Source organism: Lethenteron reissneri, chromosome 7, assembly GCF_015708825.2.
Source record: "Lethenteron reissneri isolate LAM-NWPU_2019-01 chromosome 7, ASM1570882v1, whole genome shotgun sequence".
NCBI classification, from domain to species: Eukaryota; Metazoa; Chordata; class Hyperoartia; order Petromyzontiformes; family Petromyzontidae; genus Lethenteron; species Lethenteron reissneri.
The window spans coordinates 928,988-1,073,166 of record NC_083785.1 but is presented as its reverse complement, the minus strand read 5'-3'; the positions used below and the strand labels follow the sequence as shown (position 1 = coordinate 1,073,166).

Genomic DNA, 144,179 nt, shown 5'->3' with positions numbered 1-144,179 from the left:
CGACTCGTGCAGCGTCCCATTCTTTCCGAGCGTCCCTTGAACAGGACATTACCCTGGCAGAGGGGGAACACGGCGGCGAGGTCGGGTTTGAGAAAAAACATTTTTTCATGAAAAGTGTTGTGTCCTAGCCCGAGTCCGCCTTGCCGGTCCGTCGTACGGCACCAGACTCGGTTGACCGTCCGGTGGTGCCGGCAGTTCAGGAAGGCATGGGCCAGGCATCGGGGCTCCGTGCGTGCCGCGGGGTTCCGGTTCCCGACGGTCAACCGCCGTCAGGTCCGAGACACCTGGGGGTGGGTCAGGTGGAGACACGTGAGGATCAGCCTGCGACACATCCCTCCCCGAGTCGACGGTCACATCACACGCTCGGTCGTTACGGCACAAAACGGGGTCACGCGGTGCCGCGTAGGGTTTCAGTCGGGAGGGGTGCACGTACCAACGGCGTTTTTCCCATTTAATCTGTATACTCTGGGGTCGTGCAACCCGCACAATTTCCACCGGTCCCCTCCATGGTCTCAACAATTTGGGGGACGTAGCCAATGGTGCATGTGGACAATGCAGCCAGGCCTTATCGCCTGGTTTCCAATCGTGCGTATGCACCCTCCGTCCATGCAATCTCTCGTTCGCGATCTGCCGAGACCGCGAATTCAATCTCGCAGCCTCTCGCGCTTCAGCCAATTTGGCGATATTAAACTTGATGTGGTCTGCCAATTTAGATTTTTCACGTGGCTGGGAAATCCCCAGTTGGACGTCCATGGCCGGATCGGCCTCCCGCCCATACATAAGAAAAAATGGGGAAAACCCCGTCGCCGCATGAGGGGCCATTCGATAGGCAGCGAGTACCCCCGGTACCTGTAAGTCCCAATCCACCTGATCGTCGCAGACCTGTTGGCACAGCATAGACGTAATCGTCCTGTTCAGACGTTCAACCATTCCGTCAGTCTGCGGGTGGTACGGGGAGGTACGCACTTTCTTTGTACCCAACAGGTTGCACACCTCGCGCAACAAGACGCTCGAAATTTTTTTCCCTTGGTCCGTCAGCAAGCGTTCGGGGGCGCCCTTGTCCAAAACATAACCTTGGACAAAGGCGTCCGCCACTGCCGCAGCCGACTGGTTGGCGAGTGGCCATGCCATGGGCCAGCGGGTGAAGTACTCTACACCAACCAGCAGGAACTTATTTCCCCTAGGTGTAGCGGGAAAGGGCCCCAAGATGTCTAACGCAACCAATTCGTTTGTGCGCGAAACCTGAATGGATTGCAGCGGTGGATTAGCCGCTATTGGTGGCGGTTTTCTTTGGGCGCACCCTACACATCCCTTAAGAATGTTCGCCACGTCGTTGCCCATCCCCGGCCAATAATAGTCTCGCTGGATTAGGGCGAGCGTTTTGTGAAAACCCAGATGCATGAGTCGTTCATGAGCAGCCAGAACGACCCTACCCCGCATAGCAAACGGCACAACGAGCGCGTGACGCTGGGACATACTGTCCCACTTCATCAAGAGGCCCTGTCTGCACACCCAGGAACCGACCCGCGTTTCCCCTCCTTCGGGAGCGTCAACCTTCCGACGTAGCGTGAGTAGGGAGCTGTCGGCCATTTGGAGACGGCCCCACTCGATGAGAGGCAACGCTAACAGCGAGTCCCTCCCCGTGGGAGCGTCGACCTCCGTAGTATCAGTGGCGGCGAGCACAACTTCCGCGGGGACGGCGACAGGGGGTTTACACCGCGCCGATCCCAGCAGACACGCGCATTCCGTGCGCGGCGGCAACCGCGACAAGGCATCCGCATTCGAGTGGCGCAATCCCTTGCGGTAAATCGTCGTGAATTGGTAGTCCTGAAGGACCTCCAACCATCGGGACAATTGGCCGGATGGCTGCGCCACCCGCATAGTGTATTGGAGAGCCGCATGGTCCGTACGAACCGTAAAATGACGGCCGTAAAGATACGGCCTGAATTGCTGTATAAAAAACACAATCGCCAGCAATTCACGACGTGTCACGCAGTAGCGTTGTTCCGCGGGGGACAGAACCCTGCTACCGTAGGCGACCACCCGTTCGACCCCCCCGACCACCTGTGAGAGCACTCCCCCGATACCCGTGTTACTGGCATCCGTGTCGAGCAAAAACGGTTGCGTGAAATCGGGGTAACACAAGGGGGGAGCCTGCACCAAGGCGTCATGAAGGGAGCAGAACGCAGCCTCCTCTTCCGGCCCCCAGTGAAACCGCACACCTTTAGCCGTCAAAGCGTGCAGGGGCCTGGCTATGGTGGCAAACTGCTTAACAAAACGACGGTAATAGGAGGCGAATCCTATGAAGCTGCGGACTTCAGTGACCGAGGTTGGCGTTGGCCATGAGCTGACGCAGTGCGTCTTAGCAGGGTCTGTCGAGATCCCTGAACGACTAACGATATGGCCCAAATACCTGACCAATTCCCGAAGCAGAAAACATTTAGCCGGTTTAAATTTAAGCTTAGCGGAACGCATCCTGAGGAACACCGCTCTCAGTCGCTGGAGGTGCTCCTCAAAAGTCCGGCTGAAAACGATGATATCATCGAGGTAAATCAAACAGGAGGCCCATTGGAGGCCTGACAAAACCAATTCCATGAGCCTCTGGAACGTGGCAGGAGCAGAATGTAAGCCCATGGGCAATCGGTTGAATTCAAATAGGCCTCCCGGTGTCCGGAAAGCGGTTTTTGGTTTCGATTCGTCATCGAGGGGCAATTGCCAAAATCCCGAAAGCAGATCGAGCGTCGAAAAAAACTGTGCTCCGCCAAGGCATCCAGCGACTCATCCATCCTGGGGAGCGGATACGCATCGGCCATTGAGATTTTGTTTAGGCGGCAGAAATCGACACAGAACCGCAAGGACCCGTCCTGTGGGCGAAATAATGTCGGCCGCCAACATGTCATTAACCGCCGACTGCACATGCTCCTTCTCGGCTGGACTGAGCCGGAAGGGATTCTGTCGAATAGGGGCCGCGTCCCCTGTAACTATGTGGTGGCGCAACAGGTCTGTGCAGCCAATATCGTACTTGTGCCTGCTAAACACGTCAGCGAACTCGAGTAGCAAGCCCCTCAATGCTCCCAACTGCACACTGGACAAGTTACTAGACCCGGCACACAACGAGTCCAACCACTCTGTCCCCTCCTCACTTTGAGGATGCGTATCGGCACTCGAATCCGCGTGAGCAACGAGCCGTTCCTCGACGGGTAGCGGCGCGGCGTGAGCCAGCACCGTTCCCTGTGTAATCACGGCCGGCCGCGACCCCGTATTCAGGACCATAATGAACGGCTCACTGTCCCCCCTCACCATGGTCTGAGCTACCGCTAAGTCGAGGCCCTCCTTTGGCTCTGTTAGACGGCCCCAACAGAACTCCCTGTGCCCCCGCATCTACCCCGAGGGGTTTTCTCAAACGAAGGGGTACCAACATTTGCGATCCCGGGGGCACCCGTACAGTCTGAGTTGCCAGCGCCTGCACCGTCGCACAAACCGTGCGTATTTTAGTAGGACTCGTCAAAAACGCAACCCGCCGTCCCGATCTAAGCTCAATGCAGGCCTGATCTATGAGAATTTTGATGGGCATTTTAGACAGAAAGTCCGTACCTAGTAAACAAGGAACGGCCAGCGATGATGATACAAAAATAGGACCCGCCAATTTGATATCGCCAATACAAATAGTCGCCCGAATCTGGCCGATGATTCCCAAGGATCCCCCGTTCGCCGCGTAAAATGGTACGTCCACCGGCAGAAGGGGTCGACATTGGACGGGAAGAATGTTATAAATAAGGTCCGAAATGATAGTTGCCGACGCACCCGTGTCCACAAGCACCCGGACCTCAACCCCGTCAATAAACCCCATTACCACGGACGACCCGGCCTGACGCAGCCACTATCCTGTGGGCCAATTCGGACCATTCGACTGCTTTCGGGCCGTGTACGAACCCCTCTCGCCGAACCGAACCCCCAGTGCCCATACACGGTCCCCCCACCGCCAAGCGGCGACCCGAACGTGCCGTGTATGTGGACCGAGCGTGTGAGGTGCCGCGACTTGCCGGGTTTAGCTGGAAGTGACTTGTGGCCCTGGTCGTCGTCCGGACGCGGTCCCGTGGCGTGCTGACGCGGGGCCCGGCACCCGGACGCGACGTGGCCCCGAAGGCCGCAGTTGTAGCAGACGACGAGGGACGTCGTAGGTTTCGGTTGCTCCAGCTTGCGGGATGAACGTGTGGGCGAACGACCTCCCATTCTCCACTCCCCCGGTCTCGATACGGTGAAGGCCTCCTCCCGAGCCGCAGCAGGCTGAGGCCCGGCGACCGTGGCAGCCGGTGCCCCGTTCCCCGCCGATGCGCAGATGACCGTCGGCTTGCGCTTGAGGACTTCGTAAGCGTGAATACTCGTGGCAATCCCCAGGGAGCAGATGTCCATTTCGTCCGCCGTATTGATGGGGACTCCCAAGTCGTGAGCCAACGCCAGCAGCTGCTCCGTCACCATGGCGTCCTTCCCCTCCTTGTCCATGCGGGGAAAAGCTGCGTCCGCCAAGGCGAGCAGCGCCGTGCAGATAGGCGAGCGTTGTTTCTCCAACCACCTTCCGCCGATCGTAGAAATGGTGGCGACAGGTCGAGGGCGGCCCGAACACCTTAGCCATTAGGTGTAGCGCGGCCTGGAGCGTTGAGCGGGACGACCTTGGGGCAGATGTGAAGGCTGCAAGCGCGTCATCGTCGAGCATCGCTGGCAGCGCGCGCAGGGCAGTGGTGTTGGACCACCCCGACATTTCTTGATGTGCGAGGAATCTTCGTTGGAAGGCTCCCCAGTCGCCCCCGTCTGCCTTGAACGCCGACAGCGCGGGCAATCAGTTGCTGGAGGACTCGGTCGTCGTCGTCGTCGGAACGATTTTCCCGCACGCCGCTGTGGTTGTAGAAAATGTCGGCTCCGTCTGCAGGTGCATAATGGAGAGCTCCGGCGCGCGCCGATGACGCGGGCTGCGCTGAGTGGAGATCTCCGGCCACGTGGTGTCCGCGCTTCCCGCCAATTGGTGGCGGACCCTCAATAACGGCGCCAACTTCAAAAGTTTTGGCGCGAAGCGCCTTCTGGCGGGATCCCTCCAGCCGCGCTCCCTCCTCCAACCCCGCAGCCGTCCCTCCGCCCGCTGGAACGGAGATTTCCGCCAAAATTGCAGCGGCGGCGAGCAGCAACTCCGCCAGGCGGGAGTGTGCGTCCTGTAGGCTGGTGTCGGAGGCAAGCGGAGCGTCGGCCATCACCGCGAAGTGCTGCATCGGCGGCAACTCCTCGTCCTCTCCTCCCGAGGTTGGTGTCTCCGGTACGCCGTCGTCTTCCCGATCTTGCTCGTGGGTACGGGTAGTCTTCCTTGTGTCCATTCTTCTTGAAGACAGGTTTACTTCTGACGCCAGTTGTAAAGTAGTAACTCGGCGGGAGACGACTTCACGGGTAGCACACTCTTTTATTTCACCAACTATAGTTACACGGGTGACTAACACCTACTTAGTTACACGGGTGGCTAACACCAGCCTAACCCTCACGGTTCTCCTGGCTACAGCAACACGGGCTCTTACACCCCGTAGCCTCTCGGAACACACCCGGCCGGGGTGTCCGTCTCGACTCTGGGTCCCACCGTCCCGACCCACACGGGCGTCGGACCACGGGTCCCACAGTCTCGGCTCCGAGCCACACATGGCCCCGGTCCTGACAAGGACGGCGGGACTAGGGGTCTCGGACCACTACCTCCTCCACTCCGTCTTCGATCTTCAACTGGTTAACAACAACCCCGAGTGCTCTCGCGCGTCACCCTTTAAGCACCTCCTGCGGACGTCGCTGAAAGCACCCATCCCATTTGACCAATCACTGGGTGCTGGCTACGATCCTCTTTTCCCACCTCGTGTCAGCGCGCTTCACCACCGGCGCGCGCGTCCAAACCACGCCCACATCGCGTGCCCAACCCCGCACGCCGTGCCGCCCCGTGATCCATCACTGTCGGCGCACGTCAACACCACCACTACACATGCACAACTACATGCCCACATGCATACACAACTACATACCCACATGCATACACAACTACATGCCCACTTCCATACACAACTACATGCCCACATGCATACACAACTATATGCCCACATGCATACACAATTACATGCCCACATCCATACACAACTACATGCCCACATCCATACACAGCTACATGCCCACATGCATACACAACTACATGCCCACATGCATACACAACTACATGCCCACATGCATACACAACTACATGCCCACATCCATACACAACTACATGCCCACATGCATACACAACTACATGCCCACATGCATGCACAACTACATGCCCACATGCATACACAACTACATGTCCACATCCATACACAACTACATGCCCACATGCATACACAACTACATGCCCACATGCATGCACAACCACATGCCCACATGCATACACAACTACATACCCACATGCATAGACAACTACATGCCCACATCCATACACAACTACATCCCCACATGCATACACAACTACATGCCCACATCCATACACAACTACATGCCCACATCCATACACAACTACATCCCCACATGCATACACAACTACATACCCACATGCATAGACAACTACATGCCCACATCCATACACAACTACATACCCACATGCATAGACAACTACATGCCCACATCCATACACAACTACATGCCCACATCCATACACAACTACATGCCCACATGCATACACAACTACATGCCCACATGCATACACAACTACATGCCCTCACGCACACTGATGCTGTTGCCCATCGATGACCGAGTGCTCCGTATCTGCTCATAGCCAGAGTTCTGTTCAGCAATACCAGGAGCGAGCGACTTGCCTTGCGCAGGCAAAGTTGTGTCTCGACTCAAGAGCATTCCTCATTTTCTTCACTGAGACCCACAACTCCGCCAACCACCGACCTCGTGCGTGGAGACAATATCAACCATCTCTCATTCTCTGAGGCCACAGTGCAGTGGTAAAGTAATTTTAACAAAACAATTGAACTCACCTGCAGGAAATGAATGAAAATCGACATAAATCCAACCAAAAATGTTTTAAACAAATTCGTGACAATTGGTATCTGTCGAGAGGGCCATAACTGCAAAAAACCGCATTTGTGTCTCTGTAACTATTGCAGTTATTAAAGGCGGACCAGAATCTAAATGATGATATAAAGAGGCAGGCAAGAGCAGCTTGCTGTGCTTTTTTAAAAGTAACGTAGCAATGCATGAACAATGAGGGGTCAGCACTGACGGTGAGTTAAAACGACGTTTTACCTTAATAATTATGAATAGGCATTTACACTTTCTGACAATTAAACAGGATGTGTTAAGATGTTCAAACACCAAATAGACACCTTTTGCAAGACATCAAGTCTACATGAGCCACACCAGCGACGTGCGGTGAGGTCAATGGCTGGGGATGGCTATATTGGTGACACACAGAGATAGTAACAGGCACGCGCTTATTGCCCGCGCTCCATCCAGTTACTGAGGAGTTGCGCAATCAGAGGGGAGGCTGAGCTCGTGGCTGCCTCACCTCTCGTGTATTCCTGTATTTACAACGGCGCTCCGCAAATTTGGCGATTTAGACTATTAAAATGATTGGCATCGTACAGAAATGACATTTAAAACACAGATCAGTGGAAAAGTCGTATTATTTATTTTATTATTATTATTTTAGTTTTCGTAACAGCTATTTTCATTGGAGTATGCCGTTCACGTTCCTGAACCGCACGTACTTGTGGTGAACACGCAAACACATGCTCTCAGAATTAATAGATGCATTGCCCGATACCAGAGACATCAGTCTTCTGTATGGCATCGTATCACCGGTGTCAGACCAGAGAACGCCAAAGGCGAGCAGCACAAAGACAATGCCACACGTATCAGAGCATTTCTAGCTCGGGGTGAGCAGCTATACCATGGGAACTTTTTGCCAATATCAAAGTATGAAAAATATAAAATTGTTAGTTTTCTTTTTTTTTATATATACTTTGATACTGGCAAAAAGGTCCCACGATATAACGTTTAACCAATCGGCTCATTGACGTGAGATTTCAACGCACAGGGCTTATTTTACAGACAACTACTTTTCCCTGGGGGGGGGGGGGGTGGGGGGTGAGTGGTCCATCATTGCTCGATTACATAATGCTTGCAGTTTACATTTTTCTTAGCTGGATGTCAACGCTTGTTTAGAATGTTTATCATATCGTGAGCGGAGGAGATCAGTGCCCGAGGTCGCGACAGGCACGGATAACACGTTCTCTCTCTCTCTCACACAGATGCACAAACACGCGTCTCTCGGCGTTGTGCGGTGCGAAGTCTCTAGTTGTCCAGCTCTCCCCAGCTGCCCCCTTTACAACGTCGCCTCCAAGATGCAACGTGACACTTCGCGTGGCAGCCCCGTGGCACAGGGGGGCGGCACGCTGCGTGCGGCTCATCAAGGAAAATGGCTTCGTGGCCATTCATTGTTTAAGGATCAATACCAACACAGCCGCCTTTCACCACGAAGTGACGGTGGCGTCACCACGGCGTCTGTGCCAGGCTAGGTGCACTTTGAGGCCACGTGAAGTGTCGAAAGCTCGCTGACAGGAGGAGGTCTCGGTACAGACCCAGGTGCTATGGGTTGGCTGACTGAGATGAACGGTAGATGCACCCAGCTGTACCGCCTACTGTGCCAACTTGCTGTATTTTAGCCACCTGGCATTCCGCTCGTTGTTGTGAGCGTTGCTCCTCTGCCCTCCGTTGTTGCTGGAGGGCGACTGCCTGCAACTTCCCAGTAGCAGCAGCGTCCTTCACGAGCCTCCTCCATATGAAGGGACCACCCGTCTCGTATTCGACATGCATGTGCGGCTCTTGAAATATTGAGGGGGGGGGGGTGTTACCGAATTCGAAACAAGAAAAAAATGGCTTTTCTCGTGATTTTGGTTGCCGACTTCTGTTCCCTTGCGAGGTGCAACGCGCAACGTGGCTTTTTTCCCCATGCGATCGGGAGGAGGCAATTGGGTCAACATTGAGGCCACGGTGAAGGTCACAGAGGTCACAGGGTGCTCGTGGAAACTCGAGGAATTGAGCGAAGGTCGAAAGGGAAGCCCCGGGAGTGGAGGGAAAAAATGTGGCGAGATTCGGCGGCGCCTCCAGGGATCGGCTTCAGCGGGGAGAAACCCGGCCTTGGGCAACCACGAGGAATCGCCCCGTGTAGATACAGAGAGAGACACACAGAGAGAGAGAGACACGGAGATACAGGGAGACACAGGGAACGAGAGAGAGCGAGAGAGTGAGCGAGAGAGTGAGCGAGAGGTGGGGGTTTACATAAAGCAAAGTTTTTAAAAAAATTACAAAAAAAGAGAGGAGACAAGGAGTTGCAGAGAGAGACATAGAGAGAGACAGAGAGAGAGGCAAGGAGACACAGGGAGAGAGAGGAGACACAGGGAAAGAGAGGAGACAGGGAGATACAGACAGAAACACAGGGAGAGAAAGAGAGGAGACAATGAGATTGGCGGCCGGGGAAACGCGTACCACTTGTAAAGCTGTTGGAAATGTTGAGAACCCTAACATGGCGGTGTCGTTGGTTTATCGCAACGTGTCGCCTCGTCTCTCCTCACACGTGACACGTCAAGCCATGTAAGTGGCAAGTGCACAAGCCCCGCGCCAGAACAAGACAAAGAATCCACTCGGCAAACCAATCACGAATCGCCAAAGTACAGGCAGAGGCGAGAAGGTGTTTGTGAGAATGGTTTGACAAAGCCATCATCAATGTGTAATTCCGCACTTGTGAAGTATGTACATTTTTGCACAGCACATGGCTCTACTGAGCGCAATGTTGAGATCAGCGGGGGGAGCATGACGGTATACGACTGTGGAGTGTCAACCACTGGAATCGGGCGACGTTGAAGTGGCGAGCGACGATTTCACGACTCTCCCGAGCCTCGTGATTCGCGAGCTCTTCAGAGCGACGACTCGAGGTGACTCTCTGGGCTCTTCAGTCGCCTGCTCTTGAAAGGCCACGCCGCGTGTGGATTGTTGACGAGTGCGCTGAGTTTGTTGTTAATTGTGCTTGTGCACCGCCGCCCAAGGCATCAGCAGCAGCGTCACCACAGAATGCGTGTAATTCAGAACCCATCGGTGTGGTCAATAGACTTGGAAATTACATTCTATGTATGTGTGTATAACGTCTTTCGCACCGTACGTAGCCAACCGTGCTAATCGGAAGGTCAACAAAACTAAACACAAAAATAAATTAGTTTTCAATCTGCCTCTCAAGACAAAACTTTGGAAGGCCCTCCCATCGTCTCTCTTTGCCATGCTCTTACAATATAATCCTTGATCCATTCCAGAGAAACTCTTACCTATTGCAATTACCTCGGCGATGTTTATTGCCGATTTGCCTGCGCGTTTTGGGCCTTCGGGGACTGTGCACCGAGAAGCTGGTTCCAACTATCGCTGGAAGCAAAACACCTGGTTTATAGGGAAGAGTGGACTGACGTCCGTGATTTCAGATGTCTATATCGGGCACTCTTCTTGTGTTTCCCAGTGTAGTTCAGGGCGTGCTCGCATTCAATACTATTTGTCGTGAGGGAGGCAGTTGTTGATTGAAGACAGACACACGTGTTCTCACACACATGATACCCAGTAATAATTCAGCCATGGCCTAATTATATCCACGGCCATAATAGCCCAGTTTTAAAGTTGTACAATTTGTGTGTAATACTGTGCAGGACTCGCAAACCGCACATCACTCGGGCCGTCCGACACTCCCCGCCTTCAACCGGTCAGCAAAACTTGACTTTGTTAAAACATAAATGTAAAGTACCCCTCGTTAGAACGACAGTCGCCCCCCTCATCTCAACGCCCTCCCCTCTCCACCACCCCCTGGGTGCCCCCCGCTTGCGCGTGACAACCCCCAGCGCCCCCCACTCCACAACTCGCATATCACCCCAGTCGCCCCCTTACACCCCTACCCCCTCGGCACCCCCCACGCACCCCGCACTCCCACGAACCGCCAACCCCCACGGCACCCCCCACTCCCACGCACTCCCACGCACACCCCACCCCACGCACCCCCCCCCCACGCACCCCCCACCCTCACTTTCCCTCGGTCGTCCCCCCCCCCCCCCACGTATCCCTCACCGGGCGCCCCCCACCCCCAGGTACCAGCCACCCGCCCCCTCGCACCTGCGTGCTGTCAGCCAGCCAGCAAAACTGTTGTTGTTGTTGCTAATATGGTACGACAGTGGCAACTTTCACGAGCGCCCACAAAGTGAAGTTATTGTCAACCGGCAGGTGATCATCCTTGGCAGCGGAAGGGGGCAGCCAGAACGTGACCATCAACTTTGCGACGCAACTCTCCGCCCAGTGGCGCAAATCGAAAAGCGACCAGACAACACCTGCGATAGATTTCGCAGTTACGCTCCGTGAAAATCTCCTTAATGTTATTTTTTTAATGAGCAAAGAATGTGCCTCCTTCACACATCAGTCGCTCAACATACAATGTAACAGTAGTTTAAAAAAGTAATATTGCCAACATTTTGGGACATGTTTATTAACATCATATTTCAATATTATGAAAGAGGAGTCGAATTGTCTGCATATTTAGTAAGTACAAAAAGAAAATGTATACGGATAATTTAGAGAAAGGCAAGTAACATTTCTCGGGCATGTAATGAGAAAACAAGAGACTCAATATAAAGTTTTGACTGGGGAAATTATCGGAACAAGAAGTCAGGGAAAACCGCAAATTCAGTTGGAGAAGCAATTGAAGCAATCTGATGCAACTGGGAGGAGTCTCCGATGTCGACTTCTTGGGTAAATGTCACGGACAGAGCTCAATGGGAGAAGGGCACGATGGCCACTGCCATTGAGAAAGGACACGTGGCTCATAGACATATTCTCTTGGAACTTGCAATCTCCACAGCGGCGCTTACGTCACAATGCTAGAATGCAAATAAAGTAAAATATTAAAGTAATGTTTGACCACTTTAAATCTTCAGATTTACCTTGAACATGAGATACTAGAACACACACTTCAGATCTAGATTTGAAGTTGTCTTGACTGCAGGGATCCATACTCTTTGCTTCTTTCGGTAAAGTCACGTAGGTGTACAATACAATAAATAAAATCACGACGTTTCGGGCGCAACACAAGCGTCCGTCATCAGGTGCTGTGGTTGTCCCACCCGATGACGGACGATTGTGTTGCGCCCGAAACGTCGTGATTTAATTTATTGTATTGTACACCTACGTGACTTGACCGAAAGAACCAAAGGGTACACACATCATAGTCAACGTTTCTCTAGTGTTTTTTGTGTGTTCAGTTTGCCGTCCTTCTCCCGCACATCCGATGAGCTCGGTGCGAAGCAAGTCCAACACACAGAGCGCGCACAAACAAGTGGCCTTCACTCATTTTCAGAGGGGGGGTGGGGCACGTTCGCCGATAAGACATCATCAGCGTGAGGGCCGCCACACATTTAAAACCCTGGGGGGGGGGGGGGTGTCACGTGTTGTGTATTGTTGGGGGGGGCGGTGCCCCCCGTGGTTGGCCTTACAATGAAGGACACTGAGCCAGGGTGGTGATGGTGTCAATCACGGGGGGGTTGACACACTCACCCCCCTTCGCTCACTGCGTCGGTGTCGTAATAAAACAATGAACACGCGCAGCGGGTTCACGGCCTCGCTCCGCCCAGCCCCCCCCCCCGCCCGCAGAGGACCCCTATAAGACTCCGGGACTTTTCGCTCGCTCCGCCACCTTCTTGCCGCGGCACCAAAGGAGGGTCCCAGGACATCGAGAAGACAGACAGAGAGAGATGGCACCGAAGCCTCCGGCTAAGAAAGCGGCCGAGCCCGCCGCCGCCGCTCCCAAGCCTCCTCCCCCCGAGCCGCCCAAGGAGCCCGGCTTCGACCCCACCACGGTCAAGGTAGCCAGCAGCACACACACACACAGCGCACACACACACAGCGCACACACACACAGCACACACACAGCAGCACACACACACAGAAGCAGCAGCACACACAGAAGCAGCAGCACACAGCAGCACACACAGCACACACAGAAGCAGCAGCAGCGCACACACAGTACACACACAGCACACACACACAGCAACACACAGCACACACACAAAAACAGCAGCAGCACATACACACATAGCACACACACACACAGCAGCACACAGCACACACAGAAGCAGCAGCACACACACACAGCAGCACACAGCAGCACACACACAACACACATACACAGCACACACACACAGCAGCACACACACAGAAACAGCAGCAGCACACACAAAGCAACACACAGCAGCACACACATAGCAGCACACACACACAGCACACACACACACACAGCACACACACACAGAAGCAGCAGCACCGCACACAAGCAGCGGCAGCACACACATAGAAGCAGCACACACACAGTAGCAGAAGCACACACACACAAACACGTTCCACACGGGTCATCATCACCCAGCACCTCCTCCTGTGCCACGGCTGTCGAGGCACTTGGCCAGGAGTCGCGCAGCTCCAAAACAATAACAAGAGGAGACATTTGTTTTTATTATCTCGAATTCCGTTCAATGAAAACCACCTAAATATTTCAAGAGCGGCAAAACGTGTGACCCCGTCACCAGGCCAATGAAGACTCGGCGCGATCTGTTGACCCCGATGTCATCGTCTTGTACAGCAATTATCATATTTTAGTCTGTGACGGAGTGTAGAAATGTTCGAATGAAGGACGCTTCTGTGATCTCTCCATGGAAGGTTCCGCGTAAACATTAATACATAAACGCGTTGCTTTAGTGAGATGTCAGAAATCGATCAACCACGTGAGCTACTCAGGTGAACGTCACGTGATGGTCACAGGTGAATGTCACGTGAGCGACTCAGGTGAATGTCACGTGACGGTCTCAGGTGAATGTCACGTGACGGTCTCAGGTGAACGTCACGTGATGGTCTCAGGTGAACGTCACGTGATGGTCTCAGGTGAACGTCACGTGATGGTCTCAGGTGAACGTCACGTGATGGTCTCAGGTGAATGTCACGTGACGGTCTCAGGTGAACGTCACGTGATGGTCTCAGGTGAACGTCACGTGATGGTGTCAGGTGAACGTCACGTGATGGTCTCAGGTGAACGTCACGTGATGGTCTCAGGTGAACGTCACGTGATGGTCTCAGGTGAACGTCACGTGATGGTCTCAGGTGAATGTCACGTGATGGTCTCAGGTGAACGTCACGTGATGGTCTCAGGTGAATGTCACGTGATGGTCTCAGGTGAACGTCACGTGATGGTCTCAGGTGAACGTCACGTGATGGTCTCAGGTGAACGTCACGTGATGGTCTCAGGTGAACGTCACGTGATGGTCTCAGGTGAACGTCACGTGATGGTCTCAGGTGAATGTCACGTGATGGTCTCAGGTGAACGTCACGTGATGGTGTCAGGTGAATGTCACGTGATGGTCTCAGGTGAACGTCACGTGATGGTCTCCGCAGCTTCTTGTCGTCCAGGTGCTGCTGCTGACATTAACGTCACGCGTGATGATCACCGCACTGGGGTCATTTAAAGCGGTTGAAATTCAATGAGTACGGGAATACATTGTCCATGGATTTAGGTCACGGATATTTTACCAGTTCCGTGAAATGGATAATGATGTTGACATGGTTTATATTACTTAAATGTGTGTTTTATAATAACCGTATATTTATACTATATTACAATATTAAAGATGTGATTTAGAAACTCAAGAGTTGACGGAAGCAACGTTTTAAATGTTCACACTGACTGTATTGTAAAGCGATGTAAAGTGCCTTTTTAACAATGAATTATTTTCATTAACATTTCCAGGTCGAGTTTTCACCAGACCAGATCGAGGGTGAGTGTAAACAAATAATCCGGTGGTTCTTGGGTGGATTTCTAACATCCCGTGTCAACCATCACTTTGAATAACGCATTCACATTGACCCCGCTGTGTTAGCAGTCAGCGGCTCTGTAAGCGTCCCCCTGCTGCAACCAGGCCTACCCCAACCCCTATCACTACCTCGACCACTACCACTACCCTAACTACTATCACTACCCAAAACCTCTATCACTACCCCAACCTCTATCAATACCTCAACCTCTATCACTACCCCTATCACTACCCCAACCTCTGTCACTACCCCAACCCCTATCACTACCTCAACCCCTATCACTACCCCAACCCCTATCACTACCCCTAATACCCCAACCTCTCCTTAACCTCTCCCACCTGTTCTCTTGTTATCCTGAACTACACCACCACTATTAATAAGCCCACTCTTCATCTCAGCTGCAATCATCTTATTTACAATTTTATATTTGTTAATCTATAAAAGAGTAGGGCACACTGTCACAATATTGCCAACATTTTGAGATGTTTAAATGTAATTAATATCGCTTATTTAACTCAAGCACAGACAAGAGATGAGTAACATAAATGTGTCACGGATAGCAGCAGGGTACAAAGAGGCAACTGGTAAGAATAATTAGAGAAGTGTCAAGTTATATGTCTCGGACATGGAATGAGAAAACAAGAGACTGAAAACACAATTATGGTTTTGATTGGGAAATTATCGGTACCACAAGAAGTTGGAAAAGACAGCTCATTAAGTTACAAAAGCAATTTTAACAACTGGATGCAACTGGTATGAGGATCTATGGGATAGTTGTTCAGTAAATATCATGGACAGAGTTAAATGGAAGCAAGGCAATGCATGCTGACGTCTTGAAGAAAGGGCAATACTCGCATAGAGAGAGAGGTTGAACTCAGGCAATTGAGACCGGGTAGCTTTTGTAACAAATGCTGAAGAAAACATGCAAAGAGAGTTTACTGAGAATACCAACACGGGGTGGAAATCAGTACAAGAACAAAACATATAGCGCACATAAAAGGTGAAATTAAAGAAAGTCCCTTAAACATTACACAACGTGAAAATGTCAAGTGTTTACTGCAATATCAAGAACATGACATCACAGCAGCATTGGCTCTCGGTGTTGTATATGTCTCAAATAAAACGGAGGTACGTTGGTGAGACACCGTTGAGGCATGCGGTAAAGCTGCAGCCCTGCAATTGCGCGCCCTGCGTCACCGCTGGCGGAAAGGGCCCCGCTGCAGGGAGGCCTCTGGAGAGAGAGCGAGAGCTTCTCCAGAGGAGGGGCATGTTTTTGGCGGGTCAGACAGACGTCTTGGAAAGAAGAAGTTGGAGTTAGTGTGGCCCGCACTTTCACCCCACCGCAACGGACGCGCCAGTTGAGCGCGGGGCGCACCGATTGTGTCAGTGGCCGGGCGGGCGGATTAAAATTAAATTCTAAACCGCTGTGGGCAACTGCCGCGTCTGGGGATCGAATGGAGCCGGCCAACCCACTTGGATTGTGTGTCTCTGCAGCTGTCCGCCGCCAACTTAGGCCGCTGACGCGACACCGGCATGTCCGTGTGTAACACTGTGTAACAACAAAGATGGTTTTGTTCCTGGGTAGTAAGTGTTATTTTCTAATTGCTTATGCCTCAAAAGTATAAAAAATGGCTATTATTCCACACAAACTTTGCTTTTGTGACCAGGACAGATATATTTTAAATGTACCTATTTTCAATGAGAAAGCGTGTGCATTTGTGTCAATTATGGACTCAGACTATTGTCCTATCTTCTCATAGAGTCCCTGGCACGTAATAATATGCTACACAGTGGCAGTGGGGGTCGCAAAATGCCGATTTATTCCTAATAAACCCCAATGATCTGATCGAAATTAGGGATTTCGATCGGATCATTGCGGGGGCACGTGCCACCCCCACCCCACTGGCTCCGCCAGTACCTATTTTCAATGAGACAACGGGCGAATTTGTGTCATTCCTTCACATAAAGTCCTGGTCACAAAAGCAAAGTTTGTGGGGAATAATAGCCATTTTCTATACTTTTGAGGCATTAGCAATAACAAAATAACACTACAAAGGAACAAAAATCCTGTTACATAGTGTAATTTAGCACGTCGATAATGCTGCAGCTCAATCAAACCAAAATCATTGGCAGCGCTCGCTGTTTTGCCGTCTCGCTCCCACACACGACACTCACTCAACGTCCACCCCCGCTCGAGCGATTCAATTAGCGGATAATAAAATTGTCGACGGTTGGACGGGCAGATTGTGGCGAAAACAAGCAAACAATAGAAATAACATCCGGCAGCCGCAGTCGCGGTGTGTCGCTTACACGCGCGATGGAGCCGCAGCCAATCGCGACCGTCAGAGTTAAAGATCCAGGGGCATCATAGACAACTCCCACAATCACAGGGAGAAACTTCGCAACAGCCGCCGCCAGCCAGCCAGACAACTGCTTAATCTAATTTTAAGGGTGAGTGTCAGGGCCCCGCTGAATGTATCCGTGATTAAGTCGCCAGCAGGCGCACCGAGGGACCGCAAATGTGCCAACACCGGACCCACTCCCCCATCACCTGCTCCCTCCTCCCTCTCGCTTCGTTGGACTGCCCCACCACCACCACCGTCGCCTGCTCAGTGCCCCACGTGGTGGTGGTAGTGGCTCTTGTTGTAACGTTCCAGTCGTGAGTTGTCTGCACGGGTTCCTCCTCAATATCTCGCTCTCTCCACGCCAAACGTGACGTCGCGAAAGAATACAAACTCGATGCAATCGTCAATAAACACTGTCTGTGCCCTTAAATAATAATGATAATAATGTAATAGGCGACGTTTCGTGTGATGACCCTTCTCTGGTAGCACGTAGCACCGTTTTATGGAGCAGATTAAGAATTTGTATCTAAGAGTTGTGCTGCTCTTCATGCAGCCACGTGAGAAGGGTGCACGCAACATGAAACATGCGCGGACACAGGCAGTGACAGACGAGTTTCCAAAGAAGGATCAAACTAAACTTCACTCTTTTTTTTTCTTTACCCGATAAGGCCCCACCGAGCTATGTAGCTGTTTTTCAGAAGCGACCACTGGCCATCACGAATGATAGCTCAACGAAGCGACTTCTTATCGTGTGGAAATGTATAGCAGCCAAATACTCTTGATTTGAAGCTTTCGTGACTGCAGGAATCCATACTCTTTTGTTCAATCGATAAAGTCACGTAGGTAGAAAATAAAATAATTTCCACCTACGTGACTTTACCGAATGAACCAAAGAGTACAGCCAAATACTCTGAAAGCATATTTTCTAAATTTGGAGGGAAACCCCGCAGGACCCGGAGGAAAATGCACTCGACCACGGGGAGAAAGAGACATGCAAACAGCAAATATACAGGGTCGGGAAGCCACAACCTCCTGTACACCAGCCGAGGTAGTTAACATCTAGTCACCGTGACACCCTGTGTGGCGCCGCCCTCTGGAGCTATCCCCCGCAGCCCCTCCCCTCGGTTCCCATATATTCTTTCACATTTTTACGGTGGAACAGATATCGAACAAAAATCTATCGTTTTATTTTATACTGTATGCAGTGTTCACTGCGGATATATTTACTGTCCTTGCGATTGCACATCCAGCAGTGGAGTGATCTTAAATGGACATGTAGAGAGCAGTGCACTATTATTAGTGTAAGGACATTCATGGACAAAGAGATCAACTTAAGTTAAAAGAGGTTTCATTACTCTCAGAGGGCATGGGCAAATATAACTGCTCAACGTCACTTCCATTGATAGATCACGGGCCGTTATACAACATTCAGACTGTGCATGCCATCAAATTTCAAGTTTAACGTCACCAAACTTGTTTGCACATCACGTGAACACATAATTGCACATTGTGTTACATTATTAATGTAAAAAAATTACGTGTTTAGAAGGAATATCTTCAGCGGAGGTAAAAAAAATACATCACTTCTTCCAAAATACAATGCGAAAGTCTTTATGCATTTCAAATCAATGTAGATCTGGTTCCCGTAAATCACGTAACCTTTGTGTGAACAACCTCACTCTGAATCCCTCCTCTCTCATCTGTCTTTGCTATCTAAATCTGCTCAAGCCTCCCGTGAATCACGTGACTTGTGTGTGGCCACTCCCACCCTGAATCCCTTCCCTCTCCCCGCCCCCTTTGAAAACACACGCTGCTGCTCTGTGAAGCTCACTTCTGCACGCTCCTTCCTCTCTCCCTCTCTTACCCCCCCCCCCCGCTCATCATCATCACCCTCTCATCCCCGACATCTTGGCCCGTTCATTCCTTCTCACGCTCCTTCCCCTCCTGCCCGCTGCTCTTTCTGTCTTCCTGCTGCTCATCTTGAGCCGTGCCCTCTTTGCCCGTCTAGGGGACTTCCATCCTGCTATCCCTTCCCTTTCCCGGTCACCTCGCCCGCCTAACTGCTCCCCTTTTGCGCAGCTGGCTCAACTCCTCTTGCCGTGGTGTGCCACGGGTAAAAAATTCGTGTACGCTTTACATATATACCGTAGTACAGTAGTTACATTGTTGCTGTGTAAACAGATGGACTACTTCAGCTTTAACAACGACGCAATTCGGAATACACGTTGTGATTCTAATCTCTTTCCCACATGCAGAGTTTAAGGAAGCCTTCGCCCTGTTTGACCGCACGGGCGACGTCAAGATCACGTACTCCCAGTGTGGCGATGTCATGCGAGCCCTTGGCCAGAACCCGACCAACGCAGAGGTCCTGAAAGTGCTCAACAAGCCCAAGCCAGAGGGTGAGGGGACCACAGCACCTACCATCGCCGCCACCACCACCGATGGTTGGCTTTGCTCTAAAACGCGGTGGCACCTGTTTGTCTATGCCACGTGTCGTCCGTTTCCTTATTCGGCACCTCACTCACTTGCGTCGTCGAAGATGATCGCACTCAGGACGGTCTGATGGCAATACAACTCTTTAATAATCACGAAAAAAACCTGGAAACAACCAAAACAACACAGCTCACACCATAGCTCCACCCTCACTGTTCAAAACGGCAGGAAGAAAATGGCTCCATCTCTTTTACCATGACGCCCAAATGTTAGTTGTCTACACCTGTTTGAAATATAGAACTCCTCTTATCCTTGACCCGATTACCCGCTACTTCTATTAACAGCGCATATTGTAGGGTCCACGGCCCTATACATTCCTATGCTTTGTTATCGGCAATGTGAGGGTTGCTCTTTTCTATTAACACTGGGGAAAGAGGAGTTTGCCTTCGTTGACTCACCCATGCAATTCCCTCAATAGTATCGGGCACTAATGCGGACTTTGAGACGTGCTTCATCGGCAATAGAAAGATGGACAAATAACTCGATCCGGATATACAGCGAGTCTTAACGAGATTTAGAATGTATTAACTATGCCTTGAGACACTTTGTCCAAGGACACGAATCAAACAGTGGCGGATAATAACTTCTCACATCTACGCAGCAGCATCGCGCGCTAACAACTTCAAAACACCGCGTACCACACCATAGCGCCCTCCACACGTCGGCAAAGCACAGAACATCAAGTCCTGCCGACTCCGGTCAAAGCCAGACTTTGTGGCGCCTCTGCTTCCGGAGATGGGGGCTTTGGAGGGATTTTCCCCCCATAACCACTCACGCCCTTTTATCTCATGTAACACCGACCACCTCGGCTCACCCCGGTGCGACAGCGCTCGTCCACACCGTTACATGCAACTTTTCCCATCAGTCCATGCGAAACGGCGTCCGATTAACCCACAATTTGTTTGTGCGCGAGTTGAGCCACTTGGCAAATTCATACAGTTGCTCGCGGATTATCAGCAGATATTACCTCGCGTCACAACTCCCATTGTCAACAGGTGTTTTTTGCGGATATTCGGAGTTCAGAAACGGAAATCTTCATATTATCGGCAATCATCCACAGAATGTTTTCTCACGGATAAATGGAATAAATTCTCGGATAACCCAGTGGATAAGAGAGTCTGCGATATTGGCCCCTACATCACAACGGATCAGAGTTCTCACGCATAGCTCTCGAAAGAATCCCAAAATAATTCGCAATACAATCTCTGTGTGGTATTAGTGCATTACCTCAAATTGCAATAGCTCAGCCATGTTGTACGAATATACCAATTCTAAGACAAGACGGAGTAAGTGGATTGTACATTTGAATAAAGGGCAGGGGGAGCTCGCACCGTTACCATTGTGACGTTAATTCGTCGTGTAACGAGAGGCTTCTAAACGTTCAACGGTGGCATGCGTCAATTTCCAGTCAGTTTTCCAGCGCATGAAAAGTACCGACTCCCCACTGTCCGCCCCCCACCGATGCTGCGTTGCAGAGATGCTGATTAAGGACATGGACTTTGAGACCTTCTTGCCCACGCTGCAACACGTTGCCAACTCCAAGGACCGCGGCACTCTGGAAGACTTTGTGGAGGGCCTGCGCGTGTTCGACAAGGAGGGCAACGGCACCGTGATGGGCGCTGAGCTTCGTCACGTCCTTGCGACGCTTGGTGAGAGGAGCGAGTAGCCACCATTGCCGTCGGCAATAGACGTGGCGAGATGTTAACTACCTTCGCTTGGTATGCTGGAGGTCGTGAGTTCGACCCTGGCGACTATATATTTGGAGTTTGCGTGTTCTCTCCGTGGCCGCGTGGATTTTTTTTCGGGTCCTCCGGTTTTTCCTTTTCATTTAGAATCAACATCACGCATTTAGATTATTTGCTGCGATACATTTCCACATGATAAGCCACTTTGTTGAGCTTTCATGTGTGGCCAGGTCGCTGCTGAAAAATAGCTATATAGCTCAGTGGGCTTTACCTGGTCAAATAAAAATAGTACAGTCGTAGGTTTTTGGGTTAGATCGCGTAAGTATAAATGTGTCGTTAAACCCGGCACCGACCGACGCAGCCAATTCGTAAGGTTTGTCACGTAAACAAAAAGGTGACAATTAGTCACTACTTCAGTTCACAATGGTGTGTTGGAGAGTAAACACACAACATTTACAATTCGAATACTGTGATGTTTCGCCGATGATTGCAACCAGCTTCATCAGGCGATTAGACAGAAATGTGATAAAGTTCCCCTGTTTCGGTTATAAATAGAGCAACGGTGATGTCATCGCTGTGAGCCGATCCGGTGCGAAGACCAAGCGGGGTTAATATTATCATATAAATTACAATGGATCATGTTAATCTGAAATATGCAGTACCTGTTATGAGTTTGGTTATGCACATTTAAGTAACATACAGTGGAATGCTTTTATGTTCAGTTTGTTGTACAAACATTATGTTAACCTGAGAATATACAGAGAATATACAGTAGCTACTATTGGTTTCTCACAGTTAATCAACATAGAGTGGAATACTTTTACGTTTTTCTGAGAATATAGTGCACTGCACCATGAATCCAGCGACTCGGGTTCAGTTCCCACTCACGGTCGACACCAGTGGCAATTACCTGAACCGGTCCTGGGCTTCCCCTAGGTCGACTCAGCCTCAAATGAGTACCTGGTGCGGTGTGTAAATATCACCACTAGGGAGGCAAAGGCGGCCAGGCGTGGTGTTGGCCACCCACCCTCGTCGTGTGCTGTGCCGGCCTTAATCGTAATTTAAAAGTATAAAGCTCCCTTTAACAATCATTCTCAGGGCGCTTCATAGGTGCTCGCTAACAGCACGTGCTCTAACAATATGATAAAGTGTATACGGGGATCTTTGTTTACCCGTGCACAGGATGTGCATGTTTGTGTCATTAGTATTACAAATTGGGGGGTGTCGTGTAATTACGTTTTCAATGAGAGGTCTAAATCTGCAGTGGAATCCAATGAGTGAGCAATGCAGAATCTGAGAAAGTGGTGAGCCATTGACTGTACATTTAAAAGACTGAATGAGTCTCATTTGCAATAGTGACCTGGATCCCCAACATGACAAAGACAAAATAAAATTCGGCAATGAAGCAAAGCAATCAGAACAAAAGCAAATACTGTACAACAAACCCACCGCATCACATGAGGAATCAAAGTTATTGCACAAACATTAATGAAGTTAAATAAAAGCTGAAAACAAATTTCCCTGCAGCAAAAAATAGGCTCTAAGCAGATCACCTGCAGATTGATAACAATTTTTTTTCAAAAACTCAGCTACCGAAGCGCTAAATATTAACAAGGATACAGACTATCGGTTTAACTATAGTCCCTGATATGTAAACAAATACCGCACGGATATTTGTCAAACACAATTGCAGGGCGAAGTTCTAAAGAATGGACGGTGTCGCGTCAAATTGTGATTTCTATGGGAAGACATCGGGACGATGAGTTCCAACGTCCCGTGGTATGGGGCATGAAGGATATTTGAGTGACACGTGCGGATTGGGTGTGCAGGGGAGAAGATGACTGAGGATGAAGTGGAACAGCTGATGTCTGGACAGGAGGACAGCAATGGAGACATCAACTATGAAGGTAAGCCTACTTCCCTTCCCATCGCCAACCAATTGCCCTTTACTTGTCAAACGCTGCCGTTCGGAACACAGCAGAAGTGCGCATCGATGAATTCGCACGGATAAAGTATGCGTTGCTGTTGCCTGTGAAGGCACGGTAGCTTTGTTGTCGTGGACACGGTGGACCAGATGTCTTGTGACCTAGATTTAATTTTCTAAAACGTAATATATATTTTTAAGAAAGGGTTATTTCAAACATAAATGATCGTGCAAATGGGAAAAAATGCTCGGGATCAATTAATTGAGTGACAAGACATCTGGACCACCACCCATATCGTCACATTTATATTTACGTGATCTAACCCCAAAAGAAACTCTGTTATGGAAAGTATTTCACGATTACATTTGTATTCATTGATACATTTATACGGTAAGTTGTTAGTTATTATGCCGACGCCTTGATTTTTCTTCCGTGTATCTGCGATTGCAGCGTTCATCAAGCATATCATGGCGGGCTGAGGGCTGCCTCAGGTGAGCGAATGTCTCCTTTGTCAGCTGTGCCAAAGAACACCGCACTCTACCGTACTGTGCATGAAACAATACAAAATGATACAAAAAATGTACGCTTCGTGGGAGGACAGTTTCCTCTCGTGAATTACGTGTTTTGTTTTTCTCTTCCAGAAACCATTCACCTTGACTGACAGACACCCCCCACCAATTTTGAAACGGCAAATGAGCAAAGAAAAAACCTCCACCAAATGTCAAAATTTGTGTCGTTTATGTGACGATAAAATGTTCTTCCATTGTAATAAATTATCTTTAAAAAAACGTTCAAGATCCTCTTTTATAAAGTACTAATGTCATGTCTGAGCAAATTACGTTAAAGACAATGTGCACCAGCAGAGTATGACGCTGTAGAAGTTGACACGAAGGGAGAAACTTACATCCTGGGCGGCCGACCCTGGTTAGCGCTGCGGGTGTGTTAATCGCCAAAAAAAAATACAGTACATGCCGTTTGCCTCACAGTGGCTGTTCAATAACCAATGATGTCATTTGCAAGAGCAGGCCATCGTGCGCCGGTGTCAGGGTCCAAATATGGCAAATTCGAAAAATAATATGCGAACTCAATTGGGATCACGCAGCAGGGTTCGTCGTTGCAAGGCCACCACGGGCCACTGGCGGCCCCTGGTGGCCTCCAGTGCGGCCCCTGGTGGCCCCTGGTGGCCCCTGGTGGCCCCTGGCGGCCCCTGGTTGCCCCTGGTGGCCCCTGGTGGCCCCTGGTGGCCTCCAGTGCGGCCCCTGGTGGCCCCTGGTGGCCCCTGGTGGCCTCCAGTGCGGCCCCTGGTGGCCCCTGGTGGCCTCCAGTGCGGCCCCTGACGTGTGGCCCCCGATAATACACAAATTGTGAAAACACCCCCCATCATCATCATCGCGCTGCTGTCAAACCCCCAATGGTTTCAATGTGTGGCGGCCCTTACACTGATGATGTCTTATTGGCGGAATTGGGCCTCCCTCTGAAAAATCGTGAAGAACACTGATTTACAGCATTCATCTCTCCCTGCCTGTATGCAGGCCAGGTGCTGTTTTTTCCTTGTGCCCACAGAGACAGCTGCCACTAAGGGTGCCCTTTCAGATGTGTTGAGATGACGACATGTAACGTAGGTCGCTCTGAGATGCCCTGGCGTACAGCGCACTCGTTCTGTTAAAAAGAAATCGTTAACACAAATTAAATTAATACTGTAACTATATGTAATAATCATTAATAAGCACGAACTAGTGCTTCCTCCATTTGTTTTTAATTCAGTGACAATTTATATTCAAATTTTCTAATAAAAAATATATTTCATATAGTGTCATGTACATTTCATCTCAAAATGTTGAACATCAAAAGTCACCTAAACTTAAAAAAATGGTACGAGAATACCACAGAGAATCAAACCAAGTGTAAAAACGCGTTTCGTGTTTACGCAGGGAGGGCGAGAGTATAAATTTAAGCTCCTCACATTGGCAAAAATCCAGTGAATAATAACAACAACAACAATAGTTCTATCCCACACAGCGTCATCCATGCAAACAGCGCCCAGAATGCTGAACATCGCGATGCCACAGCACACATCAACCATAGGCAGCAGCAGCAGCAAACAAGAAAGTGTTTAATTGTGACTTGGCGACTGAAAGGGAGCTGATGTGACGTACGCTCACACATTTTTGATCTTTGGTGTGACCAGCAACTGGAGATGTTTTCTCCCTCGCCTGGTATGCAGGGGGTCGTGGGCTCGGTTGCAACCCTGACACCTGCTGTATATTTTGAGATTCTATGTCCTCCCCATAATCGTGTGGATTTGTATCCGGGATCTCCAGTTTTTCCTTCCACATTTAGAATTGACGTGCGTTTTGAGTATTTGGCTGCTATACATTTCCACATGATAAGCCACTTCCTTGAGCTCTCATTTGTGGACAGGTCGCTTCTGAAAAAGAGCTGTATAGCTCAGTGGGTCTTACTTGGTAAAATAAAAATAGCGGAACTCCACTACGTAAAACGGAAACAATGATGCGAGTCCCTTCCTCTGCCTTCTCCCGGTTTCGTCAGCCGTGTGTGTTGTATTTACTCTATGTATGTTTAACTTCTTTCCCACCGTACGTAGCAAACGGTGGCGGATCGGAGGTGACGGTGGGGGGGGGGGTAAACAACAAACTTAACACAACAGGAAGTGGTTGTAAACAAATTAGTTTTCATCAGTACGTCGGGGCAACGACGTCACGAGCCGTCCTCCTAAATCCCATGCGGCCTGGGGACTATAAAAACAGCGCAGCTGTTGTTGTGTTCACGCCACGTGGATCATCGCAGCCTCTCAACACGCCACACCAACACTGGGAGAAACGCGCGCTAACACTGCAACAACTTCTGATGAACGCGGTTGGCTACATACGGTGGCGAATGAAGAGCAACAAACATCCGTATCCTCCCGACTTCGGCCTACAGCAAATGTCCAGCAAACACCACGACAAAACCCTCGTGTAAAGCAAATGGACGGGGAGTACAGGGAAGCTCCCCCTGAAGGAAAACTTTCCTGCCCAGTGGAGGAGCAGCAGTTGTCTCGCTATCGGCTCCACTGGGATCATTGAAATGTACCTCGAAAAAAAACTGTTACAGATAGTCCATGGGCCAGAGCAGAAATCAATAACCGCCCTCGGTAGCAACACTTTAACAGTGGCGATTCATGTATACGGCCAACACAAGTGCGTTCTTTGGTAACCCCGACTCATTTCAATCGGTTATTGAATAATTCAATTTTATTTCGGTCGTCACAAAGTGATGCCACCTCTAGCGGTACGGACGGGTGAAGTGTCTGACCCTGGCTCATGAGACTTATGCGAGGCAAATGATTACGTGGAAAACGTAAGAACCAAATTTGCCACAAAGCACCGTGGCACCAATAATGCAGGTGGGTCTCGGATTGCGGGCTGCGCAGGTGACACAAAGCTGCCTCAGGTGTGGTGGGAGTCGGGACGGTCGTCCGGATCTCTTTCAAAACTCATCTCAACTTGTAACGCGTCTCGCAGTGCTCGCTCGCTCTCCAAGATAGAGACGGAGCGACTCAGAGGTGCGAGGAAGAACCGCAGACGAGCGGGAAGTTCAGCGGCCACGCGGTGAGTTGGCGCCAACAATTGCCCAAGTTCTATGGTCCTCTATGTATTAAAATGTTTTCAGCCAATTAATTCGCGCTCATACACGTGAGAGTAAACCGGAGCATCCGGAGTAAACACACACGTGCAAGAGAGCAACACTCTATCCCGTACAGAAAGGACAGATGATACTCGTCCACATTATGCTGTACCGCCTTCTCCTGGCAAGCTGGGATAATGGAACATCCTCGACGTTACCACGGGAAGGGATTTCAGAATATTCGCGTGGTCCCCGCCAAACCCTCGCTGCCTCCGCAGTGCTCGATTGCAGGCCGCGTGAATATCACCCACGGCGCGGCTCGCATTTGTGTTGCGGTGTTGGCCTGGATCTCAGCTGGGCATTGTGTGCACTCAGTATTCACCTTGCCACGAGGTCCCCCACTAGGTACGCGCTCCACAACGTCCCGATGTGCCACACAGCACTTCGGCCTCCGAGCTGGGCTCGCTCGAGCTGACCGTGTAATATTGTTGCGCACATGATTTTGCAAAAACAAAGTTTGACATCATCCAAATGTATGGGGCGCCAGACCTCGACAGCTGTAGTCCCACATCTCTGGAAGATTTGAGTGTGAACCCAACGCAAGTTCAGTTATCCTGGTTTCATCACAGCAATGATTTGATTAAATACAATTTCGTGCAACTGTAACCTTGTCCATAGGTTTGTGTTTTTGCGATTGCACTTTAGTTCCGCTCGCTTCTTAAAGGGTAGGCCCTCTGAATTGCAATATTTATGAATGTCAAGGTACCAATTTCTGCAGTTTCTATGGCAACGAGGTTTAGTAAAAAAGCCAGGCACGCGTACAGTGCGGTACAGAGCGGCACATGAGGCAGTCTTACTCTTTTTAGATACACACCTCTTTGGCCGATTAGGTCAATATCAATGCACCTCACTTTGAGATTAAACATTTCATAACGTGACACGTTTGATTCACTTTAGGAGCCGTCCATAAATTACGTCACCTGATTTTGGACGATTTTTGACCCCCACCCCCCACACGGCGTAAAACAAAGTCAGACCCCCCCTCAAATATGACGTCACAAAGCTCTGCCCCCCCCCCCAAAAAAATATAAAACATGCTTCAAATCGCGTTAAACTATTGTCATTGTAGTGCGTATTTAATGTGGCGCTGCACTCTGATGTTGTAGGAGAAAAATTTATTAAAAAGTCTATTTAATTAAGTAGAACGTGTTGTCTCTATTTATTTAAAATTGCGCATTTTGATGTGACGTCACATTTCTCACCCCCCCCCCCCCCCATCGTCACACATCGTCACAAATGTCTGACCCCCACCCCCCCTAGGTGCGTGACGTCATTTATGGACGGCCCCTTATTATCATGGCACTAGTTTACCTAGGAAAGGATATCGGCTTAGAGTACAGATAGTCTTTACCAGATGCTTGTAAGTGAGAGAGATAATTCTGTTGATGTTCCCCAAGCGCCCATCCAAGCGTCAACCCGGTCAGTGCGCAGTACTTGCGACGGTCTCCACCAATAAAATAGTGACGATCAAGACGGCAGTTTCTAACATGAAGGCAACGCGTTCTCCTGGGCTGCCATCTGAGTTTGATCAACCTGGAACCAACGTCCGTGGCAGAGGTGTCGATGTTCATCGCACGGCTGCCAAGTAAGACGTCGCCGCTCGACTACATCCACACGGTCGAAACTCAAATCGTGCTCGGACATTGCTTGCTTGCCGCTGATTGTCCAGCTGGCAAATCTTTCGTTCAGCGAGGGCTGTTTCTCAGAACGGTTTAAAATTGCGCAGGCAACGCCGCTCCTGAAAAAAATCGTCTTGAGCCACAGTGACCCCGCAAACTATCGCCCCATCTTAAACCTGAATGCGATTTCAAAGGTTACAGAGCCCCTGAAGCAATGAGACGGCTCTACTAAAGACATACCTGTCAACCCCTTATCAGTGCCTACCTTATTACAGACCAATTCAGACCTTATACTGGTAGGAACCTCCTGGTTCCACCAGCCAACGTGGGGTTTATTGTGTCCGTCCGTTCGTCGTGCATCCAAAAATGGGAGGGGTGGGGCTGGATGGAGAGGGGAGGGTGGGGAGGGGCTGGGTGGGGATGGTGGGGAGGGGCTGGGTGGGGAGGGTGGGGAGGGGCTGGGTGGGGAGGGTGGAGAGGGGCTGGGTGGGGAGGGTGGGGCTGGGTGGGGGGTGGGAGGGGTGGGGCTGGGTGGGGAGGGGCTGGTCACCCCGTGGTGCCCTTATAAAACTCAACGTTTAACCTACTCACTCCGGCTTGTGCCCGCCCTCACAGTCGGGCATATTTGCGGAATACACCACGCCTCCGTTGACCCTGACCATTAACCGAGCAACCCAACGTTCCTACAAGCTCCCTCCGCTGGAATGTGTTTGGTCACCCCGTGTCCTTATAAATCTCAACGTTCATCCGACAAAGTCCCATCACAAGGGAGAAACACAAACAAAAAGACAAAAACATGTTTTTGCCCGTATTGAAACGGCTGTACGCCATATGGACCTGAAAACTCAATTTCCCCGAACAAAAATACGGGGTAAGCCGTATGAATTGACAGGTCTGTAAATATCACTGATGACCTCTACAAGATCGTGGATGACCAGTGCGCTGTAGAGTTGGTTGGCTTCGATCTCTCAGCCACCTTCGGCACCATCCACCATGGAATACTCATCGGGCAGCTAAGGTCAAGGTTCGGTGTATCGGACACGGCACCGGGGTGGATTGAGTCATACCCGCACGGTCGGTCACAGTCCGACCATGTCGGTACGTGCGACGGGAAAAACCGGAGCACTCGGAAAAAATCCACACCTTACGTGAGTGGGCAGCTGTGATGCCGCCGCCACGAAGCCGCTCGGCGGGCACCCCATCCCCGACCTCGCCACCACCAAGTGACGGAGCCGACCCCGCGTCCCCTCACCTCACCTCACATAAACACACCCACATGCATTTCCCCCCCCCCCCCCCATAGAGCTCCGAGGGGAAGTCACCTGGCCGACCGGTTTTAATCCGAGAAGCCCTTATCGGGATAACTTTCACGGTTTCCGGCGACCAGGGAATTGGACGACCTCCCCCGATGCTACTTCGCGGCGCTGTGACCGGCATTAAGATTGCAAGGTCGCGGCGAGGGGCCACTCGGCCACTGCGGTTGAAACGCACCGCCCCCCCCACACCCACACATGTATCGACGAGGCAGGCAGGGGAGGGACGGGACGGCATGATTAGCATGACAACAGGGGCTCTTGTGCGTAGTCGCTGATGGTTAGGATAATTACGCTCGAGCGCGTAGGCGCCATTATTAGGGAAATTAGGGAAGTTAAAGGGTAAAAGCTGGAATTACGAATAAGCGGAGGTATGCGGAGGTCAGTGCATAAAATCCCATGGCAAGCCTTTGTGATGGACACCGTGACCTAATTGGCATGACAAAGGCATGCACCGGCACAGTCAAGCCGACCACCCATTGTGATGGGGAGGCATGAGAATGGAGCTGATTAGAATATGCGCCGCGCATAAACGCGGGAAGGAGCGACGAGTGCTGGGGGAGGCGGAGCCCTGGGACGGGGAGATAGGATGAAAAGCGAAGGTAGCAAGGTAGAGGGGATCTGACTCCAAGAAGCCAGCGGTCAAGGCGGCTCCCAGCTCTGCCCTCCGGACGTCCGTGCGACGTGTCCAGACGAGCAGCGAGGAAAACCCACGGGACACCGAATACTTCTAACCGTGAGTAAGAAGGTGAAATAGTATCATAAGCCGATAAATAGGGAATAGGTCCAGGGGTAGCAGAATAGGCCAGCCTCGTCGATTCATACTGATTTAGCAATAATTCTCAGGGAGCCGAGAATAAATCACTAATAGCTGATCGTGGCCTCGTGTGATCTCGCTGAGGAGTGTGCACGCATGTGGTGCTGTGTATACAGCGGCTCGCCTCGTGGGAGCGCTGCGCAGAGCGGCGCAAGATAGGGTGTCGCGTTTGGAGTGCGCGTCACTGTGTATAGGTATCCTCGTAGTGAGTGAGTGCGAGCGGAGCGGCGTGTGTGCGCGTACGTTCACTACGTGTCTGATACAGGTGCGCATTGGTAACGTGGTTATTCGGCGTGGAGGCGAGTGCGGCACAGGGCTGTAGACGGGCATACGTATACTCGTAGCGAGTGAGTGCTGCGCGAAGCTGCGTGAGGGGGAGTATGGGGTTTGATTGATGATGCTGTGCGTACGTACGCTCGCAGCGAGGGAGCGCGGCGCGAGGCTGTATGAGTAGGGGGCGTCGCGTTCCAATGCCGGCGAAACCCTAGCGGGTATTAGGACGGTGTGGCAACGCAACCGGAATAGGGGATGCTTTGAGGGAGAGACCCCGGAGGCCAACGGCCCCCACACAGCACTCTGTCCCCGTACAAATGGAGACAGATGGACATTAGTCCACTTGCTGAACTGCCTAATGGCGAACCAGGGTCTGGTGCCTCGACGCCCACGGGAGTTTCGCAACATCCGTGCGGTGACCCACCAAACCTCGCTGCTGCCTCCACAGTGCTGGAGTACAGCCGCCCTGTGGCGCAAACCGTAACGGGCAATATTCTTAGGTTTTTTCGGTAAAGTCACGTAGGTAAAACATCAAAATTAATAAAAATAAAATAAAATAAAGATCACGACGTTTCGGAGGCAACACAAGTCTCCGTCATCAGGTGGGACCGTCACAGCCAGATTAGCTGCATCAAGTGAGGCAATGATTCAAGATGTAATCCCTTAAAAGCGAGTTGAGGGGGGAGGAGAGGGGGGGGAAGCTCATCAGAATGTGGTAGCCAATGAATGGAACGTATCGGGAGGGAGGGGGGCGGGGCCAAAAGGGTGGGCGACGGCGTGGAAGCGATTGTGCGCAAGCGACAAACTGCTGCACACGCCAACGCATTGGACAGAGAGGGGGGAGGGGGAGGCCTGATACACATGATAGAAAAGAAAAGAAAATGCGCATGTTTATACCAATGCTGGCTGAACAATGAAGGGATTACTGTTGAACACTGGGGAAGTTAACACTCGGTAAAGTAAAGTAAAATAGTGCCTGTCAGATAAGATGGTCCAAAAAAGTGTAATTAAGTCTTTTTTGCGTGGTTGATAACATCTTTCCAATGATTACTAAGTTTGTACCCATCATCACCGTTGAAATTATGTCTGTGTTTGTATATTTGTATGGCTTCGTGTACAAACCTTCGATGGTAGCCAGGAGGTTTGCAGAGAACCTTGGTCTCGGAAAAGACAATTTCATGAGAGCCCACCGAGTTGTAGCAATGATCGGCAACGGCCAAAGAATCAGTTCTGCCGTGTTTCAGATCTGACTTGTGCTCGCGGACACGATCAGCAACATGACGTTTCGTTTCTCCAATGTAGCAATCACCACAAATGCAACTCAATTTGTAGACTCCAGGATACTGTAAGTCAGGAACGACATCCTTCACGTAATGGGCAAGTCCGATGAACCAAACACATTCACCAACAACACTGTCGCCTTAAAATAATGAAATATTTTAACACAGGTGACGTTTCGAGCAATGCTCCCTTTTTTATGTAGTGCTATAAAAACTTTTTTGTTTTAAACATCCCGTCAACAACAAAGCGCCCCCGGAGTTCACACATTCATCAGCACTGGCTCAACACAAGGAAACTCTGGGCCGGTTTCAACATGCACTGTCTTATCATCTTCACAGCAGCACATATATTAACAATCCAGCCATTGCACGAATCGTCGCCTATCACGTACATGTGTTTCCTTTCAGATCCGCACCTGTTTTTGTTATCGACAGGGTGTGTTGAGTTATTTTTTGGGTTAATTGTGCTTTGGGGCCGTCCATAAATGACGTCACGCGATTTTGGACGATTTTTGACCCCCCCCCCCCCCCCCCAGTCACACGGCGTCACAAAAAGTTAGACCCCCCCCTCAAATATGACGTCACAAAGCTCTGCCCCCCCCCCCCCCCAAATATAAAACATGCTTCAAATCGCTTTAAACTATTGTCATTGTAGTGCGTATTTAATGTGGTGCTGCACTCTGATGTTGTAGGAGAAAACATGTATTAAACAGTCTATTTAATTAAGTGGAACGTGTTGTCTATATTTATTTGAAGTTGAGAATTTTGATGTGACGTCACATTTCTCAAACATCGTCACAAATGTCTGACCCCCTCCCCCCTAGGTGCGTGACGTCATTTATGGACGGCCCCTTTGTTGGCACCGCAGCCAACGCAGCACCGCCAGATTGTCAGAGGGGACACAGAGACAGACGTCACAACGCAACCGCTAGGGGGCGCGACAGCACTTCGCTGCGGTCTCTCTGCCGGGCAACGTTGCTGCAGGGACCGACCACGTGGGCAGCCCCCCAGGATGGCTGGCTGGTGATTAACATCCCAGGCTGCGAATTAAACCCAAATGGTGACCGCCCTTGGAATCACGGGACTCTGGGGGATCGTCTTGGTGGCAGTAATTGATTTGTACCGATAACGGGTACTGCTATTGTGCTTACTGCATTGTGTATGACTTTATCACAAGGGTACTGCAAAGTGTTGAGAGTTTCCCTGTCAATCCCTTATCAGTGCTTACAAATTCAGATGTTATTGGTCACCCCGTGACCTTATACATCTCAACGTTCATCTTACAAAATCCCATCACAAGGGAGAACACACAAACAAATAGACAAATCAAAGTTGTGTCTGTATTGAAACGGCTATACTCCGTATGGACCTGAAAACTCAATTTCCCTGTACAAGAATACGGGTAAGCCGTATGGGTTGACAGGTCTGTGATAGGCCTAGATCAGGAGTCTTGCTATTACTATTTTTATTTTACCAGGTAAGGCGCACTGAGCTATTAGGCCTTTTTCAGAAGTGACCTGGCCACAAATGATAGCTCAACGAAATGGCTCATTATCATTTGGAAATTGAAAGCAGCCAAACACTCGAAACACACGTTGATTCTAAACCGGAGAAAAATCCACGCGACCACGGGGAGAACACGCAAACTCCAGAATATACAACAGACATCAGGGTCGGGATCGAACCCACGACCTGCTGTAGACCAGGCGAGGTAGTTAACATCTCGCCACCGTGGCAACCAAAATAACAAGAAGGAAAAAAATCGAATTCGCTATGTAAAAAAATCAACCTCATTATGTCAAGAGGCGCTATTCAATGCAAAGGCCGTAATTATAATATATTGGGGGGGGGGGACACCCCCCCCCCCCCCAATATTCAAATATGCTCAAAATGTCCCGCCCCGATATATTGCTATAAATAAAATTTCTGTTTATATGATTGTGGTTATAGTTGTACTTTATAAATCCCTAATCTCTGCCATTACATACAATGAAACAAGAAAAGGTAAAAAACAGAGCAATGTAATACAATACACTAGTAGACATTATTGTTAAAAATAATAAAAAGTCAATCCCATGTGTTAGTGAATTTTTTGTATATTTTAGGCAGAAAATGGCAGGAAATTCGTTTTTAAATTTAGATTATTTTTGTCTGGGGGGGGCGGGGGGAGCCCCAGACCCCCTGGAAAATTTGGTCCCCCCCAATGTAGACTCCATGGCTACGGCCTTGATGCAATGTGAATACGAGACGGTGGTGGTCCTGAATCAAGAACGGTCACGAAGCAGCAGTCCTTGAAGAGCCACCGCACGCGGCTCCAGAGCTGCGGGTTGCCCCCTGACCTCGGGCGACTGATAACATCGTTTTGTCTGGGTTTGTGGTCTCGTGGAATAGTGGCCCCCAAATGTGTAGTCTCCCGACTCACTCTGTCTCACTCTGTGTCTCACACTGTCTCACACTGCCTCACTCTGTGTCACTCTTTTTCACTGTCTCACACTGTGTCACTCTGTCTCACTGTCTCACTCTGTCTCACACCGTGTCACTCTGTCTCACTCTGTCTTACTCTGTGTCACTCTGTCTCACTGTCTCACACTGTATCACTCTGTCTCACTGTCTCACTCTGTCTCACTCTGTCTCACACTGTGTCACTCTGTCTCACTCTGTCTCACTCTCTGTCACTCTGTCTCACTGTCTCACACTGTGTCACTCTGTCTCACTCTGTCTCACACTGCCTCACTCTGTGTCACTTTGTCTCACTGTCTCACACTGTGTCACTATGTCTCACTGTCTCACTCTGTCTCACACTGTGTCACTCTGTCTCACTCTGTCTCACTCTGTGTCACTCTGTCTCACTGTCTCACACTGTGTCACTCTGTCTCACTGTCTCACTCTGTCTCACTCTGTCTCACACTGTCTCACTCTGTCTCACTCTGTCTCACTCTGTGTCACTCTGTCTCACTGTCTCACTCTGCCTCACTCTGTGTCACTCTGTCTCACTGTCTCACTCTGTCTCACTGTCTTACTCTGTCTCACTTTGTGTCACTCTGTCTGTCTCTGTTTCACTCTGTCTCACTGTCACATTGTGTCACTCTGTCACTCTGTCTCACTGTCGCTGTCTCACTCTGTCTCACTCTGTGTCACTCTGTCTCACTCTGTCTCACACTGCCTCACTCTGTGTCACTCTGTCTCACTGTCGCTCTGTCTCACTCTGTCTCACACTGTGTCACTCTGTCTCACTCTGTCTCACACTGCCTCACTCTGTGTCACTCTGTCTCACTGTCTCACTCTGTCTCACTCTGTGTCACTCTGTCTCTCTCTGTTTCACTCTGTCTCGCTGTCACATTCTGTGTCACTCTGTCACTCTGTCTCACTGTCACTCTGTCTCACACTGTCTCACTCTGTCTCACTCTGTGTCACTCTGTCTCACTGTCTCACTCTGTCTCACTCTGTGTCACTCTGTCTCACTCTGTCTCACACTGTGTCACTCTGTCTCACTTTGTCTCTCTGTCACTCTGTCTCACTCTGTGTCACTCTGTCTCTCTCTGTCTCACTCTGTCTCACTCTGTCACTCTGTCACACTGTGTCACTCTGTCTCACTGTCACACTATCTCACTCTGTCTCACTGTCACTCTGTCTCACACTGTCTCACTCTGTCTCTCTCTGTCTCTCTCTGTCTCACTCTGTCTCTTAGTGTCTGTCCCTGTGAGACTCCGTGCCAGGGTTCCAACATCTTCTAGTCCTTCCCGATTCCCCTCATCCACGTTTCACCAAGTCTCTCAAATGCCCTACAGATCCAGTCATTACGCGCTGCACGCGCCTGATGATTGCCCAAGACGTAGTTAACGAGGAGAGGCGGGTCGTGGTGGTTTGGTATGGCCACAGGGTTGAGAAACCCTTCGTATATCATGGGACGTGGACCGCATTGTTGCTACATTACATCATTCAAATCTGTAACAGGCCAGAGTACCCCATCATTGTCGTCATCACAGAAGAGCAGTGCAGGATGGACATTCGCAAGTTACAAACGACAGCACAGAAATGTGCACGGAGCATCTGCGCATTGCGCTAAACAACCCATCAACATTTTCTCAAAGCAGTGCGTTGGGGTCACCGTTTAAAATAAATGTTCAGAGCGAACGTGACCGAGTGGCAGTGGCAGCGCCGCAGCAGCGATCGACAGAATGTGGTGACCTGGCTGGGTCCTCACGGAGGAGAGGACGGGGGGTGAGAGAATGAAGGACGGAGTTTGAAAGGGAGGGGGGGGGTTATAGAGTGAGGGGAGGGGTGGGGATGAGGGGAGGGGATGGAGTCAGGGGATGCAGTGAGGGGAGGGGTGGGGATGAGGGGAGGGATGAGGGGAGGCGAGGGGTGGGGATGAGGGGAGGGATGAGGGGGGGGGATGAGGGGAGGGGATGGAGTGAGGGGATGCAGTGAGGGGAGGGGTGGGGATGAGGGGAGGAGAGAGGGGAGGGGTGAGGGGAGGGGTGGGGATGAGGGGAGGGGTAAGGGGAGAGGAGAGGGGAGGGGTGGAGATGAGGGGAGGAGTGGGGGTGAGGGGAGGGATGAGGGGAGGGGTGAGGGGAGGGGAAAGGGGTGAGAATGAGGGGAGGGGTGGGGATGAGGGGAGGGGTGAGGGGAGGGGTGAGGGGAGGGGTGGGGATGAGGGGAGGAGTGAAGGGAGGGATGTGGGGGAGGAGAGTCGTGGTGACGTTGCTGCTGCTGCTGCTGTCTCAGGAGAGAGAGAGTGAGAGTCGTCTTCTCTCCCAGCGCCACCAGCACCCTCGTCATCATCGCCATCATCACAAAATCACCGTCAGCAGCAGCGAATACCATCGCCTCGTGCCGCTCGCTGGTCGCGCGGCGTCCGAGATTCCCCGTGCTGCTGCTGCTTGCGACGCAACATCGAGGTGCGTGCATCACCCCACTCATCATCCCACTCATCCTCCCACTCATCATCCCACCCATCACCCCACTCATCATCCCACTCATCATCGCAATCATCATCCCACCCATCACCCCACTCATCATCCCACCCATCACCCCACTCATCATCCCACTCATCATCCCACCCATCACCCCACTCATCATCCCACTCATCATCGCAATCATCATCCCACCCATCACCCCACTCATCACCCCACCCATCATCCCACCCATCACCCCACTCATCACCCCACCCATCATCCCACCCATCACCCCACTCATCATCCCACCCATCACCCCACTCATCATCCCACCCATCATCCCACCCATCATCGCACTCATCATCCCACCCATCACCCCACTCATCATCCCACCCATCATCGCACTCATCATCCCACCCATGATCATCATCATCATCCCATTCATCATCGCAATCATCATCTCAGTCATCATGCCACTGATCATTACCATCCCACTCATCATCCCACCCATGATCATCATCCACTTATCATGAAACTCATCATCATCCCAGTCATCATCCAATACATCACCATCGTCGTCGTCGTCATCGCATTTGCCCAACGCACGCCACTGCGACAATCATCCGCGCTGCGTGCGTGGCGAGGAGAGCTCGGCTCAGCCCCCCGGCATCGTAACGCGTCGAGAGTATGATGGCGATACTGCTGGCGGTGTGATTGTGAATACGACAGCGAGGATGACGATGAGTGCGTGACGGAGAAAGAGAGAGGTCGAGAGGGGTCGAGAGAGGAGCGGCGTGCGCCTGGGACGCTGATGCAGGAGACCCCCCCCCCGGAGTCGAAGCTCAGCTCTCTTGGACATCATCGCACGCGACTGATTGCTGGCGCGCGTTAAAATTAGCCCCAATAATTTGAACGAGGGTCCCTATCGGACGCTGCAAGCTGCAGCAGCAGCAGAAGAAGAAGCAACTGCAGTGTCGAGCGACGCAGGTGACGGAGGGAGGATGCGCTGCGTGCGTGCGCATGTGTGGAGCAATTGGCGCATCGGCCGTGGCGCAGCGTGCAACGAGCCTGGCCACGATCCATGTGTGACCCATGGGATTGTGATTAGACTCACCCCCCCCCCTCCCACCAGGACTCTAAATAGGCTGACACACACACACATACGTGGGATTGTGAACTGGCCCATGGGATTGTGAATAGATTCACCCCACCACCTCCCACCCACCGAGACTGAATAGGCTGACAAACACACACGCACGTGGGATTGTGAATAGACACACGCACACGTGGGAGTGTCAATACAGTACACGTGTGGCATTGTGAATAGGCTCGCACAAACGTAGGATTGTGAATGAACTCACGTGCATGGGGTTGTGAATAGACTTCGATGTGGGATTGTTAATAGACTCACTGTGGGATTGTTAATAGACTCACACTTGGGATTGTGAATAGACTCACACTTGGGATTGTGAATAGACTCACTGTGTGATTGTGAATAGACTCACACGTGGGATTGTGAATAGACTCACACTTGGGATTGTGAATAATCACGTGTGAGATCATGAATAGATTCACACGTGAGATTGTGAATATTCTCACACGTGGGATTGTGAATAGACTCACACTTGAGATTGTGAATAGACTCCACGTGGAATTGTGAAAACTCACTGTGTGATTGTGAATAGACTCACACTTGTGATTGTGAATAGACTCACTGTGTGATTGTGAATAGACTCACACGTGGGATTGTGAATATTCTCACACGTGGGATTGTGAATAGACTCACACTTGGGATTGTGAATAATCACGTGTGAGATCATGAATAGATTCACTCGTGAGATTGTGAATATTCTCACACGTGGGATTGTGAATAGACTCACACTTGGGATTGTGAATAATCACGTGTGAGATCATGAATAGATTCACACGTGAGATTGTGAATATTCTCACACGTGGGATTGTGAATAGACTCACACTTGGGATTGTGAATAGACTCACACTTGGGATTGTGAATAGACTCAGACTTGGGATTGTGAATACTCACGTGTGGGATCATGAATAGATTCACACGTGAGATTGTGAATATACTCACTGTGTGATAGTGAATAGACTCACACTTGAGATTGTGAATAGACTCACACACATGGGAATACATGGATAGTTACGTCACGTTCCCATCGCAAGTCCTGGCTACCACGTTACGTTGTTCGTCTAAGCCACGCAAAGTTTAGCCACGCACCGTCCATGAGCCAGGCCCAGATAGCTCACTTAGCCAGTACCACCAGAGGTGGCATCACTTTACTGCTTCCAATTCCTTGTATGTGGCCCATAACGGTGATTTGTACGATCACCATTTTACATGGCTGGGCTACCAACAATGGTGGAGCCAAGATTTTCAGGTAGGGGGGGCAACCCCCTCCAGCAATGAAAAATGATAGGAGTTATAGTAATAAGGGTTTTCCCCTTTTGTCTGGCAACAAAACTGAAACCTTTTTACAAGGTCTAATGATGTAGATGCTTACCCAGAGCCCTCATTACTTTGATAGTGCATTGTCTTTGAGCTGTACGCCTTTTTGCGTCCTCTGGTCTAGCACCAATTGAGACAAGGCTCAAAATGAAGCCGTCTCTGGTGTGGACCAATCAGTTTCAAGGACAATGCATATATTATCAGAGTGTGTTTTTTGTTTGCATTTTTACCACAAGTATTGTGGTGAATGCAGACATGATTCCTCGTAAAAAGGTTTCAGTTTTGTTGCCAGAAAAAAGGGGAAAACCCATATTATTATATTTTGGTACTGGCAAAGGAGGTCTAACGATGATGATAGGAGTTGTTAGTAAGTAAGGACTTGTCCCTTGCTTTTTAGTCGACGTGTGTGCAGCGATGGCGCAGCCATCGATCGAGGGTCGAATTCGACACGTGCGTGATCGGCATCGCGCTCGCTGAAGGTGAATGCTTTCAGGGAAGTCGTGTACTGTATACGCAACTGTGCACAATTATGTGAGTCACTTATAACCACTTTGCCGTTACTTATTGCCAATTATGGACTCAGACTATTGTCCTATCATTTCATAGAGTTCCTGGCACGTAATAATATGCTACACAGTGGCAGTGAGGGTCGCAAAATGCCGATTTATTACTAATAACCCCCAATGATCCGATCGAAATTAAGGATTTCGATCGGATCATTGGGGGGGCACGTCCCACCCCCCCCCAAAGGCTTCGCCAGTGGCTACCAAGTAACGTACCCTCGGTGACCGTTGACATCAAACTGGAGACGACTAAAGGACCCCGCTGTTTACCTTACGTGTGGTCACAAATTTCTGCTCTGGCCCTTTGGACTTAGACACAGGAGGGGTCAACATGATATACCGAGGAAAAATATTGGGGGCATAACTGTGACGAAAAATCATGATAGTAGTGTCACTTATCCAGAAAAGCCACAGTGCGCCTGAGGACGATTTTTGTCAGGAGGCTCCCGCATTGGGTATTTACTTGAAGGTGTTGATCAGCCAATGAGTGAGTCTATAGACGTGTGGGAGGAGACCCGAGAGCCCGGAGAATAAGCCCACGCGCACGACGTGAAGGTGGGAACGGACGGCGATTAGTCCACGTGCTGTACCGCCTTCTCGTGGCGAGCCAGGGGTGTGGCAATCTCCTCGATGCCCAACGGTAACGGGAGGTCGTGGGATCGACACCGGCCCTGATGCCCTGCATACAGGAAACCCTCGCTCAATTCGCGAGCTTTGCACATTCGCGAATTACGAGATGTCAACTCGTTCACAATTCGCGACCTGCCGGACTCCGGTATTCGCGAGTGTGCGTAGTGCCTACAGACCGGGGAGGTGCACGCAGTATGTTACTACTGTACAAGTTACTACTGTACATGTTACTACTGTACATGTTACTACGTTCGAGACGGTCTGCAAAGGTCAGTCACGACCCCTTCGGCTCCCCGCTTAGCCCTCAAGTCTCACAGTAATCCCGCTCTGAACTCGATCTTGTGCATTTGTGCTTTATACGTTCTTACACAGTCGACTCGTTCATCCATGTTGGTATAGACGAGTCAACTGTCAGCTCCGTGATCAAAAGAAGGCGAATGCAATCAGGGAAAGTGTTGCAGGCTGGCGCTGCCCCCAGACTGATGGAATGATAACAGCCATGCGGCGTTGTTATCAACCACCCTGCATCTACCGAGCAATCACCCTCCTGAATTCCTCACCATCACCACCACCACCTCCATCGTCGTCAAATCATCATCATCAAACGTAAAACAAAAACCCACATTGTTCTTTATAATGTATTATTTATTGATTGTAGTCATTGTGATTAAACATTTACCATCCCCCCCCCCCCCCATGTTCACTCACACCAACGGGAGCACATTTTCCACATTGAAACCAAGATTTCTGCAGTCGCGAACGTTTTCAAGAACGCAACCCTCGCGGATAGAGAGAGAGGGAGGGTTTAGTGAATGTTCACTATGCATGCCTCTCTCCCCGTGGTTGGTCACGTGGATTTGTCTCCAGGTTCTACGGGGCTTCCCTCTCTCCACTTTTAACCTTCACTGCAGCCTTGCACCCATTTGGCTCTCAATCGTAAAACAATGCATAATGTTAACAAATAAAGTAGTTGTATTGATCTGACTGTGTCTTGCACACCCCCAGAAAGGGCATCTCGCACCCCTAGGGGTATGAGATGCACCCCAGGTTAAGAAGAATCACTGGTTGAGAGTATTTGTCTGATGTACATTTCCACGTGATAAGCCACTTCACTTCGTTTAGCTATGATTTGTGGCCAGGTCGCTTCTGAAAAAATAGCTCTATAGCTCAGTGGGCCTCACCTGGTGATATAAAAAACAGTCTATATTTTTAGTTTATACAATCTGAACCATCGGCAGCTGCCTGTCCACTGCAGTAAATATGGCTGAGTGAGTTATTTACAACACAAATTAAGAACAATAAACAGCGTGAGAATCCGTTGCACGGTCGTGAGACACTCAACTTTGTGAGAATCCACGAGTCTCGGGCAATACACCACCGAACTCTCAACTGCATCAGAACAACAACAAGAGGCCGATGCACACATCTCCTTCATGAATTAACAATTGAATACGAGCCAAAGTAGCGCAACCCAAACTATGGACCGTAGAGTAACCCCATAGAGACACATCGAGATACATGGAGACACATCGATATACATAGAGACCATTAGGGACAAATAGAGATAGACAGAGATGCAGAGAGATACAGAGAGATACATAGAGATACATAAAGATACAAAGAGACACACGGAGATACATAGAGACACATCGAGATACATGGAGACACATCAAGATACATGGAGACACATCAAGATACATAGAGACCAATAGGGACAAATAGAGACTCATAGATATACACGGAGACCCATAGAGATATATAGAAATCGAAAATGACAAGCCACAGTAGCGCAATTGTGGCCATGCAGCCCAAGCTATGGATCATACAGGAAGCCGCCGTCGACTGCACCTCCGTCAATGAAGGAGGAATAGCAACACCACACAAACTCTCTCCTGAGCCCCTCTCGTGGCTAGCAGACCGCGACTTTGGCATTTAGCTCCGGAACATATCATTGCCATCACGCGCCACAATAACATATAAGTCTTGTGACTTGACATGTGTGCCATCATGGTCAGTCCAAGGGCTGTAGCTGCACACCCCCCCCCCCCATTGTGTCTGCCTGTGTCTGCCTGTGTCTGCCTGTGTCTGCCTGTGTCTGCCTGTGTCTGCCTGTGTCTGCCTGTGTCTGCACGGCTGCAATTGGTGACAAGGGCGTCCCGAGCGGACAGCTGCACGTTGTTGGCGGGGGCTCGCGGCCCGTGTTGACTCCGCAGGATTACCCAGAAGCCCCTCTTTGTAGGAGTCATCTCTGAATCTCTGTCGCATGCCAGAAGAATCCCAGTCACCGGCTCACTATTCTGTGCTATGGTTTTTGCGTGGATCTGGGACCTGTGTCTAACACAGAGAGGGCCTTTGCCCAGATAAATATATATATATATATCTGGCAGTTCATCAGCGTTGGTTCAAGCAAGCGTGGCCGCTGATGAGATAGTGAATGTCAAAACCGGTTCAGAGTTTGCTTGTGTTGAACCAATATTGCTGAAATCATCATCTGAGATCCCTCGAGGTCGAGTATGATGATTGTCCATGGGCAGCGATGAGGGTCAGAGTTCATGAAATAATGCACTCGCAAAAGGCGGTGTAGCTCATGGGACGTGCCAAGGAGGTGAACTGTCTGCTTGTTTATGTTGTTATTTATATTCTGCACAATGACGTGAACGATTGCTTTGTGTTATGTACCAATTGCGATGGTGATGTCAAGGCTGTTGAATTCTGCACAAGTCTGTGGCTGTTCTGAACGTGCCTTATACGAGCTGCACAGATGAAAGTCATGTATGCACTGTCACGTGGGCTGATAAGTGGCAAGTAACCTGAATGCAACACAAGTGGCGAGCGATGACCACATCTAGCAAGAGAGAGCCCAACCCCCCCCCCCCCCCCCCAGACACGCAACTGCACGATCGTTGCCAAGTTCCCCACTATCAGCATCTTGGAGACACTGGCGGAGCCAGTGGAGGGGGGGTGGCACGTGCCCCCCCCCAATGATCCGATCGAAATCCCTAATTTCGATTGGATCATTGGGGTTTATTAGTAATAAATCGGCATTTTGCGGCCCCCACTGCCACTGTGTAGCATATTATTACGTGCCAGGGACTCTATGAGATGATAGGACAATAGGCTGAGTCCATAATTGGAAATAAGTAAAGGCAAAGCAGTTATAAGTGACTCAGAATTGTGCGCAGTCGCATATTCAATACACGACTTCCCTGAAGGCATTCACCTTCAGCGAGCGCGATGCCGATCATGCACGGTTCGAATTCGACCCTCGATCGATGGCTGTGCCATCGCCGCACATGCGTCGAATAAAAAGCAAGGGACAAGTCCTTACTTACTAACAACTCCTATCATTGTTCATTGCTAGAGGGGTTGCCCCCCCTACCTAAATATCCAGGCTCCGCCATTGCTTGGAGGTCACCATTTACACACAAAAAAACACAACTCAGCAAGACACCCATACCAACCACCCTGGCCATAAAAGCCAGCCAGAGGCTGGGTATCTTGTGGCGAATGGGCCCCCACCATCTCCCTCCCAAAAGCCTCTCCGCCTACCACAAGGCATCAATCAGTCAGGAACGAAATGGAGTTTTTCCTCTACGCTCGCCTAGGACGGGCGCAGCTTCCACAAACACTCAAGAAGCTGCGACCGGGCACCCAATCGTGCGAATGTCTTCCCCACCCACCGGCGTACTGTGGCCAGTGCACATGGTGCACTGCAGGAACTCGCCTAGGCTACTTCGTCAGCGCCCACCCAAACCCGCGACCTCTACCACTCTCAGAAGGACAAGGAGCAGCAGCTGCTATGTGGCGGTTGCCACTGCCTCCCGAGTTCCCCCTGCAAGTCGCCGCACACCGTCCTGATTTGAGACGATTCCACATCGCTGCGCTTTTACCATTTCCAGGGTTCAGAATCCCGCCCCCCCCCCCCCAGCAATTCCAAAGAGAAGGCCTCAACACCACCCAGCGTTTTCAGGACCAACTATCAGATGGGACAATACATCTTGGCCCACCGGCAGTGCCCACATCCCAACGTAGAAATATTGAAAGAAGAAAAACTTTTAAGTTTCTCTCTCTATCTCTCTCCACTGAAGTCTTGGAGCTGTGTAACAGCAATGGAGGATTACACACCGTCTGTTGACTGCTTAGCTTGGTCGTGAGGATTAGTCGGTGTTGGCGCCAGATGCTGGCATGATTAATCATGCTGGTGCAGCACTTGTGACCCTAAATCCGTGAGAATGGATTGGCAATCTCAACAGCTCCTAGATGTTGTTATTTTGGCCAGGAGAGTTGCATTCCAGCTGTGCAGTCTGGACCAGATAATTGGGACAAGCAGCAAATTGATCACCACATCCGGTATTACATGAATCAATCTTGATTTGAAGCTTTCTTGACTGCAGGAATCCATACTCTTTGGTTCTTTCGGTAAAGTCACGTAGGTAGAAAAAATAATAGATCACGACGTTTCGATCGCAATGCAAGCAATCGTCATCAGGCGGAAGCAAGAGGAGGGAAGCTGCTGATGCAGGCTGCTTTTAAAGGTTAGAGATGGATGTAGCCCCAGAGTCACAAACGAAGTGGGGGGGGGGGGGGCTAGTGATGTTAAAGTGAGAAATTTGCATGTAAATGTACTGTGTAAATGTGATTAGCATGTCAATGTAAGCTCGCAGCGCGCCGTCACATCGAGGACTGCATGTAAACGTAAGATCGGAAAAAGCTCGGAAAGAACCACAGCCACATCGGAACAAGCTGTGTTAGTGAATGTAACTCAGAGAGTCGCAAATAACTGCTGACATAGGTAGGTAGGACGGGAACATCACTGCCAATTATGACCTACACTGGTTAATAACGTCCTTCCAATGATTGCTCAGTTTGTACCCATCTTCTCGGTTGAAATTGTGTCTGTGTTTATATATCTGGATGGCTTCATGAACGAATCTTTGATGATAGCCCGAAGGTTTGCAGAGTACCTTGGTTTCGGAAAAAAACAATGTCGTGTGAACCGACCGCGTCCAAGCAGTGATCAGCCACTGCAGAGGTATTGGTTCTGCCGTGTTTCAAATCTTCCTTGTGTTTGCGAACACGGTCTGAGACATGTCGTTTCGTTTCCCCAATGTAACTTCTGCCGCAGACACAACTTAGTTTGTAGACACCAGGGTATTGCATGTCAGGAATCACAGATGGGATCAGGTCACGGATTTTGTGTATTATGTTGAATCGAACCTGAATGTTGTGTTTGTTCAAAAAATTGGAAATATTTTTGGTAACACCTGCTATGTATGGCAAGGTGATGGTTTTGATTGGGTCCTCAGATGGTTCTCTATCCATGGTTGGGGATACAGCTTTGCGGATTGTGCGGTCCGAATATCCATTCATCTTGAACGCGGTGAGCTCACACGACATTGTTTTTTCCGAGACCAAGATACGCTGGAAACCTTCTGGCTACCATCAAAGATCCATTCATGACGCCATCCAGATCTAAATACCTACACGATAATCAATCCCAAAATAAATTAGCACTGGCTGACTCACGCCGCTCATCTCTCCCCCTCCCAGCTCCCCCATTGTCTCCTCCTCCATTGTCACTGGCTGACTCACGCCGCTCATCGCTCCCCCTCCCAGCTCCCGCCATTGTCTCCTCCTCCATTGTCACTGGCTGCCTCACGCCGTGCGTCTCTCCCCCTCCCAGCTCCCCCCCTCCCAGCTCCCCCCTCCCAGCTCCCCCCATTCTCTCCTCCATTGTCACTGGCTGCCTCACGCCGTGCGTCTCTCCCCCTCCCAGCTCCCCCCCTCCCAGCTCCCCCCATTCTCTCCTCCATTGTCACTGGCTGCCTCACGCCGTGCGTCTCTCCCCCTCCCAGCTCCCCCATTGTCTCTTCCTACATTGTCACTGGCTGCCTCACGCCGTGCGTCTCTCCCCCTCCCAGCTCCCCCCCTCCCAGCTCCCCCCATTCTCTCCTCCATTGTCACTGGCTGCCTCACGCCGTGCGTCTCTCCCCCTCCCAGCTCCCCCCCTCCCAGCTCCCCCCCATTCTCTCCTCCATTGTCACTGGCTGCCTCACGCCGTGCGTCTCTCCCCCTCCCAGCTCCCCCCCCTCCCAGCTCCCCCCATTCTCTCCTCCATTGTCACTGGCTGCCTCACGCCGTGCGTCTCTCCCCCTCCCAGCTCCCCCATTGTCTCTTCCTCCATTGTCACTGGCTGATTGGCTGCCCCGCCCGTGCTGATTGCGCCACGCAGCTCTCCTCCTCTTCCCAGCTCTCGTCCCCCGCCCGCTCACTTTGGAAACCCTTATTATATCAGCAGTTGCATTTGGAGGCTTGCCCTCTCTTTTCTCTACGCCTGATGAAGACCGCTTGTGTTGCAATCGAAACGTCGTGAGGTTTTTTGCTTTTATTATTGTCAATTTATTATTTTTATTTTACATTTTATTTTGCTTTAATATTTTTTCTTTTTTTTCCTTTTTTTCTATCTACGTGACTTTACTGAAAGAACCAAGAATATGAATTCCTGCAGACACGAAAGTTTTAAATCGAGAAAGTATGAATCATCTTAGATGTTGATGTTGACAGTCATTTTAACAACAATTGAAAGTGAACTACGGGTACATTTTAAAGAACGAGATGAAGACAGTCGCAATTGGCTACGCCCATCCCCAAACCTTTATAAACAGTTTGCCTTTAGAGGCTGACTCCTTTGCCTGATGACTACCGCTTATGTTGCGATCGAAACGTCGTGATTTGTTTTATTTCTCACTACGTGACTTTTCCGAAAGAACCAAAGAGTATGGATTCCTGCAGTCACGAAAGCTTCAAATCAAGATTGAAGTATTTTTGTTCCCTCTGTAAATTTCACCCCCCCCCCCTCCTCGCCCCCTCGGATTGGCCGAGGTGTGCGAGCTCTGCGATCCTGCATTTACTTGCAAATTCCATCCCTAGCCCCGCCCACTTGCCCTTGGGTTGTGCCCACCACAGGCGTGTGTGACCTCTGGTTTGCGGTGACTCTCTCGCTACATTTCCTCCTGCCTCAGCAGTCTGCCTGCTGTGTTGTTTCACCTGAACACGATGGCTTGTGTTGCTATCGAAACGTCGTGATTTATTCGTTATTTTTCTATCTCCGTGACTTTACCGAAGGAACCAAAGAGTATGAATTCCTGCAGTCATGAAAGCTTCAAATCAAGATTTTTGTAATGGTTTATTTGGGTTCTACCTCCACAGTAGGCCGCAGATTACAGAATCCACTTTGATATGGTCCCCCCATATCAATGTGTATTGTTGGAGTTCTGCTGTAAAACCAAGTGAATGTACAACAGGCTCGCTCAACTAACAAATATATTTGTCGGAAGGATACAGCTGTAAACACACAGCAAGGGAAATTATTGAAGGTGGACGATGATCAGAAATCTTACATATACAGGTGAGGAAAAGAAGTTTGTGGTCACAAAAAGCCACGCGGTAGTTGCATTCATGAAGACACCACGTTATGGAAAAATCGCATTTTAATAAAATTAAACACGGCCCGCGATAACACGTGAGATGCGTACGCAGGCTGAACAAAGACTGAGGCGCGTGGGTAGCATCTAGAAGCATCCAGCAGCATCCTAATGCCTTGTGCGATGCTGCACCGAGGCAACCGTACAACCGCTTATTCCTACTCGCGCGACGTAGTTCTGCTCGCTCAATCGCGTTATATACAAATTTCGTCTGAAAGCAACACGCGGCGTTTTAGGAGAAGGGACTCTACTGCCAATACAACAATAACACACGAGGGTGTCGGGGCGGTGGAGCAAGCGGTTCGCCCTCTGCGCAATGAACTCGGGAGACCTGACCGTGATTCCCAGTCACGGCTGACCATCAGTGGCGCCGAGTGACATAGGAACGAGTCCCGGGCCACCTCCACACCCCCCCCCCCCCACTTCACCGACCTGCACTGACGAACGCGGTGAAGGAAAGTCACCGACCCCCGTAACGGACGAGGCATGGGGGAGACCTTCATCCAGCAGCGGTTGGACTAAAGGGCTTGGGATTTAAAATCGCGTCACAGATGGTGCATACATTGATTTTCAGTGCGAAGGGCTAAATCTTGCATTTTGTGCATCGAGCGGAAACTCAGTGGCTAAAGCGTTGGATTTTGAGCTAAGCTGAGCGGCGTATTTGCTTGAGCAAGCACCGGTGTGCCTGTGGATTATCCTGCCTGCACACTCGCATATAACAGGAAGCCGTGATGGTGTGTTGCACCAAAACAAAATGTGTCCTTTCGTGATAAAAGTTAATTATTGTTATATTACTACGGAACAAAACATAAATAATGTCTGTACACACCGTGTGTGAGTAATAATAAGGCAGGTCATTTTTCTGCCAGATAAATATTAAATGCTTTCTTTAATTATTAATACGGTACAGTACAATGGCATGGGTGATTTGGGTCAGTTTCATTTGTCGAAATGTCACCGTGAGCAGCGTCCGAGAAACGCGTGACAGAAAAGTGCACTGTGATGCGGTCGGCCCCGGTGAAAAGAGCTTCACAGCTAATCAGATTCCTCCTCCAGTCTAAATACAGATTCTGATGATTCTGAAATAACGAAGTCCTCAATTTATTACTGTGTACAACTGATGTATAGAGAGTATGGTTTACAATGCACTATATACAGGGGTATTTGCGGTAATTTACGTCAGAGGGCATGATGGCAGTACAGAAAAGGTGTAAAATATTACTAAAAAGTATTTACTCAACGTTTTTTTATTTTATTTTACCAGTTAAAGCCCACTGAGCTATACAGCTCGTTTTCAGAAGCAACCTGGCCACAAATGATAGCTAGTCCAACGAAGTGGCTTATCACGTGGAAATTTCTAGCAGCCAAATACTATAAGCGCATGTTGATTCCAAATGTGGAGGGAAAAACCGGAGGACCCGGAGAAAAATCCACGCGACCACGGGGAGAGAGAGACACGCAAACTCCAAATACACAGCAGGCGTCAGGGTCGGGAATCGAAGCCACGACCTCCTGCATCAAAGGCGACGGAGTTAATATCTCGCCACCGAGGTGCCACGTGTACGGGGATTGCGTGGTGTTCCCCCTCACACCTTCGGGCACAGCATTTTCCTCCCGCATGTATGAACACTTGCTCACGAAGTTGGCCAAACGTCCCAAAATCAGGACTACAAAAGCTTGGGAACAAGAAATTATCACGCCCAACCGGGCTGCCCTCCGACATTGTCAGTGGTTTTCTGCGCCTCTGAAAAATTCTCTGCTCGAACTAAAACTGTGCGACATTGTCATCGTTATTTTTATTCTTATTGTGAAAAAAAATCTGGAAAAAAAACGCGTTCCCCAAAAAGGGTTACACAGGATGCGGGATCGCAGCCTCTGCTGCTTCTCGCTGCCATTTACGATTCAACAGCGGCCATTCGCACCACTCGGGGAGCCACATTGCTGCCCTGCATCAGGTCAGAAGTATAAGCAGGCTTCGATTGTGTTCTGTTCTCCGGAGAAGTGGACGGCTCCACAACAGCTGATCACCAGGTGTTTGTGGAACGGCAAACACCCTCCACGTCACAACACCGCAGCTCAATTTATCAGCACAAAATCCGCCCAACATCTAAATTGGGCACGTGCCCATTACTCTACTGTGCACGTCGGGCTCGGGGTGCAATCCCTTATCACCATTGCATTCACTTAAATCATAATAATACATTCTCAAACGCACCTGGCTACCCGTAGCTGTTAGCAGAGTGCACAATGACACATTTCATTCATCACAGGCGAGCTCACACCGGCTACGCTGGGCCACGTCGCTTAAAGCCCACGAGCTGGTCCGCGCCATTTCGATGGCGGCTTCACGTTGCACCGAGTTCGCGCCACGCGGGATGTTGGTCACATCGTCGACGATCGGTGGGCATTGGTCGGGCTTCTGACCGGTGCAGTTCGTGAATTGTTGCAGCGTCACAATGGACGTACGATGTTGCGATGTCTGACAACACAAGAAAGCCCATTGGATTGGCGTGTATATATATATTTTGAATTTGCCGCAATGGTGCGCATCGTGGCTTTAAATCGCGTGTCGACGAGTCGACAGTGGCAGGCTTTTTGTCCACGCTGGGGCCCAGTTGTCTGCAGCTGAGTCGGCCAGGGGCAGTGGGCGACGTCCACAGCACTGAGGCATCCACCCCCGGCTCGTCTTGGTTGTACCCGTCGGGATTTTTCAGGTGTTCGTCAAAAGTCAGCGTGTGCTCGAGTTTTCACGCCAAGATTGGTGAACCTCGGGGCGTGTTGAAAGCACACCGGGTGTGGTGGTGGTGGTGGTGTTGGCGTCGTCGTTATCGGAGATGAAACGCCGAGACAGTCGACTTACTTGGGTCTGGTCACAGGCGCCACCGTCGGGAGTGCTCCACTGCGATGATGTTGGGGGTTCGAGTTGAGAGTGGCCTCCGCCGCACCGAGGCTGTGAGCTTGCGTGGCCAGGAGAACGTCGTCCGCGTACACCTACTTGTGGGACGATGTGCGTGGACTTGCGCGATGTCCGTGGCGTATCACTCGTGTGTCGGTTGAACAGTTGTTGGAGCACAGATCCCTGGGGAATCCCGTTATTCAGGGTTCGAGATGAACTGACTTGTTCGCCCAGATAGACACGCAACCGTCGGTAGCTGAGCATATTACAGATCAGCAGCAGCGTTCGAGGGCATGGCAGGATTCTGGCAGCTTCAGTATGCAGGAGGTCGTGGGTTTGATCCTGACCCTGACACCTGCATTTTCAGAGTTTGGATGTTCTCCCCGTAGTCGCGTGGACTTTTCTCTGGGTCCTCCGGTTTTTCCCTCCACATCTAGAAACACGCGATTAGAGTATTTTTAGCTGCTGTAAATGTCCACGTGATAAGCCACTTCGTTGAGCAATCATTTGCGGCCAGGTCGCTTCTGAAAAAGATCTATTTAGCTCAGTGAGACTTACCTGGTAAAATATTAATACAGTCGTGTTCTCCTGTAACGTGGTAGTCGTGGTTCTGAAGAACACCGCGTTATGGAAAAATCGCGTTATAAGAATACTCCCCAAATGGTCAAACATCTCAAGCAGTAGGCATCCCCAAAGTCTCTGGAGGCAGGCATTGAGATAAATAAATGGATATTTGTGTTGTTAACAAAGATAGCAAGAGCCCATTGAGGCACACAATGTTAACGGCTTCGAGGTTAGTAGGTTTCGAAAACAGCAACATGACAGGCATTTTTCATGAGAATTTTTTTATATTGTTGATTTTTACTTGTTCTTTTATAATTACCGTGTTTTAGTTTGACAATATAATTTATTGATGACATAAAAACATGAGAATGAGTGGAAATTTCGCGCTACATTGTTAGTCGCTAAGCGATGTTAAACGGGGCCGTGGAGGAGGGTGAAGGATGTGAAGTGACTCGCTTAACAGCTTTCAACGTTGGCATCTTTTTTAATTAAAACAATTTTTTCCCAAAAAATGCAAGTGCTCAAAGCATCGTGGAGGAGTGCTTGTTGGTAATGTAACTGTATCAGACAACAGCAGTGTGCTCTCTCCTATAAACGCGGTAGTTGCATTCCTGAGGAACACCACATTATGGAAAAATCGCTTTTTAATAAAGTACAGCACGGCCCGCGATAACACATGAGATGCGTACGCAGGCTAAACAAAGACAGAGGTGCGTGGGTAGCATCTAGAATCATCCAGCAGCATCCCAATGCCTCGTGCGATGCTACGCCGAGGGAGCCGTACGAGCGCTTATTCTTACTCGCGCGACGCAGTTACGTTAACTCAATCGCGTTATATCCAATTCGAAACCGCGTTATAAAATGTGTTCACAGATGCATTCATCGACGTTACATCCAATTGGCAACAACACACGGCGTGAGAGCAGAGAGCAGACTGGAGTTTAAAACCAAAATAAAGTGAAATTTAATGGAAAATGAGACCTTGACTTCCAAACTGTAGCAGAGGTCAAAGACAGGTCCGATGAACACATGGCCGTAAACATGGGCCACTCTGAGTGAAGAGGTTGGCTCCGGGCGTAAATATTAAATTCTTTAAGAGACGGTTCTGCCGGTCCCTGGCGTGTCTGCCCCGGACATACACACACATCGTAGTAATCAGAGGTCAGAATGTAAATGCAGAAGTTCCAGCATGTGCCAGCACTGCACAGCCCACGTTCACTACTGTGACTCCCTCTGTGGCAGCATTGTAGCGTCGGAGTAGGAACCGTTCTGAAAGGTGCCGCTGTTCACGTCTGCTGTTCTGTGGAGTGCTGGTACGGCCCACCGTCGTAGACTGGCACATTGAATCAATGGTTACTATAACGCAAGCTCCAATCCCCTCGTACATTTCCACCACTACGTACACGGTGTTCATAGTCACGATAGGAGTCATTTCACTTTCATACATCGGGTTTTATTAACTCATCTAGCCATATTATTTGTTCTTTCGGTAAAGTCACGTAGAAGGGAAATAATAAAAGTATAAAATAAAACAATAGAATTCTCACGACGTTTCGATTTCAACACAAGCAATCAGCAAGAATCGAATCGTTGTGATAATATTATTTTTTAATTTTCTTATTTCCCTTCTACGTGACTTTACCGAAAGAACCAAGCATATGAATCCCTGCAGTCACGAAAGCTATACATCGAAATCATCTAGCTATATTTAAAAAAATATATTTTCACGTAGAATCAAACTCCAATATACAGCGGGCGTCAAGGTTGGGATCAAACCCACGACCTCCTGTGTACCAGGCGAGGGAGTTAACATCTCCTCGGCACCGCGGCGCACTCGGTTACACTTCTCCTCACCTGGACACCGCCTGAATGTCCAGGTAGGATGCCAGCGATATTGGACGAGGCTCCACGATATTTCGCAAGGCTCTAAAATATTTCACGAGGATTGGGCCGAACCATGGGGCAGTGGCTTTGATGACGAGCGGGGGTGGTTCACGGTGCTTGAGATTGATGGCTGCAAATAAAACACACACAACTGCTGTATGGACCGCAGTTCGAGTTTGACATCGAACAAAGTGCTTAAACATTGTTGTGTCTTGCTCAACACAAGCTCTAAACCCGTCGTACAAGCTAATAAGCAGAGTTGGCTTACGTGCCACAGAAGCCGACATTTCCATGGCCGTTTTTCTCTAAATCGTCAACTCAATCAACATTTGCTTTCTGAACGTAGACTTTAACTTCACAGCTCTCTTCACCACGTCGTCGTCGCAGCTTTAACCCCCCCCCCCCCAGTTCCGAACTCACACTGGGGGGGGGGGGTTCCCTTGAGTTTCACGTTTTCATCATCTGCTCGCTTATCCTGTCGCACGTAAAGCCTGCGGAAACACATCCTCGGGATGCCCAATTAGCCTCCTCACGCTCTTTCACGAGCAGTGGCGAGACGTTAACTACCTCGCCTGGTATGCAGGAGGTCGTGGGTTCGATATCCTGACCCTGACGCCACGAGGGAGACAAAGTCTCGCAGTCATCACGCCCGGGACTCGCTATTGTGCATTTTTTTACTTGACACAGTACATACTTGCTTGTTAATTGCGCTTAATCGTGGTTCGCAAGCGGCCAGTAAGAGTAAAAATTGCGTCTGCTGGAAAAAAGGCAGAAGGAAGTAATGATGAGTTTTGGTGAGAAAGTAAACGTGTGAGATTTCTGTTGTAAGGAGTCGACTGTGTGAGGTCCATGATTAAAAAGAAGGCGAATGTCTTATTTTTAATGAGGGAAAGTGTTGCAGGCTGGCGCTGCCCCCCAGACTGATGGAATGATAACAGCCGTGTGGCGTTGTTATCGAACACCCTGCATCTACCGAGCAATCACCCTCCTGAATTCCTCACCACCACCTCCATCGTTGTCAAATCATCATCATCAAAGGTAATAAAAAGAACCCATATTGTTCTTCATAATGTATTATTTATTTATAGTAGTCATTGTGACTAAACATTTACCCCCCCCCCCCCCCCCCCATGTTCACTCATACAACCGGACCACATTTTCCCCCATTTAAACCAAGTTTCATGCATTCGCGAATTTTTGCAATCGCGTGCGTTTTCAAGAACGTAGCCCTCGCGGGACACAGAGAGCGAGAGAGAGAGGGGGGGGTTACCGTACTGCGAAGGTTGTCCCCTTTTCACGTTGTGGAACATTTCTCGATGTACGGCCTATCCCGGCTATTCTGATGTTGACCGCTTGATCCATGCCTTTTGTTGCCAACGATGTAACACGATTTTTGTTCCTGGGTCGTAAGCGTTATTTTATAATTGCTTATGCCTCAAAGGTATAGAAAATGGCTATTATTCCCCACAAACTTTGCTTTTGTGACCAGGTATCTCGGCCTCGCTGTGCGCTGCATTGCACCGCTAGTCGAGTAGATAACCTTGCGTTCAATAAACCCTCGGAGCCAGGATGAACGTCCAACTCCAATTGTCATTTATTGATTGTAACAGAGTAAAACTGGTGAGAAAACACAGATACAGCATCTGTTATAATCCGGAAATACCAACACAATGAACACCACAGCATCAGAACATTGTCTTAGATAACAATAGTTCATGGACGGACCAGGCCCCTACATTACCACTGAACAACTAGGCAAAGACACAAGCCGGTGCGTTGCATACAGGCACATCGTGTATTCATCCCACTGCACCCCAAATGTACAGCATTACACTTAACACTAAACTGTGGATGAGATACTTCGTCATCTTTACTCTCAGGATCGCAACATAGGCACAAGTCTGACTCGACCTACTAAATCACAAGTAACATCCACAATCAGGAAAGTCGCAGGCTTCGTTACTAACTAGGCCTCGTATTTACTACAACAACTTAACGGCACCATAAAGGCATTTACATCACTATATCGGTCATTCCAACATTACAACAGCATTGCCAAAATATTATAGGAATATACACAAACTTACAGACAATGCTTTTTAAGCTCCCACAATGGACAAGTGCGGCTGTGGTCTCACTGAGATGCGATGCGTGCCGCCATCTTGACTTATCTGTGTAATGGCCGACGCCCGCGTGGTACAGTGGAAATCTAAAATCGTAACTTCCTGGTCACGTGACCAAAATTAGCATAAAAAACAGGAACTTCCTGTGAACGTACGCTCCACATCTGCCGTGAGGCAAGACACCGGGTCTTTATGTGAAGGAATGACACAAATTTGCCCGTTTTCTCATTGAAAATAGGTACTGGCGGAGCCAGTGGGGTGGGGGTGGCACGTGCCCCCCCAATGATCTGATCGAAATCCCTAATTTCGATCGGATCATTGGGGTTTATTAGGAATAAATCGGCATTTTGCGACCTCCACTGCCACTGTGTAGCATATTATTACGTGCCAGGGACTCTATGAGAAGATAGGACAATCTGAGTCCATAATTGACAATAAGTAACGGCAAAGCAGTTACAAGTGACTTAGAAAATTGCGCGCAGTTGTATATACAGAGTACACGACATCCCTGAAAGCATCAACACCTTCAGCGAGCGCGATGCCGATCACACAACGCGGTTCGAATTCGACCCTCGATCGATGGCTGCGCCATCGCCGCACATGCGTCGAATAAAAATCAAGGGACAAGTCCTTACTTACTAACAACTCCTTACTTACTTACAACTCCTAACATTTTTCATTGCTGGAGGGGTTGCCCCTCCGACCTGAAAATCCTGGCTCCACCATTGAAAATACTGTAGGTCAATTTCAAAGTACAGTGAGGGAAAAAGTATTTGATCCCCTGCTGATTCTGTACGCTTGCCGACTGACAAATAAATGATCAGTCTATAATTTTAATGGTAGGTGTATTTGAACTGTGAGTGACAGAATAACAACAACAAAATCCCGAAAAACGCATGTCAAAAATGTTATACATTGGTTTGCATTTTAATGAGGGAAATAAGTATTTGACCCCTCTGCAAAACATGACTTAGTACTTGGTGGCAAAACCCTTGTTGGCAATCACAGAGGTCAGACGTTTCTTGTAGTTGGTCACCAGGTTTGCACACATCTCAGGAGGGATTTTGTCCCACTTCTCTTTGCAGATCTTCTCCAAGTCATTAAGGTTTCGAGGCTGACGTTTGGCAACTCGAACCTTCAGCTCCCTCCAGAGATTTTCTATGGGATTAAGGTCTGGAGACTGGCTAGGCCACTCCAGGACCTTAATGTGCTTCTTCTTGAGCCACTCCTTTGTTGCCTTGGCCGTGTGTTTGGGTCATTGTCATGCTGGAATACCCATCCACAACCCATTTTCAATGCCCTGGCTGAGGGAAGGAGGTTCTCACCCAAGAGTTTACGGTACATGGCCCCATCCCTTTGATGCAGTGAAGTTGTCCTGTCCCCTTAGCAGAAAAACACCCCCAAAGCATAATGTTTCCACCTCCATGTTTGACGGTGTTCTTGGGGTCATAGGCAGCATTCCTCCTCCTCCAAACACGGCGAGTTGAGTTGATGCCAAAGAGCTCCATTTTGGTCTCATCTGACCACAACACTTTCACCCTAGTTGTCCTCTGAATCATTCAGATGTTGATTGGAAAACTTCAGACGGGCATGTATATGTGCTTTCTTGAGCAGGTGGACCTTGCGGGCGCTGCAGCATTTTAGTCCTTCACGGCGTAGTGTGTTACCAACTGTTTTCTTGGTGACTATGGTCCAAGCTGCCTTGAGATCATTGACAAGATCCTCCCGTGTAGTTCTGGGCTGATTCCTCACCGTTCTCATGATCATTGCAACTCCACGAGGTGAGATCTTGCATGGAGCCCCAGGCCAAGGGAGATTGACAGTTATTTTGTGTTTCTTCCATTTGCGAATAATCGCACCAACTGTTGTCACCTTCTCACCAAGCTGCTTGGCGATGGTCTTGTAGCCCATTCCAGCCTTGTGTAGGTCTACAATCTTGTCCCTGAAATCCTTGGAGACCTCTTTGGTCTTGGCCATGGTGGAGAGTTTGGAAACTGATTGATTGATTGCTGCTGTGAACAGGTGTCTTTTATACAGGTAACAAAGCACTCCCTTTAAGAGTGTGCTCCTAATCTCAGCTCGTTACCTGTATAAAAGACACCTGAGAGCCAGAAATCTTTCTGATTGAGAGGGGGTCAAATACTTATTTCCCTCATTAAAATGCAAATCAATTTATACCATTTTTGACATGCGTTTTTCTGGATTTTGTTGTTGTTATTCTGTCTCTCACTGTTCAAATAAACCTGCCATTCAAATTATAGACTGATCATTTCTTTGTCAGTGGGCAAACGTACAAAATCAGCAGGGGATCAAATACTTTTTTCCCTCACTGTATCACTGTCCTGGTCACAAAAGCAAAATTTGTGGGGAATAATAGCCATTTTTTGTACTTTTGAGGCATAAGTAATTGGAAAATAACACTTAAACCCAGGAACAAAAAATAAAAAAAATTGTTACACAGTGAATTATCGCAACGCTCCCATTACCCCGATCAGCCCAACAACCTCACGTGCAGGGCCCACGCGCCTGGCCAGCACACCCAACTTTATTTGTGTGGCTCACTGGGAAAAATAAATATTGCTGAAGAACTCTCCTCTGGAGTTACCACACTCAATTCTGCCCCACTTGTTTGTAAGGTCGATTTCCTTAACCCAGTCCTCGATAGCTGCCTCCGAGCCCACTCTAGCGTTGATGACGTTTCGGTATATTTCTTTCAGAATTTTGAGACGCCCTTTGTGAAGAGACATCATTCGAAAAAATGCGGCCCTCCATCAGAAACCTACTGCTCTGCAGCCACTTACCCGGCTCGCTTGCGTTGAACCTACGCGTTATTATTCTTTTGTGTTGCTGTGCTTGCAGAAAACTTCCCTATGGAAATCTAGCGACGAGGCATGTGCGACCAGCAGCAGCCAGACCCGTTGCACGCACCGGCAACGAACGTGATGGAAGAGGAGACAGCGGAAGGCGGCGGAGGTGGTGAGGGGACGTGGAGCAGCAGCAGCGGCAGGGGCAGCAGCAGCAGCGACTCGCGTGACGACCGGCAAGCCAAAGGGCAGGGAACGGAGCAGAAGCCGGCGGGCAGAGAGAACGGATTGCCATGGAACCTGAACCCACAATCTGACGCTGCCGCTGCTGCCGCTACTACCGTTGCTGCTTCAGATCAAAAACGTAAGTTTCTGTGTTTACAGGGGAGAGGGTGTTGCTCTAACATATCAGTAAACGTGGCGCAAGACCCGCAGAAGTGGCCTTGCTTTGCCTCGTATCGTTTCTATTGATTGCCACAGTATATCGCAATATACTGTGGCAATCATACGGTGGCAATTAAACCGCAGGCAACGTGTGAAGGCAACGTTCGAAAGCTAAGATAGTCTTTGATTAATTAAAACATAAAATGCGTATACCCATACACTCATAGTTTTTTCGTATATATGACAGAAATAAATCCTGAAATCAGTTGTAATTATTCTCAGCTATGCAATGCTTAATGATATACAGTAGTGAAACTCCTATTATCCTCCCCCCTTTGACCTCCTCTTCCTCGGTGCCATGGTGGATAGGAGATGTTAACTACCTCACCTGGTATGGAGGTCGTGGGTTTGATCCCGACCCTGACGACTGCTGCTGTATATTTGGAGTTTGCATGTTCTCCCCGTGCTCGCGTGGATTATTCTCCCAGTCATCTAGTTTTCCCTCAACATTTAGAATGAACGTGCATTCAGAGTATTTGGCTGCTGCTATAAATGTCCACGTGACGAGCCACTTCCTTAAGCTTTAATTGGTGGCCATGTCGCTGCTGAAACAGAGCTACATAGCTCAGTGGGCCTTACCTGGTAAAATGAACATATTTTATTCTCGTTTATGATGATTATATTAGCCGCCACCCCAAGTTTATCTGTGGATTTTCCTCTTATCCCATTGTCCGTTATTTTATCCATGCTTTTGCGTGGATAACAGCAATAAACTAGAAGTCTGGGGGGAATGCATCCGACTATTCGCACTTATTTGTAGTTTAGAATTATATTATTGATGTTTCATGTTTTTTTTAAGTTATATTGCCCAAACGTAACAATACGTTTGGTCACGTTGCATTGGCAGTGATACACGGTGAACAAATAGCAAAAAAATATAATACGTTCATCAATAGCATTGTTGGCTTAACATCACCTCTTATATCATTTTCCTTTTATGGCCATAGTGTAATTAACGGAAATGTAGGGTATTTTTTGTTAAATGTAAAAATAGCATTTGCCTCTACTTTGCATAATTCATGAACAAGTAACTCGTGCAAGATTTGCTGCATGTATTTCGAGTGCAATAATACATTTTAATTGACACTTTTGTGAGGAAGCTAAAGGCAGCAATTACAGATGACGCCACAGAACTATGTATCCATGGCAGATCTCTCGTCCACGAAAGCATAATAATACTAGCGTTGGTTTATCTACTTTGTCTTTCTCGCCAATGTTTTCCCAATTGTACGTACATATGTTGCACTTTTTTTCACCATACGTAGCCAACCGTGTTAATCGGAGGTGCCATCTGTGCTAATTGTGATTTCGGTCTCTCAAAGCAGTGCAACCACTGTGCTAAAGGACTGCTCACGGAAGCGGATATCACAGAGCTACCTCTGAGGTCCCTTCATGAGCCGAATAAACCACACCGTGGGGATTGCACAACACATGTTTAGTACGTGACTCCATTTCGTGTTTGTTGTGTGCAAGTTATCGGTGACCAGGCTGAGATCATCAACCCACTGCACTTGGGAACCCAGCCTAATCACAGGCGGGTGAACTCTAGAATCGAACACATCATCTCGGCAAGGCCAGCTCTGACCTCCGAGCCATTCAGCCACCGGCTGTGTGTAGCACAGCACTGTATACTATAACACGGTGTATATTTACTGTGGTTGTGACTGCACAACCAGCAGTGGAGGGAGATTAAACGGACACGTAGAGAGTGGTACACTGTTGGAATAGGAAAATGAATGTGCAGAAGTTCAACTCCAGTTCAAATTAAAGTTTGTATTACACATAGGGCAGGGGGAAATATAGGTTAATTCAACATGGTTGGGTTCAAATTTAAAATACCTCAAGGATTATTTATATTGTCTCTCCCATGTTTGGTATGCACCTTATTGGCAAGTTCCGTATTTAAGATACCCTCCCAGTAAATATGTAACGTTGGGCCAACGTTCCGCATTTACTGGGTGATTGCCTTTGGATTGAATGCAATAACCATGGCATGCTTGCGTTCCAGGTGTGAGAATTGGTTCCACAGGGTGCCGCCGTCCCATCCTCGTTACGGGGGCTGCCGTGTTGCGGCGAAACTCAGTTCAGTGTCGTACGATATAAACTCCTATGCCCGTCCTACCATCCGTATTTTAAAATATCGTAATTATCCTGGCTCACTTAATTTTGCTTCCACGTTTTTTTGTTTGCCCCCCCCCCTCTCCAAAATATATTTACGAAAACAAAACTCAATCATACAAATTGCAAATAAATATCCGTCACTGTATTGATTCATGTAATGGTTTGTACAAAGCTTTTTGGGGTTTCCTTGAGTAATTGACGGCATGGCCGTGACTCAGCTCACGTGATTCTTTGGTGGAGCTCACCCCGAGCTATAAATGCTGATACGTTCATTGCCTTTGTACTGTAGGCCAATCCGTTTCAAAGACGATGCCATCTAATTATCAGAGTTTGTTGGATTGCATGTTCACCCAACGTCCGTGTGGTGACTGCAAACTAGATTCCTTGCTAAAATGTATCTATTTGGTGTTTGAACATCTTAACACCTCCTGTTTTATTTTTCCAGAAAGGGTAAAACTTATTCTTACTTTTTCATAGGATTCACGTGTATGGCAGGTAGCGCATTCTAATGATGCAGCGCATCGAGAACAGTTGAATGCACATATAAAAACTCTTGCAATGACAAAGCGTGCAAAGCCCTGGTTCATCGTAGCCTTGCTATCGCATTGCACACGACAGCCTTAACAATACTAAATATCAAACAATATACGATGCATACACTGTGCACAGTATGTATATACAATGCAAGATATTGTAGTTTGTACAGGATCATTGAGTTTAGTAATCATCAACTTAAGTTGTATTTGTTAAAGTCTGGCAGAATAATGATTTGCTGCTTTTTGTGTGTTTAGTGTTGTGGTCCTTCCCCTGCACCTCCGATTCGCGCGTTTGGCTATGTACGGGAATGTAAAAGAAGTTCAAATACAGAATTACATTTTATACGTAGGCTTTCATGACCAATGTTAAGATTTATATTTCGTGTCTTTTTGGTGAGGTTCTTTCGGTATGTTTTTTTTTAACCTCCACCGCCCTACAGCCAACACATTCAAGTTGTCACGTGGGCAACTTTGCCAATTGATTCATGTTTTTGAAGCAAACAGGAGAATGTTGAAAAGCAAAGTGACATGTTGAGAATCAATAATAGAGGTTTTTCTACTGCTCCATTACCCTTGTCACTGTTCATTGTGTGTCTGCAAATTATTAAACAGGGCCCTCCCCAGAGACACTTTGCAGTGAGCGCGACACGATGGCTGATTCCCTGCGTGATTAACTCACTCTCAGATGGGAAGCGGTGAGAGGCGTAGTGGTAACAAAAAAACACCAGTAAATACTGTCCTGGCTAGGTGACCAAAATAAAGTCATAATCACGAGAGAATAAACGTGACAATTCGCCGTGGGTATGATCTTGATCTGCGAGTGTTCGACGATGGCGGTGGCACGACGCCTCCCGGCTCCTCGGACCGTTGAGAATGTTCTGCTGCGACGTTCCGCCGGAGATCAACTCCAGTGCCATCGGATGTTAACACCTCAGCTGGCACGAGAGCTGAGGTGAAAAAACAATCAGTGGGAATATTTGCCGACGTGACAAGTTGATTTTATTCGCTCCGCCATATGGCGGAGGATTATAGCTACAAAATTGACATTGTACCGACATGATGACTTCACGCACATTTACAACGTATTATGAGTCACAGTTTCCATGCTGGTGGTTTCACGTCGAATTTACTGCGCATACTACAGTACTCGCTATCTAAAGAAGACTCGTGTTAGTGACATTGCGCTTTCGGCTTTTCGCAAACCGTCACTGGCAGCTGCCGTGTGTTGTAACAGCGCACTCCGCCTTCAGGCGTTGTAACAGCGCACTCCGCCTTCAGGCGTTGTAACAGCGCACTCCGCCTTGAGGCGTTGTAACAGCGCACTCCGCCTTCAGGCGTTGTAACAGCGCACTCCGCCTTCAGGCGTTGTAACAGCGCACTCCGCCTGAAGGCGGCACCTCGCGCGTTTCCCGTGCGCCCACCCGCCGGCCGTTCTCCGTTCCCCCTGCGGTCGCTTTCTGTGTGCAGAGCGGGGCGCGGGAGCGACGCGGCCGCGAGCCACGGCGGGTGGCGGCGATCCCGACGCGAGAGCCACGGAGCCGGCTGCTGCAGGCGGGCGGCTCGGCTGAGGACGCCGACCCCGGGGCTGGGGCAGGCGGCGACGACGGCCGTGGCCGCCTACCAGAAGATTTCTTTGGAGAAGGGTGCGTCGTGACCGAAACCGTTTGCGCGATGACTCGTTTGCTTTCGGGCTCTTCGGTGATCTGTCTTTTGTAAAGAACCTCTCGATAAAAAAACAACGTACGTGAAGGTGAAGAAGACGTTAAATACGGCATGGTGTGTTGTTTTCAGAGCAAGATTAAGGCGGTGGCTTTTTTCTGGCGCTTGCGGCGTTCATTGCGCATTGCAGCCGCTGCTTCTGCTGCTCCATTACGCTTGTCACTGTTCATCGCGTGTCTGAAAATTATTAAACAGGGCCAAACCAAGAGACACTTTGCAGTGAGCGCGACACGAATGGCTGATTTCCTGCGTGATTAACTCACTCTCAGATAGGAAGCGGTGAGAGGCGTAGCGGGGAAAAAACCCCACCAGTAAATACTGCACTGGCTAGGTTACAAAAAATATAGAATTACAAGAGGATAAATGTGAAAATTCGCCAAGGGTATGATCTTGATCTGTGAGTGTTCAACAATGACGGTGGCACGACGCCTCCCGGCTCCTCGGACCGTGCCAGGCACTGTGCACAAGAGCCGGCGAGATGACAGGCTCGGGTACGCGGAGCAGCGCACACGGGCATCCTTGAGCCCAAATCGGGGGAGAGCGACGCGATTGTGAATGTGAATATTCATTAGCAGCTTCTCCAGCGTGCGTTAACATTCAGAAGCAGTCTAGCGGTAAGCCACCCACCCCTCCTTTCATAGCCACAGCCCAAGACCGCAGTCTATTCACAATCCACCACTGTGCTGTACAGAGAACCCGAAAAGTGCTGATTATTATTCTAGCACCACACGTCACACATGAGTGATGTGTATTTCTTTATTTCTTATAATCTCGCATAAAAAACGTTATCACACTATCACATGGTAAGTGTTATTTTTTTCGTAATCCAATTTACGTCTTGGTGTTTACCATACGTCAAAGTGATTTTCTGCTCAAATGAGCATTGAGGAGGTGAGGTCATCTTGGATTTTACGACCCTGAGCCAGTTGTGGAAATTACACATTCCTATGGCGGGGGTGAGTATCCTTAAGAAAACCACTAATTGATTTCCCCACAAAGCGGTATCCTATTTTATCGGCCTAGGAGGGATGATGGATTGAATCAACCTGAGCAACCAGGATTTGAATTCACAACCTTTGTGATTGCAAGCCACCCACTCTACCGCTGAGCCACGTGGCTGGTTTGCCTATTGATGTGCTGCCTATGGATGTGCCGCCCGTGTATTTATGGCGAACGCAATTGTTAGCTCCTCACACCGACCTGCGTAAACCCGAGATAGCTCCTACGAAGGTGACTGCGAATGGTTTAAGTCTCAGGACGCCTCATACAAACCGGAGTTTCAAAGGTGGCTCCTGTGTTTCCCAAGCGTAGAGAAGACAGAGCAACAATTGCGGTGAAGAAGATACAAAGATTTGTGCGGGGCGGCCTTCCAGGCGTCCACGCAGGTATCATGGCAGGTGATGTCATGATAATGCGCCTGGCCTAATTCGGATTGAGACCTCTGCCACCAACTGGGAACCCAATTATGTCAATTACTCCACCCTCTTCACAGCCTCGCCGTTACTCACGAAGAGGGGGGAGCTCATTGATGGCACTACCAGGTTAGCTGCCGTGTTTTCGGTGGGACCGATGGCAAGGTTTCCACATCTTCACAGGCAAGCTGCACGTTCAGCAGCGAGGGGGTCTCCAACTCCTTATCAGGATAGGCAGCAATTGCCAGATCACCCGTGACGCAACATGTGGTTAACCATTCGGGAGCCATCGTCCATTGACCACAGCTAGCCATCGAGCAGTCTTCCATTGATTCTGTTCCAGAAGAGAAAAAACATGGTACAGTCATACTATGGGAACCTCATTTGCCAGTAAAAATATGATAATTAGTTTTTTACCCTTCTATCTGGCAACAAAACTGACACCTTTTTACAAGGAGTCATGTTTGCATAGACCGCAATACCTGCAGTCATAATACAAACAAAAAACATAACTCTGATAATGTGCACTGTCCTTGAAGTTGATTGGTCCACACCCGAGACAGCTTTCCTTAGTGCCTAGTCTCACATGGGTTGGACCAGATGACGCCAAAAGGCGCACAACTCAAAGACAATGCACCATCAGAGTATGAGAGCTCAGGGCAAGCATCTACACTATGGGAACCTCATTTGCCAGTAAACATATGATGATTGGTTTTTTACCCTTCTATCTGGCAACAAAACTGACACCTTTTTACAAGGAGTCATGTTTGCATAGACCGCAATACCTGCAGTCATAATACAAACAAAAAACATAACTCTGATAATGTGCACTGTCCTTGAAGTGCATTGTCTTTGAGTTGTGTGCCTTTTGGCGTCATCTGGTCCAACCCATGTGAGACTAGGCTCTAAGGAAAGCTGTCTCAGGTGTGGACCAATCAACTTCAAGGACAGTGCACATTATCAGAGTTATGTTTTTTGTTTGTATTATGACTGCAGGTATTGCGGTCTATGCAAACATGACTCCTTGTAAAAAGGTGTCAGTTTTGTTGCCAGATAGAAGGGTAAAACAGCAATTATCATGGTACAGTCATGCGAAGCTTCTCGAACTCCATGGTCAAACACAGTTGTGAATAAGTGTTGAAGCTAAAGAACGTCCCTTATGTACCTGCAAGTGCACAAACAGCTCTTACTCCCAGCCAAGTGACTTTACCAATCCAAAAGCCCTGGTCTGTGAACATTCTTCTAGGCCTTCATCAGGTCTTTGACGATGTGCCGTGGTGAATGTAACCAGACGCGAACTGCGTTGACTTCCACATGAGTTAGAGGACAAAAAACAATCCAGCTCCCATGTACTTCACAAGTTACGTATTGATTGTGTAACTTGATGTCACTTTATAAAAATGTTAAACTACATTGCTGCGCCCATTTATCCCGACCCCATACTATGAGGTAGACTTTAAATTTTGACTTAAAACTTTCGTGATTGCAGTGACTTTACCGAAAGAACCAAAGAATAGGTAGACTTTACTTTGTGGAGTTGCCTCGATTCATAATTCGTGTGTCGCGGTGTCCTTACATGCCCAAGTGAATTCACATCTTGTGTGTTTCCTCTCAGCCCCTTCAGATTATCATTTCAGTGCCGCTTCAAAGGTCTGTGTATGCTCCTCGGGTTTTTGCACTCATGGAATTGGGGACGTGCACTCATTTCGTCCACACGTTAGGGAGTACCGGTTTCCAATGAGGGTCCTGCAGGTGACGCTTGGTCATTTGGGTTTGCATACGAGGTCTGAAGATTATGACTCTTTGCTGCTCATGTGAATGCCACCAGCCCCCATGGACTTTCTAAAGTGGCGAATGAGAGCCGCTTATATAGAGCCATGGTGGTTACATCGCCGTTACTGCGATTTGTGTGGATCGTGATGTAAATGTCCAGCGATTTGCCAATTTGATGTTCTCTTACAAATTACCATCCTCGATTCAATGACCGTGGCTAAGATCAGTGGCGAGCGATATCTAAACCGATCCAGGGCGCTTACCACCCCCTTCACCAACGCGCACTGCTGGCCGGCTTGATGGACACTGTTTTAATGGGCAAATGCGCACCACCATTACAAATGACAGGAGGATGTCCTTTTCGTGTGGCGCTGCATGCAATGGCTTCGTCCCACCCCATCTCCATAATTCTGTGCGACAGTGTTTCTGCTCACCAAAGCAAAAAGTCACCACACTCGTGGATTTGAACGTACTCAATGTCCGTTCTAGAAATACAGTGTGAATGACTTAACGATACACAGCCACAGCAGCAATATAAGTTTCCCGCATAACCTCATCCCATCCACCGCATTCATTTTTTTATATAATTTTTTACAAACTCTATTCGGGAGGTAGGGGGAGTAGTGCATTGGTTGAGCGAATTGCGCTGTAAACCCGGCGAGCTAAATTCGATCCCCCGGCCGTGGCCAACACCATCGTGCGAGTGACGTTTGAACCGGTCCCTCAATAACCCGCCCCCTTCAGCGACCCTCACTGACCAGCGCGTTGAAGTAGGGTTAAATAATTCCCATGACCGGTGTGGTTGACAAAGGGCCCGACAATCCTTGTTTAACAATTATGAGAAAACTGCAATAAAGCAGTTCACATTTAACTACATTTGCACAAAAAACTCATATGTAGAATGTTGAAAACACTTCCAGGGCATCTGCAGAGACATATTGGAAACCGCTGCCCCCTGGCATTCACCCACGGCTTTGCCTGAGCTTGCAGCCTGCCGCGTCTTATGCAACGGGGTTGTGCGCTCACTCTCTGACGATTGAGCGGGGGGAACGGGTGTGTGCTGTGGGCAACCACTCTTGCAGTTGTGCTGCTCGTGGATTCACGAGCCTTTGACGCACAGCACGCGCTGTTCTTTTTTTCTATCTCGAATGAGATACTTGCTGCAAACATCCGCTGTGTGCGCTGTGCACTATTTTAAATCACAAAATTCCACTGTGCAACGGTGGTGCCCATGCCCAGTAAACTCGGAACGCTGGCCCAACGTTGGGCCAACGTTGGACCTACATTGGACTAACATAGGCCCAATGTTGGGCCTAGGTTGGTTCAACGTTGGGCCTACATTGGACTATCATAGGCCCAACGTTGGGCCTAGGTTGGTTCAACGTTGGTCCAACGTTGGGCCTACATTGGACTAATATAGGCCCAACGTTGGGCCTAGGTTGGTTCAACGTTGGTCCAACGGTGGGCCTACATTGGACTAACGTAGGCCCAATATTGGACCAACGTTGGTCCAACCAAACGTTCCAACGTTGCCCCAACGTTGGCACGTGTCCTGGATGACCCTTATAAGCAAATCAAAAGCACTGCGAGCATTTGTAAGTACATTGTTGAAGGCACAAACAAACGTTGGAAATAATCTAGATTTCATTGTCAAATTTAGCAAGAATTACATTACAGAGAAAACCTGCAAAGTTACCATTGTATTTGCAGATACTTTATTGGTTAATTGTTTTGAAATGTATCAAATAACTTGTAAGAGTAGAGTAAACCGGCCACTTTTGGCCTAACGTTGCAAGTTCACTGAGACCTCGGTGCACACACCTCTGCATTGTGCTCTCCCGTCGACCCGTCTGCTGTGCCGTAGACAGTATTCGAATGCATCGCACGACTCTCGCAATACTTGAAATTCCTACGGATCTACAGAAGCGCTGCACATTTTAACAAACGTTTGTGTGCTACATATTGGGCAGCTTTACAATGAAAACAAATTCATAGATGGCAATAAGTATTTACAGCTGCTGTTGTACAGTAAACGCGATGTGCATGTGAAATGTATGCTTCGGTGGTAAACATGCAACGTTCGCCCAATGTTGGTCCAACGTTGGTCCAACATTGGGCCAACGGTTCCAATCACATGCCGATGTTGGTGAAACGTTGCATCTTTACTGATTTCCTGTTGATGATTAAATATTAATCATTATGCTTTGAGTAATAGAGTACTCGTTTTAAGATGCAATCAAGCAGGCATGCTGATGACACAGATCATCTGGACCATGATAAAATGAAAATAATTATCATAAATACATCACGACATCCTGAAGTGAGCAGGCTTTGTGTCATTTAACAGAGACACCAGCCACAGAAACTCGTGCAGATGCCGGTGTAAAGCCAGGCCATGACATTGAGATGAATACCGCCCACCCTCTGGAAGCAGATGTCACTTCCAGCAAGGGAAAGGAGGAAAACCCTCTCCCAAAGAAAAGCGAAACTTGTTCATTTGCTGAAGTGCCTTCCGGTCGAGAAGAAGAAGAGCGTGAGTTCGCATTGGAACAAGACGCCATGCGTGGATTTAAGACGTCTTCCTTCGCAGGCATTAAAGTAGACACCCGTGACGGCGGTGACCTCGAAGGAGCGGCAGTCTCCAGTGAAACCGCTTCCTCTAAAGCAGAGGGCGCTGTAACAAGGGACGGCGTTATCATTCGCGAGCCCGACGTCGCTAAAGAAATTACGATTCCTGATCGCAAAGGCAGAAGCGCAGAAAATGCAGAGGACTTCAAATTGCTGCCAACCATGGAACGAGTCGAAACCACTGAGATCCTGAACCCCACTGAGATCCTGAACCCCACTGAGATCCTGAACTCCACTGAGATGATGAACCCCACTGAGATCCTGAACCCAACGAAAGATCAGAGCTCGGTGGATGAAGGCCAGGGTCCTGCATCGTCTGGATTCACGTGCGATGATGACACGGCCACGCATGACCCAGAACTGTCCACAAACACTTGCGTCGACTCCAACGTGTCGTTTGCTGAGCATCAGGTGCATTCTGTTCATATGGAATCGAACAAAGTCTTTCAAGATAAAGTATGTCTGAATACTAAGGTTGAGAATCGTGACGAATTACATCGATTCCTGGAACAACCGGACGCAGAAATAAACAACAAAAAGGCACCTCCTAACATCATTGTGAGTAACTTAACAGAAGTTCCAAACGAGGAGGAAGAGGAGAATGCTGCTTGTGTTGTTGAATCTTCAGTGCACTCTGATGGATTCTGTGAAGAGCAGTTTGAGGGACCTGACTCTGAGAGCGAATGCCACGGGAAGGCTCCAGCTGCGGACAAAATCCCCGACGATTGCGAAGTGTCGCACGACACCTCAGAGGACGCCCATCACGCAGCGGACGGACCGGCGGCACTCTTGCCCCAACGTCACACCTCACCTCCGTGCTCCGCAGCTGGCGATGGAACCAAGCGTGACGGCGAGTACCTGTCATTCCACCAGGAGTACAGTCGGCAGTCTTCTCAGGATATACCAGAAATACTTGAACTGAGTCGTGAGGAGTACGTCCCACAGTCACCTCCATCCTCTTGCCCCCCAGATAGCGACGCCAAGGAAGAACACAGGTTCGTACCCGAAGTTACGAGTGCCGGCGATGAGAAGCTTTCAGAAAACAGCACTTACCCTGACCACTTTATCACCGAGTATCCCACAGGAGCTTCTCCCGAATGCTCGTTCAGCAGCAACTACTCGGCCACCTGCCCTGCACTGTCACCTCCAAAAAACATTGGCCCTGAAGTGTCTACAGTTGATTCGTTTTTGGCCCCCATTGATGTGCCCGAGCCTGAACATGAAGCGGACAAGTATGAAGATCTACCAAAGCAAGAATCCAGTAATGAAACTGCAGAGGGAACTGAAGACAGTGTTCATTTAAAAATCGAGGGCAAGGAGAGTCCTGCGGAAGGGGCGCACGTGACGCCGCCCGATGACCTTGCCCCAGCACCCCGCGAGCACGCAGAATGCTTGGGGGGATCGGCCTTGTCCTCCAGCGGGCGCAAAGCCGAAGGCGAGATGGACCCGGAGACGAAAGAGCAAGCGGTGGCCGCAGTGGTAGCGGCGATTCCTTCGGAAGCAGGCGGTCCTCAGGGGGGGCCGCCTGCCGTGGAACACGTCAGCAGGCATGAGCATGCGAGCGCGGCGGCCAGTTCAGGGGCGCTCAGTCAAGTGGAATGCGCCGCGGCGGTGCCCAAGACGACTTGGCACAAAAGGCCCCTTGAAGTGCCCATCGCCAGTTTAAGCGATGGCACTGACAGTTCACGTAATCTCCGGGGGGGCAGGGTCTGCATCTCACAAAGCGAGGGCAGAGACGATGAGCTTGATAGGCCCTCGGAAACGACGGCCGGGGTCCTGCCGGGTGAACGTAATGAGGGCAGACGTGGTTTGACCGAGACTGTGACAGAATCTGGCGAAGGTAGTAGTAGTGACCTGGACGAGGGAGAATTCAAGTGTGAGCGGGAATCGATGCCTGCGTGCGTTGCTGACATCACAAACGACACATCTGAATTGGAAGACTTTGAAAAAAACGAAAATGCGATCATACAGGACGGAGGCAATGAGGAGGCTGCTTCGACCAATATCATCGACACGTCGGTCACTTCTGAAGCGCGTGGAGGAGATGCGGGACATCTCGTCTCCTCCTCCAGCAGCAGTGATGACGACGACATTGAATCAGAACGCAAAGCCACTGCTGCCGAGTCACTTCAGCGGGAGCGTGCAGTTGCCGACGACCGGCCAGGAGAAGCGGTTGGCGCAGAGGTGAAAAGTGAATTTCCACAGGACCCACCTATGCAAGACCAACAGGTCCCCATGGCAACAGAAGTGGTGGAGTCCGTGATCATGATCGAGGAGGACATCCTCACCGTCATCCAGACGACCACGGTGGAGACGGAGGAGCTCACGGCAGACGAGGCAGACTTCAGCCTGTCCGAGGCACTCGACGAGCCGTCCGAGCGGGATGTGGCAGAGCTGCGAGCCGACAACGCGACGGAGGTGGACGTGGACACGGAGGACCTCAGCGTGGCCACCGACGTCATATTCTCAGATCTATCACTAACTGAAAAGACTGCACGCTGTGACGACCGAGGTAATTGGGCGCCCGCCCGTCCACGGCAGCCACATGCACGCGCACACGCACGTACCCGGGGGGGGGGGGAGGGGGGCATAACCATTCATCGCGGTTCCCCTGGCCGTCCAGCGCAGCATTTTCACGACTTGAATCATGGCGATTCGATTCAAGAACCACTTAGTTGTTGAAATTGTAGTGAAATTATTGGAATTTAGCAGCTTCTAGCTGCTACAGCTATCATATGAGCCTGTTACATACAATATACTGTATATAAATCAAATGTATTGCTTCCTACACACCTAGTCTTTGCATGTCTCATCAGCTTAGAAAATTAATAATCGATGTTAATCGATTAATCATTACACCACCATGTTGGCGTTAACTACCTCGCCTGGTAGACAGGAAGTCGTGGGCTCGATCCCGACCCTGACGCCTGCTGTATATTTGGAGTTTGCATGTTCTCCCCAGTGGTCGCATGGATTTTTTTTCAGGACCTCCGGTTTTTCCCTCCACATATAGAATCAACATCATGTGTTTAGAGTATTTGGCTGCTATAAATTTCCACATGATCAGCCACTTCGTTGAGCTATCATTTGTGATGGCCAGGTAGCTCGTATTGTAACATACAAAATTATTTTTCAATTAAATGTGTCACATTTAATGAATGTCTTAATTGCGTGTCAGGTGGAAATGCCAGAGATGCTGCAACAGAGGCTGCGCGAGGGGATTCCCGTTCGATGCCCGCTCGCGAATTCGCAGCGTGGCAACACGATCAGAGGAAGCCGGTCAAAGCCCTCGATAGAAGAAACAATCCATCGAAAATCCCGAGCTCGCGTAAAAATCAAGACTCCAGGCCTGACCCACAGGACAAGAATAAGAAGAAAGGTTCTCCTTACCATCATAAATATAATTGCGCATTCGCAGCACGTATGTATGCATGTGCGTTGAACTTCTTACGCGCCGTTCGCAGCCAACCGTGAGAATCGGAGGTGTGCGGAGGAAGGACAACAAACTAAACACACAAAAAGCAATTTTTAAGAAATGAGTTTTCAATCCAGCAACGTTCGCCGGTCGTCGATATTATTGTGCGTCAGTTGAGTCGTTGACGGGGGGTTTCGTTGTGCGATTGAAAGCCTGCGTGCGCGTGTCTCTCCGTGTTGCCGACACAAGCATCAGGTAGGAGCGCAGAGCCCACGAAACGAGCCGTCGTTCGTCTTAGAGCGCCCGCCCGGAGGAACGGCGCGGGCGATGCCGAAGTGTCGCACGGTAGACGGAGATCGAAAGGTGATAGACGACGCGTGGGGTCCCCCCCCACCATCGGGTTCCAAAAACGTCGTTGTCGCGTCCTTTCGCTTTCATTTCTTGCATCTCACGAAATCTGTGTTTGTGTTCTGTCAACCCTCCGTTTTATACCGTGCGCCTTCTTACGTTCAATTTGCCTCTCCTGCAGGATTCACCGTGACGCACATTGCCCTGCCGTGGCTTTGTTTACCATGAACCCTGCAGCTCCTTCTGTCTTTAAGTTACAGCAAACGCTGATGTGACAATTCACAAACAGTCGCCACGAGTTTGCGCTTTTGCACGATATTTTCATTTGCCGTGTTCCGAGTGTGTTTTTGTGCTGGTGCGTTTGGGGGTTTATTTGGGTTGACGTTTGCTGTGCTTATTCGCTAATTTTGCCATTCGCTAATTTTGCAATTCACTAATTTCGCCATTCACTAATTTTGCCATTCGATAATTTCTCTCTTTCTGTATGTGCCATGTCCTTTCTAAAAGAAGTCGGATATCATGGACTTTCAACTTAGTTCTGTCCATGATATTATATACTCAAGAAATGTTGCATAATACTCCCAGTTGCAGCCAATTGTTCAAATGTCCGATGCACTTAAGTCGCTGTCTTTCCCGGCTTCTTTTACCTATTATTGTCCCGGTCAAAACATTACATTCAGTCTCTTGTTTTCTCATTACATGCCATAGAAATCTAACTTGCCTTTCTCCAATTATTCTCGTACTTTTTCTGGTTGTGTATCTGCTGCTATCCGTAATGCATGTGTGTTACTCATCGTGTGTCCATGAAAAGTTGCAAATCCTTAAAAAAACACATTCTTGTTGCTTTTAGTTTGCTGATAGGATCTTTGTTATTGTCCAGCTTTCATTTACTACTAATTTACTAAATAGAAGATGTTTAGTTAATGTTCTACTCAAATGAGCATAAAGGCAGTGCTTACCTCCTGTTTACAGCCCAGAGCCAGTGAGGACATTCCCTATTATTAAAGCAGCGCTGTGGTATATCTATAGTAGTATATCTATAGGACAACCACTGTGGACTTCCTCACAAAATTGGTACTTATTTAATCGACCCCAGAGGGATGGTGGGCTGAGTCAACCCCCAACTCGGAGTTTAACTCTTAACCTTTCGACTGTGAGCCACCTGGCTGGGCTGTTTGTTGAAGCAACACATTTATAGGTGCATCCTCTTCGTCGTTCATGCCACCTAGCATCATCTAAATATACGTAACGGGTGCTTTGTTATTTAAAGCAAGAGAAGCTGCATTATGTATCCACGCGATGGTATGTGTTTTTATTAATTAATTAAATGTGTGGTCTTTCTGTAACCTTTATATTTTGTTACTTTTGGAAAGTTACGAGAACGGAAAACTGGCATTCGTCCGGAACAAGCAGTCCCACAAAACACCGCAAGGTAACCTCCCTGCGGGAGTCTCATCAGCTGCACTCGCTCCTCTTCCATCCAACGAGAGAAATTAAACACAATTTTTTTTATTTTACCGGGTAAGGCCCCACTGAGCTACATCGACCTGACGATCACAAATGGATAGCTCAACGAAGTGGCTTATCATGTGGAAATTTACATGAGTAGCTAAATACTCTAAACACGTGATGTTGATTACTAAATGTGGAGGGGAAAAAACGGAGGGACCCGGAGAAAAATCCACGTGGCCACGCGGAGATAGACACGCAAACTCTAAATATACAGCAGGCATCAAGGTCGGAGATCGAACCCACGACCTCCTGCATACAAGGCGAGGTAGTTGACATCTCACCACGCGGGGCCCCGACGAGGGACGAGGTAATGAGGGGGGAGAGAGAGGCTTGCTGTGGCTCTGCCGTGAGTGGGGCTGCGCAATAGCTGTGATAATAATGAGAAGCTCGGAGCAAGACGTTGCTGTACACTTCCAGTCAATAGCATTGAGAGCATGCATGTACAGTATGTCGACCTTCATACGCACCGTACGTGGCCAACCGTCCTAACCGAAGATGTGGGGGAAAGACAACAAGCTAAACACAAGCAGTTCTCAAGAAGTTAGTTTTAAATCCTAATATTGGAAGAACGAGTGGTCCAGACGGCCACAAAAGCAAATCTGAAAGCGCGTGATGCGGTGACCGCCTTTGTTCGATAGTTGAGCCAAAAGCAGCTGCAGCGAGGATAACCGGAGTTTGCGTCATGGTGTATTCTCCTTGACGAGCTCAGTATGAGTTGTACAACGCGGGGTTGTGTAATACAGCATTGTCATCATCGACATCAACAGCCACGATCATGATCGGATATCCCAGATAACATCCACATGTTGTAAACAGCAAGTCAAATCCAGGTGTCCTGCCTGTACCCAGTGATTCACTCCGCCTCCTGCTCCTTAGCCTTACCAGCCGACGCCATGGCTGGTAGAACCAAACCTGCTGCAGATAGGAGGGGGGGGGGTCACAGCTGAACAACCATACTTCATTGCGTTGGTGCAGGTATCGCTTGAGAAGGGAATGGACACAGTGGTTTGTGAACAGTGCTCTTAGCCCGGTGCTTTTCTCCCTCTGGGCGCTCGCTCCACGCCTCTGCATCTTCAAATTCAAAATGAGGCCTCCTCATGCAGGACTCCCAACCTCCATGTCAGGGTCACCGTGGTTTGCGAGATGTTGACTACCTCGCCTGGTGTACAGGAGGTCGTGGGTTCGATCCCGACCCTGCTGCCAGCTGCTGTGTATTTGGAATTTGCGTGTCTCTCTCCCCGTGGTCGTGTGGATTTTTCTCCTGGCCCTCCGGTGTTTCCCTCCACATTTAGAAACGTGCGTTTAGAGTATTTGGCTGCTATAAATTTCCATGATGATGAGCCACTTCTTTTGAGCTATCATTTGTGGCCAGGTTGCTTCTGAAAAAGAGATTTGTACTCAGTGGGCCTTACCTGGTATAATAAAAATAGTTTATTTTAGTTTTCTATACTGTATCATAGAAACCACCATTACATGTTAACTAGAGTGAGAATAAACTTAGATATATTTCTCCGTCAGCCTCGGACTATCAGAGAAGTGTGCAGTTTATTGCAGTAGATCTCACTACAAATCAGTTCCTGCCACCCGAAACCCAAGATGCCATTTCCCAGACTCGGGACAAACCTGGACAGGTGGCAACCCTGATGAGATCACTCTCATTTTCACATGTAAGTACCTATGTTGAACTTCCTTCGCGCTGTACGTAACCAACCGTACTAATCGCACCTTTGATAATCAAGTGACAGGCTGGCATTTGATGGAATGCTGAAACGTCGTGTGCTTGTTATAGAGTTAACTCTGGTTATCCTTGGGCGGATAATTCCGTGTTGTGGATGAACCGCGCTCATTCACACCTTTCACACGCCCTGGTTAATTGACCAACTGTTCCTCACTCGAGGGTGCCCATGTGACTGCAGAAACGTCTGCAAGTAAACCAGTTACTTGGATGAAGCAATGAAAACAGATGGCGCATTCTACATCTGCACCCCCAGTCTCGCGAGCTAGACATTAAATACGCGCTACAACTTCACGTATGCTTTGTATTTCTCCATTATTTAGAGTATTTGGTTGCTATAATTTCCACGTGACAAGCCATTTCGTTGAGCTATCATTTGTGGCCAGGTCGCTTCTGAAATAGAAGCTGATACCTCAGTGGGCTTTACCTGGTAACATTTCATAGTTAAGTCTTTACGTGTAATTTGTTTTAGTGATTTGCTTACCTTTCCTATACTTTTCACTCCTTTAGTATTTTCGTATTATTTGATGTTGTAACGTTCTGACCTCACGCCCCTACTGGACATCTGTGAAAAAAGAGCTTCATAGCTCATCGGATTCCTCCTCCGGCAGTCTAAATCAATATTCTGATCCTGATTCCGATTATCCGGGCCACTGCTGCCCTCCCTCCCACCCTCCAGTTCCCATGATACCGGACAAATCTCGAGTTGGCTGCAAAAGGCAGCGGGGCAGAGCCTAAAGCTGGGAAGAATTAAATGTCTTCCATTTTTACCATTTGTTCCATCTGTGTGCGTCGGCATACAACCCTGCGATGTAACACGTAAAAAAGAAAATGCATTGAAATAATTTTTGAAGATGTGAAACAGTCACTTTTTTTTGTCACACGCTCCCCACAGGCAGGGGTCCTGGAAGAATCATCCCAAAGTCACCCAGGGCACCCACCCAGCATGTCCCCGTCAGCCTACAGAGCCAGCGCCAGGTCCTTCTCGGTCACCCCCAAGAGGCCGACGAGTGAGTAACGGCCCATGACGCTCCGCCAGCACCCCCTCGTTCACGGCTCACGCCCTGGGGTGAAGCGCGTTGAATTGTGCGTCAGTGCATTGGTGTGTATTGAATCTATCACGCGGTGGTGCCGTAGTGTAGCGGTTAGCGCTACGCTGCGCTACGGAACCGGCTACCCAAGTTCGATTCCGGCTCACGGCCAACACCTGTGATGATTGTCTAAATGGGACCTGGGCCTCCACTAGGTCGATTCAGCCTCAATTGAGTATCTGGCATGGTGTGTAAAGATCACCATTTGGGGGACAAAGACAGCCGGGCGTGGTGCTGGCTACCCACCCCCTGGTGTGCCGTGCCAGCCTTCATAGGTGCTCGCTAACAGCACTTGCCCCAACAGTCTGTTCAGGCTATACAGGGGATCTTTGTCTTTGTTGAATATAGAAGGTTGTACAGGGTGTTTTAAAGAGATGGACCCGATTTGAAATCGCTATATCTCTGCAACCATGAACCACCCATGAATGAAACTCTTACCACTTGAAAGGGCGGGGCATAGAGAGGGCGGGGCATAGAGAGGGCGGGGCATAGAGTTTCAAATGATTACCGCTAGATGCCTCTCCCAGTGCACAAACAGCCCCTAGCCTCAGTCATTCGCAAAATGGCAACCCCGCAACACAAGGCGTTTTGCGTTCTGCAGTTCGGCAAGACTGAATCCGTAATTGCGGTGCAGTGTGCGTTTCAACGGCGTTTTGGCATTGATCTGCCAATGTCAAAGAGCATGGTGGCACAAAAGACCGGGTTTTTGTGCCACCTTTAGCAACTAATCTGGATGAGCTCAAAAAGAGAATCACGGCAACGGTGACTTCAGTGGAAGAAGACACTTTGAGAGGCGGTTGGGACGAATTCAACTATCGTCTCGATGTTGTCCCTACAGCAGGCACACATAGAGCATTTATAAAATGGTTAGTAAAACTTGATAACTCATTAAACCGTTTGCAACTTTATGTGTAATTGTAACATGTTGCCATCGTGAAAATACTGCTTTGAAATTGGGTCCATCTGTTTGAAACACCCTGTATACCCAAGGCACACCACGGGAAGGGGAGTAATCAGAATAAAGGTTATTGGGTACTGCATAATATGTACTGTGTATTACCATATCCGCATAATTCATTATAATTTATATTATTACATTACCCCCCCCCGCCCCCTATGATCTTCACACCTGATAGGCACACATTGATCACATCATCTTGCTCTATTTATGAACGGAAGTGGGAAGACTTTCTCACAATTCTGGAAAATTGCCTGATGAAGCTGGTCGTGATCACCAGCTGAGATGTTACAGTACTCAAAGTGTTCTGGGTTGACTCGAATTGTCACGTTTTCTGTTTGCATGACAAACCCTTACAAATTGGCTGTGTCGGATTGTGGCGGGTTTAATGACACATTCATATTTACACGATCTAAACCATAAAACCCTTATTATGAATAATATTGGTTACAAAAGCCTATTACTACGTGTTAAACGGTGTAGAGTCAGTTGTTGCAAAAAGGCAGCAGACGGGGGGGGCGGGGGGGCAAGGTGATCGGTAAAGTGAGTGGATGCCGGGTCATGGTGAGCAGCAGGAATAACAAAGTGGAGGGGGGAGGAGGGGCGGTGAGAGGAGGAATGAGCGGTCCAAGACGTCGGGGACAATCATGGGAGGGGTAAAAAGGGGGAGAGGAGCGAGCATAAGTGAGCAGCTGCACGAAGGAGCAGCGTTTGTGTTTTTTTAGAGAGAGGGATGAACGCTGAGATTTATAAGTGCAAGGGGTGACCAATAAGGCCTGACTTGGTCTTTAACAAGGTAGGGCACCGACGAGGGGTTGACAGGTGTGAATCACGTGACTTGCGGGAGGCTTGAGAGACTGAACGCGACGACGACCGGCAGCGGGCAGCCCCCTTGGATTTAGTGGCTCCTGCCTTCCCTCACAGCAACGCGCGCCCATCCGTTGCACGACTTTTGTAACGGACCTTTGGCATGCGCTGGGCCGATTGCAAATTGCTGAGCGGAATATTTCAGCCCCTGGGCCGATAAGCCGACTTAGCCAAATTGTGGCGGAGTCAAAGGCCGTTTTTGTTTGCTTCTTATTCTTTTGACCTTGTTTGCAATAAAATTACATCTCGAACAAATGACACCTCGTTCAAAACATGCATACTTGGTCACCTTTCATGTCGATTCACTCGCAAACTTTTAGAAAAAACATGTTTGTGCTTAAAAGATTAAGCAAATTAATTGCTGACGCTGCATTGGCACAAGGACAAATTGCAGGTAAACTCAACACATTCATTCATAACACCGTAGCCTTAAAAAAATATAGACAAAAGGTGACGTTTCGGGCGATGGCCCTTCTCTACAGTGCAATGGAGGTCCACCCGTCTCAGCCTTGAGCAGTGCTCTACTGTCCAGCAGCCTTCACCCCGCACGAGCACTCGCCACACTCCCTCCCACCGCAAGCCCCGTGCTCACGTTACGCAGCCTTATAGCTCCTCTCCTTCCGAAACTTCTAGAATCTCTCCTCACCTCCGCCCCAAGTTCCCTCCATCATTCATCCCCCAACCCCCCTCTCTCTCTCTTGACCCCTAATCCTCTCCATTTCCCGTTCTTCCTCTCCCGTTCTTTTCATTTCGAATTTCCTGGCCAATCCCCTGGCGCTTTACTCATCCCCGCACTTTGCCGAGTGGCTGTCCGAGCGGTCAATCAGGGCTCTCCGCCTTTACTTGCTGCTGGCACCGGCCACCAGATTCCGCCTCGTGCCTCCCAGCATCGGTAACTCCTCTGGTGGCCCTTCAACCCAGTGGATTCATCCAGTCTAATATTCCTATAGTCTAAACAACAAAATAGATTCCTAATTAAACACTTTGACCTCACTTAGTGCTCGAGATGCGCTCCTGAAAAAGTGAGCGCTAATTGTCTCGGCCTCGCTGTGCGCTGCGTTGCACCACTATCCGAGTAGATAACCTCGCATTCAATAAACCTTCAGAGCCAGGGTGAACATCCGACTCCAAACGTATTTAATGACTTGAACGAGGTAAAACTGATGGAAAAACACAGCACAAATACAGCATCTATTAATACTTGGAAATATCAATACAGTGCATGAACACTACAGCATCATAACATTGTCTTAGATAACCTGAAACTCAACAATAGATCCTGGATGGACCAAGCACCTACATTAGTACTGAACAGCTATACAAGAGAATAAGCTACTGTGTTAAGTAAGGGCACATCGTGTAATCATCACACTGCACCCCAAATGTACAGCACTACATATAACACTGAACTGTGTATGAGACATTTCGTCATCCTTGCTCTCAAGATCGCAATAAGGTTACATGGGTACAAGTACGACTCGACTTATTCAATTACAAGTAACATTCACAAAAAGGCAAGTTGCAGGCTTCGTTGTTAACTAGGCCTCTTATTTATCATAACAAATTAACTGCATTATAAAGGCATTTACAGCATTATAACGGTAATTATAACATTATAACAGCATTCCCAATATTATGAGAACATAAACGAACTTACAGACAATGCTTCTTAAAGTCCCACAATGAACAGATGCAGCTGCCTTCACTGAGACATTATCTGTGCATCCATTTTGGGGAAAATGTCAAAACTGGGTGGTTTTTAACTTTTGCCGACAAAACTGGATCCCAAATGTCAAAACTGGGTGCACCCTGGGTGGCCAAAAACTTGAGTTTTGGACACTCAGGGTGCACCCAGTTTTGACATTTGTCAAATACACTTGATAATTGTATACTAGCACAGTGTGCCAGCACCCCATTCATCCAAACACTTGGTATTTGTATACTGGCACACTGTGCCAGCACCCCATTCATCTAAACACTTGGTATTAGTATGCTGGCACAGTGTGCCAGCACCATATAACTACACACACTTGATATTTGTACGCTGGCACAGTGTGCCAGCACCCCAACGACCAACATTTCAAGCTACGGCTCGGACTCGGAAGTGAGCTCGGGGCGGGCTTGCGACCAGGCGGGCGCACTGCCACCTTGCGTGATGACCTAGACTAGTGACTCGCGTCAATACCAAACTTTTGGATTGTTGGTTGATGCTACGCGCTACTGTACACCCTTAAATTTGCCATGCATTCGACCATAGCCCGCCAAACGACCAAGCACAGAGACAAAGGCGACGTCCTTGGGAGATGGACCAGCCTGCTTGACGCTCCTGACCATGGTCTCAATGGTGCGGAACAAACCAACGAATGCGCATCTCGTTGATTGGTCAATCCTTTGGCCCACCGTTACGGTGATTGGCGGAAATATTGTGTGAAAAATCAAATTGCTGGCAATGAAAATAGACATATTGTCTCGTGAAAAATTGAAAGTAGACGTATAAACGTGATTTTTCACAAGCATTTTTCACGAAACAGGTGGAGGAGCGGCTCACATTCGAATGGCAACCCTCCACCCCAAGAAGACTTTTACCACGCGCCGCGAGGCCATCCACGGCATCCAAGACTTTGCTTTGCAACAAGGCAAGCGCGCGGTCCTTGACCTCAAGCGAAGCGGCGGACGGCACGTTGCCATCGTCTGCTCTAGTTCAACACCTTGTTCCTTCAAGGTGAAGCTGACGAAGCTCACGGGGGAACGACGCGGCTTCCGCGTCTCGGCGCTGTGCACGGATCACCACGGCTGCACGGGCACTACCAAGATCACGCAGCGCCAAGTGGAGGCGAACACGACAGCCCGTTCGGCCTTTCGCGCCAACCCCCGTACCTCCGCACCGACTGTCATTGCCCAGGTCGCCGACGTTGCTCGCGTCATTGTCCCGACCCGGATGATGTACCGCGCCAAGAACACGTGCATCGCGGCGAACGAGAGTGCGGCCCATGCAGGCTTCGAGTTCATCAACTCGCTGGTGGAGACGTTCGGCAAGCTCAACGCGACGACCTGCAGTGTGCGAGAAGACGCGGGCATCTTCTGGGGTGCGTTCATCTGCAACCCGATCGCACGCTCGTTGCAGCCAAGTCTTCAACGCGTCGTCGGCATCGACGGGTCGCACATGAAGGCGCGCGCCTACAACGGAACCATGCTCGTCCTCGTTGGGCGCGACGGCAACAACCGCAACGTCCTTCTCGCCGTGGCGCTGGTCCGAGACGGCAGCGGCCTACGACTGGTTTCTCAACTGCTGCACGACCAACGACATCGAGCTCGACGGCACGCCGGTCTTCTGCGATCGTGGCACGGGCATCCTAGCCTCCGACTGGAAGGACCTCATGCTCATCCACTGCACGCGGCATTTGATCTGCAACGGTGTGGACAACATCGGCTCCGCGTTCACGCCCGACCTCCAAGGCATCATCTACGATGCCCAAGGGTGCGCCTCCGAGGCCGCGTTCCGCAGCTCCTTGGGCTGCTTGGGCGTAGCTCTGCCTGCGGCGGCCACGTACTACAACAAGATCGACCCCCACACGTGGGCGCTCTACCCGCACCTGCACACGACGCCATTGTACGGCTGGCGCACGACGAACTTTGTGGAGTCCACGAACAGCGAGGCCCTGCCGGCTCGCGAGATGGACCCCTTCCACTTCCTCATGCACCACATGGAAGACATGATGACGACGGCCTTTGCCCACCGCAGCGACGCCGAGAAGTGGGCCGCTCAAGGGCGTGTCATTACGCCGTACGCTCAAGGACTCATCGACGCTCAGCAGGCGTTGGCCCCGAGGTACAAGGTCTACGAGAGTACCTCGACGCGTGCATACGTCAAGGATCCAGACGCCTACGCCTCTGCCAAGCGCCGAGTCGATCTCAGCTCTCGGTCGTGCACGTGCGGGTACATGAAGCAGATGGGCTTGCCGTGTCGGCACTACATTCGTGCCCTCATGGCGTTTGGGCGGATGCCCGAGCTCTACGACGCATGTGCGGTGTGTTACCAAGTCTCTGCCATCAACACGACATGGACCTCGGTTGCCGGTATCGAGCTGCCCATTGCCGAGGAGCTGCAACGCGACAACACCATGATGCCACCTCCTCGCCAGAAGAAGGCTGGCCGCCCGAAGAAGCGTCGGATTCGCAACCGTGGCGAAGGTGGCCCATTGGGCCTCACGCGGTGCTCCTTCTGTCGCGCCAAGGGCCACAACAAGCACTCTTGCCCGTCGAAGTAGTTATATATATGTAACAAACATGTTTTGTTCTAAGTGTGCAGCACCATACTTCTCGACGCAAACACTATCTACCGTTGTTCTACTGTAGTAGGTGTAGCATGCAAGCTGGCACACTGTACCAGTATACAAATGGCAAGTTCGTGTATGTTCGCGAGCTGAAAGTGTTACTGTAGTTGCAAGCTGGCACACTGTGCCAGTATACATATGGCAAGTAAGTGTTACTGTAGTAGCGAGCTGGCACACTGTGCCAGTATACAAACGGCAAGTAAGCGAGCTGGCACACTGTGCCAGTATGCAAACGGGAAGTTTGTGGTGCAAGGTATGGAACATGAGCCACGAGAACATCATTTGGAACGCTCTAAATCTGTGGCGACATATGGATGAATAACGCAAGAACCTAAACGTGTACAAAATGATACATTAAATCGTACACCTTCTTCACCCAGTTTTGACATTTGTCCACATTGAACATCACCCAGTTTTGTCATATCAAAAAGCACCACCCTGTTTTGCCTGTCGTTTTCCAAGACCACCCAGTTTTGACATTTGGGATCCAGTTTTGTCGGCAAAAGTTAAAAAACCACCCAGTTTTGACATTTTCCCATCCATTTTGTACTCTGTGTAATGGCTGAAACTCTGCCGCGTGGCTGAGAGGCTGTCAAATCATAACTTCCTGGTCACGTGACCAAACTCAACCTCAAAACAGGAAATTCCTGTTTACACACACCCCCACTCCTGCCGTGGAGCAAAACACCTGCCGTGAGGCAGCGCTAAAAGGGGATGCGTTCTGGACCGCGTAAATTTCCTACATATCAGCAATATGTGTGGATTTCACTGGAGTATAAGTAATAGTGCTAATAATAAACATGGTCAGCATTATTTTATATTTTTAAATAATATATTATAATTATAATTATCTATGTATGTTGGAACTTCTTTATCACCGTACGTATCCAAACGTGCTAATCAGTTGGCTACATAAGCAAAATGCATGTTTAACACGTTGCAGGCTTTCGCGGCCAATATCATCCATAATATGGGTTTTTGGGTTAGATCGCGTACATTTATGCGATCTAACCCAAAAACCTCCATTATGAATATGCATTGTACTCACCAGTGCATCCACTCATCCGCCTCGACCTGCCCCATAGCTCGCATTTTAGCATCCAAGGTGATTCTTTCCCCTGACACTTTGGTCACATTTCCAGCACTGACACTGTGCATGCCTTATTTTTTCAGACATTATGGGCTCACAAAAACACGCGGAACTAAGGCTGAGAGGGAGAGACCCAGGCAGAGTAAACGGCGCTGCTTGGCTCAGAGAGCGTGCGTCGCTCTCAATGGCTGAGAGAATGTTAACAAAGCGGGCAGCCGGTGCGTTTCCTCAACGCCGCTGCGTGTTCTCACTCGTGAGCGCTTTTTAGATTTTTTTTCTTCTCCAGGACAAAGAGCGCTATAACGAATCAAGAATTCTACGAGGGAGTGCTAAGTGAGGTCTGCCTGTACGGCAGTGGAGAGCGCCTCTCGTAATCCCTTACAATAGCACATCAAGAGGCTGGAGTGCCCACAACGTCGTCCATTATATTACTTGTAGGGCCACAGTGTTCTTGGCGAGTGTGTTAAATTTGTGTTGTTTGTTTACAAGAGCTATACTCAGTCTCTGATTTCACTTTCGTCTTGTCCTTACAGCATCGGCTCAACGTGTGTGCCTTATCCATTCCGGCATGAACACTGCATCACAGCACAAACATAAAGGCACATGTGGGATTTCTAATGCTATTCCAAAAGTAAGCGAAGTGACTATTGAAGGACCGTGACTGCCAGAAACTCCACGTGGCTCACACACCGGACCTCGTCCAAACCTTTCATCCTCATCGTTCATTTCCATTTACGACGAAGTGCAGAATGAACACCACCTCATTCGAGACCCAAATATTGCACCTCCTGGCTTTGACATCGCTCGTAGACACCGGCAGTGTCCACATCAACCGGCGTCACAACATCAACTGGCCGATGCGCACATAATCTCTTCATAAATAAAAAACGAAAGACACAGGAGTGCGATTGTGGCCATACATCCGAAACTACTGACCATATGGCGAACCACTGTAGTCTGCACTCCTTCAATGGAAGAAAAGCAAACATACACGAACTCTCCCCTGAAGCCCTTTTGTGGCTAGCAGCAAACCTCAACATTGGCACTTAGCTCCTGAGCATATTTCTGCAATATAAATTAATAGAATAGTCAGTGTATCTCGGTTAAGGTCCATTGATCTTAAAAGCTCGTTTTCAATGGCAACCCATTGACTTAATTAGATGTTTAAACAAAACTGTATCGTACACTTATTTTGACTGGCAAGGAAAAATCCGCTATCAGGCATCTGTTGTGATGTGTTTCATTTAAAGAGTAGTCAAGGACTCCTCCAGATGCAGGGCAGCCATGTAGACCGTGTTGACTGGAAAACTTAGCTCATAGGAATTAAAAAAGAAACCAGATATTTATTCCATAGCCAAACTGGAATGTATATACCTTTTCTTTGTATCCTCTCGTTCTAGGTATTAGAATTGATGGGAAAATGAGTGAACCCCGCAAGGTTGCGGTGAGCCTCTACCGCTCCTCTTCCGCGGCAGGTAATCACACACACAGCATACGTGAGCTCTAGGACAAATGTCAACATCTAAACGTTATTCCACTGTTTGCATTTCTGTTGCTGCTGGTGGTGTTGCCGTGCATGCCACTGCTACATTTTTGTTGCTGCTGCTGCTACACAAGCCACCGAGGCTACATCGTTCGGTGAGCTTCACGCCTATACTAGCTGGTAACAGCCACCATCCTGCCACATTTCCACTCGTGAGTCGCCATTTGCCTGTGTGGGCAACGGAGACTGGGGTGGTACGAGTGGCGACTTGAGCAACAACCGCTGTTCAAGTCAAACCCGAATACGGTTATATTAATCAAGGCTGCCCACAAGCCTAAATCTAAGCAAAATGTCCTGCTCGCCGAGCACGCCCTGGACAAACTAAAAGTAAACTATTTTTTTTATTTTACCAGGTAAGAGCTACTGAAGCTATGTAGCTCTTTTTCAGGAGCGATAAATGATTGCTCAACGAAGTGGCTTATCACGTGGAAATTTAAAGCAGCCGAATACTCGAAACGCATGTTGATTCTAAATGTGGAGGGAAAATCGGAGGACCCGGAGAAAAATCCACGCGACCATGGGAAGAGAGACACGCAAACTCCAAATATACAACAGGCATCTCCTGTATACGAGGCGAGGTAGTTAACATATCCTTGCCACCGTGACGCCAAAAGTGAGGGGAGAGACGTTCAACTCTACGCTTCTGCCAATCAGATTCCAGCCGATTCTCCGTCATGTCGTGAGATGAAGAAGTTTACATTCGGAACTCACATTAAAGCAAGCATTGCACTGCGTCGTGTCAAGACAACGGCCTCAGAAGTTGATGTCACAGAGCTGCTTCTAAAGGCCCCGCAGTAGCCACGGCCATGTGCGGAACATTTATGTGCGCGGTGTTCTACGTGTGTGCAATTGCCGGAAGAGCATGTGGATGAATAAAAAAAGCAACCTTGAATGTAGAGATTTTATTTTGCACATTGTTCACTCCACTTAAGAACCCAGTTTAATTGTAGATGGCTGCTCCGATTCGAGCAGAAGGTCTCAACGGTACCGAGCTAGCACTTAGTTTAACCGCGCATTACCACGTGGATATCAGGCAACTGAAACTCTCATGTGAATGCGGACAATCGGATCTGCTTGCAGCTTCCCCTGGAATGTCGGTGTGGTTAAGAGGAATGTCGTCGCATTATTATTATTTTGTTCTGCGAATAAGGTGTTGTGATTGTTAGCGTCTATGCATAGCTCATCACTATGCCAGCACCTTCGTGTGTGTGAGCCATACTGTGTACATTGCCAGTAAGCTGTGACATGAGGGCAGCAGTGGCAGCGTAGGGTAACTAACGCACATTGAGTTATTGGGTGGCACGTGGCTGCAGTCCAGCACTTCTGGATTCAGTGAGTGTTGGTGGATCCCTCCCTTCCCATCAGCATCAAGGAGGTGCCATATCCTGGCTTTCAATGAGATGGCGATACAGAACAATGTGGATTTCCTTTTGACTTAAAGTTTTCGTGACTGCAGGATTTCATATTCAACAACTTCATACATGTTTTGATCGCAACACAAGCGTTCGTCATCAAGACGAACGCTTGTGTTGCGATCGAAACGTCGTTGTTTTTTGTATTTTCTTTGAACCTATCTACGTGACTTTACCGAAAGACCCAAAGAAAAATGTGGATTTCCACCTGTTCCATATGTGTGGGATTAAGTGTCCCCCCCCTCGCACGTGTGAGTTTACCCTGGGTGCTCGGTTTCCTCCCACATGTAAACGCTCATCAATTAGCCGACAACAACTTCATACATGTGGCTGCCTTCCGGCTAGGCCGCGGTTCCTCCTCACACCTCTTGAGTCATGTGGCGTATTACAAGTGGAAACTCTTACACTTTCCAACACTTTCATTTGTGTGGCTTTATTTGGACAATAACTGACAAAACGTAACTTTTGTGTCGAGTCTGGTAATCCGTTCGATGGCATCGGGAGTTGCTTGATATATAGCATTCGTATATATCTCCTGTGTAAGCGTGTAAAGAGGCCAGTGGTCAGTTCTGTGATGAGCATATCACACTCCACCACGATCGCAATCGGGCCACTCTCTCATCTTCCATGTGCAAGCGAGATAACCGCACCCTGTTGTGTGCTGATCGAACGTGATGAGCTCACCGCGCCATCGCCTTCTACACAGGTTGACGCCAGCCCATTGCTGCGTCGGGTCTTCGCCATCTGTGAGTGAGTTCACATTAATATTATAATTCTATTTTACTTATCGCCATTTCCTTCCCCGTTCAAGGCGCGCTCGCGATCCGCAGCAAGCCCACGACTCCCAGCGCGTGCGACGAAAAACTGGGGACGGCCACGGCGCCGAACACCCCGGGCACGCCGAGGGCCGTCCCCCCGATGGCCCCGGGCACCCCGCGGGCGCTGCCGCCGCGCTCGCGCACCCCGACCGGCCTCCGCTCGCAGCAGTCGAGCCTGTCGCTGCCGCTGGAGAGGCGCGCGATCGCCGTCGTGCGCACGCCGCCCAAGTCTCCGTGCCTCTCGCGCGGTCAGAGCCGGCCCCTCTCCGCGCCACTGCCTGACCTCAAAAACATCAAGTCCAAGGTCCACTCGACTGAAAATCTCAAGCACCAACCTGGGGGCGGCAAGGTAACCGTTGGCTCAGGGGGCAGGGATCCGCTGCTGCCATTACCGCCAGCACCTCCTCCGTGGCTACAAATTTCGGTCAATAATATTCTGATGCGAACTTTGAATGGAAAATTTAAGACAAGCAACGGCAGTGTGCGTTTAAGCACGTAGCAGGGCTTTCACGGCACGGTGTTAATTAGTACGAATGGTTTTGTGGGTTAGATCGCGTGATGTAAATGCGTCGTTAACCCACTACCACCACCAGACACAGCCAATTAGTAAGGTTTGTCACGTAAACAGTACCTGCCGATTAGGTACTACTTCAGCACACCAGTGTGTTGGAGAGTAAACCCACTTGTAAGTGTTGTGGGTTTACTCTGGTGGTGGGTTAATGACGCATTTATATTCACGTGATCTAACCCACAAAATCCTTTATCAACAGTAGTGCGAATGTGGCCATACAGAGCAGACTGCGTGCCGTATAGTAAACCACTTTAGTTTGCACTCCTTCAAAGGGGGAGGGAAAGCAAAACTACATGAACGCTCTCTCCTGAAGTTCTCTCGTCGTACGCAAGAGTGTGACGGAACAGCTTGTTTCAGGCAAGGTCTGTTGAGCTCAGAAGGTCCTTTTTCAATGGGGACCCATTTCAGATATCACTGATTGTGTGTTGGCGCATTGATGTGTGTTGACATATATATGAAGCTGTTTACCCGTCAAAACACCATGGGATGGGGAGTAGAGTCATCATAAAGATTGTGGGTTCTGCATAATATGGACAACAAATTGTCATATTAACCTAATACATTATCCATAATACATGTTTTTTGGGTTAAATATATAAATGTCTCGTTAAACCCACCACCATCCGACATAATGTATTATTTTATGATACACTTCTAAGCAGCACTACGTCTGTAGCTATCCGAATGGTTAAAAAAAAAAACTTTTCTCAATTTCGATAGATTGTCTAATTAGTCTTGGCCTGTAGTAACTAGTTTTCCACAGAACTTCAACGTTATAAAAATCAATTGAGTGTCCTTGTTGGCACGTGTGTTCTGCCACTGCCAACAGTTGTATTTGGGAGTATTTAATTTATCTTTGGTGTTCTTTTAGTCTCGTGCTGATCATTCGTCCTGGTTTGCCAAACATAGCGTTTGCCACAAGTGCAGGGAATCCGGTACACACCTTCTGTTGATAGGTTCGCTAATACAATATAAATTTCTGTATTTTATGTACCGTGCCAAATCTGACTCGAATGTTTTGTTTTTACAAACATCTGGATCATTTACTCCCGCAATGTTCGGTATTGTAATAGTTTAAATTAATTTTAATTTTGGAGCTTTCGTGACTGCAGGAATTATTCTTTGGTTCTTTCGGTAAAGTCATGTAAACAGATAAAATAATAAATTAAATAATAGCATACGACGTTTCGATTGCAACACAAGCAATCATCATCAGGTATAAATGAAATAGCAACAAAAAATCTAACCAGAAAACTATAGACAGACATATAAGCAGACATATCACCAAGATACATAGAGAGAGTAACACAGGTACAGAGAGGGAGATCGTCTCTGTGGGTGGCCTTAAATAGACAGAGGGGGGCGGAGGCAGAGAGAGGGAGGGGTTAGAGAAAAAATTTACATGTCAATGAGTGCGAAGAACGCGTAGTAAAGTACGCAGGCTTGAACATTAGGAGAGAGGGAGAAAGGACACACTAAATTAAATAACCTAGCAAAATATCGAAATGTTATGTAATACAACACAGAGAGTCGGTCAACACACAATTAACGCATAGCCTGGTCGATTACGTATTTCAAAGATTGCTAAGTTAGAATTTAAGTGTGAAAATTCCAAAGAAAGACAAAACATAAAAACAAGAGGAACGGAGACACACAGACAGAGCAGAACATAAGAACGACAAAAAACGAGTGTATATTTAGTGTACTTTTTTCTGTCTACACTCGTGTGCCGGGTTCATGGGGCAATGCATCAACACGTGAACCATTGCACCACGAATATTGGGAAGATCCAAAACTAATTATGCTTTTCAGATATATCTTAGTTGTAGGACATAGTTTTAAGCAAGGTAAAGGTGCAGCCCAGAAACATATTGATCATGCCACCGCTGGCAGGAGGACCTCCACAATGCACTCAGCAACGTGGCTATGAAGTGCAGAAATTATAGGAACTCGTTCACGGGAATTGTTACTTGTCCAGACTCTATCGATGTCACTGCTAAATAAAACAGAAAAATTGAGAATCAATATATCGATTGACTTGTAACTCCTGGAACCATTTAAACACAATTGTTATTGTACTCCAATTAAAATGTCCAATCGGCCAATCGGAACACGATCTGACGTTGCTCGCGTCACATTCCGGCTAATCCGATTGAAGTTTAGAAGAAGTTCAGAAGTTAATTTCCTGAGTGAAGGGGCCACACGGCTCTTCTTGAAGGGCGACTCGGCCAGCAGACAACAGAGGCGGCAGCGCGACAAGTTATACATGCCCTTAAAAGTATCTAATACCAACAATATTTTAAATATAAGCATTTCTACTAATGTCTATATACAAATCTGATTGGTTTAGTTTGTCTACAACAACAGGGAAATTAAAAGTGTGTTGTTCGGAAAAATGGAAGGAACACGAAAGAGAGGAAGACCTCATAGAGAATTTCTTAACAATGACATCATCAAAGATTGGTGCCAGAAAAATGTGGCACTACTTGAGCCATATTTGCACAAGACGGAGGAAAGTGGAAACCAGTGACAAAATGTGCAGTGGACACCTACGGGTGATCTGCCCATGGATTGTGATGGTGATTGTAAACTTTGATTGATGGAACCACTTCTGGTTTTCTATGGCACACTGCTGCCTGCGTTTCTACAGCTGTACATCATCCCACTCACACAGCTGTCTGTGTTTCTACAGCTACACATCATCTCACACTCACCTGTCTGTGTTTCTACAGCTACACATCATCTCACACACACAGCTGTCTGTGTTTCTACAGCTACACATCATCCCACACACAGCTGTTTGTGTTTCTACAGCTACACATCATCTCACACTCACCTGTCTGTGTTTCTACAGCTACACATCATCTCACACACACAGCTGTCTGTGTTTCTACAGCTACACATAATCTCACACACACAGCTGTCTGTGTTTCTACAGCTACACATCATCTCACACTCACAGCTGTCTGTGTTTCTACAGCTACACATCATCTCACACTCACAGCTGTCTGTGTTTCTACAGCTACACATAATCTCACACACACAGCTGTCTGTGTTTCTACAGCTACACATCATCTCACACTCACAGCTGTCTGTGTTTCTACAGCTACACATCATCTCACACACACAGCTGTCTGTGTTTCTACAGCTACACATAATCTCACACACACATCTGTCTGTGTTTCTACAGCTACACATCATCTCACACACACAGCTGTCTGTGTTTCTGCAGCTACACATCATCTCACACACTCACCTGTCTGTGTTTCTACAGCTACACATCATCTCACACACACAGCTGTCTGTGTTTCTACAGCTACACATCATCTCACACACTCACCTGTCTGTGTTTCTACAGCTACACATCATTTCACACACAGCTGTTTGTGTTTCTACAGCTGCACAACATCTCACACACACAGCTGTCTGTGTTTCTACAGCTACACATCATCTCACACTCACTGCTGTCTGTGTTTCTACAGCTACACATCATCTCACACACACACAGCTGTCTGTGTTTCTACAGCTACACATCATCTCACACACACAGCTGTCTGTGTTTCTACAGCTACACATCATCTCACACACACAGCTGTCTGTGTTTCTACAGCTACACATCATCTCACACACAGCTGTCTGTGTTTCTACAGCTACACATCATCTCACACACACACACAGCTGTCTGTGTTTCTACAGCTACACATCATCTCACACTCACACAGCTGTCTGTGTTTCTACAGGTGCACAACATCCCACACACAGCTCTCTGTGTTTCTACAGGTGCACAACATCCCACACACAGCTGTCTGTGTTTCTACAGCTACACATCATCTCACACTCACAGCTGTTTGTGTTTCTACAGCTACACATCATCTCACACTCAGAGCTGTCTGTGTTTCTACAGCTACACATAATCTCACACACACAGCTGTCTGTGTTTCTACAGCTACACATCATCTCACACACACAGCTGTCTGTGTTTCTACAGCTACACATCATCTCACACACACAGCTGTCTGTGTTTCTACAGCTACACATAATCTCACACACACAGCTGTCTGTGTTTCTACAGCTACACATCATCTCACACTCACAGCTGTCTGTGTTTCTACAGCTACACATCATCTCACACTCACAGCTGTCTGTGTTTCTACAGCTACACATAATCTCACACACACAGCTGTCTGTGTTTCTACAGCTACACATCATCTCACACTCACAGCTGTCTGTGTTTCTACAGCTACACATCATCTCACACACACAGCTGTCTGTGTTTCTACAGCTACACATAATCTCACACACACATCTGTCTGTGTTTCTACAGCTACACATCATCTCACACACACAGCTGTCTGTGTTTCTGCAGCTACACATCATCTCACACACTCACCTGTCTGTGTTTCTACAGCTACACATCATCTCACACACACAGCTGTCTGTGTTTCTACAGCTACACATCATCTCACACACTCACCTGTCTGTGTTTCTACAGCTACACATCATTTCACACACAGCTGTTTGTGTTTCTACAGCTGCACAACATCTCACACACACAGCTGTCTGTGTTTCTACAGCTACACATCATCTCACACTCACTGCTGTCTGTGTTTCTACAGCTACACATCATCTCACACACACACAGCTGTCTGTGTTTCTACAGCTACACATCATCTCACACACACAGCTGTCTGTGTTTCTACAGCTACACATCATCTCACACACACAGCTGTCTGTGTTTCTACAGCTACACATCATCTCACACACACAGCTGTCTGTGTTTCTACAGCTACACATCATCTCACACACACACACAGCTGTCTGTGTTTCTACAGCTACACATCATCTCACACTCACACAGCTGTCTGTGTTTCTACAGGTGCACAACATCCCACACACAGCTCTCTGTGTTTCTACAGGTGCACAACATCCCACACACAGCTGTCTGTGTTTCTACAGCTACACATCATCTCACACTCACAGCTGTCTGTGTTTCTACAGCTACACATCATCTCACACTCAGAGCTGTCTGTGTTTCTACAGCTACACATAATCTCACACACACAGCTGTCTGTGTTTCTACAGCTACACATCATCTCACACACACAGCTGTCTGTGTTTCTACAGCTACACATCATCTCACACACATAGCTGTCTGTGTTTCTACAGCTACACATCATCTCACACACACAGCTGTCTGTGTTTCTACAGCTACACATCATCTCACACTCACAGCTGTCTGTGTTTCTACAGCTACACATCATCTCATACTCACAGCTGTCTGTGTTTCTACAGCTACACATCATCTCACACTCACTGCTGTCTGTGTTTCTACAGCTACACATCATCTCACACTCACTGCTGTCTGTGTTTCTACAGCTACACATCATCTCACACTCACAGCTGCCTGTGTTTCTACAGCTACACATCATCTCACACACACAGCTGTCTGTGTTTCTACAGCTACACATCATCCCACTCACACAGCTGTCTGTGTTTCTACAGCTACACATCATCTCACACACACAGCTGTCTGTGTTTCTACAGCTGTACATCCCACTCACAAAGCTATCTGTGTTTCTACAGGTGCACATCATCTCACACTCACTGCTGTCTGTGTTTCTACAGCTACACATCATCTCACACACACAGCTGTCTGTGTTTCTACAGCTGTACATCATCCCACTCACAAAGCTGTCTGTGTTTCTACAGCTACACATCATCTCACTCACACAGCTGTCTGTGTTTCTACAGCTACACATCATCTCACACACACAGCTGTCTGTGTTTCTACAGCTACACATAATCTCACACACACAGCTGTCTGTGTTTCTACAGCTACATATCATCTCACACTCACAGCTGTCTGTGTTTCTACAGCTACACATCATCTCACACTCACAGCTGTCTGTGTTTCTACAGCTACACATAATCTCACACACACAGCTGTCTGTGTTTCTACAGCTACACATCATCTCACACTCACAGCTGTCTGTGTTTCTACAGCTACACATCATCTCACACACACAGCCGTCTGTGTTTCTACAGCTACACATAATCTCACACACACAGCTGTCTGTGTTTCTACAGCTACACATCATCTCACACTCAGAGCTGTCTGTGTTTCTACAGCTACACATCATCTCACACACACAGCTGTCTGTGTTTCTACAGCTACACATCATATCACACACACAGCTGTCTGTGTTTCTACAGGTGCACATCATCTCACACTCACTGCTGTCTGTGTTTCTACAGCTACACATCATCTCACACACACAGCTGTCTGTGTTTCTACAGCTGTACATCATCCCACTCACAAAGCTGTCTGTGTTTCTACAGCTACACATCATCTCACTCACACAGCTATCTGTGTTTCTACAGCTACACATCATCTCACACACACAGCTGTCTGTGTTTCTACAGCTACACATCATCTCACACACACAGCTGTCTGTGTTTCTACAGCTACACATCATCTCACACACAGCTACCTGTGTTTCTACAGCTGTACATCATCCCACTCACAAAGCTGTCTGTGTTTCTACAGCTACACATCATCCCACTCACACAGCTGTCTGTGTTTCTACAGCTACACATCATCTCACACTCACAGCTGTCTGTGTTTCTACAGCTACACATCATCTCACACTCACTCCTGTCTGTGTTTCTACAGCTACACATCATCTCACACACAAAGCTGTCTGTGTTTCTACAGCTACACATCATCTCACACTAACTCCTGTCTGTGTTTCTACAGCTACACATCATCTCACACACACAGATGTCTGTGTTTCTACAGCTACACATCATCTCACACTCACAGCTGTCTGTGTTTCTACAGCTACACATCATCTCACACACAGCTGTCTGTGTTTCTACAGCTACACATAATCTCACACACACAGCTGTCTGTGTTTCTACAGCTACACATCATCTCACACTCACAGCTGTCTGTGTTTCTACAGCTACACATCATCTCACACTCACAGCTGTCTGTGTTTCTACAGCTACACATAATCTCACACACACAGCTGTCTGTGTTTCTACAGCTACACATCATCGCACACTCACAGCTGTCTGTGTTTCTACAGCTACACATCATCTCACACACACAGCTGTCTGTGTTTCTACAGCTACACATAATCTCACACACACAGCTGTCTGTGTTTCTACAGCTACACATCATCTCACACTCAGAGCTGTCTGTGTTTCTACAGCTACACATCATCTCACACACACAGCTGTCTGTGTTTCTACAGCTACACATCATATCACACACACAGCTGTCTGTGTTTCTACAGGTGCACATCATCTCACACTCAATGCTGTCTGTGTTTCTACAGCTACACATCATCTCACACACACAGCTGTCTGTGTTTCTACAGCTACACATCATCTCACACACACAGCTTTCTGTGTTTCTACAGCTACACATCATCTCACTCACACAGCTGTCTGTGTTTCTACAGCTACACATCATCTCACACACACAGCTGTCTGTGTTTCTACAGCTACACATCATCTCACACACACAGCTGTCTGTGTTTCTACAGCTACACATCATCTCACACTCACTGCTGTCTGTGTCTCTACAGCTACACATAATCTCACACACACTGCTGTCTGTGTTTCTACAGCTACACATCATCTCACTCACACAGCTGTCTGTGTTTCTACAGCTACACATCATCTCACACGCACAGCTGTCTGTGTTTCTACAGCTACACATCATCCCACTCACACAGCTGTCTGTGTTTCTACAGCTACACATCATCTCACACTCACTGCTGTCTGTGTCTCTACAGCTACACATAATCTCACACACACTGCTGTCTGTGTTTCTACAGCTACACATCATCTCACACACACAGCTGTCTGTGTTTCTACAGCTACACATCATCTCACACACACAGCTGTCTGTGTTTCTACAGCTACACATCATCTCACACACACAGCTGTCTGTGTTTCTACAGCTACACATCGTCTCACACACACAGCTGTCTGTGTTTCTACAGCTACACATAATCTCACACACACTGCTGTCTGTGTTTCTACAGCTACACATCATCCCACTCACACAGCTGTCTGTGTTTCTACAGCTACACATCATCTCACACACACAGCTGTCTGTGTTTCTACAGCTACACATCATCTCACACTCACTGCTGTCTGTGTTTCTACAGCTACACATCATCTCACACACACAGCTGTCTGTGTTTCTACAGCTACACATCATCTCACACACACTGCTGTCTGTGTTTCTACAGCTACACATAATCTCACACTCACACAGCTGTCTGTGTTTCTACAGGTGCACAACATCCCACACACAGCTGTCTGTGTTTCTACAGGTGCACAACATCCCACACACAGCTGTCTGTGTTTCTACAGCTACACATCTTCTCACACTCACCTGTCTGTGTTTCTACAGGTGCACAACATGCCACACACAGCTGTCTGTGTTTCTACAGGTGCACAACATCTCACACTCACTGCTGTCTGTGTTTCTGCAGGTGCACATCATCTCAAAGAAGTTGGATCTCAGCCACGTTACCTCCAAATGTCGGTCGATGGACAATATCGGTTATAAACCCGGCAAGTATTAGCAGTTGGTGATCTCTACGTGTAACACTGGTTGCTAGTTTCATATTCGTCAACTTTCACGGTCAACGTTAATTAGTCTGCGCTCCTTCAACGGACGAGTAGCACAACTGCACAAACTCTCTGCTAAAGCCCTCTCGCTGTGGCTAGCAAACTTCCACATTGACATTCGGCTTCTCAACATATTGCCACGCACAATAATATAATTATTCATAATCTTTAACAATATGTTCAATGAAAGTGACACACCGACCTAGGAACCAGTCATACTCGGTTTGTTTTGGGCTGGTTCGTGTATTATTTAGTATTTTTGTAAAATTTTCTTTCACTGTTTTGTTTACAATATTTTAACTCGTAAACGGGGAACGTGTTTGTTTTGGCAGGTGGAGGGCACGTGAAGATCGAAACAGCCAAGCTGGAGTTCGAGAACATCAAGTCCAAGATCGGCTCTCTGGCCAACTTGGACCACACACCCAGTGGTGGCAACGTGAAGGTCAGAAAACAACCCCAGGGATGCTTTGACATTCGCCGCAAGACGTTCCATTCCACGCCCTTTTAAAGCCACGATCGAAACACTTAAGACGCAGAAGGCACACGATTCCCCTCCACCATTATGAATCATGCCACGAATAAACTTTAAATAATCTCCCCTCAAACAAATAAGCCACAGGCCTCACCCCGCCGCCACAAAAAGGGACCAACTAATCGGGCGCCATTTTTTACAGGTCGCCATATCGGTGTGCGGTTTACGCAACAGCAGCATTGCTGATATGTTGCAATGCACCTCGTTTTATAACAACACGGCAAATATTTGTTGTACTCTGTGTCAGTGCAATGTTACTTAAAAACAATCACAGTGATTGTAGCACGACTGGTGTGCAATATTTGTTTTTTTTACAAATTAATAAACAAAGACAAAGATTTCCCTGAATAGCCTTCGACAGACTGTTGTGGCAAGTACTGTTAAAGATCACTAATGAAGGCCAGCATGGCGCATGAGGAGGGTGGGTGGCCAGCAGCAAACCCGCCGCCATGGCCAATGCGCGCCTCTACCTTGTTGCATTGTTATACCTGCCTGGCCTGGTTTATGACGGAAACACTACGTCGACTTTCGTGTTAATAATGCAAAGTTCCATCAGTTGAAACTCGGCTCGGATGGAGCACCGCTTTGCGAGGGAGCCAACGGCGGTTGTCCTATAGATAGACTCGCTTCCCTCCACCATAAAAATTTGGAATCTACACCACTGGCTCAGGCCTACCGACAGGAGGTGAGCACCATCTATTTTCTGTCACGCTTTTAAAGAGCCGGTCGATATAAGTTTTGCCATCTCCCCAGTGGCGATGTTTACTACAACATCGTACCAGGTACTCGTTTGAGGCTGAGTCGACCTGGAGAAGGGCTCAGGACCAGTTTAGATAATCGTCATTCCGGTGTAGACCATGAACAGGAATTTAACTCGGGTCGCCAAACTGCTACACTACTATTCCCATCTGCATTCCCATCTTCAAATGAATTGCATGCCCACACACACACAAAAACGTCGTGAAAGTTCTAGGCCTCCGTCTGCTAGCTCACCATGCAATGTGGTCGTTGCGTACATGTTAGGTAGAAATAGTGTAGGGCGCTCAGAAAGATGAGTGCAAAACGCACAGTAAATGATGATAGTGTCTCTGGCAAGAAAAGGAAAGGGATTAATCTAGAGGTTAAATTAGAAGTTATGAAGGTGTTTTGAAGCGGGTGATAAGGCAGTCGATATTGCCAGGATTCTCAGCTTACCCACGACCTCAGAGGGAGCTATTTGAGTAATGCGAATTTTAAAAATCTATAATGTACCCAAGATGTTGCACCTTTACCGACCACTAAAATAAGTCATGTAGTTTTATAGTCTAGAAAATATGAAAAGATTTCGATTTAAAGCTTTCGTGACTGCAGGGATTCATCTTCTTGGTTCTTTCGGTAAAGTCACGTAGAAGGGAAGTAATAAAATAATAAAAATAAAACATAATAAAATAAAATAATTCTTACGACGTTTCGGCTACAACGCAAGCAGCCGTCTTCAGGTGAAGAATGAGACAATGCCAAGCTAGGAGCTTATATATAAGCTGCGTTGGAGGTGGAAGAAAGAGCACCTTAACAAAATAATGTGCATATGAAGAGGAATTTAGCATATTCATGGAAAATGCGTAGGAGGTGGGCGGGGGGGTTTCAAAGTCATATTATGCCCATGCATTATGCAGGATCAACAGCACCAAGGGGGGGTGCAGGGATTAGCAGTAACAAAGGAAAGGAATGTTAATGATATGTAGCTGCAGTTACTCAACAACCACGTAGAAAACTAAAGTATAAACTACATAAAAAACTAAAGTATAAATAGCATAGCACCATCAGTATACTTACTATACTCTACACTAAGCTGAGTTACTAACAGCAAGTAATACATTACAATTCTACGTCGTAAAAATTATATAATATGCTTCCATCTAAACTTTATTCTATTGCATCACACGAGCATATACCGTACTATATACTGCCAACATTAAATTATATACTGTATTGCTGTAAACCAACCTATATCTTATACATTTAATATAACACTATGTATTATTCTACCCACCCTAATGTGTGTCGAAATGGTTTATTACGTCCTTTCTTCCACCTCCAACGCAGCTTATATATAAGCTCCTAGCTTGGCATTGTCTCATTCTTCACCTGAAGACGGCTGCTTGCGTTGTAGCCGAAACGTCGTGAGAATTATTTTATTTTATTATGTTTTATTTTTATTATTTTATTACTTCCCTTCTACGTGACTTTACCGAAAGAACCAAGAAGAATATGAAAAGACTTTAGGTATTTGGATTGAATATTAAAATTAGCGTAGCCCTACATCTCTTGCAATTTTTATCTAATTATTTTGTATTCATGATGAGTTATCTTAACTTATAATTGCAGTTTTGAACACTTCATGACGTTTAGTCATGCGTATTTTTCACCGTGCAATGTTGGCTAGGATCGCAACCCCTGATTTCAACATTACGTCTGTGGGAAAATAAAGATCGCTTTAAGCAATTTCGAGTTAAGTAGCATTTTCTTAGGAATGTAACCCTTATGCATAGAGGGGGATTCCTGTGTGTTTCAATTAAAACAAACAATAATATTAATGGAACATGTCAACCTCATAAATAGTGGAAACCTCAAAAAACTAAAAACGCGATGAAGGCATGGGTCGCGAGACGTGCCAGGTGGAGCCGTGCATTTGCTGAGACGGAACGTTATTACCACCGCCAGACATCCACCTGCATGCCTCCTTCTACTAAATCTTTCATGCCGCTTGAACCGCAAAGCTTCTTTCCACCAGGGCTTTATTGAGCTACCAGGCAACTTGGGCATTTACTCGGTAATCCGCTCATAAAGTCGGCCATCACACACTTTGGACAAATGAAATCTCAACGGCAGTGGATTTGGCGGACAATCGCAGCCGGGCCGAGTGTGTGGCACCCCAACTCGAGCACCAGCTGAAGACTTCAATCTGGTCGCCCAGTAGCTTTCTCTCTTCTTATATGGTTACTAGCATGGGTCTGAATAACACCTATGATGCCGCACATTCGTACGTGTGTATGTACTGTATGTTGAACATCTTTCGCACGACTGTTAGTAACCAATCGCGCCAACCAAAGGTGTGGGGGAAGGACAACAAACTAAACTCATTCAATGTATTGTTGAAGATTTAATGTGTTCTAATGTTTACATTTTTTAATGCAATTTTATTTTAGCATTGAGATATAAGCACTAAAAAGCAGTTCCATCTCCTGCTGCTGCATCCATGCAGCTCAGCTTAAATATATATGGTACAATTCTGCACAATAATAATAAAATGGTAAATACCCTATTCACAAATAATAATCATAATAATAAGCAACATGATTGATGACTCAATGTGTGATGTTTTTTTAAAGAACGTTGTAGCTTTGTTAAATGATGTTTTATTTAATATATAAATTCATAGCTCATGCAAATTGGACCGCTCACAATCGCCGAGGAACCGCAGACCCAAGCTTGAAGGCAGCGGTCAGTGTCATGGGCCAGCACTACCGACAGTTGCCCACGCTCTGAACTCTTCAATGTATACTCATATGTCGTCAGCCGGTTAACAAGCGTTGACACGTGTGGGAGGAAACCGGAGCACCCGAGAGAAAACCCACCAGGGAACAAAAATCTAATTCTAAATTTGAAGTTTTCGTGACTGCAAGGATCCATACTCTTTGGTTTTTTCAGTAAAGTCACGTAGGTAAAAAAATACAAAATAGATTAAATTGAAAACAAATAAATGAAATCACGACGTTTCGGAAGCAACACAAGCAACCGTCATCAGGTGTTGACTGCTCCAGCATAATTACTGAGGCGTATGAAGAGAGTTATTAGACAAAGATCTATCTCGCACAGATGGGACCGATGACATTAGTTTGGAGGTTGCTGGTGAGCCAGGATATGGCACCGTGACGTTTCAGAACATCTGTGTGTGACCCACCAACCCTCGCCCTCTCCACAGTGCTGGATTGCCGGTGTGCATAGCCAACACCACCCGGGTAATAAAAGTTAAATACCCCATCTATGATGATAATATTTTAAATAAAAAACTGAATATGAGAAATTACTCTATTTTTATATTTCCTGCATCTACAATTAGCGTGGAAGTTCAACATACATAAATGTGTGTAAATGTTGTAACATTAATCTAGAATTGAAGCTTTCATGACTGCAGGAATTACTATACTCAATGGTTCTTTCGGTAAAGTCATGTATGTAGAAATAAAATAAAATTTTAATAAATCACAAATAAAATAACATTACATTTTACAAAAAATTAATTTTTATTTTATTTGTGATTTATTTTAAATAAAATTTTTATTTTTATTTTATTTGTGATTTGTTTAAATTTTATTTTATTTCTACATACGTGACTTTACCGAAAGAACCAATGAGTGTTGTAACATTGTTAAATAAAAAAAATGAATTCCCCTTTCCACAAATAATCAGTATAATAATATGGCAGGCGATAGTGATGCACATCTGTACTCCAGCACTGCAGAGGCAGCGAGGGTTGGTGAATCACGCACTCCCCTCCCGCGGGCTTCGAGTAGGTGCCATACCCTGGCTCGCCAGGAGAAGGCGGTACAGCAAAACGTGGACAACACCTGATCCGTCGGTGTGGGATAGAGCGTTGTTCACCCGCATGCACGGATTTTCTCCGTATGCTCCGCTTTCCTTCCGCGTGTAAGCAGTCATTAATTGGCCGGCAGCACCCTAATATATGTAGAGGATCGCAGAACTTGAGGGGGAATTTGGCACCGGCTCGTCGCATGGCTACCTTCCCTCTTCGTCTGAGGTTTCTGCTCGCGTCTCCGAGTCGTTCTGTCTCTCTTCCGAGAGCAAGAAGCGACCACTGTGCAGTGGTGGCATTGGTGGCGCGTTACTACAAGTCGAAATCGTCGTTATTCGCAAGGGCTCGACAGGTCACAACGTTGTAACACCGCCCCCCCCGCCTCCCCATCTTGCCCGGCCTCGCAGATCGAGAGCCGCAAGCTGACGTTCCGCGAGAACGCCAAGGCCCGCACGGACCACGGGGCCGAGATCGTGCTCGTGTCGCCCGAACTCTCCCTGGAGGGCTCGCCGCAGAGCCGCCCCTCCGCGCCGCTCTCTCCGGCGAGCGCCCGCGGCACGGCACACGTCCCCCCGCGCCTGCACTCGCTCGCTCACGACGTGGCGGCCGCCCTCGCCAAGCAGGGCCTCTAGCGGCGGCCCGCTCCGCGCACTCCGCCGTGGCCAACACGCGCCTCTCCCTTGCCGCGTCGTTATACCTGCCTGGCCTGGCTTATGACGGGAACACTACGTCGACTTTCGTGTTAACGATGCAAAGTTCCGTCGGTTGAAACTCGGCTCAGATGCGAGGGAACCAACGGCGGTTGTCCTATGGATAGACTCGCTAGAAATGTGGAATCTCCGCTACTGGCTCAGGGCTACGGACAGGAGATGAGCACCATCTATTTTCCGTCACGCTTTTAAAGAGCCGGTTGATATAAGTTTCGCCATCGCGCACACCGGACGTGCTTGGAAAAGCGCCGTACCACCGCGCCATTTCAGTTTACCAGCGAACGATAGAAAAACCACCCTTCACCAAAACTCCGATTTAGAGAACAATGCAAACTAAACCCTTAGTTGAGGGCAGCCGAGTCGAGCCAAGTTATTGCAAGGGTGATGCATTATTCCCGCTTGCGTGTTACACGGTCACAAGCACCGCGTTCGTTCTTCGTGATAGATCACGAGCCACGCCCGCGAGCTGCTCGTCGTTAGCGCGCAGAGAGGGGCATTTTATTTCGGAACAGTGGGTTGCATTTTTTCCGGGTTTTTTTTCATTGCAGATGCACGTACAGTGGTCCCTTGGTTTATGATGCCATCGATTAACGATATTTCGATTAACGCTCTGCCTCCCATAGGGGTCCCCCCATTGTTTCTCTTAGCGATACATTTCCCATCAGCGGTATGTGTGTACGATATCACGCAGCCACCAATTTCAGCCAATCGGAGCGCTCCCTGAGTGGACTCGGCAGACCTCAGCCAATCAGCGACCCACCCTTTGATGAGCGTTTTGAGAGCCTAAGGTAAGAATTCTTATTTTATGCAGTTTTTTTTCGTTATTTATGCATGTTTCGAATAACATTCATGCTTGAATATGTTCTTCTGTTTATTTATAAAAATTGCGTTTTGAAATATTATAAATTATGTTTTTAGGGTGAAAATTATTAACTTCTGATCGTCTTGGAACAAATTAAGCCCCTTTAACATGTATTTCTTATATTCGATTAACGATTATTTCAATGAACGAGGGTTTTCGTGGAACCAATTAATATCGTTAACCGAGGGACCATTGTAATGTGATATTACGTGACATTTCTATGCTACTAGTCTTCGGTGCTCATTGCAAGAGCTATTGATTGCAGCATGTAACAATGTACTGCAGCATAGATGCAAACTATGTGTGTATCATACCGTATTCCAGCATTAATAGATTTACGATTCATAATAGAAGCCAGAATCAGTCAGAAGCTGGAATCGCTTTGCTGGCTTCTGTCCTGAGGATGCTTGGCGCGTCGTCTAGTGACACGTCGTGTTTTAATTCTGAATTCGATTGTGAGATATCTTTCTTCAACTCGCCCACGGTGAGCTGACACAATACTTTGTTGCGTTGTACACGTCACAATTTCGTTTGATTTGCAATGCCAGGTGGTAAGGCAGTGATGGGCAACCTGCAGCATGCGGGTCGCATGCAGGGGGGGGGGGGGGTGTCACGATAGTGAGATGTTAACTACCTCGCCTGGTATACAGGAGGTTCGTGGGTTCGATCCTGACCCTGGCGCCTGCTGTGTATTTGTAGCTTGCGTGTCTCTCTCCCCATGGTCGCATGGATTTGTCTCCGGGTCCTCCGGTGTTTCCCTCCACGTGTAAGAGTATTTGGCTGCTATAGATTACCACGTGATGAGCCACTTTGTTGAGAGGTCATTTGTGGCAGCCAGGTCGCTTCTCAAAAAGAGCGAATAGCTCAGTGGGCCTTGCCTGGTAAAATAAAATAAAAAATATATATAGTAGTATAGCCCGTGCAGCCCCTCATGGTGGCCTCGTCTAAGTGTGTCTAGGCTGATGCGGGGGGGAGGGGGGGTCATGATTCGTGCAGAAGCACGATTAGCAAGCATGCGGCCCGCTAAGGTGAAGGAGGGCTGCTCATGTGGCCCACCAACTGGTCTGGGTTGCCCATCACTGAGGTAGAGGGTTTCACGACATACATTCGGCAACATCATTACTTGACCGACCCAGAAAAAAAAACAATCGTGCATCGCAACATTGACTGTGAAAACCTATGCGTTAACTTAATCTTTTTTTTTTAAACAGTACATGTAGAGTGGCTGAAAGTGATATTGCTTATAGTAACAACTTTGGAGGGCACTTAATCTTTGAGTCGCAACACCGTAACAGCAATGAATTCACCGTCTGAGGGTGCAGAGCTGCTCGGGTGCAGTGTGGTGCGTGTGTGTGGGCATCAGGTGATTGAGCGGCGCCTCTGTGCCAGATCGTGCGACTGTCCACGATGAGTACCCACTGGTGTCAATGTTCAGCTCCTGCAGCACCGCAAGGGTATCTTGCCTCACCCCCCACCCCCCACCCCCCTTGCTTACCGACCTCTCGTAACGTCGGGATGACACCTCGGGAGGAATCCCAGTGCCGCTTCTCGGCCCGAGGGTCGACTGCCGCCCGCTGAGCCGCGGTTAACTTCGGCGACCCTCTCTCCTTCATCAACGAGACTCATCCTCGCCTCGTGGAGTTCTACACCTGGTGAAAAGAATTCAACTTGAAATGTGCCGCCAGCACATCTTAGGAAGTATTTCTGCAGAGAGTCTCTACATCGTACCAAGTCCCATGACGCCAGCTCCTAAACTTTCCTGGAATGTCATAAACCAGAAGTTTCCGTGTTCCTTCTCTTCAAAGAGAATCATAGGCTCAAGAGTTAACCAGCCTCACGTATATAAAGCTCCTTCTTTATTCACAACTCCGTATTATTTGCTGACAGTAAACAAACACAAATCCTTGGAATGCGTACACCGCAACCGTATTGTTCGAGAGTTGTCACTGCCCACTCTTGCTTTTTTTACGAGTCCCACGGACCAGAGAAGAAGTTGGTACGACTTGAGGGTAGCAACCCTCTCGTCGAGTGTTCTTCATTGCAAGGCCTGCGGGCCACTGGTGGCCTTTAGTGCGGCCCCTGACAGTGCAACAAATTGTGAAAACACCCCCATCATCATCATGATGCTGTCAAACCCCCAATGGTTTCAAATGTGTGGCGGCCCTCACACTGACGATGTCTTTTCGGCAGCCAAAGCGACACCACTCTGAAAATTTAGTGAAGAACACTGCTCTCTAGTATGTACCAATTTATATGGCTAATGAGACTGAAATACTTGTTATCCCCACTCATTTCAAGTGGTTATCTCACAATTCACCTTTATATTAGCCGCATTAAAGACATTGGCACCACGAGAGTTATGCAACCCCAGGTGGCACCGACAAGTGAGATAGTTGGTTCGGGGCCCATGGACTCTGGACGGGGCCGAGGGAGGCCATGGTCGTCCTGACTCCCAGTAGGGCGTGTGGATAGCGCTGCCCCACACAGGGCCCCATCACGTGTGTACTTTGAACGTCATTCGCTCCACCGCATGTAGCCAACCGTGCTAATCGGAGATGCGGGGTGACGGACAACGGACTTCACACAAAAAGCAGTTCAAAAGAAATTAGTTTATGTATGATTAGAGCCACAGCTGATCCTCTCCACGGGGCAGGCCACCTGCCAAACCCCACCGCCCGTCGGTGATATGCTTCTGCTGCTGCTGCTGCCGCTGCTGCTGCTGCTGTCACTGTTGTTGTTGCTGCTGCTGCTGCTGTTGCCTCGTAATCCCGCTGACTATGGAGTTGATGATATATTGCGCCCGGCACGCAAACGGCCTCGCTTTGTAGGGCACAGACTCGGCAATCGGCGATGTCAAAGGGCCCCTTGAACCGGGCGGACGAAGGCATGTGTCCGCTGAGGCGCGTCTTATCTGTCCGATGGCAGCGAGGGATGCGACAGTCTCCAGGAGCGCCGCAGCGAGGGTGGCCACCCTTTCCGCAGACGAACCATGGGACGTGTTTCTCATTCAGCCCGGGGCCATTATGAAAACTGTGATCAAGTTTCAGCTCGATACCGGCGCCAGATCTCGGTACGGATCGAGTCCTGCCACTCAGAACAGCAGATGCCAGTTGCCCGGATTGCCCTGGTCAAACTCGGACAGGTGGCAACCATAAACACACCACTGGCCACACACCACTGGCCACACATGACCGGGCCCGTTTTGTTGCAGTTATGTCGTGTTGTGAGTTGATGTCTGAGCTTATCTGAGGTCTCGTAGGTCCCAACCCCCTCGTCAAATAGACAGTAGAGCGTGCACCGTCAAACACCAAACTATTACTCGATTGTTCATCCCCTTGCATCGGTGTCATTGCGCTCCCTCGTAAATATCTCACTTTGCAACGAGACAACAGCCGTTTCGGTCGCATATCGGCCTCCTTCATCTCGGTGTGGCAAAATATTCTCCTGGTATTTATATATCCGCTGTAGTCGGTGGTGCGCGCGTGTGTGAAGTCCGCTCAGTGTTTCAGTGGTTGCAAAGTGCTGCGGCTGCGTTGGTGACCCATGTCACGTGACTGGATTAACAAGGCAATGCGTTATTAGTTTTGTGGTCTTTAAAAAAAAATCACCCGCGAGTCTTGAGTGAGCTTCAAGTCACTGCTGCATGCTTCAAATGAATCCAGCAAACCGTTACGCTGCTTACGTGTGGGTGATAACCGGGCCCACACCTGCACACACCCGCGTTGTAAATAAACTCAAATACACACACCACCGCAAACCTGGTCTCCGTGGCTCATGATCGCGTATGCTGCGTGATAACCGGTAAATGGTAACCGGTAACCGTTTGCAGAATCGATTCCCTGGTTCGGAGAGTCAGGAACCCGGTCGCTGTTGCCAGTAAAACTTTAATGAATGCGCCACTGATTGGCAGGTACAAACGGCACGGCGGCATGCAATCCTGCAGCTGCTACTCACACCACAGCTGGTGGAAGAATCTCAGAAAATCCTTGCGGGTGGTGGCGCGTCAAAATCAGTTCTCGTGATGTCGAAGCAGTTGGAAGACGAGTGTTGTTTTTTTTTACGAGCGGCCGAACACGAAGCTTCACAGTGTTGCCGTATCGCAGCACCCAGCCTGATGACGATGGGCTGCTCCGTGTTTTGACTCCTCGTGCCCTCGACAGATTTGACTTGTGCCCAAAATCAACGGTCAATGTTGACCTCTTTTTAGCAAGTCTCAGTCGACTGAATACAGATTCGAATCGCGTCAAACTTGGCCACAGGGTGAACTAAAGACTGATAAAAACAGATTCGCTGATTAAAATTTTAATTTTAGACTTTTATGAGGACGGGTGTGTTATGCTGCACCAGTGTACCGCCAATACGCCCATTCGCAATGATTTTTGTGCACCAACGTCGCCTCAACTCACGTCACCGCACAGGCCCCTAGCAGCCTGTGCACACGGGCGCACAATGCCAGCTCGGATGAGCTATATCACGACTCGCCGTTATATTGGACACACGAAGACATTGGGACCACCAAAGTGATGCAACCCCAGGTGGCACCGACAAGTGAGATCTCTGGTCTGGGGCCCATGGACTCTATGGATGGGGTCGAGGTAGGACGTGGTCGTTCTGCCCCCCAGCAGGGCGTGGGGATGGCGTCGTCCCACTCGAGGCCCATCCCAAATTAAAACTCAACTTTTTAATTAAAATTAATAAAATTTTGTTTTGTTACCAGGTAAGACCCGCTAAGCCATATAGCTCTTTTTCAGAAGCGACCTGGCCACAAATGACTTATCACGTGGACGTGTATAGCAGCCAAACACTCCAAACGCATGATATTGTTTCTAAATGTGGAGGTAAAAACCGGAGGACCCGTAGAAAAATCCACACGACCACGGGGAGAACATGCAAATTCCAAATATAGAGGGGTCTAGATCGAACCCACGACCTCTTGTATACCAGGCGATGTCGTTAACATCTCCACATCCTGGCAAGAGCCACAGCTGACCTACCCACACCCTACGGTGAGCTGTGCCGAGATGTCCATCAGCTGCCAGTCACTCCATGGCGGAGAGACGTGGCCACGCGGTCGTTCGTTCGCCACCTGGTTTCAGAGGTTCGCGGTTTAGAATCCGGTGGCCGCCCTGGTTAATACCGCGGTGTGTTAACAGACACAATTATGATACCATGCACCGTCTGCTTCACTCAGCGGACGTTAAACATCCCCTGGCATCATTGGCAAGCGTAGGCCATTGTGTGCCGGCGTCATGGTCAAAATTTGCCTCATTAAAAGAAAATTGTCACCAAAGTACTCCATTGCCATTATGCATAGCGATCATCGCAAATAACTCATCCTGGTCTTTGGTTCTTTCGGTAAAGTCACATAGGTATAAAATAAAATAGATCACGACGTTTCGGGCGCAACACAAGCGTCCGTCATCAGAGTATGGATTCCTGCGGTCACGAAAGCTTCGAATCAAGATTCATCCTGGTTTCTTGACTTCTCACCTGGTTAAACTAAATTGACTTTTACTTCTGTAGCGAGACAACAACAGTGGCAATGTGTTTAAGGGGCCGTATCCAGTGGCCTTCCTATCCTCTTTGTAAACTATGTTTTAGAAATTAGCGTCTTCTTGATCGCAAAACATTTTCTTTCTCAGCTGCGCTCTGTCCACCGTTGGATGAACGCCTTTGCTAAAAAGCCATCGCCGCCATCTCTCGCGGCCACGCGCGATTCAACTAACACATCCATCCCTCTCAGGCGCGTTCCTTCCTTTGGCCGCCACTCCACCTTTAGGCTTGGCCACCTTGAAGCCAATCACAGTCCTGTCAACCCATACGGTTTAGCCGTATTCTTGTACAGGGAAGTTGAGTTTTCAGGTCCATACGGCGCACAGCCGTTTCAATACGGGCATTTTTTAAATATATTTGTTCGTGTTTCTCCCTTGTGATGGCACTTTGTAGGATGAACGTTGAGATTTATAATAGGCAAGGGGTGATCAATAAAGTCTGAATTGGTCTGCCAAGGTATGCACTGATAAGGGGTTGACAGCAATGCAATCATCATCCCTCCTTTAACGACCACGTCAGAAACGTTGCCAGCTCGGAGCGATCCGTGGCATCGCCACGCGAATGCAAACCTGAAACGGACTCACGATTTGTCAAAGACGCCGTGACCTCTGGCGCACAGCGCCACCGCCACCACCGCCACCACTTACAACGAACCGCGCGCATGCCTCTTAAGCAGCTTTGCGTGTGAGTCAATCCGATTCTCGCTGCACGTGGATTTGACACGTCGTGCGCAAATGAGGATTACGTCGCGAACCGCCAAAAAAACCCATTCAGTCAATATCACCCGGCTTCCCGATAAACGTTGTTGGTATAACCACGATTCCAACGTTAGGGTAACGTTGGGATAGCCACATGCCAACATTCGCCCAACGTTAGGATAACCACGTGCCAACGTTTGCCCAACGTTGGGACAGCCACGTGCCAACGTTGGGGTAACGTCGCGTGTTTACTAAACCCAAATCAAAAACAAACCTCGGCGTTTCATCAGGATTACCCCCCACCCACCCTCGACCACTGCGACCACCCACAACTCCCCGCAGTGGCTCACGAAGCGCGCGGGGGGGGGGGCGGTGCGAGTTTGGGCTGTGAGGGCGCACGGCGACCCCGCAGCCCACGGGCCGCCACCGCCTCGCGCCGCACCGCCGCTGCGTGGGGGGTCGCGAGGGTCACCGCGCAGCAGCAGCAGCAGCGGCCCCCTACGAACCCCCCCCCCACCACCCCCGGGAGGCCGGCCCGGGGCTCCAATCCCGACCCTAATCCGTGCCCCCCACCCTCAGCCTGCCCCCCACCACCCTCAGCCTGCCCCCCACTCCCTCAGCCTGCCCGCCACCACCCTCAGCCTGCCCCCCACTCCCTCAGCCTGCCCCCCACACCCTCAGCCTGCCCCCCACCACCCGTACCACTCGCGCTAATTGGCAATCAGCGCACCGAGGCCACGGCCGCTGCTGCTGCGCCTCGCGCGGGGAGCGCGGCCCCCTCCCCCCCGCCTCCTCCTGCTGCTGCTGCTCGTCGCTCGCCTACACGGAGACACACGTGAGTACACGAGTGTGAGTGAGTGTGAGCACACGAGTGTGAGTGAGTGTGAGCACATGAGTGTGAGTGAGTGTGAGTACACGAGTGTGAGTGAGTGTGAGCGAGTGTGAGTGAGTGTGAGCACATGAGTGTGAGTGAGTGAGTGTGAGTACACGAGTGTGAGTGAGTGTGAGCACACGAGTGTGAGTCAGTGTGAGTACACGAGTGAGTTTGAGTGAGTATGAGTGAGACTGAGCACACGAGTGTGTGTGAGCACACGAGTGTGAGTGAGTGTGAGTGAGTCTGAGCACACGAGTCTGAGTGTGTGTGAGTGAGTCTGAGCACACGAGTGTGAGTGAGTGTGAGTACACGAGTCTGAGTGAGTGTGAGTGAGTGTGAGTACACAAGTGAGTGTGAGTGAGTGTGAGTACACGAGTGTGAGTGAGTCTGAGTGAGTGTGAGTGAGTGTGAGTACACGAGTGAGTGTGAGTACACGGGCAACACTGTCGTGGACATTGCTATGTGGGGAGGACCAATGCCCATTGGCCTCTCCCCTCATGGCGTCTGTGACCACCACAGTGGCTAAACGGGGGCTCTGGACGGGTGCGAGGGGCTGGTAACCCCTCCACCTTCAATTAATTACCACGAGACTACGATATAAACATTAATATGTAACAAATAAGCTTGTGCCGGAGGCCCCGGGGGGACAGACTTCTATGATGTCTCCTAGCCAAACCCCAATTGGCGGAGCCAGGAGATTGAATATTCACCCTCGGGGCTCCTCCAGAAACAACGAAAAGCCACTGCGGATGGCCACGTGGAATGTTCGAACGCTCACTGCGGAGGAGAGGCTGCCACTCCTTTGTCGGGAGCTGTGGCATTCAGGAGGTCTGGTGGACCGGTTCTGGCTCCTGCCACCATGAGGGGTGGACAGTCCTCCACTCGGGGCAGGAGACTGACAAACAACAGGGTGTGGCTCTTCTTCTGAACAAAAGAATGAAGGGGGCGTGGGAGCGTGGCGGTGAGGTGTGGGAAGCTGTAAGCCCCAGGATACTTTGGACTCGCCTTCCCATCAACCGGAGGCGAGGAGTGGTGGTCGTGGTTACTTATGCCCCCACCGAAGACGAACATCCGTGGAGGGATGCAGGCAAAGCCGATGAGTCAGATGCCTTCTATGACCTCCTGTCACAGGTGCTGGCTAAAGTGACCACTCGGGACAGAGTCATCTTGTTAGGTGACTTCAATGCCCGAGTTGGTCATGATGCTGGCACCTGGTCTGGAGTGATTGGAAGGCATGGGCCAGATCAGCTCAATAACAACGGTAGGAGGCTGCTAGATTTTTGTGCAGCCCATGGCCTTGTAATTACCAATACGCTCTTCTGGCATTAGCGCATCCACACAACATCTTGGATGCATGCCGGGTCCAAGCAAGAACATCTGCTGGACTACATAGTGACGGACCAGCGGATGCGAGCCCATGTCCTTGACACCAGGACTTACCGTGGAACTGATCTGCCCTCTGACCATCGACTAGTCATCTGTAAGATGCGCCTGCCATTCTTCCACTCCGGTGGTGGGTGTACACCCAGGACCCCATTCCAACCTAAAGTGGCCTGGTCTCAGTTAGCTGATGAAAGTTGCAAGCGAGAATTTCATCATCGCTTGCAGCTGGGGTTGGCATCGTCCCCCACTCCTCCTGATGTCGAGGGTAAATGGGCGAGGTTTAGGACTGTGACTCATGCAGCTGCAATGGCTGCTTTGGGTACGCGGTCCAGACCTCCCCAGAAACCCTGGCTGACAGAGGAGGTGTTCAGGTTAGTTGAGAAAAAGCGACAGGCCCACTCTCATCGGCTACAGCATCCCACGTCAGAGAATGAGGAGGTTTACCGCAGCCTTTGCTCGGAGGTTCGGAGAGCCATAAGGCGCTGCAAGGATGGGTGGTGGTCGCGGGTTTCTGAGGAGATGGAGTCTGCCTCAGTGGCCCGCGATCACAAATCACTATTTAACTCCATCAAAAAAGTAACCTGCAGCGCCACACCTATTACCATCATTAGGGGGAAAAAACGGTGATCCAATCTCCGACCCCTAGGAACAGGTTTGCAGATTTGCTAAGCATTTCTATGAAGTCCTGGGGGAGGGGAAATCCCTCAGCCAGGAAAACATCATGGCCCAAGTGGCGATAACCCTGCTAGGGCTGCGGTGCCTCAAATATTGGAAGAGGTCACCCCCTGTGAGTGGCTGCCTGAGGTGCCATCTGTTGAGGAAGTACTGAAGGCGATCCAGATTCTGAGACCAGGAAAGGCACCGGGCAGAGATGATCTCCCAAGTGAAATGCTCAGGGAGGGTGGCGTTTGTGCACAGACTGCCCTATATGACATCATAACAACAGTCTGGACCACTGGACGGGTTCCGCAGGATTGGAAGGATGCCCTGGTGGTTCCCCTCTTTAAGAAGGGGGACCGCACAGACTGTAACAACTATAGGGGCATCTCACTCCTCAGTGTGCCGCGAAAGGTCCTGGCAAGGATTATTCAACATCGCCTTGCTAGGCACGCTGAGGAGAGGCTTGCGGAGCCCCAATGCGGTTTCAGGAAAGGCCAGTCCTGCACAGATGCCATATTTTCTGTCCGTCTGCTACAGCAGAGGTGTAGGGAATTCCAACAAGACCTACATCTCTGCTTTATTGACCTGGTCAAGGCCTATGATACCATCAGTAGGCCTGGGCTCTGGGTTGTTCTTCGTGCTTTCGGAGTCCCTGACCCTCTGCTCACGATCGTTAAGGACCTTCATGATGGTGAGCGGGCCCGGGTAAAACTACGTGGCCGGGAGTCAGAGCCTTTCCCTGTACACCTTGGGGTGCGACAGGGATATCCTCTGGCTCCCACATTATTTAACATCTAATTTGACCGTGTAGTTCATGAAGCCTTCAATAGCTGTACCAGGGGAATTTCCATCTAGTACAGATATAATGGGAGGCTGATCGACGCCCGGGTGCGATCAAGGGATGGCTCCCTATTGGTCAAACACGTTATGTATGCCAATGATTTGGTAATAGCTGCTCATTCAGAAGAGGAGTTGGAGACGCTGCTGCTGAGACTGGAGCGTGCCACTAAGAGGTGGGGCCTTACCATCAGCCCCACCAAAACTAAGCACCTGCCTGGGTATTTTGTACCATCGGACACTCCACCCCCACAACTGCCAATCGGTGATGGGGCAGTAGTGGAGAGAGTGGAGAGTTTCCCATACTTTGGCAGTGTGCTTATGACCGGCTCCAGTTTAACAGCAGAGGTCTCACTCCGAATCAGTCGAGCGGCAATATATTTTCATCGGTTGCGTAACGCTGTGTGGAAGCTACCTGGTCTGTCGCTCCACACGAAGCTTCAGGTCTTCTCGGCCACAGTCATTCCCTCCCTTCTCTACGCTTGCGAAACGTGGACCCCCCTAATGGAGCATCTTCGCCGGTTGGAAACATTTAGGCTGGCCTGTCTATGATCTATCCTGGGTTTAACCAGGCTGGATTGTGTGAGGAGCTCACAAATCCTTGAAAGATCTGGGCAAAGTCCCATCGGTGAGCTCCTCAGGCAGGCAAGGCTGCGTTGGCTGGGTCATGTAGCCCGCATGCCCAGCCACCGCATGCCTAAACAGCTTTTGTTCGGCCGGATCAAGGGGGCTAAACGGGCGCGGCACGGGCTGGAGAAGAGATGGAGTGATGTGGTACAGGAGGACGTGGAGCTGAGTGGACTTGCCGATGACTGGTACCAGCGGCTCGTGAAGGACGCTACTGGGCAGTTGGAGGCAGTCGCCCTCCAACAACAACGGAGGGCGGAGGAGAGACGCTCACAACAACGAGCGGAGCGCCAGGTGGCTAAAGCACAGCAAGTTGGCACAGTAGGGGGCACAGGTGGTGCATCAGCTAGTCATCTCAGTCAGTCGACCCGTGGCACCTGGGTCTGCCCCGTGACCTCCTGCCAGCGGGCGTTCGACACTTCACGTGGCCTCAAGGTGCACATGGCCTGGCACAAGCGTCGTGGTGACGTCACCGCCACTTAGTGGCGAATGGCGGTTGTTGTTGTTGTGAGTACACGAGTGTGAGTGAGTGTGAGTACACGAGTGAGTGTGAGTGAGTGTGAGTGAGTGTGAGTACACGAGTGTGAGTGAGTCTGAGTATACGAGTGTGAGTGAGTGAGAGTGAGTGTGAGTACACGAGTGAGTGTGAGTGAGTGAGTGTGAGTACACGAGTGTGAGTGAGTGAGTGTAAGTGAGTGTGAGTACACGAGTGAGTGTGAGTCAGTCTGAGAGGGTGAGTGTGAGTGAGTGTGAGTACACGAGTGTGAGTGAGTGTGAGTACACGAATGAGTGAGTGTGAGTACACGAGTGCGAGTGAGTCTGAGTGAGTGTGAGTGAGTGTGAGTACACGAGTGTGAGTGAGTGTGAGTGAGTCCAGGCGCATGCGTCCTCGAGTCTCGCAGGGCAACGACCCCACGTGGCACCGCGGATGAGTTCCCACGACTCGTGAGACGCGGCGCATCTGAACCATCAACTCAACGCCTTGTTGTTGTTGTCATCGTCGTCGTTGTTGTTGTTCTGCAGAGGAAATTCCCCGCCGAGCTCGGCAGCTCTTTCTCAGACGCGACGCGGCTGTCACAAATGGTAGCTCCAGCAAGTGGATCATCGTCGTCACGTGCACATTCATAGCAGTAGCCAAAGAGTCTGAACGCGTGGCGATGTTGATTCTAAATGTGGAGGGGGAAATCCGGAGAACCCCGGAGAAAAATCATCCGCGTGACCACTGCTGACGAGTGTGTAACCAGTGTGTTTGTGTTACTGATAAAGCGGTGCACTACAATAGAAGCAGTCGTTGTTAAACCTTGCGAATGTTGCTGGGTCACGGTTGGCTGATGATGATACACGCGTGGTTCATTCGGCCGCGCTCTTCGTGAATCTCTCAGTATAGGCAGGCGCGTGATTCAGTCGCCAGAGTCACGTAACCACTGGACGAGATGCATTCCTAAGCATTTTGAAGAGAGGGATACCTGTATCGGGGCGGGGCGGGGGGGCAATCGTGACGCCAGCGCGTCGATATTACAGGGGGTCCGTCGGCGTCCCTGTGTGCTGTGAGCCGGACGAATAAACCGATGCCATCTTCAACCCTCGTCAACCTCTCGGAAAGTCCTTGGGTGTCGTGGCCGGTGTTGGGAGCGAGAGCGAGAGTCGTGTCACGGTTGACAAGGAGGAGGAGGATCACGCAGCGGAACAAGGAAAACAACGCAGAGTACTACCAAAACGTCTCTTTCATCATTAATTGATAAGCGCCCTGCGTCCTCGATAACGATCACGGCCAGGACAGATTGATGCACAGGGGGCACGACTCACACAGACAAACTCCAAATGTACAGCAGGCTCGAACCCACGACCTCCTGCATACCAGGCGAGGTAGTCAACATCTCATAGCCACTGTGATGATGATGATGACAGAGAGACACTGCAAACTCCAAATGTACAGCAGGCAGGCGTCAGGGTCGGGATCAAACCCACGACCTCCTGCATACCAGGCGAGGTAGTCAACATCTCATAGCCACTGTGATGATGATGATGACAGAAAGACACTGCAAACTCCAAATGTACAGCAGGCAGGCGTCAGGGTCGGGATCAAACCCACGACCTCCTGCATACCAGGCGAGGTAGTCAACATCCCTCCACCGTGGCGCTCCACCGTGGACGCGTGAAGTTTCGTGATCCCGTGTGCGATCATCACCCTTCTTACTTGGGCACGCAGGAGGATGTGTCAGGCCACATTTCACAAATCTGTCATTGCCTTGAAAGTGACACTCCATTTATATCTATCAGCTGTGCGAGTTTTGAGTGATGATCGTGGTTGCTTCGTTTGTGTAATTTCCCCAACCCGTTATTTGACCGGCGAAGGTGACAGCGAAAATCATTGACACCGTCCACGAATGCTGTCCTGGTTGTGTTCCATTGGTAGGACACACCATTCTGCAGTCTTAACGCATGTTGAACATTTCCTGCTGATCATGTGTAGGAAATTCACGTGTTATTTATCAACACTGGAAGATGTACGGTGCCAGATGCTATCTGCGAACGTTGCAATGAATTTGAAACTCATCTCATTCGTCAATAACACTGTGTGGGCGACGTTTCGGGTAATGGCCCTTTTTCATAGCACATCCAAAGAATTCAGGCAATTTCCTGAATCGTTGCCTGTCGTATGTGTATCCCTTGAAGGCCACAGTGTTATTGACAATTGTGTTGAGGCTACTTGTGATGTGTGCTTGTGTGCACCACTGCTAATGCAGCATCACCACATAATGTGTAACAGATACAATTGACCCCGTGTTCATGCACTTAGCAACTCTGTACCCTGTGGTTTTTTTCTCTGGGTCCTCCCACATTTAAAACAACACCTATCATTAATAGACTCGGGATCACAGTAAAATAAAAATACAAACTCAATGCAGGACCCTGCATTGAGTTTGTATTTCTGCAGGAATTCATATTCTTTGGTTCTTTCGGTAAAGTCACGTAGATAGAAAAATAAAGTTAAGTTTACTTGAATAAAGTGAAGTTTACTTGATTTGTTTTATTATTTTTTCTATCTATGTGGCTTTACCGAAAGTAACAAAGAATATATAAAATAATATTTTATTTTATTTGTCAAGTGTTAATTAAATGAGTTGGGTGCGAATTACGTGGCCTACACCAGAGATATGGGACCTTTTTGCCAGTATCAAAGCATTACAAATAAGACAGGGTTTCACCCTTTCTGGCAATACAACAGGTGTACAAAAAATTCAAACGCCAAATAGATGATACCTTTTGCAAGGAATCAAGTCTGCATGAACCACACCGAGTAATCTTGATTTGAAGCGTTCGTGACTGCAGGGATCCATACTCTTTGGTTCTATCGGTAAAGTCACGTGGGTAGAAAGAACCAAAGACCACACGGAGTACTTGTGGTGACAATGCAAATAAAACATACTCTTGTAATACAGTGAGGGAAAAAAGTATTTGATCCCCTGCTGATTTTGTACGTTTGCCCACTGACAAAGAAATGATCAGTCTAGAATTTTAATGGTAGGTTTATTTGAACAGTGAGAGACAGAATAACAACAACAAAATCCAGAAAAACGCATGTCAGAAATGTTATGAATTGATTTGCATTTTAATGAGGGAAATAAGTATTTGACCCCTCTGCAAAACATGACTTAGTACTTGGTGGCAAAACCCTTGTTGGCAATCACAGAAGTCAGACGTTTCTTGTAGTTGGCCACCAGGTTTGCACACATCTCAGGAGGGATTTTGTCCCACTCCTCTTTGCAGATCTTCTCCAAGTCATTAAGGTTTCGAGGCTGACGTTTGGCAACTCTAACCTTCAGCTCCCTCCACAGATTTTCTATGGGATTAAGGTCTGGAGACTGGCTAGGCCACTCCAGGACCTTAATGTGCTTCTTCTTGAGCCACTCCTTTGTTGCCTTGGCCGTGTGTTTTGGGTCATTGTCATGCTGGAATACCCATCCACGACCCATTTTCAATGCCCTGGCTGAGGGAAGGAGGTTCTCACCCAAGATTTGACGGTACATGGCCCTGTCCATCGTTCATTTGATGCGGTGAAGTTGTCCTGTCCCCTTAGCAGAAAAACACCCCCAAAGCATAATGTTTCCACCTCCATGTTTGACGGTGGGGATGGTGTTCTTGGGGTCATAATCAGCATTCCTCCTCCTCCAAACACGGCGAGTTGAGTCGATGCCAAAGAGCTCCATTTTGGTCTCATCTAACCACAACACTTTCACCCAGTTGTCCTCTGAATCATTCAGATGTTCATTGGCAAACTTCAGACTTCAGATATGTGCTTTCTTGAGCAGGGGGACCTTGCGGGCGCTGCAGGATTTCAGTCCTTCACGGTGTAGTGTGTTACCAACTGTTTTCTTGGTGACTATGGTCCCATCTGCCTTGAGATGATTGACAAGATCCTCCCGGGTAGTTCTGGGCTGATTCCTCACCGTTCTCATGATCATTGCAACTCCACGAGGTGAGATGTTGCATGGAGCCCCAGGCCGAGGGAGATTGACAGTTCTTTTGTGTTTCTTCCATTTGCGAATAATCGCACCAACTGTTGTCACCTTCTCACCAAGCTGCTTGGCGATGGTCTTGTAGCCCATTCCAGCCTTGTGTAGGTCTACAATCTTGTCCCTGACATCTTTGGAAAGCTCTTTGGTGTTGGCCATGATAGAGAGTTTGGAATCTGATTGATTGATTGCTTCTGTGAACACGTGTCTTTTAAACAGGTAACAAGCTGAGATTAGGAGCACTCCCTTTAAGAGTGTGTTCCTAATCTCAGCTCTTTACCTGTATAAAAGACACCTGGGAGCCAGAAATCCTTCTGATTGAGAGGGGGTCAAATACTTGTTTCCCTCATTAAAATGCCAATCAATTTATAACATTTTTGACATGCGTTTTTCTGGATTTTGTTGTTGTTATTCTGTCTATCACTGTTCAAATAAACCTACCATTAAAATTATAGACTGATCATTTCTTTGTCAGTGGGCAAACGTACAAAATCAGCAGGGTATCAAATACTTTTTTCCCTCACTGTACACATAAGAACCAAGGCTGCAGAACCACTGCATTAGGGCATTTAGGCACTCCCCCTTCCAAACTCACCTCTCTTTCTCCCCTTTTCCTACAGGGGTATCAGAGCTAAGGAAGACACCAGGGGTTGCAGAGTTTATTGACACAGTTAATTGAAACATGCGGCGTCGACAGGTTTACATTGCACTGTAGTCCCTACTGTGTCTGTGCTGGTGTCAACCCCCGTCCATATCCTCTGTGTTGTCTACCGGATGTCGTTTTGTCAATAAAATACCTAAGGACAAAAAAAGTCGCCCACCAATCACTGAGCTCGTAAAAGAAGCCTCTGAGGCCATCCTTGCAGGATGATCCTGCACGAAATCTCGAGCTGCGAAGGGGGGACAATTGCCCCCGCCTTCCCCCACCCAAGGTGGTTGCCACGATTTGCAACAGTTGCAGCAATGTGTCCCACTGCGGTTTGAAGTTGAGATGTTGACGCAAGGCGCTTTCAATGCGTGGACATATTCGAGCACAAATATCGATGCAAATCCGTAACTCGGCGTCCTTTCAGCGTGTAGTTTCACGAGCGTGCACAGCCACTTTTGTTAACCCACTGCTGGATGATGAAGCGTGCCCATGCCGTGCGTGTTGTAGGCTGTTATTGTATGTGTATGCATGTTGAACTTGTTAAGCAACGTACGGAGCCAACCGTGATAATCAGGTGCGAAGGAAAGACGACACACTAAACATCCCAAAGCATCATACTCAGCCACATGGAGTATCACCTTTAATAACATAGACCATACATGTTATGGGCGGGCTCTCACAACCAATGTAATGATGCATTATTAATTTTGGGTCAGATTGTGTAGATATAATAACGTCAGCTAATGAATCAAATGTAACTCGCAACCGGTCAACATTTCGCTTGCTTTTCAACATTGTCTGTTTGCTGAATAACAAAGCCAACTGGCATATTTGGCCACAGGCCATCACTTAGTGGATTGTGCTTCGACATGACAATAAAAAGAAGTCTTCCCATAATGCAATGTGCGAATATCATTTTATAATTTTACTTCTAATACCAACGAGTTTATTCAGTAGGAATACTTTCTGTTTTTTGAGGGGTGTGTTTTTTTACTCAAGAGCTACTAATAGGGTAACTATTAAAAGGCCAGTTTAAAAACTGTTCATCAGGAAACATTTTAAAATGTAAGTTTCAATGTAATGATGCATTAGTGCAGACGCCAACTCTTATTCTCATGCATGTGTAGTAAGTTGATGAGTAGACGATGAGGAAGTTGAGACACACTGTTTATTAACTCCGGGACAGATACAATAGTTGAAGGGGTATCGGCCCCTTCACCCGTACTATGGGAAACCCACCCTAGTACTAAGCCCTCTGTCCTGTCCCCCAGTCCTCCTCTACTGGGCTACGGGAGGCTGACTGATCTGGCCCTGGCAAGCACAGATCTCGGCACCAGCTAACCAGCCTTGCCCTGATAAGGGCAGCGGTCTGGAAGCTCTTGGGCCGCGCCACTGGCTTACCCGGCTCGGCCCTTATAAGGACGGCGAGACCGGGGAGTCCCAGGGCCTAATCTCCGAGTCTTGGATCTTCACTGGTCAGCTTCGTGTCGAACTCCTCGAGCTCTTTGGGTTCCACCTTTTATAGGGATCGCCTCCGAGGGCTGGGGGCGTGGGCAATAACTGATGCGGACGTCGGTGTGACCCCCCGTGTATGTGAGTGCCGACAGCCCTGTGTTTGTTGTCCGCCGTTTCTCCCGTAATAACCCCTACATCACCCCCCCCTGTACAGCTCGCAGCCGTCCCGGCTGCAACAATCCCTCAACCCCCAAGAATAAAGATTAACACCGTCAATACACGTGTGCCTCGTAACAGTAACAATAACAAGAACAAGCGTAACATCAACCGATGGTTCCCTAAAAAAAAAAAAAAAACCCCCACCCGGAACCGCAACACATATACAGAACGGTATAACAGCACATGCAATCAGCATATCGCGATCACACGCGTACATTGAAGCACAATAGCAAGCAAATCTGCAGGCGACCAACACACCATCAATCCCGTCGTAACTTTTCAACCACAACACAGTTATTCCCTCTCATGCAACGACCGCATCGCACACAGCACCTCGCAGCATAATACAGCCCAAAAAAAACATTTTTTTTTTCAATTAAGCCCATCGCGCACGGTGACCCACGAGATGGTACAGCACAGGATACCCGACGCTCCCACGTTAATAATTAACTTTACCATCAAGATAACAACTCCACGCAGCAGCGCACACACTCCCTTTGAAACTCAGCAACCACAGCAGACTCTCCGTCCATTCCCAACACACGCACACACTTACATGGACAGCAAGCAACAAGCAGATAGCGTGGTCATCGTTATTACACACACATACAACCATTAAAAAAACATATATACAATGAGCGGGTTCCGCAGCAACGGAACACGCGCGGAAAGCTAATCATAACAACCGGCGCGTTTTGGCGCGAGTCCGTGCAGCGGGCCCGTCACAAGGGGCCGGCTTGGTAGAGTCAGTGGCAGGTGTCGCATCAGCAGGTGCCTGGTCGTCCGGTTTCCCGGACGTGCCAGCGCCGCCCCCCACGGGGGAGGCTGGCAGCCCAGAGGGCTTCAGTCCTGGGGCTCCTGAAGACGGGACAGTCATTAGTGGATCAGAGGCTGGCATCGATCCCACCCCCCCGGAGTCAGAGGACTCCCCACATGTTCGGCCATTTACGTGGGAGGAAGCGTGCGGAGCAAAAAATGGCTTTAACCGTGAAGGGTGCACAAACCACCGACGCTTCCCCCACTTAATGCGCACACATTGAGGCCGCACAACCTGCACAATTTCAACGGGGCCCCTCCATGGTCGCAACAACTTAGCCGAGGTGGCCAATGGCACCTGAGGGCAGTGCAACCATGCTCGGTCGCCTGGGTGCCATTCGTGCGTGTGAGTCCGGCGCGACCGCAATCTCTCGTTTTGTTTCTGGCGAGAGTCAGAGTTTTGCATGGCCGCCTGCCGTGCCTCCGCCAAGCGAAGGATGTTAAATTTAACATGGTCGGCGATTTTCGACTTAGCATGAGGCGCGGCAATCGTCAGCTGAGTCGCGACAGGCGGGTCAACCTCGCGACCATACATCAAAAAAAATGGCGAGAACCCGGTCGCCGCGTGAGGAGCCATCCTGTATGCCGCCAGGACTCCCCCGATCCGTAGATCCCAATCGTTTTGGGACTCAGATACCTGGTGGGATAGCATGGACGTAAGAGTCCTATGCAAGCGTTCCACCATCCCATCCGTTTGTGGATGGTAAGGCGAGGTACGAACTTTCTTTGTACCCAGAAGGCCACATACCTCGTGTAAAAGGGTACTAGTGAAATTCTTTCCCTGATCGGTCAACAACCGTTCCGGAGCGCCTTTGTCGAGGACGTAGCCCTGAACAAAAGCCTCCGCAACGGCCGCTGCGGACTGGTTGGCGAGGGGCCAAGCCATAGGCCATCGCGTGAAATATTCCACGCCAACCAGCAGGTACTTATTACCCCTCGGCGTGGAAGGAAACGGTCCCAAAATATCAAGGGCGACCAGCTCGTTAACCCGGGTGACCGAAATGGACTGGAGCGGTGGACTGGCTCCCTTCGCCGGCGGCTTCCGTTGTGCACACTGGGTACAGGACCGCAGCAGATCGTCCACGTCTCTTGCCATGCCCGGCCAAAAGTAATTAAGCTGGAGCATGGCAAGTGTTTTGAGGGTACCCAGGTGCAGGAGCCGTTCATGAGCAGCCCATACAGCCCTACCCCTCAACGTGGAAGGCACCACCAGCCTGTGACGGCGGATCGTCCCGTCCCAATGCATGAGTAAGCCCTGGCACCACCCCCATGAGTCAACGCCCGACTTCCCTTGACCTGATCCTTCCGCGCGACGTCGTAGCGCCAGGAGGGTCGCATCCTCCATTTGGAGGCGACCCCACTCAGTACTTGACAAGCCAAGTAGGGAATCACTCCCACCCTCCGAAATAGGACCAGCGTCCGAAGGAGTATCAACTGCGGCCGCAAGAACCCGATCCCGGCCGTCACTTGCCGATTTGCAACGGCCCGAACCCAAGAAACAAGTGCAATCCGGGGCGATCGGCAGGCGTGATAGGGCATCGGCGTTGGTGTGGCGAATCCCCTTCCGGTAAGTTGTCTCAAAATCGAAATCCTGCATGATCTCGAGCCATCGGGACAACTGCCCCGATGGCTGGTTAATTCGTAGGGCATACTGCAACGCTGCATGATCTGTACGGACGGTGAAATGCCGGCCGTACAGATATGGCCGGTACTGTTGGATAAAGAACACGATAGCCAACAGTTCGCGGTGGGTGACGCAGTACCGCTGCTCGGCCGGGGACAGTACTCTACTACCATAAGCCACAACGCGCTCCACGCCACCCACAATTTGTGACAGCACGCCTCCAATCCCGGTATTGCTTGCGTCCGTGTCGAGCACGAACGGCATGGAAAAATCGGGGTAGCTTAACGGCGGGGCCCCCACCAGGGCATCCCGAAGAGAGACAAAAGCGGCGTTCTCCACCGGCCCCCAATGAAATTTGACCCCTTTTGACGTCAAGGCATGTAGTGGCTTAGCGATGGAAGCAAAGTCCGCAACAAACCGGCGGTAATATGAAGCAAAGCCGATGAAGCTTCTAACCTCCCCCACCGAGGTGGGAATAGGCCAGGAGCTGACACAACGCGTTTTGGCGGGATCGGTTGAGATACCTGACCGGCCGACGATGTGACCCAAATATTTAACAGATTCGCGCAGCAAATGGCACTTTTGTGGCTTGAATTTCAAATTAGCAGCGCGCATTTTGAGAAAGACGGCCCGAAGCCTATCAAGGTGTTCCTCGAACGTCTTACTGAATACGATAACGTCATCCAGGTAAATCAAACACACCTCCCATTGCAAGCCAGCGAGGACCAATTCCATCAGGCGCTGGAACGTCGCGGGAGCAGAGTGTAATCCCATGGGTAAGCGATTGAATTGGAAGAGGCCGTGCGGCGTTCGGAAAGCTGTTTTGGGCCTGGATTCGTCGTCCAAGGGAAGTTGCCAAAATCCTGAGAGCAAATCCAAAGTGGAAAAGAATCGCGATCCCGCGAGGGCATCCAGCGATTCGTCCATTCGAGGAAGCGGATAAGCATCGGCCACCGAGATCTTATTTAATCGCCGGAAATCAACGCAGAACCTTAGGGACCCGTCGTGCTTTTTGACCAACACTATGGGTGCACCCCAAGGGCTGGTCGAGGGAGAAATGATGTCCGATTTCAACATGTCATCTACAGCCGATTTGACATGATCCTTTTCGGCGGGACTTAACCGAAAAGGATTTTGGCGGATAGGAGCGTTGTCACCGGTGTCAATATGGTGGCGTAGCAATTTGGTACATCCGATATCGTATTTGTGTTTACTGAAGACGTCGGAAAATTCTCGCAATAAGGCGCGTAATCTAGCACGTTGTGCGTCAGACAGGTCAGGTGACTCAGCACACAACGCATCCAGCCAAACCTCGTCAGCGTCTGAGGCTAATCGCGTTTGAGAATCGGTGGCCACCTGGCCAATGATCGGCGTTTCCGCAGGTACCGGAACCGCATGTGCGAACACGGTACCTTGCGAAACCACTGCCGTCCGTGTCCCGACATTGAGGACCGCGATAAACGGGTCCCCATCCCCTTTAACAATAGTCTGGGCCGTCACCAGATCTGGCCCACTCACCCCGGCTCTAGATGGTCCCAAAATAACGCCCCGGTCAGAGACTCCTTTATCGAACGGTCGACGCAAGCGCAGGGGTACCAACATCTGTGCCCCCGGGGGTACACGCACCGTCCGAGCAACAAGCGCCTGTACCGTAGCACAGGCAACACGCACGGCAGGGGTGGCAGGTAGGAACGTCATACGTCGGCCCGATGGAAGCTCGATGCATTGCTGGTCAATCAGAATTTTGATGGGCAATTTGGCCAAAAAGTCCGTCCCCAACAGGCACGGAATAGCCAGCGAGGAGGAGACGAACACCGGGCCAGATAGTTTAATGTCCCCTATCGAAATTTGCGCTCGAATTTGACCGATAATACCCAACGAGCCCCCATTCGCAGCGTAAAACGGTATATCGACAGGGAGCAACGGGCGACTCTGAACGGGCAGGATATTATAAATCAAATCTGAAATGATAGTTGCCGAAGCTCCCGTATCGACCAATAGCCGTACCTCCACCCCGTCAATATGCCCCGCGACAACGGACGACCCCGCTGATGCAGCCACAACTCGGTGAGCCAACTCGGACCATTGGCCCGGTTGGAGCGCCCTCCCCGACATGCCGCGACCCGACGCACCAGCACCCAACCCCCGAGAATTGTGTATCGGACCATGTGATAGGAAAGTGGGTGTGTGTGCAGGCCGAACATGTGGGGTGCCATGACTTGCCCGAGGATGTTGCGAAGGCTTGTGAGGAGGGCCGTCCGCAGCTCCAGGTCTCGCACCGCGCTGTCGAGGAGCCCGGCATCCGGACGCCACGTGGCCCCGGAGGCCACAATTATAGCAGACGACGAGCGTTCCAGAGGACTTGGGCTGGTCTCGGTGGCTTGGAACGTCCCGAGCCGGTCGCTCGGCAGATCGCCATCCTGCAGAACGATCCGCAGCGAAGGCTCCCTCCATTCCAGAAGAGGTTGCCGCCACGGTGTGTCGTGCAGCAGCTTTGTTCGCCTTCCTCCGCTGGGAGATGAGATTGGCGTGAATGTGCCTTGCAGCCCGCAGTGATGACATATCCGCATCGTCCTGCGCTAAGATGGTGAAGTCCAGATCGTCAGCCAGCAGCAAAATTTTCTCGGCCACCATCGCATCGATCCCCTCTTCATCCATACGCGGGAAAGCGTCTTTCGCCAATGACAGCAGGGCCGTGCGATAAGCGAGTGGCGATTCCTTATCACCCTTCTGCCGTTCATAGAAGAGCTGGCGACAATCGGAGGGCGGCCCATAAACGGTGGCCAGCAGCTGCAGCGCCGACTGAATGGTGGAGCGTGCCGACTTGGGTGCAGCAGTGAGGGTGCCCAGGGCGTCGCCGTCCAATAACGCCGGGAGAGCACACAGCGCCTCGTTGTCCGACCAGCCTGCCATCTCTTGGTGGGCCAAGAACCGGCGCTGGAACCCCCCCCAATCGCCGTCGCTTGCAACAAATACCTGCAGGGCCGGCAGGCGTTGCTGGAATGTCGGCTCCGTCTCCGATCCTCTTGGAGCGTCTCTTGCAGCATCCGTAGCGCGTCCCCGTACTGTATGGTCGGTGCTGGCGTCAGCTGGTGGTGACGTTTCAACCCCTGATAGGCTGCCACCGCGACCCGCCTCCGCCGATGACGTGGCGGCTGCTGGCTGGGCACCGTCTCCCGCGTGACGAGCTGGGACTCCTCCCTCCGCCCCTACTGTCTTCGTGGCGGGATTTTCGAGTCGCCCCGCTGTTGAAAAGGCGGGAGTTTCTGGCGGGCGTTGTCCATCTTCCCGCCGCGTCGCTCCTCCCGGCCCCAGGCGAGTTATTTGTTCCAGCATAGCGGCCGCTGCATACAAGAGCTCCGCCAGCCGCGAGTGAGCCAACGCCAACTCGTCAGTCGACGTCCCGGCCCTCTCCGACGGCCCCGCCGATGTCGGAGCCGGCAGCAGTTGTGCAGGTACGTCGGCGGCGATGTCTTGCACTGCCCCTCCCTCGTCGTCATCCTCTCCTGGGTCTTGGGCACGAGTCTTCCGTCTCGTATCCATGCTTGGCCCACTTCCAACACCAGATGTAGTAAGTTGATGAGGAGACGATGAGGAAGTTGAGACACACTGTTTATTAACTCCGGGACAGATACAATAGTTGAAGGGGTATCGGCCCCTTCACCCGTACTATGGGAAACCCACCCTAGTACTAAGCCCTCTGTCCTGTCCCCCAGTCCTCCTCTACTGGGCTACGGGAGGCTGACTGATCTGGCCCTGGCAAGCACAGATCTCGGCACCAGCTAACCAGCCTTGCCCTGATAAGGGCAGCGGTCTGGAAGCTCTTGGGCCGCGCCACTGGCTTACCCGGCTCGGCCCTTATAAGGACGGCGAGACCGGGGAGTCCCAGGGCCTAATCTCCGAGTCTTGGATCTTCACTGGTCAGCTTCGTGTCGAACTCCTCGAGCTCTTTGGGTTCCACCTTTTATAGGGATCGCCTCCGAGGGCTGGGGGCGTGGGCAATAACTGATGCGGACGTCGGTGTGACCCCCCGTGTATGTGAGTGCCGACAGCCCTGTGTTTGTTGTCCGCCGTTTCTCCCGTAATAACCCCTACACATGGCAGGGGCATTTATGAGACAAATAAAAAAACACAATGGTTAACTTTCTCATTAAAGTGACACTGACTTTACCCATCCCAGAGGGACGATTGGTTGAGTCAACCCCAACCGGGAGTTGAATTCACGACCTTCCGATTGTGAGCCACTTGCTCAACTTCTGAGCGACCTGGGGCTGGATCAGAAACCAGAGTAAGCATTTTATTTTCAATGGGAATAAATCTGAAACGGTTTAACTCTCCTGTCGGTAATCCCACACATTTCCAGACGCGGTGGCGGCACGCGACCTCGGCGCGGAAGGGCGTGCGGAGGTCGGCGTCCCCTCGGCAGCATACGGCACAGTCCAGGTCGCATCAACCCGTGCTGAATATGGGGAGACGACACGGAGCCCGGCATGGGTGTAGCGTGAGACCGCTGCCTGGGACGGTGCCCTGGCCGGAGAGGAATCCGTCCGAACTCCTCGGCCCTCCGAGCTCGGACCTGGTGAAGCGCGTGCGCTGAACCACGGCGCCCGCGGAGAAGGGAGCACGTCGCTCACGTCCGCGGCGTGGAGCAGCTCCGCGCCGCCGTCGCAGAGACTCGGCTCCCCCACGCACGATGGAAGAACGTTCACAGGGGCGCAGCTGCCTTCGACGGTGGCGGCGGCCGTGGGAAGCGATGCGGCGGGTACGGCGGCGGAGGAGGACAGCGGCCGGGCGAGCGGCGCCTATTGGGGTGGTGAATCTCCAGCGAGCGACGTCCCATGCGTCGCCACGGCCTTTGCCCGGGGCGGCGACGCCGACGCGACAGCTACGGCCCTCGATCCCTCGCTCTGCAACGTCACGCGGACGGACGCCGCGCCCGACCGTCTGTCCGTCGACGTGCGCACCCAGCGCACCGAGTGGCAGCTCTTCACGTCCTCCCTGAGACACCTGCACCACGAGACCAACGAGCCGCTCAATGAACTCAGGCGCCTGGGCTCCGCGTCTGGGACGGCGAGGACCCCCCTCCTCCTCCTCCTGCCACCCCCGCCGCCTCTCCCGCCTCCCCCACCGCCACCCCCGCCTCCCACGGCCGCTCCCCCGGTGACCTGCGGCCCGGGATATACGCACCGGCGTGGAGGCTGCGTGTCCCTTTGCAGAGTGTGCCCACTTTCTGCTACAACGGGGGCACGTGCCACCTCATCGAGGCCATTGGAGCGTTCTGCAGGTGCGAGCACACGACCTCCGCGGCACCGCTCGAGATTTACATCGCGGGCGGACACATTTAAACATTTTTATGGGGCTTTGGGATGGATTGCACCGTGAAATCCACCAACCGCTCTTAAGTTCGATTCCCCGGCCGCTCTATTTATTGGCGTCAAATGTTACACTTCAGATGAAGTACCGTACAGGCATCCCCCCGATATATGGAACGGATACTTTGCTGAAAAGTCCGTAAAGTTAAATTGCATATATCGAATCCTGTTTCCCATTGACTTCCATTATAGAATTGGAGATGCAATCCTTCAGAAAGGATTTGGCCCCAAGAGGGTAATAAAATCACACTGAACCCTTTCCCACCAGTTTTTATTCCGATTCTGTTCCGATGATGTACGTCATCGGAACGTAATCGGAAATAAAGGGCCATACGGGAGGGCGTGTGGCACAGTTTGGAGCCAGCTATCGTAGAGTGCGGTAGTCGTGTTGCAACAGTTTTCTAAAGTGAGTACAATGTCTTTAAAAACAGCGGCGCTACTACACCTCTTTAAATAAAATTAACGCTGAACTGCTTGCGCATTCCGAGATTCAGCGGTGAACGGGACCCACCCTGCAACTTGCAGACGTCTCGGAACGGGAAAGGGTTAGGAATGCAGCAAACCTTTTTGAAACACATTTAATTGAAAATCAATAATCTTATGATCAAAAAAAATAATACTCAATGTAAGTCGTGGGAAACCAGTAAAGTATGAATAGTGTCCCAGACACAAACGTCAGTGTGGCATTTTTTTTCTCCCCCCAAAATGAATAATTTAAGACATTCCAAACTCCGTAAATGTGATTTCACGTAACACATATTGAATTAACATTCTAGCGGAATTCCGTATATTTCGTTGCCGTAGAACGAAGGATGACCGTACAGGCAGTCAATTGTGCATAACTGCAGTGCAAATGCAGTTATCCTGTGTACGGTATGTACGTTGAACTTCTTTCGCACCGTACGTAGCCAACCGTGCTAATGGGAGGTGCGGGGGTAAAGGAACAACAAACTAAACACACAAAAAGCACCGTTACTTGCCGTCATTTCCTCTTGTGATGGGACATTGCCAAAGTTGTATTTCCACAATGAATGAAATTTGAGATGAGAAAAAAATTACCACAAGTTACATTATTTGGGAGGTTTTTGAATTAATAATCATAACCATTACGAGATAAAATGTCACGAGACTCATTCAAATTATTATGATGAACGGCTTTCACATTTACCTTTAACACGAGTAACCACATTTTATTGACAGTTTCAAGAGTTCAACAAAGTAGACTGCCACAAATGTCTGAAATCTCTGCACGACGTTCAGATCGAAATGCACTGGGAATGGCCGTTGAAGAACCGGTTTGTTCACTCATGAAGGTAAAAAATAATGCCAGATTTGTGTTCTGGCCAGGTGCTGGTGAAATAGTATTGACCCCCCCACGTAAAAACTGAATCAGTGGGAAAGCCGCCACCATTCTATTAGCCGGCGCGCGATAATTCAGATGTAAATCTGAGAGTGTGGAAATATCATGGCCAAGTCTGGACATTTTAACAATTAATTTCTGACCAATTTTCCACAAGAATCACGACAAATTCACACCAGGCCAGTAACGTGATACATTCGGGTGCAATTCTGCGAACGGGAATGAGATTACAGCAATGCGGTACTGTTGCTGCTGGGTGCCAAAGTGCTTGCCACAAATGAACCACAATACCCTGCTGCTCTCGAGCATAAACCATCATCACGGGAACTCTGGTCATCCTCGCAGTGGCGAATTTCGGCTCGCTAATGCGGCCGTCTGGAATTCCTTCCAATATTAGGAAACCACTGGAGCTATGTATGCACTTTTAAATCGAGATTGACAACTATTTTCGTTAGAACTGGTTATTGTATATAGTTTGTTGTCCTTCCCCCGCACCTCTGATGAGCACAGTTGACTACGTACGGTGCAACAGAAGTTCAACATACGTAGTGGAGAGGTGGAAGTCGCTGTACGATGGTCGTGTGCTATGTTTGCTGTGTGCAGCTGGAGCCTACAGCAGCTCACGTGCGGTGTGGTCGTGCTTGCTGGGTAGTGTGTGGGCGGTGTGTCACACTTCGTCCGGGGTGGTGGTGGGAATGCACATGGCATGTAATCCAGCACTTGTAGAGGCGAGGGTTGGTGGATCACGCAAATGTAAAGTAATATAATGAAAATGCCTTCCCGTCAAGAGAAGTACAGCAAAAATGTGGACTCCACCTATTGTCTGTATGGGATATAGTGTTGCCCCCTCACACGCGTGTGGGTTTCTCCCCCATGCAAACTCATTAATTGGCTGATGACACCTTCATATATAGAGGACAGCAGAGCTTGGGCACTTGTTGGCGCCGGCTCATTGTGAGGCTGCTCCCTTGCTGCTTGTCTGTGTTTCCCCGCGCCTCTTGAGCCGAACTCTCTCTCTCTCTCAAGAGTGAGCGAGTACTGTGCAGCGTGTTACACGTTGAAATTATGACTGCGTGGTGTGGTGTTCATTGAGTGGTGTGTTGTCGTTGCCATGTGGACATGTAAGGTGGAATATTCGGCTTGCTGTGTGGTGGTGTGTGGAGAGGCTTGCAGAGACCCACAGTGGTTTCAGACCAGGGCAGTCCTGCACGGATGCCATATTCTCTGTGCGTCTCCTACAGTAGAGGTGTAAGGAATTTCAACAGGACCTACATCTCTGCTTCATTGACATGGTCAAGGCCTATGAAACCATAAATAGGCCACGGCTCTGGGTTATTATTTGTGCTCTCTGCTCACAATCATTTGGGACCTTCACGATGGTGGGCAGGCCCAGGTAAAGCTGCACCAGATCAATTTACATCTGGGACAGATTCAATGTGAAACTGATCGATGTATGGGTGCTGTCAAAGAATGGTTCCCAATTGGTCAACCATGCTATGCATCCTGATTATTTTCTCATTGCTGCTCACTTTGAGGAGTTGCAGATGACTCCCACAAAAAACAAGGCACCTGCCTGGGGCAGTTCTGGAGAGAGTGGAGACGGCTCCACACCTGCACAGTGTGCTTATTCCCAGCTATAGTTCAGCAGATATCTCACTCTGGATGAGTCGAGTGGCATTGTCTTTTCATCAGCTGTGTAATACTGTGTAGAGATTACCTGGCTTGTTACTCCATACGAATCTTCGGGTATTCTAAGCGAAATGTGGAGCCCTTTGTGTACCATTTTCAAAAGTTCAGGCTGGCCTGCCTATGATCCATCCTGGGTTTAATCATACTGGATTAAAACATCTACATCGGGCCCTCAGGATGAACGGATACTCTGACCGCACCATCCGCCAAGCTGTTTCTCCCACCATACAGAAACAGCCACATGAAACTCCGATCAAAACTATCACGTTGCCATACATAGCAGGCATGACCAAAAAGATCTCCAAAATTCTAAACAAACATAAGTTCCAAGTCCGTTTCAGTACAGTACATAAAATCCGTGATCTAATTCTATCTGTGAAAGATGTCATTCCTGACTAACAATACCCTGGGGTCTACAAACTGAGTTGCAGTTGTGGTGATTGCTACATTGGAGAAACGAAACGTCATATCTCTGATCGTGTCCGCGAGCACAAGTCAGATCTGAAACACGGCAAAACTGATTCTTCCGCCGTTGCCGATCATTGCTACAACGCTGTGGGCTCTCATGAAATTGTCTTTTCCGAGACCAAGATACTCTGCAAGCCTCCTGGCTACCATCAAAGGTTTGTACACGAGGCCATCCAAATATACAAATACAGACATAATTTCAACCGTGATGATGGGTACAAACTTAGTAATCATTGGAAAGATGTTATTAACCATGCAAAAAAGATTTAACTACACATATTTGGAGCATTCCTGGCAGCGATTTCAGCCGCACCACCTCTACATAACAAAGGCTCAGTCAACCATTCTACACAACAAAGACTCATTTCCTGGCAGCGATTTCAGCCGCATCACCTCTACATAACAAAAGGATCAGTCCCATTTACACGCACCTTTACATCATCCGCACCTAGTTTACACAACAAAGGCTCATTCCTAACAACGTGCTTCAGCCGCACCGAACCTCACAAAAATAATATTCAGGGCCTACCTTGGCTCCTTCCACCCTCAACCAGTATATATGCAAATACTGTTTTCTTGGAATTTCTCTCACTTGATACAGCTATCGTGCTGTGACGGTTCCACCTGAAGACGGAAGCTTGTGTTGCCTCCGAAACGTCGTGATTTTTTTTACTTAATTTTAATTTTTTTATCTACGTGACTTTACCGAAAAAAACCTAAGAATATGAATCCTTGCAGTCACGAAAGCTTCAAATCTAGAATGGATTGAGGAGCTCACATATCCTTGAAAGATCTGGACACAGTCCCATCGGTGAGCTCCTCCAACAGGTTGGCTGGGTCATGTTGGCGCCCACATGCCCAGCCAACGCTGAGTGGACTTGCCAATGACTGGTACCAGCGGTGTCAAGATGGCCTGTATGGAGGATGTCCGTGAAGGACACTCCTGGGCAGTAGGAGGCAGTAGTTCTCCAACAATAGCGAAGAGCAGACGAGCGAGGCTCACAATAACAAACGGAGCACCAAGCAGGTAAAAAAAAATCAGTGAGTTGGCACAGGTGGTGCTTTTGCCAGTCATCTCGGTCAGTCAACCCATGTCACCTGAGCCTGTCCCGTGACCTCCTGCCAGCAGCGAGCCTCCGACATTTCGCGTGGGCCCCAATGTGCACCAAGCCTGGCACGAGCGCCGCGGCGACGCTCCCAACCGCTTGGCGGCGATCGGCGGCCGACGTTCGCCGTGCGGTGCCTCCGTGTTTCTGTCGCGCGGCCCCGCAGGTGCAGCGTGCAGGAGCACGTGCGGTACAAGGGGCTGCGCTGCGAGGGGGCCGCGTCGCACACCGCGGCGCGTGGCGGGGCGCTGGGAGCCGGTGGAGGCGCCCTCGCGCTGGGGCTGCTGCTCGTCGTGTGCCTCGCCCAGCGGGCACGGAGACTCCACGAGCACAACGAGCGCCTGCGGCATGAGCACCCACATTCGCCTCGCCGGCGTTCCCTCACCTCACCCGTGCCCTCACCTCACCAGCTATCATCAAACTCACCCCACCAGCTCTCCCACCTCACCAGCGCCCTCACCTAAAAAGTGTATGTAAAGAACACTCCACTTTTTATTTATTGTGCTTGATTTGGTTCTATACTCGGTGCAGGTTCGTGAAGGATTGGTTCAGCTATCACTCGCCAGTGATTTTAGCCGTGCGTAGGAAATTGAGCTCGGGTCACCAGGTTTATAGTGCTCATCACTGCGCTACTGCTCCACCGTTATGTCATGATAATACTACTAAAGGTTAACAATATTAAGCCGAAGAAGAACCCCTATTGGATGCTGGGAAATTTGAGGTGCGAGCCTGCCTTGCTAAAATATGTTTTTGTGTTGAAAGAGAAGCGCACAATCTTTATCGGTGTGAAATTAAAGACACGAGCCAGAGCCGTGCGATTGTGGCCATGCAACTCAAACTGTGGACCACGCAGTCAAGCACCTGCAGTCCCGCGCTCCTTCAACGGAGGAATCACGAACTCCCTCCGCTGAAGCCCTCTCGTCGTAGCGTGTGCGAGGAACGGAATGGAGTTGAAACGAGAGATGCCTCGCGCGCGTGCGGGAGTTGTGCACCCAGCGTGGAACAAGCGGCCAGCCGCAGGGCCGCTGATGCCGGGGCTGTCGCAACAGGCGTGCTGAGGGTGCTCGCACAGGCAGGCGCCGTTTTGCCAGCACTGCGGAGGCAGCGAGGGTTGGCGGATCGCGCAAATGTCGACGGATTGCCTTCCCGTGGGAGTCGAGGAGGAGCCCGTACCCTGGCTCGCGGGGAGAAGCGGTGACGGCAGCAATGTGGACTCCCACCTCTTCTGTCTGGATGGGCTCGAGTGTTTTCTTCCCGCGCACGCATGTGATTTCTCCTCGTGCTCTGGTTTCCTCTCACATGCAAACACTCAGTAATTGTCCGACAACACCTTCATATAGAGGACCGCAGAGCTTGGGGGGGTGGAGGGATTTGGCACCGACTCGCTGCCTGGCTGCTGCAACCCTCCCGCGTGTCTGTGGCCGGTTGTAAACTACCTCGCCTGGTATACAGGAGGTCGTGGCTTCGATCTCGACCCTGACACCTGCTGTATATTTGGAGTTTGCATGTCCTCATGGTCGCGTGGATTTTTTCATTTGGTCCACAGGTTTTTCACCTCCACATTTAGAATCAACGTCACGCGTTTATTCAAGTATTTGACTGCTGTAAATTTCCACGTGACGATAAGCCACTTCGATGAGCGGTCATTTGTGGCCAGGTCGCTCCTGCAAAAGAGCTACATAGCTCAGTAGGACTTAACCTGGTCAAAAAATATATAGTTAATAATAGGTGTGGTTCCTCCTCGTGCCTCCGAGTCGTCTTCTCGCTCTCTGTCTTCGAGGAGTGAGTATTGTGTGGTGTAGCAGCGGCTCGTTCCAACTTGACACTATTCTTCTTATTAAAAAACCTGTGTCAAGGTCTGAGCCAGACTATGCTCGAGGCCTGGCCAAGGAGGACCCAACAGAGGTTGAAGAGGCACCCAGAGACGAAGGTTATCACCGAATAAGCAACATAAAAAAAATACGCAGAAATCTGATCGAGTGCACACGAGAGGCAATAGCAATTCACTCAAAAGTACCGTATGCCGATATATACGTTAATTTTATTACGTTCGTCATAAATTAATGCTTCTCTTCGGCTTACTTCTCGTTTGTTTCGTTTTTACGGGGTTTGTTTTGTTTTCTTATTCTAAATTTTAAAAAATTCAGTGGAAAAAAAACGCAGAGTAAATGCACGTCGTGTCATTTGTCCGTGCATGCATTTTACACGGTTCAGTCCGTTTTGCCTGCCCGCTGCATTCTGTATCCTCACAGCCACTTGCTTACACCAAAGCCACGTGGTTAAAACCACGAAACGCTCCACCACCCTGTGGGCCTTACACCGCTCCTCCAGTCCCTTCGTTCATCCTCCCCTCCACCCCTCATCACCTCGCAGCAGCAGCAGCATCACCTCACACGCTGTGCACCACAGTTTATGGTTTGTAAATTACAGTGTACGGTTTGTTTTTTTAATTGGGGCGCCAGGGTGGCGAGATGTTAAAATACCTCGCCTGGTATGCAGGAGGTTATGGCTTCGATCCCGACCCTGATGCCTGCCGTATATTTGGAGTTTGTGTGTCTCTCTCTCTCTCCGTGGTCGCGTTGATTTTTCTCCGAGTCCTCCGGTTTTTCTCTCCACATTTAGAATCAACACGTGTTTAGAGCATTTGACCGCTATAAATGTCCACGTGATGAGCCACTTCGTTCAGCAATCGTTTTTGATGGCCAGGTCGCTTCTGAGAAAGAAAGAGCTACATAGCTCGGTGGGCCTTAGCTCGTAAAAATAAATAGTAGTAATTACCTGTCTAGTTATTATTCTCCATATTTGTGCATGAAAATATCTTAGTTGTGTTAAAAAGTGTTATTTTAGCAGGTTTTGGGTAAGAAACCCCTTTCTTATGAATATATCTTAGATAATATAATGGGACCCTATGGGAAAATAGGTTTCGATATAAGATTTTTCATTATACGTTCAGGTTTTTTAAGAACACAACCATGCTGTACGTATTATGAGGTGCTGTCTTGGCGGGTTCTGAATAATAAAGTGACATGAAATCAATACGGGGTCTGTTTCATTGCCTTCTGGTCCATTGTTTTCCAGAAGTATTAAGGTGGCAAACTTGAGGCCGGTTATTCCATCCCTTTCAGTTTGACTTTATTTGATTTGTGAGGCGGATAGTCCCCTTCAGCCAATTGACTGGCTCTTTTGCAAGGGAGATCCGTGGTGCGTGAGCACAGAAACAACAAAAACGAGGACAAAACATCAATATTGCAGAGAACAGGGTCCTTGAGAAATATTGCACAAAAAACGAGGTCATAAATGAAATATGTTAATAGTAAAAAAAAACCGTTAAAATATAATACGAGAGCAATAGGCGCCAGAACAATCAAAGTACATGTGGAAGTAAGCGCTATACTTTAGTCGAACAGTGACATAAACACACGCAAGTCAAAAAATAGATTGCAAACCCCGTGTGGGAGCAAGAGACGCCAAAATGAATCTATAGGTGCAGGTGCAAGTGAGCCCTGGGTTTCGGCCCAATGGCAGAGGTAAAGACGGAAGAGGAAAGGGAAGGAACCACGTTCTAAATGAGCGTCAAGAGTATTTCAGAAACGTGGAGCAGCAACGTGGGAAGACTTTTTACCAAAGTATTAGTAAATGGTGTTTTTAGTAGTAATAAGGAGGCATCTCTGAGGTCATGGGAGGGAGTTTGAGGAACTGAGTGGTCCTTTAGGTAATTGGTGGATTTGTTTAAGAGGACGTTTAGGATGAAGACAGCCCAGTGATGGTCTCTACGGATATTCAGAGGGGGGGAATTTGAAATAACTCCCAGGTTGCAATGATGAACTCAATAGCAACATGGGGAGCAGTGGTAGAACGGAATGAGACGTTTTGAGGTAGATTCAGAAGCTGGGTGGCCGATGATGTTACAATCATCAAATCAGGGCAGGATGGCGGTATTAACTATACAGACGGCGTCGAGGTGGAAAACTGAGTTTGTTTACGTGTAGGAATCTTTTTTTCTTCCTCTTATTGAAAGTTCGAATCCAGGATAATGCCTCGATATTTAAAGTTGTTGACCTACAATGAGTCCAGAGCTGCAATGTTCATGAGTGGAGATACAGGTTTGGGGCAGTCAGGAGACAAAACTTTTGTTTTTTTTAGCATTGAGGACCAGTTTCAGGGCATTATGTTGAAGATTATCGAAGTCTTATTGTAGATGCTGTTCTAACTCCTCCATGCAATTTCTGGAGGCTATCAGAGCTGTGTCGCCAGAAAAAGAATATTAATGTCAGAGTGCAGATTTTAGATGTCTAGGTTGTTGACATTCAGAGAAAACAGGATAGGGCCATGCACAGAGCTCCGAGGAACTTTTTTTCATCAAAGTCTCAAATATCTTGATGAGAGGGGAGAGGATTGAGATCGGGCCCTAGGTAATTGTTAGGGTCATCTGTAGCATCACATTGTGGGGGCAGACGTCCGCCCCTACCGCCCTCGCTGGGCGGGTGGGGTGCTACTTTCGCCCCCTCCACTCCCTCCTCCACCGCATCGCTCAGCTCCCGCTGGGCCCCCCCCCGATCGGGTGATCGGTCCTCCCGCGCGGGTGCCCTCTCACTGCCGCACGGGGTTACTCCACACACGCGTATGTATACCACCACTAATGCGAAGGCGGCTGCGTGAACGCGCGCGTCCCGTGCTGGCGCTTGTATTCTGATACGTGCCCGTACAACGACTAACGCTATAGCGGCGGCGCGAACGAGCGCGCTTCTGCAGGCGGTTATCTTAACGAGCGCTCGTGCTGCGACTCTGCCCTCTCTCTCACCGTGCGTCCGCCCACGCAGCCGCTCCGCACAAGGGCTCGCGAATACGCGTGCCGGCGGGTGGTTAAACAATGCCCCGCAGCCACGCTAAGACTCGCTCTAAAGCGGCAGCGCGAACACACACACTCGAGTCACCAACACTGCGCCGAAGCTCTGTGCTCATGTCTTTATTCGCGGCTGCAAAAACTCTGCACTGCCCGGAGGAAATATTCTGCGAGCAGAGCCGATCCTATCACTCTCCAATCCCCCAAATACTCACGTGCCCTGCCACGTACCTGACGGCCGCACTCGCGGCGTTGCACGGACGCTGTGAGAGTCGGAGGGATGGAGATGAGAGAGGACTTTACCTATCGCTGTCTCGTAGCTGCACTCGCTAGCGTCGCACGGATGCTAGCGAGTGGCTCAAAGGAGGCAGGCGGGGCGTCGGTCTGGGCAGCCTGGCGGTTGGAGATAAGACCCTTGAACCGTTTCGGGTTCCCCTTTTTATGCCCTGTGATTTCGAAAATCCAGGGTTACGTTACGTCATCCTGCGCAGCCAATCGTGATTTTAAAACATTTCGTTGCCGTTACCTAGAGCATTACGATACGCTATTTCCCGGCCCAATGTCTTTGCGGCCGCATTCCTTACCCCTGACTCAGCTGGTTTAATCTGGGAGGCCGCCTGGCTGGCGAATACACACCTGCAAGTGTGCACTATCATTTCCCTCTGACCTCACCGTCTGCGCGGTTCGCTTAATATTTCACCCTGGCCCCTCCCCGGTGCGATGAGTGACTCATTGCTGCTAGCCCGGTGAGCTTCTGTGCGCCCATACAATTTTAAGCCAATGTGATTTGTCCTGGGGGGTCGGCCAATCTCCTGGCACCGGGAAACCGCGGGACTTCCCACCTAGGGGCCCTTCGGATGAAATCCCGTGGTGCCAGGTGACCCCCCGCCGGGACACTACGTGTGTGTGTGCTGCTTGTGTGTGTGTGCGCGGCGTGTGTGCGTTCAGGACGGGGATAGGGGGGGAGTCGTGGCGCTTGCTGAGCGGTCGTGGCACCACAACATCTATGGCGGGGGTGTACGAGAGAGGTGTTTTGTCAGTGTCGTTGTTGTACGGTGGCTGCAGAGGCCTGGACATTGCTTCAAGCTGATTTGGATCAGCTCCAGTCCTTCCACACGCGATGCCAAAGATGCCTCCTTGGCATCCGATGGCTTGACTTCGTCAGAAATGTCACCGTCAACATCTGCGACCGGTCCCCTGGGAATCGAATGCTCAGTTGGAGAGAAACGGCTCTGTCACTCTGCGGACACGGTGTATGGCTTGAAGCGCAAACTCCAGCAGCGAATTGCGAAACTTCAGCTGGCGGTCGACGTTTGAACAGTGCCGCATTAAGCTGGTGCGGGGCCTGTAGCATATGTTATAAAGGGGCCCTAAATAAATAAAAACATAAATATAAAAACTATTTTTTTACTTGCATAGTAAAGTAATTGTTTTTTCATTTGCTATACAGCCAGATAATACGACAAATCGCTAATCTTAAATACCTAGTCGTTCATAAATGTTAAAGGTGGTATAGTACTATAGTAATTAAGCAAGTGCAGATTCACTGAACCAGAATGGATAGCTTTAAAGCATTTAGCGCGGGGCCCTTGAAAGTGCGGGGCCCGTAGCAAATGTAGCTACTTGTGCTACGAAGATAATCCGGCAGTGCGTTGGAAGCGAACTGCGACCCTCAGAGAACCGTGCGCCGCTCCCCGTGGTCGCTCCCCACCGCCGTGATCCGTGGATGAAACAAATCGCTTGAGAAATGTCGGCGTGCAACAGCGAGAGCTGTTCATGCGAGAGGTCACATTTGGCGCAATGCTCCTTCGCTGACCATGCGGGCCCGAATAAATGAGTGATGGATGCTTCTAGAATGGCGAGATTGAATCCACGGCCAATCGGTTTCGCAGTGGAGTTCGCCGCGAGGTGGAGGGCAGAGGCGGGCAGCCGGTCATCGTCGGCAGGCCAAGAAGGCAACACGCCCACGAGGATGAATGCCGCCGGAGATGGAGCGACGAGATGATCTGATGTGCGGGGGATCGAGACGGCGACGACACGGGGGGTGGCCTTCATCCAGCAGCGGATAGATCGTGACGATTGTGATGGCAAAGGCTGCGCAGGGCGCCCTCGCGGAACGCGCACGATGCAGCCGCTTAGCCATCCTCCACCCCCTCCTCCTCCACCCCCTCCCCGCACCTCCACCCCCTCCTGCTCCCCCACCCCCCGTGCCGCTCTCCCGCGCCCGCACTTACGACGACGACGTCTGACGGACGCGAGGAAGCGCCGCCGACTTGCCGCCTCCGCCACCAGATTGCGCGGCGTCCACACCCGAATCGCCCTGACAAGTCACCCGCCGCGTGCTCTTAAGGGTCGCTCGACACGTGGAGCCACCACTCCAACGTCTCTCTCGCCTAATGGGCCCAAGCCACATCCTGCACACGTCCCACCCAGCATTAAAAAAAACTGTTTTGTTGTTGTTGACCCAATCATATCTTCAAAACTGACCTGGTCACGTTCACTTCTCAACCGGTCTTGTCGCACAATTCCCAGCCTCCATCATCTCGGATACCAGTGCTCAGATTCCATCGACTTATTTTCGAGCTGCACAGTTTCGTGTCCAGCTCTCTGCTCCGTACACAAATTCAGATCGCACCCCTGCCTCAAATACCCTTCTCGTTACACTCTCGTCCCTTTCAGAGTAGTCTCCATAGGCCACGTAACCCCTGCCCTGCTAAAGAAACACTCCTCTTGGCCTCATTCTCACAGCCCCAAGCGTTATGGATATTAATGCCCAACCACACAATATAGGAGACAATCAAAATGAAGTGATTTAAAGTGGTGCATATTCCCATTGTTTCAAAGGCCCAATTTTGCACACAGTTGGCAGCTATATATAATTGAGGTTTTAATTACATAGTCGGCAGTGATGCTGTATTAGCCACCTATTTAAGGCCTAAGACTGGAGGACTTATTCACAGTTCCGTCGAATCCCTGATCACGCTGGTTGTGACTACAAGTGAAACGTTCGTACCCAATTGTTAAATGGGTTGTGGATCTCTGCATCATAAACACCGGTGATGCTAAAGCAGTGACACGATGTTGGCACGTTGGTTCACGCGACAATTGTATTGTCTGTGTCGGGTGGAGGAGGGTGTATGACATTTTACTTGGGTGTTCTGACCCAAAAATCAATTATGAATTTTGCAGGAGGTCGGGGGTTCGATCCCGACCCTGACACCTGTACATGTGGAGTTTGCGTGTCTCTCTCCCCGTGGTCGCGTGGATTTTTCTCCGGGTTTTCCCTTCACATTTAGAATCAACGTGTTTCTTAAATATTTGGCTGATAAACATTTCCACATGATGAGCCACTTCGTTGAGCTATCATTTGTGGCCAGGTCGCTTCTTGAAAAAAAAGCTACATAGCTCAGTGGGTAAAATAAAAATGTATTTCCTTTAGTTTTGTTGTTATACCTCCATGCTGTCAAGAAAAAACAAATGACACCCGCGTTCTGCACTGCCATTTTGTTCTCAGCAGCACTTACTGTCACTGACATGGACAGTTGATGATGTTGGCTGTAAGCGAGACTTCACGCGTTCTTTGCTCATTCACAGCCTGCCCTTTGTGAAGTAACGCGTGCAACCAGAGCGGCCATGTGGCCACATCGATGAGCCCTGTTGTTGTTGTGCGGGCCGGAGCTACAATGAGAAGTGGCTGATTTCCCGCTTCGAAAAGTTGGAACGGTCCACAACAAAAAAACTCGTGACTTGCGAGCGACTCCCTGTTATATGCCATTTCCAATGATTACGTTGTAAATATCAGAGCTACAGTGTTGCTATCGAGTCATGAATGTAGTCAGAGTAGTTTTTTTTTATTGGCTGAAGGGACCTGCCGATATATCTCAAAATTTCATTTTCTACCCACGGAATCCTCCTGGCCCGTGTTTTGTTTAATGTGTAACGTTTGCATCTGTCACGAGCTCGTACGTATGTTGAACTCCTTACGCACCGTACGTGGGCAACCGTGCTAATCGGTGCTCATTGTATTTGCACCTTTAAAATAATGACATTTTTAGTGCTGCTGCTCATTTTTTTTGACGCGAGCAAAGAGCCTCGTGAGAAGACCAAAAAAAAATATATCCATGGTGTGAAATGCCTGCCATGTTCATTCAATAAACTCACCTCTGCACCAACGTGAAGAGGCCCACCTTACATGTTGTTGCATGCCGACTGCGGTATTTCCCCCGTGCCCACGGCTCCCGTCTCGTGGTAGAAGTCTGCACTAATTATGCCTGATGGGCATCTCCCCCAAAAAACGCAGCTTCTCCGTACGTTTGCAATTGATCGTCCGCAAGATCTCTTGCGGAGCGGAATGCCTTACTTTTCCACGAAAATAATCAAATAACTGCCCAAAAGAACAGGTGTTTAAAAGTTTGGCAGTAAAATCCTTGCAAAATTGTTCAATCTGGGCCAAACAAGTAGCCTGACCTAGAAAACACAAAAGTCACGAATATATTTATAAATACTTAAACCCCAATTTTCATAATTTAACAATTTTCATGATAAATGTACCTGAATCTTGGCCTGCCTCTCTTCTTTTTGTCAGATTGTCAGCTGTGACACCAAGTAATAAAACCAAGGCAGAGTAAAGGTCCAGGAGGGATAAAATCAACTGGATTTTATTTCGGCTTGTGCTGCTGTGTGTAATTGCATTTCACCCTCGGTGTCATTTCCATTTGCACGCAAAGTACAAATTGCCAATTCGGGATGACCTCCACTTCTCCGCAGATTCACAGACCAATTAGGGAGTGAAAGGCTGTGTGAAGTGTCACACATTTCGTGTGCGACACGTGCATTAGCCAAGCGGTGGTGGCATTGCATGTGGAGTTTTGTTATGATGCCGACTTATTGAAATTAGGACATTGTTCACACATTTTATCTCGAAAGGCCTTCCCACAAACTCGTTTTCTGGAGAGTTTTGCATTGAAATACTTTATTCGTATAAAGAAATGTGTATACGGGAGGAAATCGAGCACCGATAGAAAACCCACACACACGAGGAGAGACGCTGGAAGATCTGCACGGATGAGTGACAACCCCACGA

General features: G+C 49.3%; 4 protein-coding genes across 7 annotated transcripts; 3 read left to right on the top strand and 1 right to left on the bottom strand.

The window, feature by feature from the left end:
* The first annotated feature begins 12,746 nt into the window (after positions 1–12,746).
* Positions 12,747–23,873, top strand: LOC133355643 (myosin light chain 3, skeletal muscle isoform-like). The gene is made up of 6 exons (XM_061573014.1): positions 12,747–12,941; positions 14,870–14,897; positions 19,535–19,678; positions 21,248–21,421; positions 23,287–23,364; positions 23,833–23,873. The coding sequence occupies exons 1-6, from the start codon at positions 12,831–12,833 to the stop codon at positions 23,859–23,861; spliced, it is 564 nt and encodes a 187-aa protein (XP_061428998.1). The 5' UTR covers positions 12,747–12,830; the 3' UTR covers positions 23,862–23,873.
* Positions 23,874–37,080: 13,207 nt separating this feature from the next.
* On the top strand, positions 37,081–108,092 carry LOC133355619 (microtubule-associated protein 2-like). Of its 4 annotated transcripts, XM_061572990.1 has the most exons (14): positions 37,081–37,275; positions 54,662–54,798; positions 58,743–59,051; positions 63,256–63,431; positions 69,040–71,832; positions 72,499–72,699; positions 72,985–73,098; positions 74,457–74,515; positions 77,226–77,340; positions 86,071–86,145; positions 88,437–88,792; positions 97,528–97,609; positions 97,999–98,108; positions 103,182–108,092. In XM_061572990.1, the coding sequence occupies exons 5-14, from the start codon at positions 69,099–69,101 to the stop codon at positions 103,404–103,406; spliced, it is 4,071 nt and encodes a 1,356-aa protein (XP_061428974.1). In that variant the 5' UTR covers positions 37,081–37,275; positions 54,662–54,798; positions 58,743–59,051; positions 63,256–63,431; positions 69,040–69,098; the 3' UTR covers positions 103,407–108,092. The 4 variants fall into 4 exon arrangements, with proteins under 4 accessions (XP_061428974.1, XP_061428966.1, XP_061428988.1 ...); XM_061572982.1 differs by lacking the exon at positions 54,662–54,798; XM_061573004.1 differs by lacking the exons at positions 37,081–37,275; positions 54,662–54,798; positions 58,743–59,051; positions 63,256–63,431 and adding an exon at positions 65,770–66,569.
* Positions 108,093–121,330: 13,238 nt separating this feature from the next.
* Positions 121,331–128,315, bottom strand: LOC133355611 (uncharacterized). The gene is made up of 2 exons (XM_061572968.1): positions 126,482–128,315; positions 121,331–122,676 (listed from the first exon to the last, which is right to left on the bottom strand). The coding sequence occupies exons 1-2, from the start codon at positions 127,799–127,801 to the stop codon at positions 122,662–122,664; spliced, it is 1,335 nt and encodes a 444-aa protein (XP_061428952.1). The 5' UTR covers positions 127,802–128,315; the 3' UTR covers positions 121,331–122,661.
* Positions 128,316–128,392: 77 nt separating this feature from the next.
* LOC133358758 (mucin-5AC-like) lies at positions 128,393–137,249 on the top strand. The gene is made up of 3 exons (XM_061577201.1): positions 128,393–128,413; positions 128,759–129,542; positions 134,420–137,249. The coding sequence occupies exons 1-3, from the start codon at positions 128,393–128,395 to the stop codon at positions 134,728–134,730; spliced, it is 1,116 nt and encodes a 371-aa protein (XP_061433185.1). The 3' UTR covers positions 134,731–137,249.
* Positions 137,250–144,179: the final 6,930 nt, after the last annotated feature.

Excerpts from the sequence above, each read along its gene's own strand:
- LOC133355643 (XM_061573014.1), top strand. The coding sequence starts at position 12,831 with ATGGCACCGAAGCCTCCGGCTAAGAAAGCGGCCGAGCCCGCCGCCGCC. Across the intron at positions 19,679-21,247 it reads CAACAAGCCCAAGCCAGAGG|AGATGCTGATTAAGGACATG; the intron begins GTGAGGGGACCA and ends GCTGCGTTGCAG. Across the intron at positions 21,422-23,286 it reads TCACGTCCTTGCGACGCTTG|GGGAGAAGATGACTGAGGAT; the intron begins GTGAGAGGAGCG and ends TTGGGTGTGCAG.
- LOC133355619 (XM_061572982.1), top strand. The coding sequence starts at position 69,099 with ATGAATACCGCCCACCCTCTGGAAGCAGATGTCACTTCCAGCAAGGGA. Across the intron at positions 77,341-86,070 it reads CACCCCCAAGAGGCCGACGA|GTATTAGAATTGATGGGAAA; the intron begins GTGAGTAACGGC and ends CTCTCGTTCTAG. Across the intron at positions 88,793-97,527 it reads ACCAACCTGGGGGCGGCAAG|GTGCACATCATCTCAAAGAA; the intron begins GTAACCGTTGGC and ends GTGTTTCTGCAG.
- LOC133355611 (XM_061572968.1), bottom strand. The coding sequence starts at position 127,801 with ATGGATACGAGACGGAAGACTCGTGCCCAAGACCCAGGAGAGGATGAC.
- LOC133358758 (XM_061577201.1), top strand. The coding sequence starts at position 128,393 with ATGGTTAACTTTCTCATTAAA. Across the intron at positions 128,414-128,758 it reads TGGTTAACTTTCTCATTAAA|CGTGAGACCGCTGCCTGGGA; the intron begins GTGACACTGACT and ends GCATGGGTGTAG. Across the intron at positions 129,543-134,419 it reads GCCATTGGAGCGTTCTGCAG|GTGCAGCGTGCAGGAGCACG; the intron begins GTGCGAGCACAC and ends GCGGCCCCGCAG.